This window comes from Leuresthes tenuis, unplaced genomic scaffold, assembly GCF_036924035.1.
Source record: "Leuresthes tenuis unplaced genomic scaffold, fLeuTen1.0.hap1 SCAF_3, whole genome shotgun sequence".
Taxonomy (NCBI): domain Eukaryota; kingdom Metazoa; phylum Chordata; class Actinopteri; order Atheriniformes; family Atherinopsidae; genus Leuresthes; species Leuresthes tenuis.
Window position 1 is genome coordinate 28,333,035 of NW_027325357.1, and position 138,011 is coordinate 28,471,045.

At 39.8% G+C, this 138,011-nt stretch overlaps 3 protein-coding genes across 4 annotated transcripts; 1 reads left to right on the top strand and 2 right to left on the bottom strand.

The window, feature by feature from the left end:
- Window positions 1-47,044: 47,044 nt before the first annotated feature.
- wnt4 (wingless-type MMTV integration site family, member 4) lies at window positions 47,045-77,464 on the top strand. The gene is made up of 6 exons (XM_072382911.1): window positions 47,045-47,679; window positions 70,142-70,223; window positions 73,200-73,353; window positions 73,647-73,778; window positions 73,925-74,067; window positions 75,273-77,464. The coding sequence occupies exons 1-6, from the start codon at window positions 47,603-47,605 to the stop codon at window positions 75,741-75,743; spliced, it is 1,059 nt and encodes a 352-aa protein (XP_072239012.1). The 5' UTR covers window positions 47,045-47,602; the 3' UTR covers window positions 75,744-77,464.
- A 12,038-nt stretch (window positions 77,465-89,502) lies between these two features.
- Window positions 89,503-99,828, bottom strand: cdc42 (cell division cycle 42). Of its 2 annotated transcripts, none has more exons than XM_072382912.1 (6): window positions 99,727-99,827; window positions 96,019-96,159; window positions 95,520-95,592; window positions 95,012-95,121; window positions 94,482-94,679; window positions 89,503-91,323 (listed from the first exon to the last, which is right to left on the bottom strand). In XM_072382912.1, the coding sequence occupies exons 2-6, from the start codon at window positions 96,121-96,123 to the stop codon at window positions 91,234-91,236; spliced, it is 576 nt and encodes a 191-aa protein (XP_072239013.1). In that variant the 5' UTR covers window positions 96,124-96,159; window positions 99,727-99,827; the 3' UTR covers window positions 89,503-91,233. The 2 variants fall into 2 exon arrangements, with proteins under 2 accessions (XP_072239013.1, XP_072239014.1); XM_072382913.1 differs by lacking the exon at window positions 89,503-91,323 and adding an exon at window positions 91,911-92,769 and having other exon boundaries at window positions 99,727-99,828.
- Window positions 99,829-100,293: 465 nt separating this feature from the next.
- snrpe (small nuclear ribonucleoprotein polypeptide E) lies at window positions 100,294-105,485 on the bottom strand. Its single transcript, XM_072382914.1, has 5 exons — window positions 105,303-105,485; window positions 104,515-104,541; window positions 104,362-104,424; window positions 102,663-102,741; window positions 100,294-100,508 (listed from the first exon to the last, which is right to left on the bottom strand). Exons 1-5 carry the CDS (start codon window positions 105,354-105,356, stop codon window positions 100,453-100,455), a joined length of 279 nt encoding a protein of 92 aa, XP_072239015.1. The 5' UTR covers window positions 105,357-105,485; the 3' UTR covers window positions 100,294-100,452.
- Between the last annotated feature and the right edge of the window lie 32,526 nt (window positions 105,486-138,011).

Consider the following 138,011-nt stretch of genomic DNA (forward strand, 5'->3'; position numbering starts at 1 on the left):
ACCTCGAGTCCAGACGTCAACCCCATTGAGAATCTTTGGGAGGTGCTGGAGGACACTCCACACAGTGTTCTGATGCGCTCAGCATCAATACTTGGCTAAAAATGTGTCAAAATCTAAAAAGAAAACAGCCTGCAGCCTCCAACATAGAAGCCAATAAATGTTGCCATTTTTGTTCCAAGATTTAGCTTTTTTTAATTATCAAATTATTGAGACAATAAAGAAGAGATTTTGTCACTTTGCATCACTGGCTTCCTTTTAACCAGCATTCTATCACCTAAAGATGATTTCGGATGTTTCCTTTTCAAAAGACTTAACTGTTACTTAAGTATTAAACTAGTATTAATCAGGTTAGTGAAATCAGTTTCAAAAAAGCCATTATAGTTTACACAGTGAGATCTCTGAATGTTGTAAGAAGACAATCCATGCATTAGTAGCAGAGCACTGTCTTTCATTATTCATTTTCTAGAGGAGGAGGTTTTACCCAGTTGGTATGTCAAGTGGAGATAAAGCAGAGTTTAATATGGGCCTATTGCCATGGCTCTCTCAATACAGCCAGAAATACACACTCCAGACGAGACACACACACTAGCTGATATCAACACCTTGATACGTCTCAGTGATCATGGATGATTGGGGAGGGGGGGCTGCTTGCTTTTGGTTGCAAATCAAGCTTTCAAGCTCTTTAAGATCAGGGCAACCAGACGTGCAAAGACAGACATACATACATATGAACCAACCCCAAAAAAACACATATCTGACATACACACCGACACAGCAGTGGTAATAGATACCTCTATTCATCTGCATGCGGCTGATAAACGTTGGTGCCTCAACACAAACAGTGACACAAACACACAACTGTGTCCCAGTAAATAAATATTAAATCATAGTTCTGGAATCTGTTATAAGAGTGAATTACCTCCCGGACTACATACGAGGGGATACACGTGCACAGACACTGTAGCCTGCTTACAAGCAATATGCTTTCACAGTGGTGCACACACCGAAATGTACCTGTTGGATCAACGCAGCCACATGACCACCCGTGAGTGGGTTTTCTGCAGAAGCAGCCTGTTTACTCTGTAATGGAAGCTGAATAGTTTTGGATGATGAATTAAAAGCCTGTGCTCTCCCTGTTCTGCAGTGTTACTTTCTCTTTCTTTCTTTATCACCTTCTCTCTCATGCACACAAACACACACCAGCATTTTCATCCCAGTAAGCCTCTCTCAGTGTGGGGGAGGATAGATGATGTATACAGTAGCATTACATGCATAGGCCAGTAACATGCTGACAGACTATACATATAATTTGGTTCAATCTTTCATCAAACTAATTATTTTGAGCGCATGCAAGAATCATGCATAACAGCAGATTTGTCGATTAGAAATAGTTTTTTTTATTGATTTTTTTATGATAAATTCTCAAATTCAACTGTTTTTTGCTGTTTCAGTATGTTTGTATGTTTTCTAAGGACATGCTGTCATGTTGGCTGTTGCTGCTGTTGCTGACATATCATACGATGTGTTTATGTACGTTACTCTGTCACCAAAAGCTGGGCATCCTGAGCGTAATCTAATGTAGTAAACGCAAACATGATGAAGCTATTCCTCCAGTCTGATCAATAACACTCCAGTTCTTTATATAGATATAGATATTTACTCTTTTGATCTAAGATGTAAATAGTTTTCCAGTGTAGCTGTAAGTAGCAGCAGATGCTAGTAAACGATGCTTTTTGATCAACTGTAATGGACCACGTCAGAGATGTACACAGCATAACTTGTCGAAATGCATGCATACCATTAATTGCTTAAACACTTTGTGCATCATAAAGTAATTAAGTTGACCTACATCTTTATCAGAAATGTGTCGATAGTGTATGTTAACACACCAAGAGTGGTACATAGCATTTGATTTAGCAATCAATCAGAGTGAGGAGAGGACTGGTGTGTTGAAAACACACCTTATTCACACAGCTGAAGGTTGTCTGAATTACAGAACGTAAGCATTCAACTAGAAAGATTCTGGTAACAAAGGAATGTTGTAACAATAATGTTTATCTTCCAGAAAGTAACAGCAAAAACTTCTCAGAAGTTGGAGTACATCATCTTCATTACAAGTCATTAGCATTAGCTACTGATAAACAAAAAAATTGAATAATAAATTAACCAACGTTAATTATTTCTCAGATACTTAAATTTCCCTAGTCTAAAGTTCAGGCACTCCGTTCAGGACCGAAACTGATCCCTCTCTGTGGCTCAGTTTCTTCAGTCCAGCATTGAACTGGACCAGATTTTTAAAACAGTCCCATGAAAAGTGGTTGCTGCACATACAGTCTTTAGCTAACTCTTGCTGGGCTCTTATATCCTTTGAGTTGAGGTAGATGGAAGATGCATGCTCCTCAGTACAGCTGACAACAGAACATTTCCAAACAAAATTGGCTTCACAGGTCTTGCAGGATGGACCTGACGGGGGCTCAGAAGCTGAGGGTTAGCAGAGAAGGTGGAGTGAAGTTCCTGAGTGACGTCATTTTGAAATGAAAACCAGAATGGCTTGTTAAATGAGGAACTTTCAAACAAAGAGGAACTAAAAAAAAAAGAAGCCAAGATTGTGTTTTTGCAGAGTTTTACACATGTTGGTGATTTCAGACACCCCAAAATATGCTTGAAAGAACAGAAAAAAGTAACTTCCCCATAATTTGTCACTAGGGTTGCCATCTTTCAGAAATTAAAATAAGGGACGCCCAGCACAGCTCCTCCGGGCCATGACGGGTTGATTTTCTGCGAGTGTTTCTAGTAAAGCGGTGATCAAGGAAGCAATTAGTCATTCTTAAATCTTGAAATCAGGTGAAGTCAGGTCATCCAAACAGTTAAACCACAATATTAAAATAATTTAATTAATGATTAATGAACACTGTATTCCTAAAAATATGACCATTTTGACATAGAATACATATAAAACTCTACAAACATTTTAATCAAGGAAATGTAGCCTATATATGTTAAAAAAATAAACCTTTTCACAATATTTACTTATTTATCTATCATCTGTTAATCCATTTGTGTGATTTGTTATTTAAATGGCCATATATAATATTTATATTGGTTAATAGTACTGTATATTAAAAAATTAAGAAATAATTTGACTTAAAAAAATTCAACATCTCAAACAATTAATCAAACCACAACAGTCTTCTGAAGTAGGCTATGCTCATGCATGTACTAACATCTTCTGCAAAAGTACAACCAGATTAGAAATTGAATGAATCATGACATCATGTCCCATCAGTCTCAGGAGATAATTGGGGTGGGAAGAACTGTGACACTGACGCTTGTGTCTTCTGCGTTCTGACTTGTCTGCAGTGTTGCTCTCCTGTCTTATGTCAGACAGCCCGCCGTGCGCCACTGAAAACATGCGCCTGCATATTTTGCAATTTGTCTTAAAGGGAAGCTGTTGAATCGGGTGTAACGGTCATTTTTAAAAGGCGCATGTGTTGTTAGTAACTCTGGTGACAGCACCACCCACAGGTAGCCAGGAACAGAGGACCAGAAGTCCTGCGCAAATCCCACCCATACAGTCAACGAGCCCGCCACCACAATTTTGCTGGCCTTAATTTTTCCTGTGATATTTTTCAAATCGCGTCCTGTATTGGTTCAACATGGGATGCGACATTTAATTGCCAAATAAAGGATGATTCTGTATTTTACGGGATGGGTGGAAATCCTATTTGTCACCTTTAAGGCTTAAAGGGGAAGGTTTTTTTTGTTTTGTTTTTTAAACCTGGACCTTATTTCTGACATAAAATACGTTAATCTATTCACCGATAACAGTTTGGTGAAAGTCGGCATCCTTCGGACGCTATTTAGATCACTCGAGATCCGTGTATATCCATATAACGGGAGTGAACGGGGCACAGACGATACAGCCTCTAAATAAGGCATTATCTGTCTTTATTTCACCAGTACTTGAAGACGAATGCATGAATGAACGCGTACTATTGCACTGTTAGTTCAGAGCTGCCATGTTGTTTTTATTTGGGGCTATCGGGGGCTTTCTACACAAGCGTGTAGAAAGCACACCTTATTTACTCTGGGACAGTCAGCTATCTTCACACAGTTTGCAACTGCTACTGTGCCATGTTGCACAAAACTAGCAGTAACAAACTCTGTTACTAACTAACTACTAAGATGGTCTGGGAAGAGTTGGAAAGTATGGTGAGTGAAAGAGAACTCAAATAGCTCCAGGTGAGGACCACATGAGGCTGGTGGAGAGAATCAAGAGTGTACAAAGCTGTTATCAAAGCACAAGTTGCCTACACTAAAGAATCTCCATCCATCCATTTTCTATACCCGCTTAATCAGTCGGTCGGGTTGAGGGGGGCTGGAGCCTATCCCAGCGGTCATTGGGCGAGAGGCAGTGTCCACCCAGGATAGGTCTCCAGTCCATCACTGCATTAAAGAATCTGAAATCCAAAACATATTCTACTGGTTTATACTTTGTTTTGCCTGAAACGTAACACTAATGTGTTATTTCACGTCTTTAATATTGTACTACATAATAATGATTACATAATAATGAAAAGCCTTTGATTGAGGAGAAGAGGCAAAAATTTTAGCAGCACTTTACTTTCATCTTACAACAGCTGTCTCCACTAGATAATTCCCACATGATGATCCTCACATTCAACCAACATCATCAACAAGCCATCATAGGTTCACTCATATCAAAGCTGAAAATGAGAATGTTGTCCTTCAACAAACCTGTTGGATGGGGAAAGTTTTCCTAACCTCTATCCATCAGCAGCAAATTAGATTTCCACATTTTCCTGATTTCCAACAGATGTGATTGTGTTTACTGAACATCCCTTTGACCTGACAACTTCAAAACAGAGAGACAAGATGAGAAGTTGATTACAGCTGCTCAAAGCTTCACAGTTCTTTGTAATTTTAATAGGAAACACTGCAAAAACAAACATGTCGGTTCCTTGTTTGGAGAAAAATCAATCTGATTGTTGAGCTTTCACATGTATTTAGTTATTCCTGTTTACTGTTGATTAACGCTAACTTGTTAACTTGCCACAGCAACGTTACACACTGAAATTTCCAGTTTGTAATCTAAAAAAAGTAGTACTAAGACAGTAAGACAAAACTTTCTACATAATAACATATAATCATCACATTGAAAATGATCAATCTATTGTATAAGCAGTCAAATCTGAACCAGTTAAAAATAAATGTATACATGTAATCCAAACAGAGCCACAATTCCATTAGAGAGCAAGCAAAGCACATTTATCCACATAATGGCTCCTGAAGGAAATTGTTTAATGTGGGGCCGATAGGATCACAGGCCAAGTTTATTTTCATTTTGTCTAAACACAGCACAGGCAGACCCTCACTCAATCTGCCGCAGCATACTTCATTATCAAGTTCAAGTCGCCAAGACAGACGGACTCTGTCAGCTCTCTAAATAATTTGATCATGGGTTTCCTGAGAAGAGAAACTCGAAAGAGACTTGAATACATGTTTCCCAATTCAGCTCTGACTTGAAGGAGATAATTTCCCTTCGGTTTGTGAAGATTGCGTTGTTATCTTCCTCTAAAATCAGCAGGGCTGCTGTTGTCGGCCTCGTGTTATGGTGTCATCAGGATATAGACTGTGAAAACTTAAGATGTTCAGAGCAGGTCAACCAACACTGAGTAAAGCAGAGACAAATCTATGTTAGTTAACAGCCCAGCCAAACAAGAAGGATTTAAACAATCACGAAGTAAATTAAATAATGTTTCAAAATAATGTGAAAATGAGCTGTGGCCTCTGCTCTGAGATGTTGGGAGAGCATGCGCTGAGGACACTGATTTACAGATCTCAGACTCAAATGAACCACACTACAGGGCAGAGAAACAGTTTGTTTTGACCGAAACCAAATTGTTTTGATGTGAAATCACAAATGCATACATATGCATATATTAAATATTTTGATCACCTTCTAGCTGTGGACTGTGTGACCTATTTTCTCATGGTGCGTTTGTCGTGCAAGTATTCAGCCGAGGTATTGGCATAATGTGAACACACCAAAGGGCAGAGAGAGTTTTAATCTTGCGACTTGGTATCGGTGTGTCCGCTAATCCCAGCTGTCTCTAGCTAAAGTTTGAGAAACTACCAGGTGACATAAGGAGAAGGTGATGGCGCTGATCCTCAGATGTCAATGATCATGGCTTTGAGCAAAATCAATAAAGTCATGTAACAACTAAGGAACAAGATTATTCACCTGGCCCATCAATCCACAGAACATAGATCTGACTCTATGAGATGGTTGTAGCCCCTCCAACATCTGTGGTGCCGCAGTTCAACTTCACCCTTCAAAAAATGTGTACAGTTCTTTTTTACTTTGTTATAACTCAGCAGTTTTAGGAAGCAAATTGTGCTAGATACATAGCTAAATGTCATGGTTGGTTTGTTCTAATGCTATAAAGAAATCATAGAAGATTTCTTAATAGCATTACAGTGTAAGGAGTGGGGTCAGCATTTCTATTAATCCATTTTCTATTCTGGCTTTTGTCAAATTCAGGGTCGTGGTGGGCTGGACCTATCACAGCTGTATCTAGGTGACAGGCAAGGTTCACCTGAGACAAGTCATCATTTCATCACAAAGCCAATACAGAGATAAATGAGCCAATTAGAATAACCGATTAGTTTAACATATATGTTTTTGCACTGTGGGAGGAAAACAGATTTCTCACAGAGAATCGACACCAACATGGTCAGAAACTCCACACAGAAAGGCCCCACAGTTCATTTCTTGTTCCTAGTTGTTTTTGTCAGTTCCTGGGTTGTGTTTTTTAGTGTTCTTTTTGATATCGGTTATCCAGTTTTGCTGCACCTTTTGTTCAAAATAAATAGTTTTTCTTTTCATTTTACCTCCTGGCTTCCAATTTGTGTCTGCACCTGGGTCCTCCTTCCTCACCACCTCCTACACCTGACATGCTTCACATAAGTCAGAGTCCTTGAGTCCAGTCCATGAGATTAAACTCTTATTTAATGGCTACTGTGTCATATCATCAGTGTACAGCAGTTTAATTCTAATATAACCAACGATAAGATCATACAAATGTCTATAACTCGCACTTACATCAACATTTTATGCAAAAATAAATATTGTCAGGGGAAATGTTTCTATCTGTTCAGCCAATGTCCCAAAAAAGTTGCCTGCTAATGTTTAATCCAAGGCTGCTTGAGATCTGTCACTATGTCAACCTGGAAACACTCCCATCATTGAACAAGCTCCACTAATCCCTTATCACTGCAGAAGGGTGAGGGACACCCAATCTGTGTGTGTGCATATGTGTATGGGGTGTGTTTGTGTGTGTGTCTGCCAGTGGACCATTGGGATTTCCCTTTTTAATTAATTCAGGATTTGTTTGGGGCACAGGGTCAGAAAAGGAGAGAGAGACAGGGACATTTTCTCATGTAAACCATGAGTTCTGTGTGTGTACAGGTGTTTTGTGCGAGAGTGTGTGTTTGTGTGCGTGTGCGTGTGCGTGTGCGCGTGCGTGCGTGTGTGTGTGTGTGTGTGCTAGCAGCCATAAGCCAAAGAAAATAATAGGATAGTAAAAACAAAGTTTAAATACATAGAGAAACAGGTTTTTGTGTGAGAAGGGCAGTACCAGCACCCTGGTCAAAATATCTGAGAACAGTTAAAAAAGTAGAAGATGAAATGATCCCCAAAAGGCATAAAATTAAACATGAAAGACTCTTTTTGCAATATTTTAAGCAATATCAGTGTATTATTTGTGTTTTCTACAATTTTGGAATGAAAAAAGGAAAGCTGCATCCTGCAAAAGAATGGGAATCCCAGGAGACTTCAGGTCTCAGATAACTTTGACCAGAGTATCAGACCTTAATTAGCCTTTTAGGGTCATAGCTTGTTCATAATCATTTTTAGGAAAGGCCAGGTGTTGCAGATTTCAAAGCTTTATAAATACCCAGACTCCTCTAACCTTGTCCCAACAATCAGCAGCCATAGGTTTGTCTAAGCAGTTGCCTAGCACAAGATAGCAAAGCCTTTTCAGGAACTGGTTCCCTCAGTTTGTAATGTAATTAAGAAATGGCAGTTAACAGGAACAGTGGAGGTCAATGTAAGGTCTAGCAGTCTGGAACCCCCACTTCAAAAGACTGGCAGACTCAGGAGTTGTGGAACACTGTGCAGTGAAACCTGCACAAATATGGCCGCAATGAGCAAAGGTATGTTTGGAGAGCAATGGGCACAGAATTTAATGAAAAGAACACCATTTCATGTGTTAAGCATGGGGGTGGATTGATAATGCTTTGGGGTTGTATTGCAGTCAATGGCACAGGGAACATTTCACAGGTAGAGGGAAGACTGGATTCAATTGAATTCAAACTAATTCTGGAAGCAAATGTCACAGCATCTATAAAAAAGCTGAAGTTGAAAAAAGGATGGGTTCTACAAATAGATAATGATTCTAAACACACCTCAAAATCCATGATGGACGACCACAAGAGGCGCAAGCTGAAGGTTTTGCCATGACTCTCACAGTCTCCTGAACTAAACATAGAAAGTCTGTGGATAGATCTAAAAAAACAGTGTGTTCAAGACGGCCCAGAATCTCACAGAACTGGACAGAATTAAGATTTTTGTAAAGAACGATGGGCGAAAATCTCCCAAACGAGAGCTGAAAGACTCTTGGCTGGCTTCAAAAAGAGTTTACAAGCTGTGATAGTTGCCAAATGGGGTGGTACTAGGTACTAACTATGCAGGGTAACCAAACCTTTGCTGCGGGCCCTCTTCCTTGTCTGTCATTTTGAAAATGTAAAAGATGAAAATGAATCTGAAACTTTATCCTGTTTGGAGATCATTTCATCATCCACTTGCTCAACTGTTCACATTAACAGAAATTTTAAATCTCAATGTAACTCATACTGACAATGTTGTGTTACTATTAATAACACCCTACACACAGTAGAATTTTAATATATGGCTTAATCTGCTGTGTACAAGGTGTTATCTTCAGAGAATGCGGCTATAAAAAGTGAAAAACATTCCTTCATGGTAGTCAGATTGTGCAATAATACAGTGCTCTGTGTGCTCCAACCACAGTTGCAATGCTGGCTAAAAGTTCCCTTCTAACTACTGTGACTTTGGTTAGATCTCTTCCACTGTAACCACACATCAACTTCAATTTAATCCTGTGCAAGAGGATGAAGTTGCAAGCAAACAGAGGAAAATCCTACATGTAGAACAGTCATAATGCCAAAAAAGTAAAAAAAAAACATTAATAGTGTGCTGTGAACAAATGCACATCATTATGTATTAACCAAATATTCATCTTTAAATGCTTCAAGACAACAACGTACATTAGAGTTAAATGTCTGACCCTTACAGAAACATTTACAGCACAAAAAAAAAACAACAAGCATGTTCTAGGTCACAATCCTGATCTGACAAGATTACTGAGTGAGCAAGTGAACACCTTTCAGGACCCACTACAGTTTGCTTTGCACCCTGGGGTTGGACAGAACAGGCAGCACACAGAAGATGATGTTCCAGTGCTACAGCTGTTCAACCGTTCATTCAACTGTTATATTAGAAGCTCTAGAAATTAGAGGTGAATTCCTCCACAATTACCTGGATTATTGACTACCTGTTCTGTAACACAACATAACATAGTAATCAAAACACACGTTCCTGCCCACAGCTATAACTCTATACAATGACTTTTTTACAATTATGAATGACTAATATTTGTTATTTTTTCAATACATTGCTTGTAAATCCTAATGATTTTCTACTTTGGGATTAATAAAATTTTAATTCAATGCATTTAAATTAGAAAATAATGATATAGGTCATTAGAAACACAGTTTAACATACGAAGCATTCCTCTGGTGGTCCTTTGTTACTCCTGTCCGAATTAAACATATCAGCAATTTCATTGTGAATACATTTATACCATGTATGGTATTTGCATTTACAACATTAACATACTTTCAGCACTTTACAGCTTTATCTATTAGCATTTAATATTTTGACAAATACACTCATAGTTACAACAGTTTTGTCACTAAAACTTTAGCATTACTAAAACTTTAGTTTTAATCCTCAGGGTATTTTTTCTCTAGCTTGAATGGTAAGTGAGGGACTAATGAGTCTGAGGTAGCACAAAGAGATCTTACTGCCATAACTTGTCAAAAATCTCATATGTGTGCAAGTCTGAGCTGAGCTTATTGTGTTCAAAGTGAGTGGCTTATTTATTTTCAGCAAAAGGTGTCTCTGCCAGCCCCCTCCTATGACTGATATACATGGCATACACATACATACATTATATATATATATATATATATGGCATTTACATACATACATACTTTGTTTCTGCATATTCTAATTCTTAGTGTGTAGCTGAGGGTAAAAATAAATCGGAGGACTCTCACCTTCAAAATGGCCTCCTTGGTTTACACATTTTGACTCTGTGTGGATGTCATGTTCTATGATGTTTCTTAAACTAACATGCGTCAGTGAATAAGAATTTCAAAACTTTCAGAGTGATGAAGATTAATTTGTTGAGGGCTCAGTGAATGTGTGTGCAGTGTCTGCTGTGGGTGTGAGAAAGAGGTGCATGAATGTGACGAGTGTGTGTTGTCACAGTGTAAATGATTTAAAAGACATGTATGAAATATGGAAGATGGCAAAGGCAATTTGTCATCATCCAACCAGCAAAATATTCAGCTTGTGTGATTTTGCTCGTGAGCAAAAAGTGATTTGTGTTTTTAGCAAAAAAGAAAAGAAAACTCCCATTATGTCATGTGAGAGAGTTATACCTGAGGAGTTATGAGACCTGGCTCATAGTGCTTCATATTGAGATGTTTTGAACTGAACGTGCAGGTGAGTGTGTGCATGCATGCATGTGTGTGGTTGACAGGAATGTGCTGGGTGCTGTAATTGAGAGATAAGATCACAGCAGAAGGCTCGGGTGCTGACAGACACACAGAGAGGTGATGAGACTGAGAAAGACAATCCACAGTCATACTACTCCATTTCCAGTAGCTGCATCTGTCAGGTGTGCTCCCACTGACCCATCTCCAAGTCCTGACAGCTTTCTAAGTCAAATTTCCATCATGGTGTTTCGTCCATCTCAGTGAATACTTGAAATGTCATGAAAGTGAACATCTAAAAGTTGTGTCAGGTGACAAGTTCTTTCATTAACATCTACATGCACAATTTAGTTCATTTTATTACTCATATTATTCCTAATTAATGAAGCATGATACTAGTCCAAACATTAAAGATGGAAAGCCTCATCATTGCGTACTTTTTGTGACGGTAATACTTAAAACCTTCTGTACGCTTGTGTGTCTTTGTCAGACGGCACCACTCAGTGCTCAGTGCCATTTTCTCTCATACTCATACAATTTTTCTTTTTGAGCTCAAATCTGTGACATTCTTGACTAGCTCTTGGTTAATTTCTGCTGTGAAGACAACAGGAGATACAGCGAACTTCGCTGTGACAGCTTCACAAGCCTTCAGGAAATCTGGCAGATTAAACTTGGCTGACAAAACATTTTTATAGCTGACTGACTTGAAAAGACTGGGGTCTGAGGTTGAAACCATTTTTGCTCACTTAGGTTCTTCTGTCCTTCCTGTACAGCAAAATCAACTTCTACATGACCATCTTTTTTAGTTGTTAATGTTGAACATGAGCGGTTTCTGTTCATTAGAACATGCCCTGAACCCTTCTGGAATGTACATATGAAAGTTATTGTGAATACATTTAATTTCATACAATGATTTTACTCCGCAACTTGAGCCAGGACCTTTGTGTGCTGATGGGAAAAGCGGATGTGTGAATTGAAGTAATGATTTTCCAAACTGCCAGTGTAGATGTGAGATGTAACTTGTCATAGGAGACACAGGGGACTGGTTAAGGTGGGTTTTCTATTGAGCTGCTTCCAAGTGCACTTCACTCTCTTATTGGACTCAGAAGGATGCTATGTGTGTGTATTTGTGTGTGCATGAATGTGTGTGTACACAAATGTCCTGCGGGACTGTTGAAGTTAATATGACCAGGGTCACAGACATGGTGGGTTATGAAACTTAATTCTCCTCATAAACCGTCTCATTTCCACTGTAACATGTACAAGTGCACAATGAGGATGACGGGAGAGAGTGAGTGAGCAGAGGAGGAGTAAGGATGGAGGAAAAGGCATGTGGAGTTTAAGAGAAAAAGACTGGAAAAGAAAAAGAAACGTTGAAGAGAAGGAAAATATTTAGCAAGAAAGCGAAATTGAAGAGGCTGAGAATGATTTAAGAAAGAAAAAGATTGAAAGGAAGGGAGGGAAGACTATAAAAGAAAGGGAGGGGAATACAAAAAAAGAAAATAAGAGTTGAAATAGATAAAAAGAATGTATACTGAAGAAAGGGGAGGTGAGGTAGGTTAGGGTGGGATAAGGACATGGATAAGAAAGGGAATGAGGTAGAAATAAGAGAAAGAACAAGGAAGAAAAAGAAGGAGGGAAACTTCTGGCAACGCCAAGAGAACAAATGAGAACTTCAAGTTCCCCTTCAACCATGAAATCAGTTTAATTCTGAACATCAGTGAAATGCAGCCATACGAGTTTAGGTCTCAGTCACAGGCAACGAATGTGACAAAACAGAAAATTACAATTACAAGAGGAAATGATAACCAACAGGACAAAAGATGGAAATTTGGCAAGAAAAGGCAAGGAGCAAAGGTAAGAGTCAGGATGAATGAGGAAGGGAGAATCATGGGAGGGATGGAGGGTTGGATGGAGGAATGCCAGTGTTAATCCGTGTGTGAGAGCTGCGGCTCAGTGTCAGGTATCTGCCTGTGAATAGGCCTGTGTCACTGCAGTATCACCACGACCGGGCCGGGATGCAGGAGAGAGGAAGTTGCAGCAGAGCAGACAACAGGAATGTGTAAATTTATGAGTCGTACCAACAAGAACACAAACAAACAAACGAAGACAAACCTTGAAGACTAAGTGAAAGGCGGTTTGGAGAACTGAGCGCCACGTGTCGGCCTGTCTACCTGTTGGCCTGTTAGGCTGACTGTCTGTCATCAGCAGGCTACTGCAGCCTGAATGGAAGCCAATTTGTGTAGAATTTGTTTCCCTCCCACCTCTTTCTCCCACTCCAATTCAGGCTGTCTGACATTTTGATGCCTGGGGATTGTTACTGCAGTACAACAGTCCAACATGCACCAAACCTACTCAAACATGCAAAGCCACACTAAAGTTTGACGTATCAGAGGAAAAAAAAAGGGTTTTCTTTAGTCATTATTACTAACCCATGTTGGGTAATATCATCTTTTCTTTAATGAAGTCGCTGGTTGGAGTATTTTTGCATTACTAACATTGAACACCAATCTGGAGTCCTTGTGCATACTAGTACTAATACTTTTCCTAAGCTTTTTTCTTGGACCTAGTGGAAAACATCATAGAGTTAAGTAAAGATGGTAGGAAAAATTCCTTAGGACATAGGAAAAGAGAACTACGCTGCAATGAGAAATCGACCACACACTAAGCTGTGATGTGTGTCTACAGCCTGAAACTACAGCTGTTCTATAAATGTTCTAAAATAAAAAAAATACTTCTTCTGATGCAATTTTAGCCCAATGTTACGCAAAGGATATCTTGTACATATATCATATCAGAATAAGAGGTAATATAGGACATTAGTTTATTATCAAGATTCATAATCAAAAAACAAAAGAAAAATTCACAAAAGTGAAGCAGAGTTGTCACAGGCTGCTCACTCCCACCCTCCAGTCCTCATATGTACAGAGGGAACTTTCTCCTTTCTTTCATAAATGATGGTCCGGTGTTTCATATGCATAAGGAGATGTCAAAGGAAGCACTAAAGCTCCTTTCAATAGTATTTAGAGAATCTGAACAGCTTCTCATGGCTGCTGCTTAGACACTTCTGGTTCATTAAGTTTAGCCAGGAATCTTCTGACACACTAAAAGGCTCTTTGATTGAGGAGGAAAATAAAGAAGAAGAGGGAAAAAGAGGAAGAGAAAGAACAGGAACCAGATATATCCTCCAGCAGAAATTATACTGAACCAAAGGCTGTGGTTAGTTAGGTATACAGTGGCGTGCAGAAGTTCAAAATTCCTCTGACTGTTAATGATTAAGCGTATAAAAGCTGACCTGATGTCTACTGAAATTAAAGATGATACTTTTTTACTTACTTCTTTTAAGAAAAAGCACTTATTTTACAGATTCTAAATAACAAGTGAAGATCACAGGAGGCTAAAGTATGGTCAGTGTTTAGGTAAACAGTTTGACAAATATCAAAGCCCAAAAACCCTTAATGTGGCAAGTTATGAGTCTTTCTTGTTAGAGGAGTCGTTGTTTCTGTGACATGACTGCACCATCTTGCATGTTCTGCTCTTCTGAAATTTGTCCACAGATTTTCAGAGTAAGAAGACAGAGAATGACAAGAGGAAGCCCACAGCCTTTTGCCTCTCGAAATAGTCTTTTGTGGATTTTAAAGTTTTTTGTGATCATTATCTTGTTCTCAAAGCCATCCTCTATTCTTTTTAATGTTTTTTTGAAATATCAAATATCATTTTAGCTTTTCATTATTATATTAGTGTGTTACATATGCTTCCAGAATTTGCTGGCATTTAATGCGTCCTTCCCTCCAGCAAAATGTTCCCCACGCTTCCTACTGCAACATAAGCCCAAAGCATGACTGATCCAGCCCTGAGAGTTTTAAGTTCTTCTCGTAAAATTGTGCATCCTTTTCTCTCCAAACACTCATCGCAGCCAAAAGTTCTGTTTCCAGCTATATCCATCCACTAAATGCATCAGGATTGATGTTTGCAGACCTCTGATGTTGAATTGTGAGGTAAAAAAGAAAGAATGTTTTTCTTCCGATGACTCTTCCATGAAATCAGGTACCACTGCAACACACTCCAGAATTAGCCAAATCTTACATGATCTTCTACAGTAAAATTAGGGTATAGTTTGGCCTTTTTGGTAATCCTGAAAACGAGTTTTCTTCAGCTGTTGTTACCCACTTTACCAATGAATAAGAAAACAGCTGGGAACATTTCTCATAGCTTTATCCTGCTTTGTGAGGCTCACTTGTTTTCATTTTTGGATTGCCAAGAGTCTACTGTACAAGGCTGTGAGGGCAGCATTATGATCTGGGGTTGCTTCTGTTGGTCAGGTCGAGGTTCTTTCCTAATGGCACAGGCATCTTCTAAGAGGATAATACAAGGATACAGACATCCACATGGGATGTCCCACATGGATTAGCCACCACAGACTCCAGACCTTAATCCCAATGAAAATATTTTGGATGTGCTGGACATTACTTGACAATTGTAATCAAAGCTAAAGATGGTCCAACAAAAGAGTGCATGACTTGTTTTTAGCCAGGATGTGTTTAAAGAAATGAAGGGTGGCTCAAAACTTTTCCACAGGACTGTGAGCAACTTTTGAGCGGTCAAAAGTAAATTTTCCTCTCGAAACAACTCCAAACTGATGAATGGAGAACAGGGAATGACTTGGCAGCACACTGATTAACACTCAAACTTATGAAGCTGCCAAGCATGTGCACAGCTTTCTCAGAAGCTGTGTGTGCGGTACTAATTACACCCACTGTGTCTACAAAATAGCTTCCTCATTTTTCACCTGCCTAACACAGACATTCCTGATTGACATTCACAGCAAGCCATTTCTCTCATCTCATTGCTTCCTGGTCTTCTTACTAAGTGGCGAGTGCACGTGTGTGTGTGTGTGTGTGTGTGTGTGTGTGCATGCGCATGCGTAATTTTATTGACACTTTACTGATGGAGTGATGTCTATCTGATACGCCTGCTGTCTCAGGTGTCCCTCAGCAATGTTCACAACACATCCGTCATCCTAAAGCTGCCCCGCAGCCCCAAAACACACTCACACACACTCACCACCAGTCATACACAACTGCACAGATAAAATCGCTCTTCTTAACACAGACACCGAAGAAACATCACAGCAATGACACAAACACACACACACACACGTGCGCGCGCACGTCTTCACCAGTGCAACTCTACATCTGGACAGTGGGGAATGAGGCTGTGGGAGGGTTAACAAAGAGGGATATACATACACACACACACACACACAGACACACACACACGTACACACTAAGCCTAAGGCAGATTCTTTTGACTATAGTCTCCATCTTGGGTGGCAATATTCACACACACACACTCACTTCGAGGCAAGGGGTAGAGGTGCAGACTCAGAGCTGGGTGATAGATTAAATCATGGACCGCTAGTAAAGTTGAGCTAGAACTAGTAAATAACCACTATGTGTGTGTACTAGTGTACATGTCAATGCATGCATGTGTGTGTAGCGGGTTGGTAATTCCATCCGAGACCCTCAGGGTGACCCCAAAACACATACTGACCACCCTTCACCCCACCCCAACACCCCCAACACGCCTGAGGCCGCACACAAGCCAAAACACACACTCAGCCAAGCCACACACAGTCACAGCTGCCTTCCCAAACATCCACACAGAACATCACTTAAAAAAAAGTTTGCAGGAAAGGGTCGCACTGTGTCTAAGTCAGGTTTAGCAAATAAAGCTAATTTAGAAAAAATGTGTCAGTGGGAAGATGTACTCAGCTGCATTTTCACAAAAGATGGCTTCTCAAAACAAAAAATGGTAATCCTGGTATGTCAGAAAACTCAGGAGGTTATCTGAGTCATTACACTTCATCGTCTGAGCCATAAAAATGTAAACAATGAACAGTCTTACCAGAATTTTCAAGCAAGGTAAGGTGCTTCCACAGAGCTGTGGCACTCTGCTGTACCAGCTATAATAATGATAATGATGGGCAACTTGTCCAGCATGTACCCTTCCTCTTGTCCCTTTCCAGCTCATATAACTCACACCCCACATGACCCTGAACAAGACAAAGCAGGTAAAGGACGTGGATGGATAGATGGACAAGTAACAAAGTCATAATTAGCTTGAATTATGTTTGTTAAAAATGGTTTATTTTGGTTGCTAAGCCTTTAAAGCTAGTTACCTAATGATGGAACATGCTGTCAGCACTTATGTTCTGTTAGGATTACTTACCTAAAGCACATTTATACATTTACATCTGAATGTGAACATTTTTCTGTCCTTGGCTGGTAGATGCTCGATCTTTTTAAAAGATTTGCTTCCCTGACTCATACAAAAGTAATTAATCGCATCTGGTGGGAACCTTACCGGAAATACATGCCAATCAAAGAACAAAATCTGTGACTTTTCTTTTCTTTTCGCTAGTTGTTTGTGTCACGTTGACATATTTATAGCCATTCTCTTATCAGTGTATCCGTACTGATCTTGCAGCAGGTTGTTTGCACAACTTCTTGTTTTGCCCTAATTTCTTATTTTTTCCTTTTTTTTTTATTTTATCGCCAACATCAGTGTTTTTCTGTGCTGTTTATTAGTGGTGGGAGAGACAGTGAAGGTGAGAAGGAAGGACAGGCAGAGAAAATGAAGCACAGAGGTTACTCAGTACTCAGAAATCTGTTGTTCTTTAATTGTACTAAATATAGGTACTTTTTTCTTGTGCCAGTATTTCAAAGGGTTTGTCAAAAGGCAATCGCTCTCTTGGAATCTGGCTGCAGTGTAGAACGCATTTCTCTCAGGACATACAGAAAGAGCCCACGTGTGATGATATTGAACAAAACAAATTTTACGGATTTGTTTTTCACATAGCCTACTAACTATTCCTTTTATCTGCTCCATGTGAAAACAGATATGTGAACATTTCAACCCCTCACATTTTCAAATAAGGCTTATTATTTTTGTTTTAATCCATCCATCCATTTTCTATCCTCAGATTTTCTATACTGGAGCCTATCCCAGCTTTCATCGGGCAAGAGGTGGGGACTTTTTTTTAATGAATCTGATAATATAGTTTTTTTTTTCATTATTGGGTGCTTTTCCCAATATCAACACCAATTTTATTCCACAGTACATAAATGGCAACATTTGTGATCCCTTGGTGTATCCATAGGCACAAAGAAAGAAGTGGCAACTTTAAATAACAATAAAGAGGGAGACTAGAATATAACGCTGCATTCAATAACAACTGATGGGTCTGTGTCTATGACTTCTGATAGGTAAAAAAAGAAAAGAAAATGCCACCAGAAGCTAGAAGGTTTGTAAGGTTTCCACAGAGAGGTACATTAAATTACCAAGTAATTTGTAAAATCTGTCAATTCTCTTAATCTAAGAAAATATGGGACACAGTACTGGTAGAGCATTATTAACTAAATTGTTTTATATATTTTACTAATTTTGTTCTTACTAATTTTGTTTTGTGAACTTTATAGCTACCGATGAGAATTTTCTAAGCAAACAAAACAAATCTGGATGCAGCCATGTTTCTTTCCCCGCTTTGTACATCCAACATGCAGAGGTTAAAAATGACGTGATTATGAGTTCCAACCTCCAGCATCAGAGGTAAAGTGAATGTAGAATAACATCTGTGACAAGATGAGCCAGTAAGAAGAAACGTGGATAAAAATCAAACAGAAGGCATCCAGACGGAGCAGCAGGTACCGAGTTACTGCTCATTCAGGGCCTTCTTTCAGTGAACTGAGTTTTAGCAAAGGAGGTCCAAAAGTTTAATTTTATTCAAACATATCATATTGAAACTGCTGATGAAATTTTCCTTCAAAGTTAAGTTTTACTTTTACTGGAAGTACATCCCAGAATCTGTATTTATTTGAGTGAATGAGTTGAATCAGTTCTTCTACTTTTATTTAGAAGTTAGGCTAATCTATGGCTGAATATAACAAGTATCAATAATTCCAGAATTTGTTCTAAAAGTACAAACAGCTAAAAACAACATTAAAACTACCATCATATTCAATCTTATTGGCTTTCCTTGTACATATTTGTTTTAGCAAACAATGAACTCTGAGCAAGTGAGGTTAATCTTTTAACCTCTTGGTTAGAAGATAGAACAAAGCCTCTTAATAAAGACAGAGATACCTAAACAGTGAATTAACATTGAGCGTGTGTGTCGTTGTGGTGTTAAACCTCTGTGCTGGGCTGCATTCCGCACACTGAGATTTTAATCACTTCTTGTTGATGCAAGCTATTGTATTTTTCATCCCTGACACTTACACTGATACCTTTGGTAAGCCGTGGTGCAGTGTCTGACTCCACGTGTGAGAGAACTGTTTATCTTAGGAGTATGATTGGCTTAGTAAAGTTGACACAGAACAAAATAAGCTCAAAAGTTGACACCATCAGACTCTCTCTATGTGTTACAAACTTATGTGAGAAAAGGTTCATGGAATTAAACAGTTTAATGGTTCAAAGAAGGTCATTTGATTGATGAATACCATTTAATCACAATAAAGTACAAATACTTACTAGAATTGTCAGTGCTGACATGAGTACTTAATGATAATGCAGTATTTTTACCAAATAAAATAGTTTCCCTGTTATGTAGGTGGATATAAGAGTAACCAGGCTCTAAGGTATCTGTTCATGACCAGGGCATAGTAGTTTATGTCCAGTCAAAATACTCTTCTAGCAGCTTTTTTACTGTATTTAAAGTGTAGCGAGTATCAAAAATGTCATTTTCTACCAGTTATTACGAGCAAATTTCTTCAAGCGCACAGAAGAAGGGCAAAAGAAAACACAAAGGCTTTTTACTGTAAACAAAACTGTTGTGTTTTTCTCCTGATTGGCAAGCTTTATTTACCAAGTGACTCCTTCTTTGATCTGAATGGTCAGAGACAGATGGCTCATCCAGTCATAAGCTAAATATGGTTAGAAAGCACTGCCCCTTTTCTCTACTGTTTCCAACAACAACCTCCGAGATGGTTCTGGAACGCCTGGATACTGAATCACTGTAGCCTCAAACAAATAATCAGAGAATAGTGTGTTTACAGAGTGGGAAGGTGTGGGTGGGAAATGGCTTGTTTTCATTTCACACAAAATTGAATAAGTCACAGTAAAGTGAATGATTTCATTGGCACTTTACAACAAGAAAAAGCAAGCCATACTGTACCTGACTAAGTTAGACACCCAAATCTCAGCACAGGCCATGGTTGTTTATGCTACAGTTTCTTTCTAGAAGGCCTTCCAGTGTACATTTAAACAGAAATGGCAGATGTTGCTTAGTTATTCATTATGGTCCACTTACTATATAGTTGCCCAAATCAAATTTAAGACACTAATACTTGTCTACAGAGTAATTTCAGGTATGTGCCACTGGACAGGGAAATCAAGAAATTGTGATTTTATGCATCTGGATGCTAAGGATTGAAAATCAGTCATACAACACTGAGCTCCTTCTTCAGGACTGCCTTTGTCTCTGGTGTTTGAAACTTCCATCCCTACACAGAGCGCAGTCTCAATCCAGACTGTTGTCTCATTTTGGGTTCCACAAATGTGGAACAAGCTACCAAAGTTCAAAACAACATGTCTTGCCTAAATATGGACTGAATCTGGTCTACACAGCCTGTGAGGTTTGTTTATATACAGAACAAAATAAATGCAAAGAAATCATATTTATTTTCTAAGTATGTCTTCCTGTTTATCACACATCATCTGCTAGTTTCTGTTGCAGTATAGTCTCTCCTTCATGTCCAGTGTTCTCAGGGAGAAAAGAGGCATCACTGTCTATTTAAAAAAAAAATCTCTTCAAGACATCACCTCCTAGAACATTACTCTCCTTACACCTCTGTCCGAGCACGCTCCCAGCTCCCAGCTCCCTTTGCTTTTCTTTACTTGTTATACATGCACTCTGTCCTTACATGCCAGGGTTTCTTACTGTACTGAACCCTGAAGCCGTTCCTCACTTGTTTGTAGCTGAGGGTAAAAGTTTTGGCTCAATGACTGTGTACATGGAGATAAGCTCTGGTATGTGTTGCACCTTCGTACTTTGCTAGAAGAAATATTTTTCTTTTTACACTAAAGTACAGAGTTTTGGAGAAGCTATCAGGCTAGGAGTATGTACCATCTCTAAGGGCTACTTCACATGCTTCTCACAGATTTTCACCTGGGCCGTATTTTTGTGTAGTTTACATGAAAGACACCGGTTACAAAACAAATCAGACAGATTCATTGCAAATGGAAACAAAAGCCTAGAGTCAGCTGCGATCAGATCTGATGCTCTGCTTATCATCAGATAGCATGCGGAACCACCCAGAGATTCCACACAAACCACATCTGCTCGACATATGACCTGCAACCGTGCCATGCAGTCCTGTGCAGCCGCCAGAGACGTTCGGGCTCTGCTCTGATACGCTTTTACAAAGAAAAAAGAGTCAGCATGAGGGAGAAACACAAGACATGAGGGATGGGACTAAAGTAGTGGTATTTGGAAAAGATGTGTTGCAATGACAGCATAGAGGCAGTTATCATTTATTGATGTGAGGTGAATTTGTCTTGTGACTGCATTGTTCAAGCATGAATGTAGGCTTTGGTTATTCCTACCAGATGATGACAATATCACACTGCCTCCTGATCATGTGACTTACAAGATGATGTGGTGATCTAACCAGCACTTACATATCCAGCCTGCATCCTCCATGCCATCAGTCTTATGTCTCGGTCTCATCAAACATCCTCTAAATTTCATCCAATCTGTCAACCCAATGACCGCCTGGAACCCATCATTTAGACAGTAGCCCACTAGGGGGTTTACCCTGCCAGCTCTGTACCTACATATGTGCATTAGAAACCATGCATTAGCAAGTCAGAGCGTGCATGTGCTGTACACAACATATTGTTCTGTATCTGTGTCAGACCGGAAACAGTTCCCTCTCACTGCCAGTAAAGTCCCATTAATCACTCGTACAGCCACAAGGCAGGCCGGGCCAGTGGATGGGACTGTACGCCTGTAATCCTAAACCACAATGCCTCGCCGCTTATGAACATCGTCCGTCCTCCATCGATCACACATCTGGATCCCATTGTGTCATGCCCCAACATCAGACAGTCATCTGGAGCCCATGGAAGAGGAGAGAGGGAACTAAGGGGAAGAAGGGCATTCCAATTACTGGTAGAGTGATTAATCATAACCATGTTGGTAATAGGATGAGGCAACGACAGAGTTGGACCACAGGGCTGAATGATAATGCCTGCTCCTTTGGGTCTGAGTGTCAATGAGGGGCTGAGGCCAAAGGTTGAACATTAAGCCAAGATTAACACTGAGGTGGTAAGATTTTAAGATTTTAAGGGTGTATTAGTGTTTTGCATTATTGTAAGTTGACGCAAGCGATTTTTTATCTATAATGGTAAATTCTGAGACTTTTACGGTTAAGTCCTCAATGAAAAAGTGAGTAGACAGACTGGGACTGAAAACTGTCCTATGCAGACTGGCTTTGCTGGTAGAATTTCATTGTAAAGGTACCCGTGAGTCATGAAATACAATCCAAAAAGTCCAGTTGAAGTAACAAAATAATGTGTTTCAAGGTTTACTGCAAACAAAACACTGAACATCAGTTTGTAATACTTTGGAAGGACTTTACAATTGAAGTCTTCACGGTGAGACCATTTTATCCTTCACCATGTCAATTGCAAGGTAAGCTGAAGAAACACGATACACACAAATGTTTAGGATGCTTTAAAAAATAATGCCATAAGTCGTTTTAGCTCTGCATAAGACTGTGGTGAATAAAATAATCTAATTTAATGAGAAAAAAAAACTAAATCAAATCAATATGTGACATCATGTCAATGTCACAAATTCGCCTTACAGGGGTTTAAAATTTGTTCAGCACATGCTATGACCTCACGTCTTTGTCTTCAATGCAGCAAAAATTCCCCTTGGTACACTTACAAGAGTTTCTCAGGGTACTATACAGGAAGGTTGTGTCTCACATCTTGGAATATCTTTATCAGGCTCTGTGGGAGTCATACCATTCCTCCTAGGACTTGTTCTTCTGTTGCCATTCTGTGTGTTTGGGCTTTTCATCGTGCTGCACAATTAATTCAGCCCTACAGTATAATGTTACAAATCAGTTCACCAGGAATATGTGGTTGCATGTACCTGATTGGTCAAGAAGGTTCTTTAAAGGAACACTAGATAATTTAGGGAACCCTAAAACTATATGCTTTTGACTTGTTTTGAAGTACATTCACTCTTTATATGGAGATTCAAAGCTCTGAAACTACCCTAGAGCATCTGGGGGCTGAGATACCACAATACATTACTTTGATTTCCAGCCCTGCACCACATCATTTTGCTTTACGGTCATTTGGCATTTTTTCTGGGCTTTTAATGGGGTCTTAGTAGCCTCTTCACCATAAAAGCAAATTGTCGGCTCCCACGGAAATTTTTCTTTTCTTTTATGATAGTGGTGTTAGATCTCACAACCGCAGGGGGAGCCAAAGAGCAAGACAATGGCTAAATTCTGCACCGTTACCTTAAAGGGTGCCATCATGCAGCTGACATTGCATAAAAGTTTGATCGGGTTAACTATTTGCTATGGAAAACTATGGAAAACTATTTGCCATCAAGAGGTGACAGGGAAAACTTGTAGTTTCTAAGCTAGCTTGTTAACTGGGAGTTAGCATGGTGATGAAAAGGCTGTTGTCTTGTCTAGTTCATAATGAGATGGTACACAAGCACTATGCTATACAAGCAAATACCCTCATTTTGTAAGATTTTGTTACATGTACAAAATCATTGAGGCTTTAAAACAACACCTTTCAAACAACACCTTGTTAAAATCTTACATAAACTCAGACACTTGGTTGCTTAGACTTTGAATAGAAATACTAAAAGGAGAAGAAAGTAAAAGAATCCTGTGTGAAAATCTATGGGAGCATTACATAAAACCAAAGGTGGCAGTTGTATTGTGCATGTTCCATCCCTCCTCACAAGAAGCCAGTTGTCTGGGAAACATATCCAGCCGATTATATTGTTGCAGGGACACATGCACACATTTGAGGTTCACAGAGGTTTAAACAGTGCAGTGTGGATCACACAGACTTCAGAGACATTGCTTTGAATAATCATGGAGAAGAATATCTTGCTCATGATATCATGCACTTTGGTCACAACACAGTACTCCAAGGGGAACCGTAAATAAAGTTGTTGTGAAACCTTGTTCATGTAGATATAGTAGATGGACAAAGGTTGGGACAAAAAGCTTTTAAACTTCTATTTAGAGGGGAGTTTACCAAACATTTTGTGCAGTTTAAGAGGTGACTCTTTATATATATTATTTTCAATTGGAATCAGACACTTTTATTCTAAATTGCATAGGCAATGGAAATCACTGTTTTCTTGGGTTATTTTTTGTTTACAGCACATTGAGAATGGCCAACCATATTTGTATGTATCCACGATACTGTTGAATGAGTGCAAGCAAAACACAAACCGGCAGAAGACAAAATGAAGCAGCAACTTATAAGCATGCACAGTCGCTTGCAGTAAATGGTTCCAAAGAATTGAACAGTTTGTCATTCTCGACAGGTTTGCGGAGAGATTACTAGGGACCTGTCTGGAAGATGTCCGCAAAAAGTCCAGAGCTTGCATTTGCTTTCTCACATGCAGCCCCTCGAGAACATCTTGAGAGAATTTCAGGGCTGCAGCATGTAGCAAACTACGTGTTTGGCCAGTCTGGGTGCCACAGTGGTGATCCAAAACTTTTTGTGTCCATTGTCCTGGAAACAATTCTTTGATATCCGATCAGCTTGAAGGTTTTTTTTTATGTCCTCGAGGCTGGAAAAAGCATGTTTATGTTCTGTGTAAATACATGTGAAAGTCAGGATAAAGTTGGGTGTGAAGACATACACCGTTACAAAGGACTCTTTCATCTGCCTTGGACATTTTTGTTAATTCTCGTTTTATATTTTTGCAACATGTGAGCCAGCAAGAAGGACTGGCTGGCTGTGAAAAGATCAAATTGTTGTGCCAAATTCTATTGTCTTCTTAACTGATATGCGTGTATTTCTTTTTATACATTTTCTCTTTCACTAAGTATTATGTCAGGGAACGCATGCTGTACCATCGCAGCTTCCCATAGCTGTATATTTGTTCCTTTGAGTATTTTTTTCTTCATAATGACCTAAAAGCTACTGCTCCATGCCAATCATCTTTCAGATTCTGACTCTCTATAGACAGAACTCCAACCAAGCAGACCAAGATCAAAATGCCTTTAAGGCTTCCATTGCTAAATTCCTCTCAAGTTTGCTCCGTGACAATCCTCTCGTAACATATCAGAGAAAGAGAGGAGCTGCTGAAAGGCTGAATGTTTCAAAAAGGAATTCATTAAAAGTCTCTTGTGATTTGGGTGAGGCTTTCTAAATGCTGGACACCAGACAAAACTCTATCTACTTCTTTTTGTCTTCTTCTTTTGTTCAAAGGAATTCTGTGAACTGATGGAGTGTGAGTTAGAACTAGTCTTCCAAATCTCTCACCCTCTTCATCCGTAAGGTGTCACGAAACACACTGCATCAAAAACTAATTTTAGTTTTCATTCAAATCAAACAGAAATTTAACGAGAACTTTATGAGAACACAAGATCACATCAACTGAATTATCAAATTAACCAACGAGTGAACATTTTGCTAATATGTCATTTTAAGTTTTTTTTTAACACTTTGAAGAACAGAAATTATATCTATCTTAGTATAAATAGAGAAGTTTTACCCAAGTTTGGTGCTTAATTCAGTTATTCACTTCTTTTAACAGATATTGACTTACAAAGCTATCATTGTATCAAACTTTGGGGGTTTTCAGTCATTATTCATTATTCTCAGGTTAGGTTAGGTTAGGTTAGGTTAGGTTAGGTTAGGTTAGGTTAGGTTAGGTTAGGTTAGGTTAGGTTAGGTTAGGTTAGGTTTAGGAAGACAGTAGTCGAGATTAAAACAGTTAATGACACTTAAATACATTATTTCACTATATTCACCTGGCACACTGAAACCTGACACCAAATTGCTTAAAATCAGTTGATCAAATAATAGAATCATAACTACATCATTGATGTTAAAATTCTAAATTTTGCAAAACAAAATCCTTTGATCTTTGTAAATATGAAAGACAATTATGACACATATGCCGGTTTAATTGTTATTAGATATTTGGGGTAATTAATTTAAAAACTAATTCATCAGAAATAAGGTAAAAGTATTCATTCCCACTAAAAAAGAAAAACAGAAAGCAAATCAGAAGGTCAGTTGAACTCCAGGCTTTCTCAGGCCTCACGTCAAAGGGTCCTTGGGCAAGACAACCTGCCGTTGCCTATTTATGCATCCATTGGTGTGCGTGAGTGTCAGTTAATGTTTAGAACAAAGCACTGTGTAGCTATAAAAAAGGGAAAAAAATCCAATTCAGCTATAAGTCTATCTGAATTTCTTTCAGCTCCACATAAACTAAACTACCGACTGTTAAAACATTCTCTTAACTAACACATTCTGATCCTTCTTTATCAGTGTTAAATATAATAAGCATAGAAGCCTGAACAAAGCAAGTCAGCTTTGGCAAATGGAAAAACCCTCTTAAAAATATGTTAAAATCTATTTTTCTAATTTCTGAGTCTTAAAAAAGAGGAATACGAGTTCTAATATGAACCAGTTTTTTCCAGCACCAAGAAAACACACCTCCATTCAATCGGTAAGCTTCACTTTGATTATATTGATCTCCATCACCAGACCAAGACCGAGTAAAATAGATATTGGAAACAATATACAACAAACAGATTTGTGGTATTTCATCTCACTAAACGTCAAGACACTACAGCATGACAGAAATATAACTTGGCCTATGTTCTCAAAGCCCAACAAGAGTTGTTGGCTTTTTTTTTTTATTTTATTAAGGGCATTTTCAGGTAAACCTTGGAAAGAGTTGATGGAGAGAACAAAAAAAAGACAAAAAAAATCGGTGAATGGAAACATGTCTGATGTGCACTTCGAAATTTCAAAAGACTGCCTCAAATTTACTTGACAATTATATGGAAAGTTTGCGAAAGCCTGGAAAACAACCTGACTTAAGTTGGCTTGGACTTTCAGAGGTCAGGTTGGCCAATATTTTATTTGCAGATAAAATCCACTATCATTCCAATGTGTTGGCAGTTTGATATACTAGGAGCAAACCGGACATATCAGTGAGAGCCTGCCTGAGCAGAGTCCAGAAAATATGAACAGATGAGCAGAACAGATCAAACATCAAACATTTTGTGCTATCTTTGATCTGTGGATTAAAGTAATTGATGCTGAGTTTTATGGGATGGACTGTGTTCAGTGTATGGAATATGTTCTCCGGCTGTGTGAGGCTTTGAACGTAAGAATCTGGATGACTCATTAGAACACCCGACTACCCACTCAACTCCAGCTCTGATCAGACGCCCCCAATTCTGGTCTGGCACCTCTCCTTCTGCCCTGTTCAAGGTGATAAGCCCCAATTATGAGTGCCCTCATCCAGAGTTCACACACACACACACATGCAAAACAACATGTAAGTAAGCACATACAGTCACACACAGCAAGATGTCTGATGGTCAGGTGCCCCAGACAGCATTCCCTTGTGTGATTAGGCTTAGTGAGCCATCTCCTCTGTCCAACCTGTCGCCAGTAGCTCTGCTTGGCCTTAACACCCCGCCAGCTGGCCATACAACACCACTGTCTCTGTCCATGCCTAGGAGTGTGTGTAAGAATGTATCCACAAATCCAGGCACTGTGTGTGTTGAATTTCTCTTTCACATGCATCTATGAATTGTGAGTGTGTGTGTGTTTCGTGTGTCTGCTGTCTGCAACCCCTAAAGCTGTGTGGATTAGTGACAGGACCCCACCAGACCATGACAAGGCTTTTGTCTCTGGAGCCCAGTGGTTTTGTGGCTGAGCACTCTTGTGCGTGTGTGTATGCCGACGTGTGTGAGTAACTGTATGTACCAGAAATGTTTTTGTTGTCTTTATTTCCCAGCATTTATTTCTTAATCATAGAGTGGAGATGGCTCAGCTGAAATAGTGAAGAGGATAGAATCTTAAAGGAAGGTAGGTTACTGTGTGTGTGTGTGTGTTGGTGTGCGATTGAGGGATGCATTGGTGAACATCTGAATTCCTAAGACATGTAGCTCAACAGGCTGAAGGAGGCTGCTGTGATACCAGCAGTCCATACGACTGTCCTCAGGCCACGTGAGGGTGTGTGTGTTTCAGCCCATACCTGAAAGAAAGTGCTTCTTATGCTTGAGGCAGTTTTAGTTAGTTAGCAGCGCTAGTTAAAAGAGAGTAGTTGTTTTTCAGTAGAGGAAGTAGTTTTTCTAATCAGTAACAAACCTTGTGGAGTAAAAATCAACTGTGTTGGATATCCTCAAGAGGACAACGGAGAGCGTTCTTCTTCAGGAAATACTTTAATTTCTGGGAACATCTGGATTATTATATCATTACCTGGTCAGTCACAGGTGCAGTTTGCAAAGTTGTTTCCCCCAAATAAACCTCAAGTCTTCTATGAAATAGGTAAAAACAACACCTTGAGCAAGTGTTTGAACACAGTAATAGTTTGTTTTTAAGTTTTTTACAATTTCCATTAACTTATTCACATCTCCTAAATGCAAATCATTAAGTGGCAATGGAGATATGGCTATTGGTAAGAAATTATGATTCACTGTCTTTACCCGTGTTATTCCAAAACAAACAAAGAAATGAAGAACATTATTATAAATCTCTGCTATTTGGAATTGTAAACTACATCAAAGGTTAAAAGAGCTGTGCAAGCATATCACAAATGTGCATTACCACTCTTTAAAGAACATTCTGAAAAGGGAAAAACTTCAAATGCGTTTTCAAAATCTTTTGCCTACATTGTAGCTTTAGTGATGAACAATTGGTCTGATGTTTGGATGTTTTATGTTAGTAGCTGCTTATGAAGCCTCAAGTACTACTCACTAACACGTCAACAGACCTTACAAGATTTAAGCACAAACATTTATAGATTGTGCAAATTAATCTGGCCTCCATTAGATTATTATGAGATTGGAACCATTGAAAACTACTTGACTTGACATTACATTCGGCAGTCTGATACAGTGTGTATTCACATTCTGCAGGTTATCAGTTGAATATTGCCAAGCAGTAAAGACAATAAAATGGAAACAAAGCACAGCGCTACATCTATGTTTGTGTGTAAATGTGTGTTGATAGGTAATTGGAGATAGTAGGGTTCATGCTGTGGTTTTCAGCAAAATTGAGATTTGAAATGGAAATACCACAGCTTTGACCTCGCAAAGCCAAGATCCCCCGCCACAAATCCCTGTCTGCCATCTGATAGTCCACTGCAAAGACACAGAGGTGAACAGATGAAAACTCCTGAGACCAGCTGGCAGTTGGGAATGAGGGGACACAGCTGATCAGGGGCTGTTGATGCCAATGTTGCATATGTACCATTCTACTTTAATGTGACGCAAACATCTGCAGCAACACCCCATTTTATAGCTGTATCATCTAATGAATGGGTGATAGTTCCTCAAGAACCAACTGTTTTGGATTGCTTAACCAAGCTTTCTAAAGTGCTGAAACTTCTTTGCCTCAAACAGCACTGTTACCTGCACAGCTAAGTCGAGCTACGGTTACAGTATGCATGCACGTGGAACTGATTTACTGAATGAAGTATCTCAGACGCCGTAAACTGTGAGAAAACATTGAAGACGTTCTGCTGCTTCTGACTTTCTTTGTGGGGGATCATCATACATGTAAGTGTGGCTGAATTCACTGCGCAGACACTGTCTTTAAGTTAGCTGAATGGTGATTCTAAGAAAATCCGGGTTTTAAAGCAGAGCGACAGAATGGAAATGCTTAAAGTGACTGTGAGTTGACACACAGTCTTGGGCAGATTTTTTTATCACAATTTCTGACGAATTTAACAGCCTGACAAATAAAAACAGAAAATTATGTGAGCGTGAGCAACTTTATTGGGAATTCAGCTGTATCAATATACATTTGCATTTTGCTTTTTTTCAAAAAGAATAACCTTTTTGCATTTGCACAAATAGGCCTATTTGAGACTATCTAAGCATATACTGAACATGCGTATACATGTTCGAGTATTTCGAAACCCAACCACATTATCTGGGTGTGTTCCTACAATTTCAGTTGGACTAACATGTTCACATGCATTTTAAAAAATCCACACTTGATTGGAATTACCCAATGATACTTTAAGGTCACGCAAACATGCTTATTGTGTTGCCCCAACTGGTTGCAGACAGAAAATCGAGTCTCTGGAATCCTCTCTCCCCAGCAATCAAATCAAGGCAACAAGTTAAATCTTTAGGTAGAAGTATAAACTTTTTCACTCCTATCCCGTTGCATGACTCAATTTAACAGCTACATTTAGCATTTACACTACTTACAGTTTAAAACACACAATTTGATGTTCTTATTCCAAAACAGCAAAAGAGCATAACGAGAGAGAAACTACAATATAACAACAATCCTTCTGTATTTTTACAGTTCTGGATTAAGCAGCATCTTGATGTTTAGTTGAAATATGTATTTTGTATATTCTTTTAAACTGATTTCTGTTTTCATTAACCTGTTAGACTATTCCATCATTTCATCCCTGACAACTGAATTAACATACTTTTCAAAGTTGCCCTGACACCTTTTTAAATCCAGTTCCCCTTTTAAATTATATTCCCCGAAAACATTTTCCTTATTTTAGTGATTTATTATTTTATCAAGTTATTTCTTGCTTTGAATATTATTGGCGCTGTTTTAACTTTAATCAGATCCTGACATTTTATAGCTTTTGATTCTAAGTTAATCTGAGTGGTCTCTATCCTTTTCTGGATGGTATTTATTGTTTGTAAATTACTTTTGTATGTGTTTCTCCACACAGTAACTCAAATATGGTTAAATCAATGCACAATATAATGTATGTAATACTTTCTTATTTAGGATATGCCTTGTTTTGCTCAGCAGTGCTCAGAGCGAACCTTCCTCAAACATGTTTGCCGTATGGTTTTCAACAGATTTTATGGTCTTAATTCAACTTCTGTTTAATCTTTCTATGTTTACATGATCAGTTCACTTTGACTTATTTCGTGTAGGATTTCCAAACAACATAAAATTGATTTTTTAATTTTTTTTTCAAATTCAAAGACAATTAATATTTTCATTAATTTTTTTATTTCTTTGCCTCCAAAAGCTGCTGCAATCCACACCAGAGCAGAAAAATATTTGTTTCATCTAAAAAATGTTAGTATCTCTGACAGTCTGCATATGTCATTTATATACATAATAAACATTTTTGGCCCTAGAAATGACCTTTGAGATACACTACTTGTAATATTCATTAATCTAAATTTGTCTTGGCTTATTTGTACAAACTGTTGTCTGTTTACTATGTAGCTCTTTAATCAGATCAAAACAATACCTCAGAAACCATACTTCTCCATATTTCTAATCAATATATCGTGATTGACAGTGTCCAATACTTTCTTAAAATCTACAAACAGTCCAACTGCATACCTTTTTTCTCAATACATTCCATTACTTCTACCAAATCAATCGGTGCCAAGACTGTCAAACTGTTATTTCTGAAACCATACTGGCTCCCTCTCAACCGCTCTTGTTTCTCTACAAAACTGTCAGATGGATTTATATATATAGTTTTTCTTATATTTTAGAGAACTGGGAAAGTATTGATACTGGCCTATAATTTGTAAAGTCTTGTCTATCTCCTGCTTTATAAATGGGAACAACTTGCTACTTTCATCTAGTGCGGAAATACTTTTTATATTCAAATAATTTTCCCACTGCTCTTAAAAACATTGAGCTATTGTTTCTCTCAACATACTCTGCCGCATCTATCTCTGTCTGTTCAACATTTCAACACATATAGCATCTTATTTATGTGTCTATTTAAATGACAAAAGCCTGTGTGTGTGTGTGTGTGTGTGTGCATTGTAGTCCTCTGTGGAAACAGCAGAGGAGCATGTTTATGGTGAATTCCTGACGTCTGAGTCGTGTTTAAAGATGCAGAGGTGATGCAGTTCAGAGCCCTCAGAACAGAAGAATGAATCAAATCAAATTCAGATGTGAGTCTGTCTGTTAATGTTTGAGTGTGTGTTTGTTTATGTGAGGGGCGAAATGACACTGAGCGGGACAGAAGGAGAACCAGTGGCAGGAGCGAGGCCCAGCATGCTGGAGCTGCCGGCTGTTGTTGTTTTCACACTGGCACTGTGGTCAACGCTTGGAATACTTGGACTAGCATTCACAGCTAAAAGCAAGTATCTGGTTTCCTGTCATCTCCAGAAATGGTTCTGAAAAGATAGTCCAGAAACATGGCTCTCACACTGAGGCTGTCACTTTTTGTACAAAGTTTGAACATCTGTTTGAACATGGGGAAACTTGAAAAATAACGTTCTGTTAAGTGATTCAGACCATAGGCTGCATAGATGAATCCACTTAGATCTAATGTATGCCCTGGAGACATTTCAGTAAAATGAGCTAATGTTACTTTATGTTTTTTACAAAGGAAAAATGATGAAGGAAAGTAAAGAGCAAAACTGTCCTACGCTGTATTTAGAGTGTATTTTGGATTTGAGACCATAAATGGTGTAGAAATGCACAAATACAAGGTTGTTTATCAACTTTTGTCAAATCGGCTGTCTTACAACTACAATTGATCTGCAGACTCACATGCTGGCTTGGAGGCACCAAATATACGCTAAATAAGTCAACATTGGGTGTTTCAACATCACCTCACTGTGTTCCATCCGTATTGTTTTAGAGGAGAGGTTCAGCAACTTGTGATGGAAATGGAGCCGCAACATAAAATTCAAAGTCACACCCCATTTTCATCACACATTGTACATCTGTGCGACACCACACAGGTGTCACAATTATGAAGGATAAGACATTTGCTCTAACAATAAAGAGATGGACTGGTGGTTACACAGGCTTATGTTAAATGTTTAATGCATTTCAGACTCAGAGGAACTTGACAGTTAAAGCCTGCATAATACAGACCTGAGAAGAAGTCACACAGCTGTCCATGTGGCAGAAAGCATTGACCACACATTGAATGGTTTAAACATAACTCGTGGCCGCAGTTGTCTCCATGGAGAAGAGCACATTTAAAGAAGTGTGTGTTTATTTCAAATGTATTCAAAAGTGATAGCCATGTCACACATTCATTAGATAACTTGATACCAAAAGTTCAGGGAACCTTTATTTTCCAAGAAACAATGCAGGAACTGTCCTACGCCCAATGGAAATATCCTTCCCACACATTATGAATTGCATTTCCACAGCAAGGCCGAGGTCAGGAATTTGTCAGGAACCATGTTTATCTGAAAAGTTTAACTGTCTTAAAATACCTCTGTGGACTTTCTAATGAGTTGTTGAGAAATATCTTGGATTCCTCCATCCTGATTATCATCGACCACCAAAACAATGTCAATCTGAAAGTTCCTGAACACTTGTCAAGAGTTGCTCCCTGAGCAGGGACTTCTGAGATGGTAAAACTACCTCCCTAAATCTAATTTGAGAACCTGGTTCCACCAAAGAAAGGGAAGGCAGCGAAAATAGGCTTCCAAAAAGATCCTCACCGGCACGTGAAGGTAGCTCCTTGCTGCTTCAGTAATGGTGAGGGGTGCTGCTGGTGTACGGGCATATAGAAACAGAAATGTTCAGTGCGGACAGACAGGCCGCCCACATACACAAACACACTTTTTCTCACTTTGTGGGGAAATTGTTTGCTGCTGAGTGAAGCTGAGGAATAAACACGTGCATAGTTGTGGCTTCTGTCACTAAAAACAGAAGAAGTCACAGCCAGTAAATGTGGGGGAAGAGAAGTCCAACACCAGAACCAGCCCTCGTGCAGTTGCCTCGAAGTCCCATCAGCTCTTTTTCTATTATTGCTAAATAAGCACATGCAGTGTCGGAGATAACTTGTTACATTGAATGGAGTTCTGTAAACATATCATAAAATAAATGTCACAGTTACTGAGAAAGAAATGGGTAATTTAATGACATTTATAGATCAAAGTTTTGTTGACTACAAAATGCACATCCCAAATATTATTTTTAGGAAAACACATTAATTCTGTTGCTTTGCATCTATGTGTCATTCAGGAATCTCTTTGTTTAGCATATTTCTGTATAACACAGTCCAGGAAAGAACCAAAATGAGTGCAATACTATAAATGTTGGGTACTCTTGTTTATAGTTGCAGTGCCTCTCATCTTCCAGTCAAGTCAATGCTCCTATCTCAAAGCAAGCACAGTATGTCAAGCTTGCTACAGCCGACCACTGACTCAAAACATAGAGACACCTCTCAGTTCTGCTAACAGTACTTCCCTGCTGTCATCAAGACATTGTTCTCACATTACTTTAGAATGTATTTAAAATACTTTAGAAAGGAGGCTGCAATATTGTTTATTGCATTTGTCAAAATTAGTTGAGATCCCCGTTATTCATTCCAAGTTTGAACTGCGAATCAAGGGACTTAATCTGTCTCTATTCCTTAATGCTTGGGGCATTAAAGAGGGAGTCACTATGGTTTACAATAGTTTAAATCTTGCCCAAGATGCTCTTACAGAAGTGAACTGGCATGACACCGTAAAAAATCCCAAAAATCTGTATTTTGAGTGTCATCAAAGTGTCTGATGCAGTTCTGTATCAAATGACTGCATTGGTGAAAGATGTTTCTAGGGTCCCACTCAAATTGGCATTCACAAGAACACAAAACTTTGGTAAACACACATTTTCAATGAGTGGGAACAGCTCACTTTTCCTTTACATGAACCGTTTACCAGCCGTAACATTTCACGTGAACTCTATCAAAGTGACAGCAACAACTCAAAGACAAAAAGAGATGAGAGTGAGTGATGAGTCTCATCTCAGACAGCTGGCAGCTCACTTCCAGGCCGGTCAAGAAAGGCCTTCAGTCCAGTCAAGAAAAACAAACTTGCCTAATTATCTAAGAAAGCCATGCTTATCAGAAACTGTGTTCCAAAACAGACTGCATGATACACTGTAATGGCATCCATAGCTTACAGACTTGTCCTCTGGGACATTGTAGTAGTTCCTGGAAGTAACTCCAGTTGTGTGGTCATTGGAGCCCTCAGAGCACTGAGTGTAAACATGTTACTGCTGGCAGTATGAAAGGTTTTAATCTGCTTGTTTTAGTGAGAGTACCCCCGTTTAAAGTGTAAAAAAAAGGTAATGGTGACTGATAAGACCCGACCAGATGGTGAATGTGGGTGTTTTTGTTTCCAATATTCTCCAGGTTTCTCTTTCCTGATGTCAGTTCAGGCAGCAGAGTCTCCTGATTTCTTTACTCCAAATGATTAAATTTCCTGTTAATGAAAAGATGTGAAAGATGTACAATTTTAAAAACACCCTTGTATATGTGGACAAAGACTAAGAACACTATCCACTTTACATCCAGCCTGTAGACTCCTAGACATCAGATTTTTTTTCTCCAAATTAAATCCTCTAAAACCTCTGAAACTTCTCTTTGTATCCACTCAGCTTCTTCTTCTTAGGGTATTTTGCCCATTATACAACTCAACATTTAGGAAGAGATAAAATTATGTTTCATCAAGCAAGAATATTTCAAAGTTAAATGTAGTGGCTTTGTAATAGTAGTGTGTACTTAGCAATATTGTGAATGTAATTTATCCATGTTGTTTATCTATTATTGGAAGGTGAAGATGGTGCATGGAACTGTCCTCTATCAGTGATCAGAACCTGCAAAAAGTTATCATATCTTATACACCAGCAGGTTTATCATAAGACCTTTGTGCTTGTTGTCACAGAGACAAGGTCTACTTATGGTTTGATCAAATTCAGGACTGTGTTTTGTTTTGGATCAGATTATCTAAGCATAGACATGAGAAGAATTCCTCCCTGAAAGCTTTAAAACCTGCTTAGTTTGCCTTATCCTGCCTGGAATCATAACTTATAAAAAAGTTCACCAGTGTGACTTTCTGGCAAGTTTTTGAGCATCTCTTCATGGTCAAAACCCGACTCTGGTGGCTTTTCCAACTGGACAAGAGGAGTACTCTGTGGTCATTTTTCCAGCCTTTATGCCAGCTTGAGTGTGTGTGCACATTGTGTTGAAGTGTGTGGTCACTGTTGGCTTTTTGCTGAAAGCCAAAGCTCTTCCAAAGCCACAGACAAAGCCACAGCAGGTGGATGGGTAACAGGGTGGAGGAAAGAGGGGAGGGGCAGAGGGTTTCTGAGGGCTCAATGCCTTTCCTCATCACGCTCCTTGACTCTGAATAAAAGGCTGATTAATCAGAGCCTAATAGGATGGAGGGCTCTTTTACTGAGGCTGGACGGACCCCAGGACACAGACTGGCTGATAGGACAAACCGGAAAGAAAAAAATACTTCAGGCAACATGTCCTTACTCTTTCACTATGACCTCTAAATTGAAGACATAACTTTGATTATTCTCAGGTCATCCTCATTTCAGGGGTTAGTTACAGAAGGATTACTAATTTTTAAGTATTGGGTATGGATGAAGTCATGTTTTACATTTGATTAAGGTAATGGAAATCAACCACTGTTTTGTTTCCCCACCCGCTGGAAGAGAAAGAAAACTAAGAAATTCAACAATTTTGAATGCCTAAATGAAAAAATGCCTCTGCCTCCTTTTTCCCCCTTTTTGAAGAAGATTTAATTGCTTGATTTGTTTTTTTATGCACAGATCAATGGAATAAAGCTGCAAAGATAACCTTGATACAGTCAAAGAATATAAAGATAATTCACATTTGTTTTGCACACATCGGGGACATTAGCATTCATTTGACTTAACTAAAAATTATGCTTCTGCAGTTTTTAAATGTTTCAAGATATTCCTTAATTAGGCAGTTACTTGTCTGCTTTTTTGGACATGTGGTTTATCACATATTCATCAGATGATTAGAGTAGCTTGGAGGAACCAGAAAAGTCAAAAGGTCCATTAAGCTAGGAGGTAACACATAACTAAAACTGCTGTTGGTTTGCCATTATACGCAAGCTCTTTCATTTTAGATCTGATGCCAATATGGCAGAATGTCTTTGCTGCTGCTCTACTGGCAACACTGTGGTTGTACGAGCCTGCTGCTTCACACACACTTGAATGCAAGACGCGCACAAAGCCAACCACGAGATGCTGTCCTCACAGGGGGCGACTTTCTTGTCTATGAAGTAGACTAATCAATCTCTACTTGCTATTGAGGAGCACCTACTTTGATTGATGAACACCCACATCCGTTCTGCAGAGTCCTGTAATTGACCAAAGTTCTGGTGGTAGTTTTGTTGTGAGTAATTTAGGACTGAGAAGAAGAATGCAATCAAACTTGATTACGTGTTTCCACAGTATTTATACTTGGCATCGCTATATTCTCTGCATTAGATGAGATCTTTTGTCCAGGTTAAGATACTTTCAGAGGCTGGCTTAAGGTGCCAGTGAAAGGGTGCATGGGTGACCTGCTGACTGCAGTGGTCCCATGACGCCTGCCGGGCTTTGTAATGGACGCCTCTCACGTCCTTTCAGCCTAGCTCAGTCTGGCCCCTGGACCCTCACAAGGCCTCTGGGAGATTGCTGCTGACTACACATTGTCTGCATGTGTATATGTGTGTGTGTCCAAAGGGGTCTTTGGAGGCCTCCTGGGGGCCAGTGACTCCTCTTTGTCTCCGATTGGCCTTCTGTCAAAGCGTCTTTGTTATGACAGTTGGACTGCTTTTATACAGACTAAATCACCACTCTCAGCTGTTCATTTACTGGCCTAACCCCTGACAGCCCTCGTGACACAGAACACACACACACACTCATACATGCAAACCTTGCATCCTCTTCTTCTTCATTGTACCACTTTATCTCTTTTACCAAAAAATATGTCAACATCCACCTTGAGAAACTCCTTCTTTTTAGTGAATGAAAAATAGAGGATGAAACGAAAGGGAGGATAAGAGCGGATGAGTAACAAAGCATGAGAGGGGAGGGAGAAGGCCAAAGGGCATTTGACCTCTGACTTCTGTGTTATGGCTGGGGTCCTTGGGGGGTCAGAGGACACAACAACCCCAGCTAATCAGTAACTACAAGATAGATACGACAGACAGAAAGAGAAGCGCAAGAAAATTTAGTCTAATTTAAGTCTGATTTTTCTGTGTGACAGGAAATGGTCTGTGTTTCCAAAGCCATAAAACAGCTATTATATAGTTACATACAGCAACGCAGTTAAAACCAAACTGTGAGGCCATTTAGTTACAACAGCAGTGAAAGTGAAGAAAAAACTGGCCTCATGTGGAGGTGAAGAAAAAAAAAACAACCAAGCAGTAAATCAACATTATAAAATAAAGTCAACAAACTGGAGATTGTTTTCTCCTCTCTCTGTTTGGCTCTTAAGCAAACTATGATGTCGTCTGATTATGCTGCATCCCATTAGCAGACTACTTTCACTTGAAACTTGATGTCTTTGTCCATTAGAATAAAAAGTGGCTCAGAGTCTGAGTGCAGAGAGAAGGAGCATGATGTCATCATTGATTTCTGTGGTCAATATTGAACTATATTGATCTGACTGGTGTTTTAAGAGAGAAGACAGGAACAGGTCTTCTTCTGTCTATTGAGAGTGTGTGTGCCTGTCTAAACTTTGCGTATGTAAACATGCATTCTTGTGGTGGTTTTGTTCTTTTTCAGGATTGTCCCTTTGGATTTAGTTCAGTCTCTTTTTGACAAACTAGTCGATAGAATTCTGGTACTGGTTCTAGTTCTAGTTCGAGCCAAATTAGCATAACTAAATATACTAACATACAAATACCAGAATTCAGCGAACCTGTACTTTACTTTCCAACTGACAGTTACCTCAGCAGTGGAGGATGGATTCACTCTGGTTCCTTGCTGCTTTAAATCCACTACTGCAGGAGGTCCAACCTTAGAAAGCAAGAATGATGCAGTGTGAGAATCAGAGAGGAAGAGACTTGTCAGATTTGTCACGACACTTTCGCATACTGTCTGCTTTGTGTGTGTGAACATGCAACAGTTCATTTGTACATGACTGTGTACGTCGCCAAAGAGTAAATGTTAGAGGGCTGTGCAGCATTAGTGTTGCTCGGGTGATGGCAGAGGAGTGTAAAGCCAGGGCAATATAAAACCTGTGCTTTCCCAGAATGCCTTTGTGCCCGGCATGTGTGCCAGCTCCCGTTACCATGGAGACCGTGTAGTTGTTAGGGTAACATGTCCTGACTCAGACCTTTTCTCTCATGACCCCGTTTCACTTCGCTTCATGTGTCCATGCCTGTCCATCTCTCTCTCTCACTGTCTCTAATTGTCACAAACATTCATGCATAGATGTGTTTGTGTGTGTGTGTGCATGTGTGGGCTGCCTGCATGCTGCGTGTAGCGAGCCCAGATGTCTGGGACTCCGTGGGGGATAATGGTTTCTTTCACAGGCAGTGAGCTTGGGTCTCCCTCACCAGTGGCTCATGCTTGCAGTGAGCTCACTTCAACAAACTGAACAAGTTACAGCACACACACATACACACACCACACTGGAGAGGAAGCGCTGCGTTGAAATTGCTGAGTGTTGGCGTGAACAATTGTGTTTTGCACAAAATAGATTTGGTTCTGATTGTGAACTGCAGAGGATACTTCCAGCTGCAAACCGATCACCATGTGAGGCAGCTGGATTCTCGTGAGATTTGTGAAATTAGAAGAAAATCAGTCTTGCGAAGTCCCAAGCTGATTGTTTGTGTGCAAAAGCATCATATACTGGCAGATGCGGGTGAATTTTAGATGTGACGACAGTCAACAATAGCCCCTCTTGTATCTGATCGGATGAAGTTCACTCCTGATAGACAATCATTGACAGATGCTTCATTCAATCACCTGCTCAAGACTTTATTGAAAGTGCCTGTTCTTTTCCAAACAGTTTCTATGGAGGACTTTCCAGAAGGTTCTGTGTAATAACCCATTCCCCCAATAAGTTTATCAAACAGGATTCAGTCAGAAACTTGACATCTCACTGACAGCTATGTACTGACCAGCTAAAACCACTGGCAGGGGAAATCATTTATCTCAGCATGGATTAAGAGAACATCACTGCATTTACTATAAAACTGTGATAAATTCTTATTTAAAGTTCTTGCCCTTTGAATATTGCTATTTGACTCGTTTTACTTCCATGACATTGTATGTACTTACAGCAAACACACTATTACTGTTGAAGTGCTAACAGGGTAATAATCCAATTATAAGAAGATGAAGAGGCCATAGTAGGTAATAAAACTATCAAATGTCACATCATAAAAACGTATTTCTGACAAAAGATACACATATTGTAATGCAGTATTTTTATTCTAAGGTGTTACTCCTTACTTGATGTTGACAAATATTTGTTTCTCATATTTCAAGAAAATATGTTGTTTGTAAAAGCATAAACACGGTGTTTTCACAACATTAATTGTCTTTAATTTGGCAGCTGTTATTCCATGTCATTTGCATTAGAGGTCTTACATTTTCTTGATTCTGAGATGCATCTTGAAGCAGATGTCCATTTGTTGCATTCTAGTTGGTGCCGAACATAGTTTGAACAGCTCAGATCAAATTGTGTGTATTTTGTATTTCATTGCCAATTATTGGCCTAAGATAGACCTCAAAAGCCCAACGAATTGATGGGGAAACATCGAGGATGTTGGGCAACATAAATAATCAAGTGAAAGAACATTAAACCATCTCCTTCTACAATCATCAAGGGCTATGCAACATCACTTTTAGATAAAACTGACAGCTTTAGGAGCTCACAGAGACACAGAAGAAAAAAATTATCTTCACCAAGACATGGTGGCAGGAGCATATACCAGACTCCAACCCCTCTCCATCTGGTTTTGAGACTTTACAGGCAGACAGAGACACGAGAGGTAGAGGAAAAAGGAAAGGTGGAAGTATTGTAGAGCTTGTTAACAAAGGATGGTGTAATCCTGGGCATGTAACTGTGAAGGAGGGGATCTGGGAATATGGGACACATAGATTAAATCAATGCCATGTCTTAAGCATGTGACAGGCTTACATAAACTTCTGTGAGGAGACTATCATCCCCACAAGGACAGTGACGTGCTTCCTCAATAGTAAGCCCTGGATCACCATTGACCTGAAAAAGCTGCTGAAGAAGACATGACAAAGGTCTTCAGGGAGGAAGGGTACTCCGGCTTCTTCCCACTGTCCAAAAACATGCATGTTAGGTTAATTGGTGACTCTAAATTGTCCTTAGGAGTGAGTGTGAGCGTGCTTGGTTGTTTGTCTCATTTGTCTCTGTGTGGCCCTGTGATGGACTGGCGACCGCTCCAGGGTGTACCCTGCCTTTCGCCCGATGACTGCTGGGATAGGCTCCAGCCCCCCGCGACCCGACCAAATGATTAAGCGGGTATAGAAAATGGAAGGATGGATGGAGAGAAAGGAAGTGTACAGAAAAGAGATATAAAGCTAACTTCAGCGGATTTATGGTCAAGGATGAAAAAGATGGCTTTAAGAACAGGGGGATCAGCTGAACTTGTTTTTTTAAAATAGCTTCAGTTGAGAACACCCACAGATTCCCAGTCACACCTCTATAGTGTCATCTTGCAACTGAGTCATGCATCTTAACACAGCCTCTCCAATATCTCCCCCCACATCAGGACACACTGAGGCCCCCTCTGCCTCCCCTCTCCAGCCTGTCCGTCTCCAGCAGTCAGGTGAAGAAGTAGCTGGAAATCCTGGTGTCAGCCCTGGGATACTGAATGACTGTGCTGAACAGCTATGTGGGATTCTACAGCACCTGTTCAACCTTAGACTGAGTAAAAAAAAGCTTCACTACTGTGGAAGATATCATGCCTTGTTCTGGTACCTAAAAAATCTCATCCATCTGATAACAAATTAATGAGATTTTTTTTCAGGTACAGGGGCAAGGCAGCGGTTATGTCCTTTCTTTTTTAAGAATGTGTATTGTCTTACATAATGCCCTAACACCCCACATAATGGAAGTCCAGGAAGGACTGTTATTAGCTTACCTCAAGAAGTAAGTGAATACCTTTCATCTATTTGCTTCAGCCACCTCTCATCTGGGCAAAGCAGACAGCACTGTGAGGATAATGTTCTTTGATTCCTCCAGTGCTTTTAACACAATTCAGCCGGCACGGTTATGTAATAAGCTCAAGAAAATACAGGATCATCCCTCCACAAGTGCTTTGAATATTGGCTACCTCACAAATGACCACTGTTTGAGAAGGATTGTGTGTCTGAGAAGGTGGTCAGCAGGACCACAAGAAACTGTACAATTTTTCTTCATGCTATACACATCAGACTTCCAGTACATCTCAGAATCCTGTTATCTTTAGAAATACTCAGATGGCTCTGCAGTCACTGAGTGTATCAGTGGTGGACAAGAAGCTAAGTACTGGGAGACGGTTGGCCGATTTGTGGCATAGCGTGGGAACAATCCTCTGATCTTTAAAGTAAACAAGTCAAAGTAGATTACTATATATTTCAGGAGGATAAGGAATAAGCCTAACTTTATATCTTTATTGGGAGAAGAAGGTGGTGGAGGACCAGAGACACCTGTGAGTTTACCTGGACATACTGAACTAGAAATGCAACACTGAGGCTCTCTACAAGAAGGGACAAAGCAGACTGTGCTTCTTGAGAAGCTCATGCCTTTCTGTGTTTGTCACAAGATGTTGACAGATCTTCTATAAGTCTGTGGTGGAGAGCACAATCTGCTTCTCAGCCATATTTTGGGGTAGCAACATCAGAGCCAGTGACTTAAAGAAACTGAGCAAACTGATAAAAAGGCTGGTTGTGTGTTGGTGACAGCTCTGGAGCCTTGGAGCTGGTTATACAAAGAAGAATGTTTCAAAAGCTGCTCAGTATAATGGACAATGCTGCGCATCCTATACCATAAACGATGAAATGTGTTTAGCCAGAGGCTTTCTTCAGTTCTGCTGCACTGTTACAGGAGGCTTCTTTATGCAGAAAAAAAAAATTCAATCGATATTAAGAAAGTATTATCTAATTAATTTCAATTTAATTGATTTTGCTTCAGTGCAGTGACAGAACATGATCAAGACTTTTTAGACTACACAAAATGACAGGATACTATTGTTGATTGGTGATTTTCTGGTCTTGGCTGAACAATAAAGCTGCAACTACAATAGTATGGTCTGTTCAACTGCCAGAAAACAACGAAGCCAAAAAACAACAAAGAAGAGATGCAGTAACAGTCACTCTAACATAATACTAACATTACTATTGTTGTGGCGGTAGCAGAATACAAAGTGATAAAAACAACGAGTGATAAAAACGCACCTAGTTTGAGCAACAGCATTGATCTGACGACTTGTTTTTATTAAGACATCATGTCAATGTGTGGTTATGTTATCATTTGGGGATGAAAGACATTGAGATGCATTTTTTTTCATCATATCGTTAATGCAGTAATCTTAATCTAATCAAAATGTGAGACCAGTGAAGGTTCCCACCTCTGAAGTGCATGTTGTATCTGTTGAAAATTCATTTAGTTATGGAGATTAGTGGATTTTATATTACAAGTAATTTATAGCATTTGTGTTGTTTCTTGTTTCTGTTTAAAGGGTCCTATCATTTTTGCCTCTGGTTTGGGAGCATTTGGCTCCTCTTAATACGGGAGACATGTATTTATGACACAAGCCTGTCAAAATTTATTCTGTGGATGTCTTTCAACATCAGCCCTAAGATGAGCACAATCTGAGGTATTTTAAATCATGGAAAAAAATATATATTGTCCTAAAACAGCTTGTCACTATCATATCATATTTGATCATGTTCTTATATACTTCTATATTCTATCACATAAGTAAAATGTTTAGTCTTTTCCTGAACTTTGACAAAAAAGATGAATGTAGAAGTTTGATTACTTTCATCAAATTGCACAATGATACTGTTACTACTTATTGATTTTAAAAAGAAAAATATTTTTTTATCCTTTGTGACCGTACTTAAGATGTCCAGGCATACTTAGTCACGTAAGCGAAAGATGACTTAGTCTTTTTCAGCTCCTTTACTCACTTTCCTCCCTCTGTTGGTCAATCGGCAGCAGAGCTGGTGCAGGTGACCTCTTGGAGGACAAGCTGGACGCATTCAGGTGCATCACCCACATAAGTGTGATGCTGAGGCAGAAACAGAAGCTCCCATACTCACGCTGTGACTTCGAAACACTCTTCTAATCTCCCTGCCAGTGCAGTGTGTGTAATTGTACAGTAGAACAGGTTCAGAGACGCTGAAGTGTTTGGAGGGAATCACCAGGCCCAGAATGTAATTTAGCAGGTCACTGTACCAGTGCCACTTTGGCTCTTTTTTCTCTGAAGAACCTGCAGACTGCTGTAACAGCGACTGCACACATTGATCAAAACATATTTCTGTTGGTCTAATTTCCCTAATATCAAATCATTGGTCTCACTCAGAGGAACAATGTGTGTGTGTGTGTGTCCTCTAATCTTATTTCTCTTACAGAGTTCTGGGTAGCAAAGAATACACCCTGCTGTGGCAAGAAGCTACAGAAGAAGCTACCACACACACACACACAAAATTCAAATCTCTACCACTACAGCCAGCAGCACCCTCACAAGCACACACACAAACACAAGCTTAAGCCTGAACCCATGTGTGGAGAGGTTGTTGCTGAGGCCTCCTGTCTGAAAGTATTCACTGCTCCTTTTGATATCTGTATGTAGTGACTAAAACAGGCTGAGCTGTCACATGTTAACACACATGTTCAACGTATGTACAAGTTTCCTTTCCATTTGTAAAAGGTTTAAGTTTGGGGGGGGGGGGGGGGTGGGTGCTATCTGGCATTCTTACATGCTGCCTATGATGTCTTTCTTTAATCTTTGTGCTGAGTGAAACATTCAAACTAATTGTAATGTCTGTTATATTCTGTCAAAAGTTTTTTAGGCACGCATTTCTTCAGAAATGATCATTGCATACTAGTTTATTTCTTTGCAACAATTTGAAACTAAAGCTGTCTGGGGCTGAACAAAGTTTGGCTGCAAAGAAAGACAGACTTTGTATTGACTCAGGACATACATATACTTGTGGGGTTCTATCGCACAATGTGTATTTGTTAGTTTCCATATGTGTTGACTTATGGTTATATTAAACTACACCAACGTGTGGCAGCTTTTATACCATGAGTAGTGAATATTACTACACTGTACTATGTCATATTATTAGATATTGTTTAAGATCATTCATAGTCATTTGGAATATATTTTCTTATGACATCTTATTGTGTTATCTTCTTGCCGCCACTTTTAAGTAATTAGTTGTGTCTGGAGTTTCCAAATGTTTTTTTAAAAAAGGGGATGGGAAAAAGGTCAAACGTTGACAGCAAAAGAAAACTAGTTGACTAGTTGACTGCTTCTGTGGTACCTTCACCACAGACAGTTCTTCACGACTTTTCTTGTACTGTCCAGCCAGGGGTGTTGAGTCAACAAAGTCAGCTACGTTGATTAATACTAATGGTCTGATTCACCTACAGACGATACACCTGAAAGTGGCTTATCATTTTGACCTGGTGTTCTCTAGCTTGTTTTGTTATTATATTAGTATTTGAATCTATATGCAGGCCATAACAAAAATAACAAACAAAGCAACAAAAAAGCATCTTAATTCTTACAGTAAAATCACACAACCTCCTAAACATGTCATCCTCTTTTTGAACTGTCAATTTACAACTGTCTTAATTTGATGCTATACAAAATTAACACTTTGTTATCTCCTAATTTTAATTATCTTTGTTATTATTATCTAATTTTATCATACTTGTAGTCTATTATATTGTTATCTTGAATTATGTGTCTGTCTGTCTGTCTATCACATCTGCAAGAAAACAGTGAACAACATCTATTATTAAAACTGTATTTCAGTAGGTCTATATTGTCAACATCAGTTATAAATGTCCACTTGACAAGTATGAAACACCTCTGCTGCATTCTAATGTGTTTCAAACCATTTTATCAAAGTTTAAATAATGTTTAAATTGCTATTACGTCTGCTTGTGTATTTCTTTTTTTCACATTTTTATTTCTAACCTAGATTTCATGTCATAGTAAATAACAAAGATCTTATCTTATCTGTACATATTCTTTCAAACTCTGAATATAAGCATCCTGGTGACAGAATTTGCTTGTCTAAAAACCCTGTTCTGCTCTGCTTTGCGCTTCACTCATAAATGAATAAATAATCTAATCTAATCCATTGCCAGGGATGGTGGCAGCTTTTAAAGTGAAATATTCTATATGTTTGTGCATTTTTTTATACACACTTCCCCATAATTCAGCCTGTTATATTTAGTATAATTGGAAACTTTGGGACTCCTACGGTTGTTATAAATAAAGTTATGTGGTCATTTTAAAGTAATGGACTCTGGCAGTGCTGATTCATGCACAATAAATAAAGCAGAGCTGTTTTCTTTCCCTTTAAATGTTTTTTGCTATAATTTTCAAAATCATCTTATATTGCTCAGTGGTCCTCTTTTTCTTGGTCTTCTTCATCCTCAGTCTTAAGACAATTTTATGATTCACCTGACTCTGAGTCTTCTTACTTTCCTCCTTCAAGTTTTTCATCAATCAGCAGTATGGAGCTGACATGTGTCATATTATTGAAATTTCTGGTTTCAAACTCAGACATTTTGCAGCCAAGCTTTAAATAGCCTGTTGACCGCAGAATATTTGGTTGAGTGTGTGACAGGCAGCGCACGCGTTGCCAAGAAGTGTGTGCAGGTTAATGCGCGTGTTTGTGCCCGTGTTTGTACCCGTGTGTGTGTGTTGGATAGGAGTGGAGGCTGGCAGGGGAGGGCATTAGTGAAAGACTGTGCTATTGCATCCTCCCAGGAGACCTCTAAAACACACAGTGCCGTCTACACACACACACACACACACACACACACACAGTACCTCAGCAGCAGCGCACTAAACCCGCCCCCCCACCCCCCCACCCCCCCAAAAAAAAAACTCCCATCCCTCTGCCATACCTCTATATCGTCGCACCGCCCCTTCACTAAAGTCAGCGCACACAGTGTCTCCTCTTCCAGAAGCACTGAGAGACGGCGGTGTGAGAGGAGGGCCTGTGCGTATTTACGCCCAGAGTGTGTGTGCATGTGTCGGGGGAGAGTGGCAGAGTCCGCGGCGCCCTGACAGGAGAGCCCCGCTGATCTAAGACCCGGCTGTGGGTGATAAGCCTGAAAGTGAAGCTGAGAAGGAGGAAGAACTGCAAGAAAAGCTCGTTCCTTTTGACTGTTTTTATTCTCTGCCAATCCACGCGTTCTCTCTCACGCACAACCGAAAAGGAAAACAAATAATCCGAGGGCCCAATCTATAGTTTTGACTGTAGTTTTTTTTTTAATCATCCCTCTTTTCCCCCTCTGCCCGTCCCCTCTGAGCGCGCTGTGGCAGAGGGAGGGACGGGACAACCGGGCGGACGGACCGTGAAGCTGCGCGTCTCCTCCGGTGGATGAACCGCTGGATGCGGGACGATGGATTAACATGCAGCCTTTTTAACGATGCAGCCTTTTTGATTACTTCCACCCGCCAACCCCTGTTCACCTCGGGATTATTTTAGCTCTCACAGACCCCCACGACCCCTGCTTCTCGAGATGAGCGAGGAATATGTTCTGCGGTGCGTCCTGATGCTCTGCTGCGCGCTCCTCTCGGCCAACGCGAGCAACTGGCTGTAAGTTGGACCTTCTGCTCCTCAATTCACCGAGCAGACTACAACACTCACTCGTCTACCTCCGCACCTCTAATTCACCTGTTATCTTCCTCTTTTACCCTCTCATCTCCACATCTTCTGCCCCCTTTACCTCCGGCTCAGGTTAATTGTTAACACACGCACACTTTCACCCCTCCTCTGTCTCACACTTAATAACTCACCAACACCGGCGCACCACCACTCTTACAAAAGGAGAAAAAAGTATAACAAGGGGAGAAAAAAGCACATGTCAATTTCTGTCACAACAAGTGACACCTCTAGTCTAAAATTAAATTACTCTTTGCAAACGAGATTTTATTCATGATTGCATCAAGAAATAATATTCACACAAACACTTAAGAAAAAGGTTTAAAAACAGAATCTGAAAGTGGTGTCAGATGTGTTTTTTGGCAGCAGTCCTTGCAGAGAACGCACCACCTGACTCTGCAGCTGAACTGCACGGTGCCACCTCCTCCTGGGGGCCGGTCGGTCGGGTCGCATGTGCGTGCCTGCTCTCCCGGCAGCCTGTGGGAGGTAGTTAGCTGGCTTTCTGCATTCCTCCACAGGCTCCGCTCCATTTTCTGCTGCCATTCATTCCTATTACCTGCAGCGAAATTTACAAGCAGCGCTCATCGTTTAGAGATGACTTTCTCTGCCCGCGCTGCTCCTCCACAGAAGCAAAGCTCGGGCGGTATGAACCATAACTGCCACTGAGAGACAAATCACGGCCACCGCCGTGTTATCTTAGCCTGTTCTCATTTGTCCCTTTCCCTCCTAATTTGAGATTTGGAGCAGCCCGTCGTGTTTTCATCGGATAGTGCTGGTGTTGACAGATTCATCAGAGTAAGTCCAATTAAAGCTCTGCCAAACAGCGCTGCCTGCCTTGAACCCTGCCTCTGAGTGCAGGGTAATTGTGCTGTTTGGGGCTGACGGTGTGGTGACAGCAGCACACAACAGGCATGTACGGGCAGGCTGAGGAGCTGCCAGTCTTCTCTACGGGATTACAGTGTTGAGACAAATCTGTGTGTGAGTCCTCAGCGCTTCAGCAGGGGTCAAAAGATGGGCAGCATTTAAAATGCTGTTAATAAGAGGTTCAATAACATGCAACAAGTGAATACTGCATAACAGAACATCTCACTCAGCAGCAGCTGGTTTGGGAATGGTTCAGGAGTATGATTTCAGAAGTGAAGAACCAAACACGTTTTTCTGTTTCTGTTGTGTTTTTGCCTTCATCTCTACATGTGTTTAAGCAACGACTTCGAGCTGCTGCTCTGTTGTTGTGTGTTTTAAGTTTGTTAAAGGTTGCACATAGCCAGCCTCATCTGGATAGTGTGGTGATATGATTACCACCTTTCATGTGAGAGATCTAGGTTCAAATCCCCTCCATGACAGTCTCCAGTAGGGGTCCTTAGACAAGGCCCCCTTACCCTATCTGTATGTCACTTTGGATATAAGTGTCTGCTAAATGCATAAACATTAACATATCTTTAGTAGGGTTTCTCAACTTTACATGGCTTTTCAGATTAAAAATGGGTTTAACACAGTACATGTATAAGATTGTTGACTCGTAATTTCATAAAATAATTAGCCTTAAAAATACGCTCCAGCCTTTTTTATTATTAGAAAGGTGCAGATAAAAATGTATGCTTTAAAATGGACTTAAAGCTTCGAAAAATTTGCGATATTACAAACAAAGACAAGGATTGACTGAGCTGGATTACAAAAAGTATTCAACTTTTTATATTACAGTAGTTAGTAAGACTAATATTTTTGATTTTGTGTTTTAATGTGTAATTGTAATGATTTCATAACAGGAAGTGCATGAAATGCAAATGATATATTCAGACAAAACACAAAGGAAAACACCTACAGGCTGCTTTTCCCATGATATTTTCTTGTCATATAACAAACCGATGAAAGTTTATCAAAGTTTCTGTTATCAGAATCATATACTATTTCCATATTTTGGTGAAAAGCTGTGTTTTAATGCAGGTTTATAAATCATATTCCAGACAAAAACTCTGTTAACTGTATTGAACTTTTTTAACTGTATTTAGAAGTCAAGATCTGTTCGACAAAAGTGAGAGGTCAACTGTATTCTCTTTATGAAAGTCTATGGAAGCTACACAAAGAATGAAATTATTCAGTATCGCTGAACAGGAAAAAAGTACCATGAGCTTAAACTTAAAGGGAAAGTAGTCACTGTTTTACAGTTAGGAGACAGCAGTCTGAGCGCTCTCGGTTTGGAGAATCAGAAAGTTAAGCTAAAGGTATCTCAGAAGAGGAGGTCAATTCAATTTTTTTTGCCAGAGAAAACAACAGAAATCTCAAAAGTTTATCGAAGCTTAAACAAATGCTATATTGTATTTTTTTTATATGTCACTTATGCATCACACAGTTACATGAAGAGCACCATGTAACACAGTCCCAAATTCACAGCCTTAATATGAATCTGATGTACATGCAGCTCATAGAACTGCAGGACTGTTTACTTACTTCGCCTGTATAGTTTCCCAAGTCTTTGTGGCTCCAGAATCATGTTTAGGGTCCAGTGTAGTAAACAGGGATTCGAATACAACAACCTCTGTTCCAAAAAAGTAAGGATACTATGTAAAATGTAAATAAAAACAGAACACAATGATTTGGAAATCTTATAAAACAACATTTTATTCCAACAGAAAACACTTCAATATTTCATGAAAAATATTAGCTCGTCTTGAATTTGATGACAGCAACTCACCCCCCCAAAAAGTTGGGACAGGATTGACAAAAGGCTGGAAATGTAAGTGGTACTAAATTCATTTTCCATATTCAGTTCATCCTTTTCAGAGCTTATCCCAGCTGCAGGAGGAATGTGTCAAAACTTATTAGGTTTATTTGTAACAGATCAGCAGTATTATTGGAACAAAAAAGCACCTTCAAGAGGCTGAGTCTCAGAAGTAAAGATGGGAAGAAGTTCAGCTATTTCCGAAAACTGTCTCTACGAGTAATTTTCCTCAGTATAAAATTGCATGGACGTTGAATATTCCAACATCTGCAGTACATAAAATGGTCAAAAGATACAGAGAATCTGGAGACATGTCTGTGTGCAAGGAACACACAGGAATTCATTTTTCAAAGAACGTAATCTTTGAGTGCTGCGTTAAAAAAGACTTTGAATTCATTAGATTTTGAATAATTGAAATTACAGCATAGCCTCAAAAACACTTCCAGAAATCATTGTCTGTGAACACAGTTTGTTGTGTCACAGTGGTAATTATGCCCCTGTGTTGCTGCTATCAAATTCGAGATGTACTCGTGTTTTTCAGGAAACACCTAAAAGTCTCTTTTTCAACAGATCATATGTTTTCTGTGTTCTATTGTGAATAGAATATTGGTTTATGAAATTTGAAAATCATTGCATTGTTTTTTATTTGCATTTTATACACTTAATTTTGGAATTAAGGTGGTGCATTGAACTAGTTTGTATGCAATCACCCCCTTCTCTCATTCCTACTTGTCTTCTTCCTTGTATCCAGCACTGAGTGACGGTGCTGGTGCATATTGCTCTGGGTTCTCTGAGTGTGTGTCTGTGACTGTGTGTGTCTGCCACTCTACATTCAGAGTAGGTCAGGCTCACTTTGTGATTAGATCTCAGTAGGTTTAAAAACAAACTCAAACTAGCCTGATGAAAGCCACAGGTACGGGCTAAACTGCAGCTCAGTCCCTTTGCTGCATGCCATTCTGCTGCTCTCTTTGATCATATATGCTCTCAGTCTAAAAAAGAAAAATGCTAATGTTATAGTTGCTCAGATATATAACATAAAATATAACTATATAGCATGCAACAATGGTAATGCTAATATGCGAAGATTTGACTGGCATTGTCACCATCTAATATGTTAAGAATCACTAATTAGTTGAGCACAAAGTTGTGATTCTGCTGTTACCAGTTTTTCAGATGTCTGGTCATAAACCAGAGTAAATGCAAGGACCTTTTTCAAAAAGGCAAAATTCCTTGGAAAAAAAGTAGTAATATGGCCTGATGTGTTAGCGTAAGATCATCAAGGTGATTAAAATCAATCCTAACATGATAATATGTCTATGGCGAAATGCCTCGACAGCCATAAGATGGATTGTCATGTAATTTAAAACCAAATGTCCATCTCATGTGGATGTTGGATTACTTGGGGATCACTACAGCTTGTGAAATGCATCCTCTGGGAGCCATGAATGTCAGTACAAATTTCAATGACTATTTATCCAGTAGCTGTTAAGATATTTCTCTCTGAACCAATGTGCTGAGCAAACAAATGGCTATAGGGCAAATAAATTGTTTTTGTAGACATACACATCTGCTCCACCAGTAAAACAGTAGCTATCTCAAGTTCTGTTACAGTTTAATTTCCGTCAGTTTTAATCTCTTGTGACTAATAAAATATATATGTCGATCTAGGTGGCCAGTTGTGTCCAATAAAGTGACACTATACTGATTAATACTGCATTGCATAAAATTGAGATTAGATAGATTATTCTTACCATTTTTTCCAGAAATTTCGGAAATATTAGTTTTGTTGGACATTCCTCAAATATTGTCATGGTCCACAGATGATAAGAGTAGTTTACATTAATTTTCTTTCTCAAGCACAACTATGAGGTTGATATTTACAGCTTTTAACAACATATCTTGACTGAAATTAGACGGATTGCCTTGTAATTTTATAAAGGAATCTTTGATCCCTCAATGGCTTTGGTGACAACCTCTCTTTTGGCACCATTTATTGTTTGAGGGAGATGTCCCTCAAAGACGGATTAGATGATCGCAAGGATGTCTTCCTGGGTGAATATTTGGTTTGCAACCTTTTCATCAAGGGCCATCAAATGTTCCACATGCCTCTACAACTTTAACTTCACCATCAGCCTAATCTTATTATGAAATACTGGAATGATAACCTCAACTATGATAGTTAACATGTTAAAGAAGCAGTTTGTAGGGTTAAGTTATTGGCAGGTGCGGTTTAAAACCAACTGAATACCCCCCCTATATAACTCTAACAAGTGCAGTGGCCACTAAAGACATGAAAAACATAAAAGGCCGGCTCCGGAACCACTGTCTGGTTTGTTTATTCTGGACGTTTGTGGAAAGATTGTGACTCAACAAGGCTGACTCGGGTCAAGGTAACAAAAATCACTGTTGCCAACTTAATGACTTTTGCGTCTAGATTTAGCATTTTTTTTCTCCTTAAGTGACTTTCTTTTTTTTCTACACAAGCACATAACTACGCATTAGTAACTCTTCTAACCAACAGTTGCCAGTACTACTCCATGACAGCAAGGGCAGAAGGAGAACCTCTCTCCTGCAGAAGGAGCACCTCTCTCCTGCAGAAGGAGAACCTCTCTCCTGCAGAAGGAGAACCTCTCTCCGCTTCCCCTCTTCATAGTCTGGGGCTTAGAAAGGCAGCAGCAGCAGCTGCTTGGAAGTACGCAGTGCTGTCTTTATGGTTTGTTCCTTCAAGAGCAGTGCACTAAGTCACAGAAAAAGAAAGAAATACTCTATGTTGTTTCTAACTTTCTGTCTGAGTGACTCCTGTGCATGTAAATACAACCAAATTCACAGCATGGCCATTCTATTCAACTTATTCGGATACTGATTTTGCCCAATGATGCTGCAGGTATTTTTAATCAGAATATTCAACCCAGTCCCATCACAAAACACACAATACTTGTATTTGTCTATTTGTTCAAAATGTGGTAGTGTCATAATTATTGGAAGTAAATTGTGACATGGTAACATTTGTCTAGAGTGATGTTTTTTGTCTGGTGGGTGATAGTATGGAGTGAAATTGTCTTGAAGACGACTGAGGGTTAACATATAGACTCACTGGGCTGCTTTTCAGTCTATGTCAGACATGTTTGCTTGTCTGACAGCAGCTTTGTGGCAAATTCAGCTGTATTGAAATACTGCCGGCCTATTTGTGAACACAGAGAGGAAATGAGACGCTAACAGAAGTAAAGAGCTAACACAAGGCAGACATCATGAACATGCTAATTAGCATATGGCTTTATGCAGTGATTTATGAGGACTTTTCCAGGAGGATTTAGCTTATTCTGAATTGGAGATACTTTTCAGCTTTGAATCTCCCCATTTGCATGCTAGCAGGAGATGCTACAGTTAAATGCTGAAAAGCTTGGCGCAAAGTAGTTTTCTATAATAATGTTTTTTAATCAAGGACATGTTTTAGATTTTTTAGAAAAAAACATACCCTCTTTAAAATGTTTTCTGAAGTTGCTTGAAATGTAAATCAGCTGAAACGCTGAACTAAGGGCAAATAATTATTGTCACCACTGTTTAGCAAATCTGTCATGAATCTCAACAGGTAAAGGGATTATAATCTTTATTTACTGGCTCAAGGAAGCATGTCCTCTTCAGAACCTCATAAAGTTGAGTATTTGCTTTTGAAACACTTGGGGAAACAGTAGGTTTAACTTCAGATTCTGTCAACATGATGCAAGAGATAGCAAAGCAAAGCAGGCAAGATAGAGAAATGAATACTGTTGGAGTATCACATTACGTGACGTTACATACTGTGATTTGCTCAGAATATTTATGATTTTCCAAGTCTAGATGCTGAAAATACATCAAACATGTCACTGATACTTCTTTAGTGTGTAGGGCAGATGCCACCTTTGATTTTCTGTTTGTTTATGTGTGACTGTGTGAACATGTAAGTGTATGTTCTGGATAATCATGGTGAAGTGCTATGGAGATGGCAGCTGATGGGTAATCAGAGAAAGCAGAGACCTTGGCATTGTGGTACATGCTGGCGCCTCACACTTTCCTCACACATACACTCTGTCTCTCTGCCTCTCTCTCTCTCTTTCAAACACACACACACACACACACACACACACATATACATACATGAATGTGCCGAAGCTGTAGCATGTTATTTCGAGCCCTGTCACCACCACGTGTACGTTTATCGTGGCACCATCGGAGCTGCAAGGATTCGATCAGGATGACCAGGTTACTGCCAGGACAGCTGACAAGGAAACACCATGCCTACTGATATATGAAAGATAGACCTGGCAAATCCACAGAGGAATATACAGAGCTTTTTAACAGAGCCTTTAAGGTTTCGCGCTGGCAGCATTCCAGAATTGACATAATTTCTTGTGTTAAGTGACAAGTGGGTAAATTCAATAGGTCTGGAATTGTTATTTTTGTTACAAAGGTTTTAAATTATCTAAATCATATGCGGACATGTCGTCGCTGCTGGTTATTCGTGTTGGTTTGGTGTATAAGAGCCCTAAAGAAAATAGAATTTATTGATGACACTTGGAAGGAGCTAAAAGATACCATTAACCCAACAGGCATGTTTTTGGGCGGTGGGAGGAGAACATGCACACTCCACGCAGAAAGGCCCCAGCTGGGATGCAAACCAGGGAGGCAACGTTGCTAACCACCACTCCACTGTGCAGCCGCACGTAGCACCAGCACATAGCACCAGCAGGTAGCACCAGCACGTAGCACCAGCACGTAGCACCAGCACGTAGCACCAGCACGTAGCACCAGCACCAGCACGTAGCACCAGCAGGTATCACCAGCACGTAGCACCAACACGTAGCACCAGCACGTAGCACCAGCACATAGCACCAGCACGTAGCACCAGCACATAGCACCAGCACATAGCACCAGCACATAGCACCAGCAGGTAGCACCAGCACGTAGCACCAGCACGTAGCACCAGCACGTAGCACCAGCACCAGCACGTAGCACCAGCAGGTATCACCAGCACGTAGCACCAGCACGTAGCACCAGCACGTAACACCAGCACGTAGCACCAGCACGTAGCACCAGCACGTAGCACCAGCAGATATCACCAGCACGTAGCACCAGCACGTAGCACCAGCACGTAGCACCAGCACGTAACACCAGCACGTAGCACCAGCACGTAGCACCAGCACGTAGCACCAGCACGTAGCACCAGCACGTAGCACCAGCACGTAGCACCAGCACGTAACGCCAGCACGTAGCACCAGCACGTAGCACCAGCACGTAGCACCAGCACATAGCACCAGCACGTAATACCAGCACGTAGCACCAGCACGTAGCACCAGCACATAGCACCAGCACATAGCACCAGCAGGTAGCACCAGCACGTAGCACCAGCACGTAGCACCAGCACGTAGCACCAGCACCAGCACGTAGCACCAGCAGGTATCACCAGCACGTAGCACCAGCACGTAGCACCAGCACGTAACACCAGCACGTAGCACCAGCACGTAGCACCAGCACATAGCACCAGCAGATATCACCAGCACGTAGCACCAGCACGTAGCACCAGCACGTAGCACCAGCACGTAACACCAGCACATAGCACCAGCACGTAGCACCAGCACGTAGCACCAGCACGTAGCACCAGCACGTAACACCAGCACGTAACGCCAGCACGTAACACCAGCACGTAACGCCAGCACGTAGCACCAGCACGTAGCACCAGCACATAGCACCAGCACGTAATACCAGCACGTAACGCCAGCACGTAGCACCAGCACGTAGCACCAGCACATAGCACCAGCACGTAGCACCAGCACGTAGCACCAGCACGTAGCACCAGCACGTAGCACCAGCACGTAACACCAGCACGTAACGCCAGCACGTAGCACCAGCACGTAGCACCAGCACATAGCACCAGCACGTAATACCAGCACGTAACGCCAGCACGTAGCACCAGCACGTAGCACCAGCACATAGCACCAGCACGTAGCACCAGCACGTAGCACCAGCACATAGCACCAGCACGTAACACCAGCACGTAACGCCAGCACGTAGCACCAGCACGTAGCACCAGCACATAGCACCAGCACGTAGCACCAGCACGTAGCACCAGCACGTAGCACCAGCACGTAGCACCAGCACGTAGCACGTAACACCAGCACGTAGCACCAGCACATAACACGTAGCACGTAGCACCAGCACAACATAAAGTTCAGGACACTCCAGGTAGCCTCTCACATTCTTTGGATAATGTTGCCATGACACTCAAAGTATGCTCATTTGTGATTTTCCGTTGCTTTGAGACCTTGTCTCAAAGAGTCAAATATAATTGAAAGAGCACACTTGGGAGCGTAACGTACATTTAAGATATTTAAGACATCAGTGAAAGTATGAGTTTGGTCTGTAGCAAAATGTTTCATCAAAGTAAATGAATTCATACATATTTCATTTTATTTTCTAAATAAAAAGCTGAAAGCGTTTAAATGGTGTAAGCGTCTCTGATGTTGTTATGTGGTGATAACTAAGTAAAACTTTGCTGTTTCCTTTTCATGAACAGCAAGTTCCTCATACATGCATTATAAAACACTCGTCCCAGACACACACACACACACATTCGTTAACTGTGTAAACAGTAAGCAGGACCAGTAAATGGTTCATGTTCAAACCTGCCTGCTGCTCATGAATGATTCCAATTTTACGAGCAGGCTTATCCTCTTATCTCTCCAAGCTGAATGTGAAAAAAAAAACAACCATGAGTGTGCCTCGATGCTGCGCAGAAACTCATTACGAATGCAAAAATATGGATGAAACATTCTTTTGGTGTTGTATTAAATGAAATAACATACCAGAGCAGGAAATGTCAGGACATCTCTCCATGAACTGAAACTCCACAGAAAATGGGTCATGTAGCAAAACACTGACTAAAGGCCCACAGCATGTTCTGCCAAAGATGAGAAATTCTTTATTATTACTAAAATCAAGCTGTCGTGATATCTGATTTTCATTACACGTTTAGCATTGTGAATATCTGAAAATATCGCAATAACTATATCATTGTGATATCAATAAAGTAAAATAGAAATAATAAGTAGAAATAATATATTGCCATCGGGCTCATTTATCTTTATTTCCTAGCTTTTTGTCAGATGAATTCACATTATAGTTGTCTTTTAATGAGTTTGGCTATCCTGTCTGCTGAGGATGAATCTCCCTGACCTGTGGTGATTCCATTTTTTTTCTCAGTACCAGTACTCAGGAGGTAGCTGAACATGAATCTGAATGCTCGTGTTTTTTCTTTTTTTTTTCTTTGCTCTGTGACAAATAAATCACTCGTAAATCATAAATAATGTAAGTATTGTGAGAACTAAAACTTTCCTCATGTGATGCTGTCATAAGTTTTCGGTCTCTCAGCACTATGCCACATATTTCATCTCTCTGATTGGTGGTACACCTATGCAGTTGTGTCCTGCACCTGTTGATTAAGTCCTTGAGATGAATGGGAGCTGACTGAATTAGTATATGCGCTTGTGTGCGGTGATGCCAAGATCATGAGGTTGACATTTGTGGTCTTCAGCTCCTGTCAGGGTGATCATTGTGGTCATGTCTGATGTATCTGTTCCAGCACCACAACACCTCTACCAGGTGGGCTAAACTGGTGCCACAAAACCCCACAAAAAAACAATGACACTCCTATAAGCCTCAAGTGAGATTTTTTAATTTTTTTTTATAATGAAAAAACCTTTTAGTACGTATCTCAGAACACTGTGGTAGTAACAACCGCTAGCGTGGCTAAAAACTCTACTTTAAAGAGCTAAAATTACAAGATTTTTCTGGTGTACCATCTAGAACATAATGCATCCTTATTTCACAGAACAAATTATTCTGCTTTTCCAAGAATATTCAAAGAAACTTTACATTAACACTGCATTCCTTTGAACTGAATATGTTTTACAGACATATACAGACTTGTTAGTTCACACGTGGAAATGATCATGCATGCTTATCATCTTTATGACCAAGCCCCACCAAACAAAGTCACCTATCCACTATGATGATGACACATTTTGTAGCAGTTGTTCCAGCTAAAAAGCTGACTTTACCTTAACACAGAAATGGCCACAGACACACGAAGCACAGGAATCTCTAGCCAAGTCCTGCATTTAGAAATAATCAGCTGTTCACAGCTATTGTTTACCAGGTGCCACAGATCTTAGCATCATACAGGCACACACACACACACATGCACGTACATACACACACACATAGCTACTGGTTGGCTCTCAGCCGTTTGGGGCCATGGCACTCACACCAGGCAGGAGGTTAATTTCATGGCTTTTACTGCCTCTTTCCCCAAATGTGTGTGAAAGTGTGTTTTTGTGTGTAGGTATGAGTGTGTGAGGGTTGTGGTGTTGGCAGTGCATGTTATTTTTAGGGGGAAATGAGCTCTAGTGGAGCCAGCAGCATATAAATACACCCAGACACACGCATGGACACATAAAACACACACACGCTGCTGCACAGTGGGCTGTGCAGAAACCATGTTAATTGAACTCATCAGATTGTTTCTTCTCTCCCCCCTTCAACACTTTACCCGCTTTTTTCACGATCTCCCTTCTTCACTTCCACTTCTTTGCCTTCACTTCTCTGTCCGACTTCTTACTTCTCAGTTTGTTGCACTTTCTTTCCCTTTACATCCTTCCCTACCTCTTATCTTTCCTTCGTATGCTGAACATACTGCCTCCCTGCCACGTTTATTTTTGACTCACAAGGACATTTTGAGTATTATGACTCAAAATTTGATCCACCTTCTTCGTAACACAATAAGCCACACATCTACCCTATGTTACAACCAAAACCCCTTAAGCTCTTAAAGCAGCTACTGTATGTCAGCAGTGCTTCCTTTCTTCCTTTTGATCTTTTGTTTCTGTAAGAAGTTTTATTAATTTACTGTTGAGTGAGTGTTTTTAGCATTTCATCTGAGAAAATGTCATTCTCGACTGTTGTGCTTTCAACATTTCAACACATAGTTTTTAAGGCTTTTTAAAAAAAAAATAAAAAAAATCACTTAATCAAGTTTAGGCTGCAAATATATCACAACATAGAAGGCATAGATGGCATGAAACCACAGCCAGTGCTCACATGATATATGTGATGTAAATAAGGTTTTATATAACAAAATAAAATAATAATAATAAAAATATCCATACCAGGTCATACAATTGGCTGAATACAATCTTATATTGTATTTAACTATACAATAGTCATTATTTATTGAACTAAAACAAAGAGAAAATGCAGAAGCAGTCTGCGAACAACTAAGTAACCTGATGATTCAGTAGTTTGTAGAAGCACCTTTAGCAGCAATAACCTGAAGTCGTAATTTTCTGTATGATGTTATCAGTCTCTCACATCACTGTGGAGGAATGTTGGTCCAATCTTCTTTACAACGTTGCTTCAGTTCATTGAGGTTTGCAGCATTGGTTTATGCACAGCTCTCTTAAGGTCCCACCACAGCATTTCAGTCAGGTTGATGTCTGGACTCTGACTGGACCTTTGCAACACCTTGATTCTTTCTTTTTCAGACATTCTGTTGTAGATTTGCTGCTGTGTTTGGATCATTGTCCTGTTGATGATCCAGTTGGAGCCAAGCTTTATCTGTCAGACTGATGGCCTCACATTTGACTCTAGAATACTTTGGTACACAGAGGAGATCATGGTGGACTCAATGACTGCAAGGTGTCCAGGTCCTGTGGCTGCAGAACAAGCCCAAATCATCAGCCCTCCACCACCATGCTTGACAGTTGGTGTGAGGTGTTTGTGCCGATATGCTGTGTTTGGTTTTCTCCAAACGTGCTGCTGTGCATTATGACCAAACATCTCCACTTTGGTCTGCTCTGTCCAAAGGACATTGTTCCAGAAGTCTTGTGGTTTGTTCAGATGTAACTTTACAAACCTAAGCTGTGCTGTCATGTTCTTTTTAGAGAGAAGAGGCTTTCTCCTGCAACCCTTCCAAACAAGCCACAGTTGTTCCTTCCATACCTTCCCAGATTGATGGGCAGCAACAATTGCTTCTCTAAGATCATTGCTGATGTCTTTCCTCCTTGGCATTGTGTTAACACACAGCTGAATGCTCCACAGCAGCAAACTGACAAAACTTTTATAATGGTGCTCACACTTGATGATGATCAGTTATTCAAGTCTATTTGATTAGCAGCACCTGACTGCTACTTAACCTCTAAATTCCTATGAAAGCAGTAAAGGTGAATTTAGTTTTTGACGCATTGCTTATGCATTTAGGCTTCATTGATATGTCCATTCAATATGGACACAATGTAACAAATCATGACTGGTTGTTTATCTCAGGTTGTATTTTCCAAAATTTAAGCATGGTATGCAGCAGTGGTGGATCATGCACCACTTAGCATCACAAAGAGATATAATATAATGCACATTCATCCATTTTCTATACTTGCTTAATCCAATTTAGGCATCCAATCCCAGCTGTCATTGGGAAAGAGGCAGGGTACACACGCTCACTCCTAAGGACAATTTAGAATTACCAATTAACCTAACATGCACGTTTTTGGATGGTGGGAGGAAGCCAGAGTACCCGGAGAGAACCCACACATACACAGGGAGAACATGCAAACTCCACAGAAAGGCCCCAGTTGGGATCTGAACCTGCAAGCCTCATGCTGTGAGGCGATGGTTCTAACCACCACACCACGGTGCAGCCATGTAACGCACAAATCAGCAAAATTTGGAAAAAAAGAAAGAAAGACTGCACAGCTTGTAGAAGTTGTTTACATTCGTCTCGGTGCATTCTTCTCGGTACATTCTTCTCGATTCCACCCAATCAATAGTGATTTGTCACCCCACTGAACAACATGTGGTCATCCACAGAGTGAGTCTTGGCTAATCTTCTCTGCTCATTCATCATCAGTGCAAAAATATCCATCCATTCAGCCTCCCTGTCTGAGGAAGAATTGAGGAGTACAGTGGGAGGAGAAGCTTTTGATCTTACAGATGCTCCGCAGTCACAACAATGACAGAGAGTGCAACAGTCAAATAGGCAAGAGAGCGCAGTACTGTGCTACAAAGCAGGATTTAAGGTCAGAGAGAAAACTTCAGGTTTAATCCTTGGTTTTAAAAAAATACCTGCATCCTTACATGAACACATATTTTTTTTCTCAAAAACTACTGAAGGCTATGCTTAGGTTAAGAGTATGCTCATGAGAAAATATGCATACACATTTATAGTATGGGTCTTAGGAGGTTAAAAGGTATAGCATGGTATATACAGTATGCTATGGTCAATAAACCTTGGTAACTTATAATACACGTGTCCTGCCCTATACATATATATGTAGCTTTATTCCATTTTCTTCTCGGATTTGACTGCAGCAGCTGTGTTGCTTTTATCCTGCATTCTTTTCTTTGTGTAGCTTTGTGTATTTTTTTTCTTTTTTGTGTGAGAAATCTGTGGCTCTACACCTGTCCGTGTTTGCAGCTGATCATGTGGTACATGAAGGTGCTCCATTTGGACTGCTACATTTGGAAGAACTGCACTGACTCAGAGTTGATATCCAAATTGGTGCGATCGTTTTTTTGTGGTTGTTAAACTTTAAAAAAACTTAAACTTAAACTTAAAAAAAAATATTGTTAATCAATTTAGAATATAATTTTTTTGTTGTCCTCGCCGACAATTTAAAGCGACATCTTTTTGCTATTGGTTAAAAAAAAGTAGAAGAATCTGTCATATGAAGGTCATTTGGGGGTGAGTGGATTACACAATGTACTGTATGTATACATATACGTATATCTAAGGCTTTTGCCAGGAGAATTATGTGCTAAAGCACAGATTCCTTCAGGCAGGCTTGAAAGAATTAGGTCAAAACTTTATTAAAACTGGTCTTGATCTACAGTTAAAATCTGGAGTAAAAATCTTTGAAAAAGATAACCAGATCCAACTATTTATAAATTTCTGCACAGCAAATATTAATCATTTAAACTTCACTAGGCTGCACGGTGGTTCGCACTGTTGCCTCATAGCGAGAGGGTTCTAGGTTCAACTCCTGCCTGGGGCCTTTCTGTGTGGAGTTTGCATGTTCTCCCCGTGTATGTGTGGGTTCTCTCTGGGTACTCAGGCTTCCTCCCATCGTCCAAAAACATGCATGTTAGGTTAATTGGTGTCTCTAAAATTTTCCTTAGGAGTGTGGGGTTGTTTGTCTGGTTTGTCTCTGTGTGACCCTGTGATGGACAGGCAACCTGTCCAGGGTGTACCCCACTTCTCCCCCGATGACTACTGGGATAGGCTCCAGCAACCCCCCGCGACCCGACCAACGGATCAAGTGGGTATAGAAAATGGATACATGGATGGAAGTTTTTCACTAATACTTTACATCAAAACATCATGAAGCTATACTGAAACTTCAAGCTTTTACACCACTTTGAACAGACATGTGACATGACACTGGCTGCTCAGAGCCATCTGATTATAAAGTAATTAGTAAAACTATGGTGAGGATCAGCAGTTATTTATCATGCTGAATGTAGAAAGTTGGACAAATGCAAATTGAGTGCATAGTGCCCTCTACAGGTCACTGTCTGTTCTGCATACACTGTGTGCGTCCACTGTAGAGAGGACAGTGAGGGTTAGCTCAGGTCATTTGTCATACTGACACTTAAAATCTGCAGTCTGCCAGCAGCGCTTCGTGAAAAAGGCTTTAAAGAAATATTTCAGTGGATGAAAATCTAAACCCTCACTTGTGACAGTGTTGCTTTAGCTGTTTGAATATCTGCACACCGTGTCTCAGCAGAAAAGAACCCTTTCTTGGAGTTTCTCCTCCTTCCATTTGCCATCCATGCTATATTTATCTGTTACTGTGTACCTCCGCTGTTTGCTCTGTGCTGGAAAAGCAAACGTGGATATTTTCTTATGAATGCAAATCAGAACTGATGGAGACTCAGGGTGTGTTGCAGTTTGTGACTGTTTTTGTTGTTTGTGGGAAAAGATTTACAGAAGCACAGCATTATCAATCAGACATGCTTCAGTATAGTGTGCGTCTGCAGCCTATGCACCACCTCTCTTTTGTCTCTCTGATTTGTCCTCCTTTTAGGCCTCATTTCAGGTGACTATACAGTGCATACATGAATTGTTTTTTCAAACTGAATTTTAACCCTTTAAAATGAATAAGAAGAACAATTTCAGTGATCTGGAACTGAACCTGCTAAAACATAGTAAATGGTAGATAGTCACATTTGAAGTCCGGCTGACCACTTAAAGTGGTTGAAAGTGCAAATTTACTCATTCATTAACCCATTCTCATTCTCATTTATACATGCAGGCAGAAACAACCTGTAATAATTAGTTATGAAGAATATGCGACCTCTAGAGGTGGTGAAAGCAACTGCATGTGAAGTGTGAAAAATAGTGTCCATGAGTGTGATGGTTGTGCAAAAAGTATACTTTGTTTTCAAACCCTACCCATGATGTTGTTGCTTAACTAGGAAGTGGAAAGGTTGTTGAGTTTATAACATGATAGTGTTGTAAAAAGAATGTATTTGAGCTCTCGCCATGATTAAGCCACAAAAAAGTGTTTTGGTAAAGTGTTGTCACAGCTGTCATACGTTGGTCTCGATGTCACCTCACACAAAGACGCATGAGTCAAAGCTCTACCTGTAACTGCGCCATAAACCCTCCCCCGTCCTCCTTTAGAGGATTTTGTGGCTCCTTAATTCAAAGACTTAATGTTGAATGTCAGTTCCAACATGACGACATGAGCCATATTTCCCTCCTTGTGCTTGCAGAGGAGGTACTTTTAAGAATACCGTTATGGGTCGTCCTGTAAGTATGAGAAAACAACCCAAATATTTGTTTCAAATTGACAGCAGTTTTTTAAATTTTTTTGCAACGTTTAGGTTGAACATTTTCTTGGTTAGAAACCAAATCTACTTGGCAAAGCTTTAAAATATGCTGCTGCATTGCAATAATCCAGTGCCTTGAGTAAAAATATGAAAATATTTATGGGTACTGTTTTTGTACCAAAAATATTTTGTAAATGGCTTTTTAAATACTGAAATACCATCTAAAGGAACAGATTACATCTTTTCCACTACCAGGAATACCATGTTTACCTCATGTGCTGAGGTCAGCTATAGCTACAATAAACAGAACTGGACTTTCCAGAGGAAATTCATTTAAGCTATGGCAACTTGAGGGAATGGTATTACACTTTCGGACAGTGGTAATTTTTTAATTGGACAGTAGTAGTCGGCACACATACTGGAAGTTAGGGTGAGCTGCCTTACAGTTCTTGACAAGCTTGTTGTCAGTGAGTAAGTGTTTAATTGGATTGAGCGCCAATTGAATGCTCTGGGATTACGCTCAAAATCCAGATGTTTAAGTGTGTTGAAAACAGATGCTACCTTCTGCTTTGATTTCTGACTATAGAGTAATTTCCCATGAAACTGAAGAACATGACGCTGTCTGATTGATCCACTTAATCTTTCTCTGCAACATCAACGAGGGGGCAGAAAACGATACTTAACATGGCTTGTTTGGCAGAGCCAAGCTCCTAGCAGAGATGACAAGGCAGTTAACTGAACCAAACACAAAAAAAAGATCGTAGATTGTGGATTCAGGCCAGTAAAAGGACAAGCTGGGGTCCCACATGATCCAAGGACAGGAAAGTCTCTGCAGTGCCCACCTTGTTTATCAAAATGCTAAACTACGACCCCATGTCAGAAGACTTCATTTGGAAGGGCATTCCACCTGGTTTTGCGGAGCGTTCACAGGCTGCTGTGTGTTTGTGTTGCATTACTCGTCGCAGCCTTCACAACACCACTGGCTCCATTGGGCTTAGGCCCCTAGGATTTGTGCACGCAACCACCAGAGGCTAGATAGATAGAATGAGTGAGAGGGGAGTGAGGATAAGATGTGGAACCATTGTGTGTGTGTGTCTTTCTATGGGTTGACTCATCTGTGGAGGTGTTTTGTTAACCTCATCTCTGGGAAACGAAGGGTATACACAACAGAATGAAAAGATAAAGTGCGACAGTTGCCCAAGGCCTGCGCTGAACTTTTCCCATGCATGCATTCACACATACACACAGGCACACATCTCCGGAAAATTACCTGAATAACAGCTTATCCGATGTTTATTAAATGTTTCCAGGGTGAATGTCAGGCCAGTGGGCTGCCATCCAGCTGTTTGTGTCCTTGCGTGTGGTGCTGCCCGTCAGAGGAGCAGATTTTCACAGTCTTGTGTTTTCTCTTTGGGTTGTTTTTTAACGCTGTCTGATGGTCTCCCAGCTGGATGGCTTGACCCAAACGTAGCGCCCTGCCCAAGGCTGCGCTAAAGAACAAAGAGGGATCAAACGCCGCACATGGCTTTGATGAAAGCCTTGCAACTGCAGTGGAGCAAATGAGAGCAGGCAAGAGTTGATCTGGATTCGATCCACACTGGAGAGGGAGAGAAATAACCTCACAGACAGCTGAAGGACAGACAGCAGGGGTCAATACTTCCCCAAAACAGTTTACATTTTCTGCAACAAAATTCACACAAGACAACAGAAAACCCTTTCATGACCACAGTGTTGAACTCATTTTCATACTATTTAAGTTGATTGGCTGCATGTTAAGTTATTTTCATAATTTGAAATTTCTCACAATTACTTGTTACATGTGTTTTTCCATAAGCTAGTCACAAAAAGAGTATAAATCCAAGTCATGATGATGAGATGGTACCTTCAGCACCTCCACATGGTCAGCTGCACAGTCACATAAAAGAAGAAAGTACACTCTCTTTGAGTTCCGTTCATTTTTAATATATGGGCCAAATGAAAATAAATCTGGTCCTTTCTAGATCTAAAAAACAAGCAAATACAACCTCAGATGAACAAGAATACATTGAATATCACACTGTCATTATCAAAGTTTATCCCAAGAGCAGATTCTGCAAAAATGAGCTACATTTCAAACTCTACAGGCCTCAGTTAAACGTCATGTTCATGACACTACAGTTAGAAAAATACTGAACAAGTATGACTTTGGAAGGGTTGCAGGAGAAAGCCTCTTCTCTCTAAAAAGAACATGGCAGCACAGCTTAGGTTTGTAAAGTTACATCTGAACAAACCACAAGACCTGGAACAATGTCTGAGACCAAAGTGGATATGTTTGGTCATAATGCACAGCAGCACGTTTGGAGAAAACCAAACACAGCATATCAGCACAAACACCTCACACCAACTGTCAAGCACGGTGGTGGAGGGCTGATGATGTGGGCTTGTTCTGAATCCACAGGACCTGGACACCTTGCAGTCATTGAGTCCATCATGAACTCCTCTGGATACCAAAGTATTCTAGAGTCAGATGTTTTTTTACACACTGCTACAGCATTTTTTCTTTGTTTTTTTACAAAATGAATAATGGCACAGTACAATATGATTTTGTTCTTGAATATGCATACAGTTATTCGTCTGATTAGATAATAATAATAATAATAATGACAATGACAATGATAATAATAATAAACATAATAATATTAATAATGATAATAATAATAATAATGATAATAATAATAATAATAATAATAATAATAATAATAATAATAATAATAATAATAATAATAATAATAAGTCCAGAAACAATAACACTTATAATAAAGTTGTTGTTCTAACATATACTGGGGCAAGAGAGATTTGCTGTGTCATTCAAATATATTAAATCTTTTCAAATTTTGATTATTCTTGATTACTGCTATTTTTTCACAGCAGGTGCTTTTCTGTGTTGGATCATACTTTAGAGCAGGTCTAGCTGTTCCATGTAAATGTCTGACTACATTTTTTGAAAAGATGTGTATTTGCTTTAGGTAGATTTCCCAGAGATCTACCATAGATTCATTCCAATATTGGAGACTAAAAGTCAAAAGGCAATGACCAATAACTGCTAAAAAGCTATTTCAATAGTTTCTTGAGCTATCAAGAACTTTTACAGTCACAACACTATTTAAGATGCTTCCGCAACATGATGTTAAAATGAAACAAGTTGGCAAAGGATCATGCTGACTGGTGCAAAAACATTTAAAGTGCTCTAGGCTGACTTGGAGTAATCTGAAGACTACAAGTTGTACATGGAACCCAGTAGGGCTCCACTGACACAGCCCAACGTGGTCACAGTCATACAGAAAGCAAAGAATAATGTTTTACAAAAACTAACTTAGGAAACTGGACTACATATTTTTGTGGGCAAAGAAAATTAGGCCAGAAGAAGAGAGCAGCCGACTTACAGTAAAAAACGGTGGAAGTTGTATCATACTGTAGGGCTGTTTCATTGCTGCTATTGGAGACATTAACAGCATCACAGGAATGATGCAATCATTGTGAAATGTGTTAAGGTGTTAGATATGGTTTGACACAAATATGAGGACAATGATCACATCCAACATTACAGATAAACTGTTGAAGTCAATGTAAATGTATTACTTCACTAATACGTAAGCTTGTCTGTGTTATCTGTTGACTTATTCAATAATCTTAGCCATTGTAACAAAATATAAAATTTTGCCAAATTGATTCACTTGAAACTTGAAGTTCAAATTTAGGGGCGTTGATTACCAGTGCAATTTGGCAGAATATACTGGGTGTTAATAAAACAAACACATTCCAGATGCTTGAAGGAGGATGGTTATGGTCCCGGTGGTGTTCAAACGTCCTGAGAAAGTCAGCTGTAAGTACTGTAGATGTGAAAGGATGTGGCTGAGATGTGGGAGGGTGGCAGGGAGCAGGGTTATCACAGCGATGAGTGTTTAATAGTGACTTTGTCTGGATGGGAAGAGAAAAAGAAGTCCATCAAAGAGGCAAAGAAAGAAAGGGAAAGATTATCTGAATTGTTGAGAGGGGGCAATGAGAGGGTGAAAGAAGAGGAGGAGCTGTTTGACCTTCAGAAGGAGGATATCCTAATGATAACACCACAGTTAGGAATTGCATCAAACATTATAATAAACTTTAAGACTTAAATCCTAATCTAGAAATGACCACAATAGCATGAACCATTTTAAAACACTTATTCTGTCATCACAGAAGAAACAGAAGTAGAAAAACTTTGGTTTGTATTAAAGCTTTGCCAGTAGTCTGACAGCACAGCACTCTGCAGTCTGGTTGTGTTTCATGGCTTGATTGAGATGGACAAACAGGGCTTTACAGTGGTACATGCGGTCTATGGAATTCATAACCCAGAAAAGCTTGACAAACCTTAAGTAAACACATGTCTACTTGAAAAGAACAAAAGTTCAAAACTAAGATTCAAGGATTTGCAATATGCTGTGAATGTATTTTCTTCATAGTGAAACAGCTCAGGTTAACATATTCATTAAATTTGTCGCTAAATGTCTCTGAAAGTTATATTATTCATATTGACAGTTATTTGCACTGTGAAGATAAACATGGTTGTGTATTTTGAGCTGTAGCCAAACCACGGCTAGCCAAGCTTAGCGTGAGGACTAGAAGCAAGGGGAAAGAGCTAGCTTGGCTCAGTCAAAAGTTTAAACTCCTCCATAACAACTCTTCTAAATTTCACAAGTTACCACACCAAACATTATTTATTCAATTTGTATTCATACAGAAAGGTTAAAAAAATGTACACGCTGGAAGTATTTCTTAATAAAATAATGAAATGCATCCATGAAGTTTTGGTCTTTGAAGTGGTACAATAACACTGAACTTAGAAACCTTGACGGCAAGGTCTTTTTGTGCATTGTGCTCATTGTGCTGCACCTTTCTCCTTATTCATCTTAATTATGTGAATGTTGTGTCTTACTGGCAGACATTCATGCTAAACAAAACCAGGCGAGCTGTTTCGTATGCCTCTAGTATTTAAGCTAGGCTAGGATAAACAGCTGACACCAGCTCTATGCTACACATCCAGACATGAGGATACCCACTCTTGAAAAGTATGAAATAATTCATCATGAGAAACTTAATTCACTTAAACCAACTCTTTTGAAGAGGGTTGTTTAGAGACAGAGGTATTTTTCCTTGAGAAAAAATATTGCCTCAGTCAAAACTGCAATGCAAATTTGGAATAATCATAACTCTGCTTTAGAAAAACTATCACTTTTAGACTTAACATGCGTTTAAATGGTGTTTTAGGACAGTGAGCCCTGCAGACACTACATGATCAGAGGGTTATGAGAAAGCCTATTTCTGTATGGCGCAGCTAGGACTTGAGATATGACACTGAGGTGGAAGTGCCAGGGTCAAGGTATTCTGACTGATGCCATTTTCTCACACATCTTAGATTCTGTGTGTTTGTGTGTGTGTAGGCAGTATATCTCCCTGACCTGTCTGGCCTGGAGGTGGCTTGAGTGATAAGCCACTTTACCTCCTCATACTGTCATCACAGCCAGACCTCTGTCCAAAGCATTCCCACAACATCACAGGAGCTAACCCTTCACACATCAACAGACTAACAGAATTAATGGTGATTAAAATTCAAGCATCTTAGATTTTAAGAAGACTGACTGACAAGGAAAAGGGGATGTAATTGAAGATATTACAAGGAAGTAATTGTCATTCATACTACTATTACTTCTTAATAATCAGATTGAGTCATTGGAGGTTCTTCCACTAAGTGCTTCTTCTTGGGTAACATACTAAAGAAATCTTGTTTTGTTCTTCTGTCAGGTACCTTGCCAAGCTGTCGTCAGTGGGGAGCATCAAGGATGAGGAGACATGTGAAAGGTTACGAGGCCTCATCCAGAGACAGGTACCCAACTCAAACTACTGAGGGTATTGACATAGTAATTACAATTTGTTTTACACTGAGACAAAGTAACCCTCAGTGAGACCCATGCCTGCATTTATTTAGCTAGTAAAAGTAGTACCTGGGTTGAGTCACTGTAGTGAGATTTGTGATCTGGAACTCAAGGGTTTGGGGTTGTAGTTAACCTCATAATAGTGTTCTACTTGTGGGTCGTCAGTACAAACTTATGCTGTAAACTGTGTTTGTGTTCATCACAAATCATCACAAAAGAACACATTTTCTTTAATCAATTTTAGGGCTATAACAGGACCAAGATAGTTATGTTTCCATCAAACTGTTTTAATGGTTTTTTTTATTTAAAAAAAATTTGTTTATACTTGGGAGTGACAGAGAAAAGCTGTAGCTCTGGAGGGGGGTGTAGTCTTCCACCACTAAGGGGTAAGTGGGTCAATCTCCAGCTTAACCCAGTCTACATATCAAAGTGTCCTTAATTTGCAATAGAGTAAATGCCTTATGAATAAATGTAAATGTAAAATCTTGTTAACTGATAACAGTCAAATGCAACAAAATGCAATGGAAACAGGTTAAGCAAAAAAAAAAAAAAAGCCAATGTACAGATATCAAATGATTTACAATACAAGCGCACACAGAGCTGCTCTAAAATCTTTTTCAGTAGCACATTGTTATAATATTAGTTGTTGAAAAATCTTAATTACCATTTTCCACAGTGGTCTGTCCCCTGGGCCCTCATGTACAAAGGGTGCATACGCACAAAAAAGTGGCGTTCGCTCTTTTTCACGTCAACTATCATGTATCAAGAGCAAAATTACCGTAAAATGACCACACACATGTGTCTGCAATTACACGAGTGGATATAAAAGCATGCGCAAAGTGGTGCAATGCATACTATTAAAACAATGGCTGCTTTAGCAGTATTAGAAGACATTGCAAATGGTGCAATTTGAAGAAAGCATGTGTTCAAGAACAGAGAGCATTTGCTGGCACGCAAGGGTGGAGTGGCCATCCGTACGACCAATGAGCTCAAGAGAACCAGCCTGCAGACTGCCCTGCGCAGCAGTGCGAAGTTAATGAGCGGCCCATTGAGTTAAAACTGTCGTCAATCAAGTATGTTCCCGTGAAAATCTCCAAGATCTCCGACAGCTATACCAGAGAGTAGTCCAACCAATATATATAACACTTGTTGTCTCTCTACATCTCACTCATGGTTGCTGGAGTGTCAAACTCACTCTCATTAATCCAGCCTACTGATTTTTGTTTAGCCTCCTATCTTGATCTAATTGTTTTTATTCAGACGTTACATAACTACATGGCCTTCTGCCATCGAGTGGTCATATTTCCATTAAGTCCATACATTTTGTTTGTATAGTTGATATACAGGAGGTGAAGGGGATGGGTTGGGTCAGTTGTGGGCTCGTGGTGGGCCGGTGGAGTCAGAATTGTCCCGGTGGATTTTTGTGTCCCACTCCGCCGCTGCTGGCACATGATGGTAACTGGCTCATCAGCCGTTTTAAGGGCAATCCTCCTGGATTGGGCCCACAGGTGATGTCACACTGGGAGCTGGCCAACCAATTGGGACTGTGCCAGTCGACCCTGAGCCGAGCCATGCCAGCTGTGTGGGACAGAATTATCTGTATCTCAGTCAGGTATATCAAATTCTCATACAATACGGGCCAACATTAAAGCGCTGGTTTTCATAATGTAATCGGATCTGTCGACTGCACACACAGTGCTATAAAAGCGCAATCACATGATGAACTTGTATATGTCAGGAAACATTTTCATTTGATCAATGTACAGATCATATGTGATGCGCAAATGCAATTAACTAACATTGTGGCAAGGCACCCTGTTTCAATGCACGATTCATACATTCTGAGTAACAGCATTGTGGGGAACAGACTAAAAGCTGGCACTGTGTGCGATGGGTGGCTTATTGGTGAGTAACTTTATTCGTGTAATTGTCCTATTATTATTCCCCGTTACGTGCATTGAGAATTTGCTCCCCCGATTTCTATCCCGTCTTCACAGCATCAATACTAGTCGGTGGTTAAAATTTGTTTCTTGCTGTTTTTTGTTGGTTAAACTACAGCTTAAGATCTTTCTAACAAGCCCCTGATCATCTTTGTGTGCATATGTTGATAACCCTGTGGCGTTAAGTGTGAAATGTCTTAATCAGCCTCACCTTTTCCCTGGCGCACTTCAGCACTAGGTTACTGTATGAACACGTTTGTTGTGGGTTACACAAAAACATAGGTATTAACCTTGAGGGGATTAATCAGAGTCACCCACATGTGCTCCCACCACCCCTGAGAGAGCAGTGTCACTCATAGTTGCGCCAACACTCTGTTCACACAGGATGGGCCCCTCTTCTCCTGTCCCCCCAGCCTGTTTTGGCCAGACTTCAGCAGTGGGCAGCCAGTCTCTGCTTCACATCCACCTTTGTCGTACCACTTCTTCTTCACTTCTGCTTGTGTGCACTTCTCAGACATAGCATCAGTCTTCTAGTTTCTAACCTTATTTCTGCACTAATTACATGCAATATCCATCCTGTTGGCATGATGACATGCTAAACAAAAATGTTAAACCTATTTCCAGAATATCAGTATGTAAACAATAAAGTTGTAAATAATATTAATGGTCCACATTTATTTGACCTTTTGATCTTAACAAGGTTCTACAGAGCCCTTTATGATATGTTTCTTGTTATCCCCATTCACATGCTGGTGAGCGCATAGATATTGTGGAGCTTAATAACTCGTCAACAAGTGGTGGTTTAAGGATCAATCAATCAATATTCCTACTGCTCAACTTACTGAGCCACTGTGCAATGGAAACACATTTACTAATGATGTGTTCTTTTCCTCTCCACAAGAAACACACTTCAAATGAGAGCACCTAACTACTTTGTCAGGATGTGCTCTGTATTTGTAGATGACAGTACCTGCGTGTATGTTTCAGGTGCAGATCTGCAAGCGCAGCGTAGAGGTGATGGATGCAGTACGTCGCGGAGCTCAGCTGGCGATAGACGAGTGTCAGTTCCAGTTTCGAAATCGTCGATGGAACTGCTCCACTCTAGAGACCATGCCTGTGTTCGGCAAAGTGGTCACACAGGGTAGGATTACACACTGCAGCAAAGAAATAGTTGATAATGCTTAGAGAGGTGAAGCTCTCAATGTTTCTACCTTCATGGATTAACAGTACTGAGACCTAAATAACTTTGATATTACTTATGGTTTACTGTGAAGGTTTTGAGCTTGTTTCCATTTGTATTGGCTCCTCCATTCTAAGGTCTGACCACCTTTCTTTCGGCTTTAACTCTTTTTTTTTCTTACAATTCAGACTGAGAAGCTCTTTCATTGACACAATAAAGCAATATGACTGTGTGTGTTTGTGTACGTGTGTTAGGCACCCGTGAGGCAGCCTTTGTGTATGCTATCTCAGCAGCCAGTGTGGCATTTGCGGTCACAAGGGCCTGCAGCAGTGGAGAGCTGGAAAAATGTGGCTGTGACCACAATGTACATGGAGTCAGTCCGGAGGGTAGGTTTCCCTCACTCTTTCACACAAACTTACACACATGGCAGAAAGGCCAACCAAAGTAGAACATTTCATTGCAAAAATAATACTCTTGTGAAATTTGAAATTAATTCAGTCAACCACTCTCTGTCTATCTTAATATCTCCTAGGGTTCCAGTGGTCAGGCTGCAGTGATAACATTGCGTATGGAGTGGCCTTCTCTCAGTCCTTTGTGGATGTAAGGGAGAGGAGTAAAGGCCAGTCCTCTAGTCGGGCTCTCATGAACCTGCACAACAATGAGGCTGGAAGGAAGGTAACTCCCTGCTCCTGATAATGAAATAGATTATCATCAAATTTCAGGTTATTTGAGAGGTTAAATTTTATTTAATTTGAGGCAAGTCCAGGTCAAGTCTTAAATCACGTGAGAAAATTCTATCAAGTGTCCACTCAAGGGAAAGATATAAAATGTGAGTTTTACTATTTGTTGGGTTCTAAAATCCATTACCAGTTTCAAGTTATCTGATATAGTCAATTCTAGGTCATTTGAGACAAATCCAAGTCAGGCCTCAAGTCATCCTAGATAAGCCTACATAGTCCAAATCCCAACCCTACTTACATAGGCAAAATAATCTAGGCAAAGTGTAAGATCATTCGAGAAATGTTCGAGACAAGCCTCAAACGTATCAAGAGAAATCCACTTTGAAATCATTCCAGAAAAGTTCAAAACCAGTTTCCATTCAAAACCAAAGCTAAACCAAGTTACAAGTTAAAAAGTCCAGTTAGGTCTTTGGTCATAAAATACGTCAAAATTAGGTTTAACATTATGGGACATTTTTGTAACACCATCACAAACGTTGGGCATATTTTACCCGATATAATATACCCCCCAATAAAATACTTTTCATCAAAATATAATAAAACACAATGATAGACAAACTGAAGTATTATTCAATGCCTCATTAAACAAAAAAAGGTACCATGAGGGAATAAGAAGGCTCTAAAATTAGTGAAAAGTTAGAGAATCATGAACGACATTCATATAAAAATAAATAATTCAGCTGGGAACCTGTTATATTACCACAATTACATGGGTAAAATTCCCCCCGACTAAATCAAGCCATCAGTCAGATTCAAGCCAAATAACCTGACTGGACAACAGCAAAATTATTTGGTAATGTTAATGGTGATTTTATGTTAATGTGAATCAGGCCTTTCAAGGCAGTTGACTGCTTTGACTCACAAGGCATGACTGCGGCTATTTTCAAAGTCACAAGTAAAATCTTCAACCACTTAAGTATGTTAGATTTCACAGTATTTCACTCAAAATTAAGATTCAAACTCAGATTTTTGTGATTTATGTCCAAACTTCTTCTCCAGATCTGGCAGCAGCACATTTTTGTTTTAGTTGGTATGTGTCAGCACAGTCAGTTTTAGATACATCGGAGTGAGTGACCACTTTTGGTTTTTATGTAATCCCTGTCTCTAAATTTCCATCAGCTAACATAATGTTCTCTGCAGGCCATCCTGTCCCACATGCGCGTGGAATGCAAATGTCACGGGGTGTCAGGTTCCTGTGAGGTGAAAACCTGCTGGAAAGCCATGCCGCCATTCCGCAAAGTGGGCAACGTCATCAAGGAGAAGTTTGACGGTGCCACTGAGGTGGAGCAACGCAAAGTGGGCACAACCAAAGTTCTGGTGCCTCGCAATTCCCAGTTCAAACCTCACACGGATGAAGATCTTGTCTACCTGGACCCTAGTCCAGATTTCTGTGACTATGATCCACGCACGCCGGGTATGCTGGGCACGGTGGGTCGCCAGTGTAACAGAACCTCAAAGGCCATTGATGGCTGCGAACTGATGTGCTGCGGCCGTGGCTTCCAGACACAGGAAGTGGAGGTGGTGGACAGGTGTAGCTGTAAATTCCACTGGTGCTGTTACGTGAAATGCAAACAGTGCCGCAAAATGGTGGAGATTCACACTTGCCGATGATGCAGGTGGGGATACTGAGGACACTTCTGATGGACAAAAGAAAGTCCCGGACTCCTCCTCAATTAAAGACAAGAGAGAACAAGGAGGACTTGTGAAGCTCTCTCTTCTTCCACTTAAAACCACCCCATCCCACTGCTACAGGTCAACAGAAACAGGCCGAGTAACTGAGAGGTCAATATCCATCCTATTCATTTCATGCCAGCGTAACAAATCTCAGTAGATTAGGCATTGGAGAAAAGCTACAGGCTGTTTGTTTCTTCTCAAGTAGAGAACATCCTCCATTTCCTGTCTGCCTCATGCTAATGTTTGGTTTGTCATTGATGCTTCTTATTTTTATAATGTTTAACTTATTTGTTGAGATTCAGAAAATTGGCTGGGAGGATCATAAAAGGATGGGTTACACAAGTGGAGATAATAATGGACTAAACTGGACCTATGGCTTGGCAGTTGAGGGTGGGGTTGGGGTGAGGAGGAGGGATTATTTGCCCTGTGTCCTTGCTGCTTTGGGGACTCATTTGGAGAGTTAGATGACAAGAAGGGAAACAGCCAGTCTGTCAGTGGACAGACTCAAACAACACCGAGGGGCACGGTGCAGATGGACAGACCATGGCAGGGCAGTGCTGAGGTTCAGCTAAACCCTGAATCATTTACTTTGCTCCCTGCAATGCGCTGACACTGCTCCCCTTATACACGCTCACTTTCTTCCTCTCAAAGGCAGGATGATGATGGACAGGTAAAAGCCACTGTCAGCTCCTTCTTGTCTTTTCTGTGGGCCCACATCACTGACAGGTGATGGACATCAGGCAAATAACATATAAATACCCAGTAAACATTGCTCGCAAAACAACACGTATTCAGCCACAACTGCTATGTTCAACAGAAAATCTAAAACCTCCTGTAAACAGAGTTACCAGATCATAATGATAATATGATTTATTATTTTTCAGAACATATTACTGCGAAAATCTTGTGTGCTCTTTTGGATTGATGTTGATTGTAGTCGCCATCTGCCAAATGTTAGTTTGCTTAATACAAACAAAAATAGACACACAGTCACATGCACGTACCAGCAAACTCACACAATGTAAACACACAAAGGGGTCTCCCAGAGGGTTGCTGAGCATGTTCATCATGCAAGATGACTGAAGCACTTTCACTCCAAGCGCACATAGAGCCCTCGCCCCACAGCAACAAACACCCAACCACATAACCAGTATTCCCCATTCATATCTCTCTCTCTCACACACACACATACACACACACCACAGACATAAAGCTTCCAATGCCACTGTCAGGACTTCTTGTGTTGTACCACCATAAAACCAAGCTTTCCTGTAATACACGCTATCATTATAGAAACATACTGTAGATCTGTACTTGTACACTGAAGAAGACTATACTGCCTATGAATGTATGTTAATACTGAATATATGCTGTGTCAAAAATGTCAAAAAGAAGTGTTGTCACTTATTTTGTAAGAAACTATATGGTGTGTGTGTGTGAGAGAGAGTGAAAGAGAATAACAACTACCAAAAACAAAAAAAGGGAACATGAGAGGACTGAAAAAGATGGCAAGTCAGAGTACAGGTCCTATTTCACCACCAAAACCTGACATGCACTCACACACACACACACACACACAGACACACACACAGCCCTGCTGACAGACATTCACATATTTCAATAAAATCATCCATTTCCCGTGTCTTCAGCTGCATTATTATGTGGCCACAGTTTGTGCTGTGCAGCATTTTGTGTGTGTTTGTGTGTGTGCATGCGCTATAATACACCCTGAGGTCCATTCCTGCACCCCTGACACCTATAAACATAATTTACGTGCCGTTTATCTGCGCATACAGTATATCACTGAAAGATAAATGGGTGTATTTCCCCCTGCATTGGGAACCTGGTTGTCTGGTTGTGGGAAGAACTAAAGTGGCCGCTTGGGTTTCAAAGATCGTCTGATTGGGTTTGGGCTGAAGATGGAGCAGACGCAGGAACACCGGGCTAACGGGGATTACAGCGAAATGCAGACCACATGGCACAAACTTTTTTCCTCCTTCTGTCTCTATTAATATCAAACTGCCCCCTCACCCCCACCGAAACCTTCCCACACTGGCCTTCTAGCTCTTTCTCCTCCAATATCTTTGACTTGCACTGATTCCAGTCAGTCCCCCCTCTGCAGAATGTGCTATTCTAACCACTCTTGGTCTACGATAGCAGGGATCTGTCCTTCATTAAGCCACTGTGATGACCTAGACGATGTGGGTGCTGGTGGTGGCCACATTGATTGGGAATGTCTGCTGGCTTGTGTGTTTGTGTGTGCGCTCAGTCTGCCAGACAGCCAGTCAGAAAACTCTAATGCTTCTTGTGGTTTCCTGCCAAGACATGAGACTGACAGTATGTTTTCACAGTGTCTATGTGTGTGTTAATGTCTGTCAAAATCAAGATACATGCTAAGACAAACATGTTTGGCTTTAAAGTAATCATAGTTGATAATTAGGGGTGATATTGCCTCCATAAAGAGAATTTGCAATTTGCTGTAGAAAATGTATACTCCTTTGTTTAATACATACACCTATATTTACTTTTATGTTTAACATTGAGTTTAGCCTAGCCTAGCTCAGATAGTAATCAAGATGCAACAATGCAAATGTACAGGAAAATGTTAGCTTCATTTGATGGATTTTCTTCTTCTTGCACACACACACACACACACACACAATGCTCTTAACCTCACACAATCGGTGGTCCGTGTCTGGCTTTCTCTCAGCTTCTCACTACACCGGACATTATTATCAAGTATATTGTGGCTCCAGTTCCATGATAAGTTCTTGAAACCCATTTCCTAAAAACAACACAGATGGGCCATAGATTTTTGCATATAAACCTTGTTGTCTTGTCTTGTGGCTGACTGTGTCCAAGGCTGACTTTCGTACATGTGATGCGTCTGCTGCCTCATTTGGATGGGTGGCAAGCTTGCAGGTGGGTCCAGGGATTTGTTGTCGTAGAGTGAGATAGCAGCTTTGTGCAAAGTCACGTTACTACAATCATAAAAGTGTATTTTTACGGTAGCTGTGAAAATACATCTACACCGCAAATGAAAAAAAACATCAACAAGGACAGAAAGGAACCCCCTCATAATTAATCCAAGCAAACATAGTATTCCAGTCTGCAAATTCTAAGAATGTAGCCTACATTTGTATCACAGAAAAAAATATACCTTACAGACAGAAAATCAATCATTTAACAGTTATTTTAAAATACACTGATGTTGATCAAATGTCGAGATTTCAATTGACAATAAAAAAAAAAAAAAAGAATTTACATGTATGATATATCTCTGAGTAAAGTCCCAAGGTTGATTTTTTTTTTAGGAGGATCGAATGAATGGGATCTTAGATTAGATGAGCGTGTTGGATTTCTGGCTTTGCTTTAGCAGCCTGCAACTATAAAACTTGTGTGATTGTAAAGCTGTTCGCTGAAAAACTCAAAATAATGCAAAACTATGGGAGCCTGCATAGTTTAGAGCTTTGGACAGGCATCCTGGGCCTCCAAATTAGACATTTTCCAGATGAATTCACTCATTAGATCAGCATGACATATAATAACAGCAATGTAAGCGGTGATCATGGAGGTGGCTGTTTCCCAAACACATACATAAACCTTATCATGAAAAGAGCATGAGGCAGCATCAAGATATGGAATACAATCTAAGCCTCCAAAAGTTCTGAGATGTCAAAAATATTGTGATGTCACCCCAATGCATGTGTTTCCCTTGTAGTTTGTGATTCAGATACGCATGGTGTAAATGACACCTTATGTAAGTGTGCATAGCTTTGGTTAGTTTTCTTACAATGCCTCTTTTTCTCTGTCAATGTTTATAAGTGAGTCTGAAGGGTTAAAGGCGTAAGATAGCTGGATATTAATGCCACTTGCTCAGAAAACCCAGTGGAAGGCTGGCTTTAGCCCAAGGCCCGGCCCTCCTAGCCCTCTCTCAAACTCCCAGATCTCTTCAGCATACTTCTCATATTAAAAGAAAACAAGTTACACAAATGAGACAGATGGTTCTTGTTTGTGATGACAGTTGCAATTCTTTTTCCTCCAGCCCTCCTCCCCTTATCTTCCCCCTCTTCTTTCCTCTGGTGTCTTTATTCTTTTTTGCCATGTTGTGCAACCCATAGAGAAAGGGCATTAGATTCAGACTAGTGGGCAAAGAGACATACATAACGAGGCTATAGACACAATGTATATAGACCCTGTAAATCTTTATATTTAAAATGTTTGTTATTTCAATATCCTAAACTCCCATCAGGGCAAATAAAGTCAATCAAATTGTAGATAAACATGAACCTTCAGTTACGAAACTTCAGAACCTGCCCCTTTAATGCCATGCATTACTATGCCTCATCAGAAAATACATCGGAGACCAAGAATTATTAACCTCCAGACCTGTAACTTCTGAGATAAATGTCACAACAACTAAAGCACAGCCAAAGACTGATTAGCAGCATTTGAACCCAACAAATAGGAAGTAAAAAATGTTTTGTGACATATCAGGAAATGTCAGATCAAAAAGCACAGAGGGTAAGGATAACTAATGGTGACTAATTCAGACATTGCTGAGGAGAATGGTGACCCTGTGTGTCCACATACATGGGTTTGCATGTGAGTCATACTGAAGTCCATTCTGTCCAGTAAGAGTCCCTGTTGTCTCTGACAGATGTGCGAAACTACCTTCTGTTGGAAGTACGAGTACGTTGGAATATTTTAACTTTCGAAGTGGAGTTCGGCAAGAGACCCCCACAGTGTGCCAGAAGTTTGATCAGTGCAGTACCGAACAGGCTAACAAACTACTAGCATTGCGGTCAAACTGATCACTACATTTTCAACACATTGCCAGCATTATTATTGAAAGAATGTAATCTGTATAGACTGCATGCATAGCGGTTCATATGTCTCTACAAAGTCTTTAACGTAAAATGTACAACCAGTTAGACCAACCTCATCTAACTTACCCCTTCCCTTGTATTATTATTATCATTATTATTACTATTATTAAGCTCTGCTCTGTAACAGTAATTCCTTGCACATATTTTATAAACTGAATAGGAATGCTACAGACATTAATCTCTTGCTTTGCTGAAGTAAAGTTCATCTATCCAAAGGAAGAAAAAAAAAAGAATGCATTTCCATAGACTAAACACAACAGGGTATAGTCTTAGTCAGAGGCAGAATACCGAACCTTGTATGTAGAAATGAGGTGCAACACAAACCATAAGCCCAGAGGAGAGGTGGATGATGGCCACCTTGCACTGGCAAAACATTATGGGCCCTGACAGGTTTGGTTTTTCTATCTAACCAGGACAGACTGCATCACAGAAAACAACAGCACCGGCCTGATTGAGTAAGTAAGATAGCTACACAACTTTATTCAAAAATAGGCCATAGAAAGAAAAAGAAATGGGAAATCAATCTTACTTTCAGAAATAATTTTCTAGAGACAAATAAATGCAGCATTAGATAATAGAGGTTACCTGAAATAAATTAATGTTGAATGTTGAAAAAGATGTTGAAATATTGAACTGTACCAACTCCTCCATTCATCCATTTATCAGTCCCGATTGACCCAAACACAATTCATTTCATAAAAGCTGCTATTTACAAAGATCAGAGGATCTCATGACGACATGCAAAGTGAGGCAGTACTTTTTCTTCTGCGTTCACACCACTCAGCCACATGCAAATGGCCATTTTAATTAGAAAAGCTGAGCTTTTTGGAAAAACATTTTCCAAAGTGATGATTTCTTTTTAAAACCCCATCCATGTGCACGGCACAAACAGGTTTTGGGCATCTCAGCCTACTTTCCACATGCCTACCACTGCTTTGTGTAATGACCATGCACATACAATGCCACATATATTCTAATTTGTCTGCCTTTCCTTGTCTAATACTGTGATATCACACTGGACATCAAGTCCTTGTCCACATAAATTACATTTGTCCTTCACTTTCTCCACTGTACAAACTACAGATCAGGTTCTGAAGTTTTAGCCAAAGGAGAACCAGCTCACTGGGCACGCTCCCAATTTTCTTTTCCTGTATTTTGTCATTAATGCAGTCATAATCGCTCCCTACTGGCATGAGTTGCTACCGACATGATTCTTTCAGCGTTTGTAGGAATTTCTGCATTCTCATCTGAAAAGAGACGTTTTTTTCAAATGGAGGGAAAAATTTACTTACTGCCAGAGGTGTGTAGTCAGGACCTGAAGCTGAGCCTACTATAAGGAAATGGTGCTGAGGTGAGCAGAGCCTCCGAAAAGCAAAGGACACAATAATCCTGATTCATCTGATTGGCCAGAATCCTGACCTCAGAACTCTAGATCTTGTACTTTTACTTTTACAGTGACCTGTATTTTTTCATTTTTCACTGAACCACAGGTGTTCCTCTTATAGCGTCACATGGAGGGCAGCAATCCAGGAGATTGGCATTAAGGAAAGGAATATCATCCATGCACATGAGCAAAGTCTGCATCATTACAGCAAATTGCCAGGTACACAAGCTTTTGCAGAACAACACATAGTGGGCTCCCCTCTGGAGTTTTCTTTACAGGAGGATAAGCAGAATATAAGGGGGTGAAGGGATGAGGTGCACATTTTGCAAGTCTTGTTGCATATTAAAAAACTAATTATTGCTGGGGTAGTTTTGCCTCATCTTTTGGAATAATTAAAATCACACAATATTACAAAAGCCATATTGTGCTGCATTAATATATGAGGAAAACCATTTGGGCTGGAAATCTATATTGGTGACACTCTATCTGTGACTGGTTTACCTGAACTCTGGCGAATCATTACACCCCTTGCCTTAACCAAACCGTTAATGAGGACAACTAGTACTAGACTGTCGTAGGGAGAGCAGGAGTCATGCCTTCGTCTTTGTCTGAAAAACTTGTTTGCAGGGTATGACACATCCCTCTTAACTTCAGAAAGCAGAGGCCATCCAATCAGAACTACTCATAAGTACTACTCGCCTTAGTAGCCAGGTGCACACCTTATGTCACAACGAGGGTGCAAAATGACTCTAATGCAGGACACACAAAGGAATCGGTTATACATGTCTTTAATTTTACTTGAAGTCTTTAGGGGGGTAAGGCGGTAAGGGTATCTTCAATTTTGGGTTCAGTCGAGTGTGAGTCCGTGAATTCACAAAGTCGTAGTTACAGAGAGTTACTTGAAGGCGTGAGCACAACAGGATATCGCAGGAATTGAGTTTGTGGCAAAAGAGGTGAAGGAGAGTCCAGGTTAAATACTGCTGATGATTGTCAGGTGTGCCGAAGGAACTGGGGCAGCTGAGCCTGCTTCTGGGAGGGTAGAGCAGAGTTGGTGCTCACACCCACACTCACACACATACATACATACATGACAGAGGGAGGAAAGCTAGAGCAAGAGAGACAAGGCAGAAGGAGGGTCAGCACCTGAGAGGACAAAGGGACCATGACACGGTATACGTCGATTAACATTATTGATCAGACACTTTAAAACCCAGGATGGAGGTGAAGGGAAGTTAGGAGGCAACTGGATGGATTTGCAAAGTTTAGTCGGAAGTTCTTCATACTTTTCATTGATAAAATGTTTGTTAAAATCCACTCTCACAGACAGTAACTTCTGAAGTGTTGGCTTCTTAACAGCGTTGCCATATTTCATAACTCTAATAAACAGCTCAGCAAACTTACGGTGGACTCCACTGTCTCTCTGAGCTCTGCTCTGTTCACTATGAGCCATTTTCATTAAAACTCCAATCCTGGTGACTTTATCAAATTGCCTTTGATATCACTGTGGAATTTCTACTTTTATGGTGTCTTGAAATATTAGATATCTCTGACTTTGTTGTTATTTCCAGTAGTAGAAGAGATGCGACACCTCCGAACTGAACTAAAGTCGATAGATTAGGTTTAGTTTTCATGATGCAACATATGTTGAATATCATTTCAGAGAGTTCACAAAGCTCTAAAACGTACTCAATAATTAGAAGTTCATTTATTTTGAGGCATGTTACATGAAAACTGATCATTTAGGGTAAGTTAACTTAGAAAATTTTGTCACAGAAATGCTGTTTTTATAATCTTATGAGTGCATTTATTTGAACTTTTTTTTACTCAACCAACTATCTAAAATCCATTAAACCACTTTCACACATGCACTACAGTGCTGAAATTTGTGCTGAGATGTTCTGGAGAAGCTGCATGTGAGAGTGAATGTCACAGATGATGTCTGGACTTCCTGTGGAGAATTCCAACCAGCTCTTCAGTAAAATCTCCAGCAGATCACAAAGTAAGACTTTGTCTGCATAGCACCTATTCTTCCAGAGCATTTATTGCAAAAGTACATGCAGCTAAGAGTTTCCGCTTGTAGCTATTTTACCCAATTGATGCTTTCCACTTGCTCTTTCTATTGTGGATGTGTTGAAATACGTGCGTTAGCTTCGATTACCATGTTCAACATGCAGTGAACAAAACACAATTTCCACCATACATTTCGCATCACGTCCTGCCTCGCGTGCCCTTTAGAGAACTCCCCTCACCCCTCCATCACATTTTCTGCAGCAGATTCAGCTTTTCTGTACCAAGAAGTGCTTTCAGACTGCTGAACCTTATTCGTGGTTCTTATAAATCATTGGAGGAAATCCACACCCATTGTTTCTTAGCATTGGGGAACTGCTGACTACCTTGGAGTGGATATTCCTCTAGCATGAAGGAAACACTATGTGAGTCAAACATACAAATGCTACTCTGGCTTAAAGAAGAAAAAAGAGAAAAATCTGCCCATATAAACAAGAGTTATTGAAGTTGCTCTTAAGTCGAAATTTCTATTTAGAAATGGTTATTTGTATTAAAATTTGAATAAATGAGCTCTCAAATTGTCGTTCATGAACTCCGTTATTATTTAGCATTCACTATACAGATAACTCTACTGATCAGCTTCCATACACTTCTTTCAGTGTAGCTGACTCACCACATAGTGGACTATATAGTGAAGATGTGGACAATTTGAACAGGGCAGACCAGGGTTGTGTCTGTCCGTTCAAATTTAATGTACTGAATTCCAAGCACACTCTCCAGGCCACGTTTATCCAAGCACAGACAGATCAGATCAGATAAGAATGGATCAGCGATAGGGAAGGAGGAGCATTCTGGAGAGGAGAAAGAGACAAACCTTTCACTCATTCACACCAACACAGATGGAAGATCAGCGTGTTGATGGGGGCTGTAGCTTCCACAGCTTCATCTCTGGATGCTGGTATGGAGGATCACTGTGAGCATACCTCTTACCTCTCTGCACTCGTACATATTTCAGCTGAACTGACAGAACTTTCCCTTAACACCTGGACATTGAACACACCCATCCATCCAAAGCTTTCTGTTCAGGCAGGTGAAAGAGGTTATGGTGTGTGTGTGTGTGTGTATAACATGTATCACTTAGCTAACAGCAGCCTGCCGTGTCAAAATAATCCTTGCAGTGACCAGTGTTAGCCTCAGATGTTGGCTGCTAAGCTGTCACAGCCTCCTCAGTTGAATGCTTCCTGTCCTAACTATGCACAGCGGAGATTAATGGAATATTTCTTCTGCTCCTTGCAGTGTTAGAAATTTAGTTTAATACACTGACAGCAAACCTATTTTTCTGAAATGGTTTCATTCAGTAATTTGCACAATGTACTGTACTGTCGAAGTTTTGGACATTGGAACTACTTTCTTCGAAAAACGTAGTTTCTAAGTCACTATTTCATGCTGTGTTTGGTTTCCTCCAAACGTGCTGCTGTGCATTATGACCAAACATCTCCACTCTGGTCTCAGACATTGTTCCAGAAGTCTTGTGGTTTGACCTAAGATGTGCTGCCATGTTCTTTTCAGAAAGAATTGGAGGAGACTTTAACATTTAACATGCTGACTGAGGCCTGTAGAGACTGAGATGTAGCTCTTGGGTTTTTTGCAGTTTCTCTGAGCATTGCACAGTCTGACTTTAGGGTGAGCTTGCTGGGACGTCCACTCCTGGGAAGACTAACAGCTGTCTTGAATGTGTTCCACTTGTGAATAATCCTTTTCTCTGTTGAATGATGAACTCCAGATAGTTTGGAAAAGGCCTTATAACTCTTCTCAGATTGATGGGCAGCAACAATTGCCTCTCTAAGATTGTTGCTGATGTTGTTCCTCCTTGGCATTGTGTTAACACACACCTGAATGTCTCAGACCAGCAAACTGACAAAACTTCTGCTTTTATAAAGGTGCTCACACCTGCTGATGATCAGTTAATCAACGACATTTGATTAGCAGCACCTGGCTGCTACATAACCTCTAAATCCCTAAAGCAGTGAGGGTGGACTTTTTTTGTTCATTTTGGCCTATTTTTTGGGAAGTAATGGTAGTAACATGTTGTGTTGTTGTTCACCTGTTGTATTCATGGTAAGAACTAGATGACTTTTTAGTATGTTCAAATACATAAAAACCTTTTAGTTAAAAGATGGCGTACTTTCCTTTTCAGATGACGGCAGACCTAGTCTCTGAAGAGAGGAATGACAGGTGTGTGCAGTTTCGGTTTAGGAGAATAACCTCGCAAGGTGGGCCACTGCTCCACTCTGGGAAGCATCGAAAGAAGTCAGAGGTCAAAGCAAAGAGAGAGTGACTGCTGCAGTGGATCTCAGAGAGATCATTTAATATCATGTCCTGTTGTAACATTTTACCCAAAAATGAGGCAGGCATAATTTATATACTGTAGTGCTGGTATACTGTAGTACTGGTAGTGCCAGAGAAACAACTTGGGCTTTGATCCAGTTTGGTCTGCATCAAACGGATTGTGAGTGCTCACTACAATAAGCTTTTTACACAAAAAAAACAGCTGTCTTGTCCATTCCTTCTAACTTTATGATTTAAAGTTAGACAGAGATCAGACAAGACCCCTTTCATATTATACTGACACTTCCACTACCAGAATTTATAAGTACTGAGCTCCAAACAAAGATGGTCCCCCTCTCCCACCCCTCCTGTTTCTCTCCCACCTGCTGGAGAGCAGTTAGATCGGGCGGATCGGACCGAACCTGCTCCTCTACACCACAGCCAACATCTACATGAAAACCACATTGTGTTCTATGTGTTGGCAGGAGCTTTGCACGCTGGAAAAACAACAACTGTAAAAGGTTGAGAACCGGCACAGCTAAGCGGGCTGTGTCCTGTGGCTTCAGCCAGCAGAAAAGATTTATTTCCATGAGTGCGCACACAAACACACATGTAGCAGACCTGCCTCACATTGCGCACAGCTGAGATGTCTGAACAATGAGTTACTGCTGAGCTCTGATAAAATGTTCAAATCCTCAGCGTGCCTTTCATCACTAGTCAGTATCCGTGCAGATCATCATAAAATCGTCTTATAAATAAGGGTGAAGCGCGCACACACACTGCTTAATGTCCGTCACAGTCATCGCATCCTCACCTCTGCCCGCTCATCTCAGGCTCGACTGTGATTGGACGACCGCAAAGGACAAAACATTTAGACTCATTTGTCAAACGTGATGAAGACCAATGGAGACCAGGTGGTGTCTCTCTGCATTGGGGTGTGAATGGAGTGGGCTGAGGAGCATCTGTGTGTGTGTGTAAACGCACTAATATTTCAGCAGAGGAATGCCCTTCGTTCAGCCTGTGTGATAATTAATGGCTGTCAGCGGCTCTTTAGCGGAAGAAGGCGCTGACAGACAGAACTCCAGAAACGCGGGGAATGCGTGAACGCCTCACAGGGGTGGATGAGGGTGGAGGAGAGAGCCGAGGGCGGGGGTGCAGCGCAACATCCCTCCATCCGTCAGCAAATAAAACAGGGCACCAAGGCTGGGGTATCACCCTCATTTGCTGCCATTTGAGGAATTTGGGAACCTCTGTGGAAGCCGCGTGAAAGCGACATCTCCCTGAACACACTCACAGCACCACGCGCTCTGTTCCACAAGCGTGGAAGTGGCTGAAGTGTCATTTCCCAGCTGCATCCCTCAGGCTGCAGCATCAAGCATCAGCTGCACAGCCACATAAAACTTCTGAGAAACTTTGATAAACATGGGGAAGATGTCGTCATGCGGGTGCCACAGATTACATGCTGTATGTAAAGAACAGCGGATCCAATTCTGCAGGCAGATTTATTACGTGTCCTGGTTCAAAGAGTTCTCAGACCAGGCCATTTTTTCTAAAATGCAATAAAAACTTTAATCGGTCGTTAAAAAAAAAGAAAAAAAAAGATTACATATTTATGTCACAGATGCAAGCGCAAAACAACGATTTCTGGTGCTTTTACAGACGAACACTGTCGTAGATTGAAGGTATAGAAAAAGATAAACCACTGTTCTGGAAGATTCCACAACCAGCAGATTACTGGTGACAGGTGAGGGTGTCAGGATTGGGTATAAAAACAGCATCCACCAAAGGTTTGGGCTTCTAAAGCAAGGATGGATCGTAGCACAGCCTACCACTGAATGCAAAATTCCATCAGAGAACCACAAAGAAGTTCAAAGCATTACATCCCGATAGGATTGTGAAGCACTGTGGTCTTTCAACATCTACAGTGAATAGTATTGAGAAAAAAATTTAGGGAAATCTCAGTGTAAAGGCCAAGGACAGAAACCACTGTTGGATAAATGTAACTTTATGGGCCTTCAGCTGGCACAGCATGAGAAACCAGCAGGTCTCCGTGATAAGTACATTCACATGGACTCAGGGTTACCTTGGAAAACCAGTTTCTCTCAACATTGCTTTGTGCAGGAATGAACCACACCAATAAGTCGTATATCAGTTGTACATAAAAATTCTCTGGACGTGAGCTCATCTCAAATGGACAGAAAGACAGTGGACACATGTTCCGAGGTCAGATGAGTTCAGAATTTGAGCTGCTTTTGGGAAAAACTGACGTCAGGTTCTGCACAGGGGCTGTTAGCAGAGAAAGATGCAAAGGCCAGCGTCTGTGATGGCATCAGTGACTTAAAGAAACATTAAAAACCACTTGGGGAATGTCTTTTCCTAGAAGGTAAGCAATCCTTTTAGCGAGATGGTGCCAGACCTCATTCTGCACAGTGTGTGCTTCACTGAGCTGCTACTGAAAACTTAGGGTGTGTCATGGAGAGGTTATCCTCTAGGCTCCTGAAAAATTAGGTGTAATTAACATAATGTATGACGGAACACAATGTATGCTTTGATTTCAACTTGGTATCAAATGTAACCTTTGTTTAGATTTTCCAAAGACACAGGTGTAAATATATATATGTACAGCAGAAGGTGAATGGCATCACATTTGGCAACATTTAAAATTTCACGTGACACCTTCCTCTGAGGGGCACCAACACTTGCTCATTTCTGAGTGGACAGCTCCTCCTGCTGGCTGGACACAGAACAACAGGCTCATCCAGCTATGAAGCATCAGCTGAAGACAGCTTCACCTATTTGTTGTTGGGTCAATTTAACTTCCACCACTACATGTGAAAGACAAAAAATAACAGGTCCGTGTGACATGAAAGCCATATGGAATGAAGTCCACCAATAGATCTGGTGCTGATTCTTCTTATTAGTGCTGGAAGACACTTTTTATTTCTTTATTTTTCTCTACATGGAGGGAGTTGTTAACCCATTGAGGCAAAACAAGAAAAGGAAGAATTAAGTCACTGAAACAGTTCCATTCAGACAGAGATCATACGTCTGTTCCGCAGACTGAAAATGATAGGCAAAGGAAAAGTGGTAAAGGCAATTAAGGTATAAGTTTAATATTTTTGAAAAGAATGCATATACAAAGAACAAAGACTTTAGACAAAGCATTTGGTTTCTGCACCAAAATAACAACAGGTTATAATAATAATCATACTGACTTGGACTGGATGTCAACCCAACTCTAAGCCACCAGCAAAGAAAAACGACCAATTACAAATCATCACTACCAAACAGTCTCTCTGCCATTGGAGTTTTTATTCAACTGACCAATCAGAGGTTTTCCTGGTATAAACTGGCAGGTAAGAGTTCAGATGAGTTCCGACCCCTAAATGTAAAAGGAGCGAAAGAAACCTTTTTATATATTTATATATATATATATATATTTAATAATAATAATAAAAATTAAAAAAGAACAGCACAAACAGAAATAATGAAGAAAAAAAGATTTTGGTAAAAACACCTGGAGCCTAAATGGACATTGTGTGCCAGCTTACATTATAATTACATTTGTTAAACCTATCATTTCAATCAGAGACCGAGGCTCAGCTACACACACCACCTGACAGTTTGAACGGGTACAGCAGGCAGCTCCGACGTGCAGCCTGGACACATTACGCTACCTGAAGGCACCAAATTCTGAGCAGGCACAGAAATCTGGTGGAAAATCATTTCGACGGTTGAAATGCGCCGTTTTACGGGGCTGTACCCGCTCTAAGTGTGAGGTGATGGAAATGTTACAACAGTATTCTGCTTTACCCTCCCTTGGTCCCTGACAATGCATGAAGAACACACCACTTGTTCTGCTAACACTGTTTAAGTTCCCTGCATCTAAAAGGCCAATTCCTGTGGTCGACTAGCAGACCCATTACTACTGGATGCCTTTAGCTCTTCAAGTGATTACCACGTTCCAAATGGACTGCGACTCTGCACTGTGGAAGTCTGCATTGAGGGGAGTAAGCGATATTGACCAATTCAGTCTCTTCCTTGAGACAGCTGTGCAGAGCTTTAGCCGTTTTCTTTCTTCCCTAAATGGCCGAACACTGCCACACCTACACAGTGCCCTTCAGTGTCCTTAGTGGTTATGAGCGCATCTATTTGGAACATGGAATAAATATCGCAGACATTTCTCGTGTTTGAGGGAAAAAAAGAGACGGGTGTTGGCAAAACAAAACAGAACAACACTACTCTGTTAGCATGTGTAGTAGTAGTGTTGAGGGAAAAAACAAAGGAGGTTGGGCGTGCTCGTCAACAGAGGCGACAGGAACAGCAGCATGAGCAGCCACCGGTTAGGCAGCTGGGAGGGGCTGGGGCGGGGCTTTTATCCATGAAACCCTTAAGATTGGCTGAAAACAACTAAATGGCTGAGCATCTAACACTTCATGAGGCCACAGCACTGACTTTAGTCACATCAAGCTATCCAAAGCTCGACGGAATGATTTCTACTCGTGTGCGAGGTTGGTTTATGGATGTGCCGCGCTGCCCGGCGCCAACACCAGCCTGTTGGCCACATTAGGTTCATCTTCTGTCCCAAACTCAGACAGAGGGGTGGAGCTTCTTATTATTGCAGAGAATTATCCGAAACTTGGTTGGCTGGTTTCTGTCTAATCGTCCTTGTGGAGGACAACGTTGTAAATCAGCCTTAGCAGAGCAAGGATAGAGGGGGGTGGGGGGGTGGGGAGGGGATGTGGTCGGGGGGCATGGTTGTATTTAAGATGTGTGTGTGTGAGTGTGTGTGTGTGTGCTTTGAATAGGTAGGAGCCCCTCATAGCAGCACACATTTGCGTTTCTTCTTGGGCTCTGGGGGCTCCAAAGCAGCCAATATCGCCTCATCAAACACATTCTTTAGGCCTTTCTGTGAACACAAACATACAAACACAATGAGGGAAGAGTGCAAAGACACACAGGTCAAATTAAAGTGAAACAAGAAGAGTAACAAAACGGAACGCAGCAGCTTAACAGAGGACTGAAAACAAACTTCGTTTAAAGGGATAAAATAGCTGTAGGGGGGTGGAAACCGACGCAAAGCATTTTCAGGAGCTGCGATAGAAAAAAAGCAGAACAGAACACCGTGTGGATGTCTCAGTGAGGTTAAAATGTCAACAACACAAACAGCATGCATGTTAGAGTGCTGCTGAAATCAAAGGCAAGTCAAACAAGTAAGTGGAGGAAAAACGGAACACAAGCCCTGGCTCTACACCACAGCCCTGTCTTTCTGCTCGACTTCAATGGCTGTGAATGTACAAATAAAAAGAGGACACTGAACCCCCCCAAAAAAGACAAGTCACCAGAGTCTGGCACAGCGCTGAGCCCGCTTCTCTTTATCTGGCTCTGAGCAGTGCCATTTACATCATGAGCTCAGTAACCACAGCTGCCCTGTGTTGTTTAACTCAACATTCTTCTCTCACAAAGCTGGAAAAAGAAGGGAGCCAGAGAGGAGAGCAAGTTCATTTGTTCTTTATTAATTCATTCACAAGTGATCTTAATACAATTAAAGATCGTTTGATTACTTTCATCTGGATTTCAATATATGCACAATATGCATATACCACATTAATATCATATGTTTGTATGCAGTATGGCCAAATAAATCAAAGCAGACATCAAGTGTGTCTTGGGTTTAAATCAGATCAGTAAGACAGGAAACAGGAAAACTGTCCGATGGTTAGTCTGTCAGAAGGCCAAACACCTCTAACATATGATCTGAGCGCACAAAGTCTGAATGTTATCACAGTCACACTCCAACTTCTGTTAAATTGGACATCAACTGTAGAAGTACAAAAATACATCAGTACTAGAGATGGAAGCTCTGTTTAGTGTTGAGATCTGTCAAACACCCAAAGTAACCGGTCAGAACAAGACCGTCCAACTCAAATAACGGACACACACACATAATGGCATCCATTAACAACAAAAGCTGCAAGACTGAGCAGGAAGCCGTGGAGTCTGACAGTTATGGTATTAACATATAAAGAATGTTAAACACACCTTACAGAAGGCAGCCAGTGTAAGTACAGGAAAGGCCTTCGGTCAGTTAATCAGACCACAGAACATTTCAGTACATCTGCACCTCAATGCAGCAAGAGATTAAACTGGTGAGATGTCATTATTGGCAAGTATGAAGAGTTATATGGAGAGGTCGGAGAAAAACAACGAGAGAGGGGCTAAAAGAATCTAAAATGAGAACGATGAGGAAGAGCAGTGACACAGATTAAAATATACAGCATTTCCTCTTTCTTTGCGTCTCAGGTGGCTCTAGGGCAGCTAGGATAGCTTCATCAAATACATTCTTCAGCCCCCGCTACAATGACAGAAGAGGGAAGAGAACGGCAGTTTGATTAACAATGAGAGACAGAGAGACAGAGACAGACAGACAGAGAGACAGAGACAGACAGAGAGACAGAGACAGACAGAGAGAGAGACAGACAGAGAGAGAGACAGACAGACAGACAGACAGACAGAGACAGACAGAGAGAGAGAGACAGACAGACAGACAGACAGACAGACAGACAGACAGACAGACAGACAGACAGACAGAGAGACAGACAGACAGACAGACAGACAGACAGACAGACAGACAGACAGACAGACAGACAGACAGACAGACAGACAGACAGACAGACAGACAGACAGACAGACAGACAGACAGACAGACAGACAGACAGAAAGAAAGAAAGAAAGAAAGAAAGAAAGAAAGAAAGAAAGAAAGAAAGAAAGAAAGAAAGAAAGAAAGAAAGAAAGAAAGAAAGAAAGAAAGAAAGAAAGAAAGAAAGAAAGAAAGAAAGAAAGAAAGAAAGAAAGAAAGAAAGAAAGAAAGAAAGAAAGAAAGAAAGAAAGAAAGAAAGAAAGAAAGAAAGAAAGAAAGAAAGAAAGAAAGAAAGAAAGAAAGAAAGAAAGAAAGAAAGAAAGAAAGAAAGAAAGAAAGAAAGAAAGAAAGAAAGCTGGAGGAAAGCTGCTGAAATACAGAGAAAGGTACGCGAGCTGCAGGACTGTGAAGATGCATGGTGCACATGACGAGTCACATGCAGTGGTAACAAGTCAACAGGCGGCTGTTTAACAGTGTGCTGGAAGTGAGGCCGGGACACTGTGTGGAGTTCCCCAACAGGAAACAGGAAATGACATCTGCAGCTATGCAGTGTTATGCCAGGGAGAGGAGGAAGGAAGGAGCAAAGCAGGGAAGGGGTAGGTGGGGGGCTACAGCTCAGCTTCATCAACACCATTGTTCTCAGTCTACATGAGACCGAGTCACGTTCACTCAGCTTGCTACCTCCACAGGCTCTCATGCTCAGGACTGAGGGTTTTTTCATGCAGAACTGTTAGGTGAAGCCCGTCCTCAGCTGCGGTCTAACAGAGAAACAACGAGAAGCCACAGAGTACCGACCCACTCTTGTGGTGTTTGTGCCCTTTCTGGCACTGTAAATATCTGCAAACCTTTAGCTCTGGGAGGGGAAGACAGATCTACAGAGAGGGTGAAAGGCCATATGCTGAGAAACCCCCGGGGTTTCTTATGAGGAAGAGGGCTATAACACATAAACTGACTCCTCCCTTAAAGTCCAGTCAGGAAATTTCTCTTCATCCCTGGATAGAGCAGCATTCAAAACTGGGGAACGTTGTGGACGTGCTTTGTGACTTCAAGTTCATCTGCATGATTTTATTTTTGACTAACAAATTCACGCCACTGACCAGCAGCAACCCGTCTCGGCAATGCTGGCCATGGAGGGTAATTTCATGGCTCAAACACTAAAGACATCAGCAGTTAAACAGTTACAGGAAGACTGCTCACATCAACCATGATAACAAATGAAAATCAAGTTGTTTACAATCAGCAACACCAAACAGAAGCTCACGAGCTTGCAGGCTGAAGGGAACGAAACCTGCATGCAGCATAACACTCATCAGCCACAATGTGCACAGGCCAGAGGGCACGTGGACACGTTCCTCTTTCCTCCACTTTCTTAGTTCTTGCCATGTACATGAGATGGTGTAAATCCGGTGTATACATGCATCTGTTACCTGTGTGAGGGCTGAACACTCCACATATTTCACAGCCTTGAGGTCTCTTGCTAGCTTCTCAGCTGTCTCTGGGGTGATGGGCTTTTGTTTGTTCTTAGCCAGCTTCTCTATAGTGGAAGGATCATCCCGCAAGTCGATCTGGGTCCCGACTAGAAGGAAGGGCGTCTTTGGACAGTGGTGGGTGATCTCTGGAACCCACTGGAAAAACAAACCCAGCATCAACATACACGAAACACTGGGTTTCAGAAGAAGAGACACAATGTTCTCCCCTTTTTGAGAAGCACAACCTCCACTGGAGCGGTTGTAGTTTTATGTTTAAGTTTGGTTCATTGGGTCTCAAACTGCAGGACTTGAATCCAAGCAAAAAGATAGATCAATTTAGAGATAAATCAACTAGGAAAAAAGTTACATGTATATCACTGTTAAGTGGGGTTTAGGAATTCTGTCTGTTTTTAACAACTTTACACAGTAATCCACATATAGACCTTGGGAATAAAAGCAATTTGAAAAAGAAAAGGGGTGAAACGTACCTTTTCTTTGACGTTTTCAAAGGAGGATGGGGACACGACTGAAAAACAGACGAGGAAGACATCTGTCTGGGGATAACTCAGAGGACGTAACCTGTCATAGTCTTCCTGACCTGGAGCGGACCAAAGAAATGTATGTTGAACTCACACAGGCCGGTCATCAAGGAAACAGCAGTGATACACAGTAATACACAGCAGAATCACACACAGTCACATGGAAAAGCTGAGTTTAGAACTACACAAACCCAATATTGGATAGTGTAGTGGTCCTTTCATGTGGGTGACCTGGGTTCAAATCCCCTGCATGAAAGGTACTACCTCCAGTAGGGGTCCTTATCCTAACTGCCTATAAGTCACTTTGGATAAAAGCATCTGCTAAATGCATAAACACAACATAACAATATTCACCCTTATCTCAAATAAGACATAACTCCTGCACTCGTGAGGATAACTGTTTCGCTTTACAGGCTCACCAGTGTCGCAAAACAACATTAAACACAGAAAAACATACCTGCTGTATCAAATAAGCCCAGGGTGTAAGGTTCACCTCCGATCATTACAGTTACAGCATAGTTGTCAAACACCTGTAACACCCACAGCAAAGCCAGGTTAGCTACTCATCATACAGCAATGAAGCATGCACACTTTTATTCCCACTGGTTTGGAAAGATAGGGCATTTAAAAAGCATATATCCACCATTTGTTAGCCTTATTCATCTAAACTGATCACACTGTCAGCAGCAAAGCATAAAATACAGCTGCTGTTCCACAGTGCTTCAGAACTCTGGATGATATCAACTGGATTTAAAGACACCCAGCTAATCTGACTGACATCACCCTAAAGTCTTCTGTTGTATCCTCTGTGTTTGTAAATGATACAGCAGACCGACACATAATCAGATGAAACGAAAACGAAAAGTTACTTTATTACAGTTTCGACCTACAAAAGTGGGACATCATTTGTCAAGTTGGAGCTTAAAACATATACATGGTGTCTGTCACTCACGTACCGTAGGGACATATTCAGAGGGGAACTTGTTTGTAGTGTACGAGATGAGCAGGCAGGTTTTACCCACAGCACCGTCACCAACCACAACACACTTGATGGTCTGCATAGCTGTGTTTTATAGTCTTCACTATTCATTCAAGATCTGGAAGAGAAAACAAAACAGAAAGCAAATATAAGTTAGGAATGTGTCCTTTTGTTATTGGTGGAACAAACACAAATGACAGGATGAGCACGACTGCCTTTGTTAAAACACACGGAAACACAGTAGATTCAATAAGAAACTAAAAAAACAAATAAAGACAGAAAATGAGCTGATCGTGTCCTCTGGCAGATATGTTTTGATTTCAGCGTTTATGTTCGCCAACACACGTCGATGACACAAACGTGGATGGGGTAATTATACTGTTCATTCAGCAAAGTGGCTCCAACATCAAGCTCACTCTTCATCCATTCCGCCTTTTCAATATACAGGTGAAACAAATCCACACAGTTCCAGCTTTAATAAAACATATGGAGTATTCTTCCCCGAGATTACAGCACTAAATCTTGGTGGATTACTAAACCTGTGTTATTAAATATTTTATATATTGTCCATATAAAACATTTAGTGTGAGCAGTACACACAAGAGAAGGAAAAGCCTTGTGTTGAGGATTAGTCAATATTTTAGGAGACCTTTTAAAACTAAACACCAGATGGCATTTTTAATATATGTCAATGACAAACAGTTGCTGGAAGCAATTTTCAATGTAACTGGAAAATTGGAGGCTGACCTACATCCAAAAACTGGAGACCCAGCTCAGAGTAAAAATGTTGTTATCTACTTAACAAAGAGATGTTAATGGGCAAATAATAAATAACTGGAACTCTGACTGGGGTGAAGTGGAACTGCCCTGATAAGGTTTTCTAATTTAGAGAGACTGTTCAGACCCACAGCTGACCCAGTAGAAATCACTGGTCAGTAGGATTATTCAATAGCTGAAGGCAATTATACAGACAGCAGGGCAGCCAATCACAGAGGGGGGCAAATAAAGGAATACAATAATGTAACAAATGAAACACAAAACCACTTGAATACAACAAATTATTAGATCTGCACTGTCTCATCAGTTTGCTTATGTAGATATTTTTCCAGTACCTGTATACCATGAATGTATGAGCTACATAAATGTCCACATCACAGCAGCAACACTGTCGAGGATGCCAGGATCACAGATGTGTCTGCGGTCTTTTTGTTTCATTTGTTTATGAGCACATAATATCGATGAGCACAACAGGAGTGGACGAATTCAGCGAACTGATTAAATTGTTATCTCTCACAACGTTAAAAAAACCTGCGCCAAAAACACACAAGAAATCTTACAGGAAGAATTTGTGAGCATCAGATCGAGCATTTAATACACAACAATTTTCAACCTGAATTAAACAGCAACAGACATTTACTGATCCTACAGCCACCAGAATAAGGAGAAGAATGCCCAGCGGAAATCTTTACAGGCCAAAGCATAGATGTAACGATGACAAAAGGTCTGCCATCTACTTAAGTGTCTCCGTCAGCCTGGACATTACCCACAAACCTGGACTCTTGACAATGAAGCAGCTCGACAAGAACCAACAACAACAGAAACGAGTGCATTGACTTGTGGGACCACATCGTAGTAAGTTAGCCAAAATATTATCCCGTTTCTCCTCCACAAGTTACAAAATGTCAGCGCTAAGCCACTGCAGAGCTCTGCAGCACTACGTGGGGGTGGGGTGTCAAAGAGAGGAGCAGCAGAGACAAAACTGCAGGCAGTTTAACAGTGGAGCGGAGCACAGGTGGAGGGCCAGCTGCACAGCACTCAAAACAGAGACACTCATTTCTCCAGCACACGTTCTGCCAAGCTGACATCATTTCAGACAGAACATTAGGCTTAGTTTAACTGAATATTTAGTTGAAACAAAGAATAAGATTTGAGCTTGATTATACAACTATCACAGACTGATGTTGGTCAATATGAGAGCATCTCCTACAGATTACAAAGACTTCCCGCAGGACGCTATCAGGAATACTGTCTTACTCCAATGCAACAGATGACATCCTGTTAAGATTGAGGGTGATTTAGCCTGGAGACTCTCATAAGTGGGGTTCACAAATAGGAAGTGTTTTTTTGAAGTGGACTACAATGTAGTCTGGTGACACTGCGCAGTGCATAATCCAGCAGTCGCACTGTTCCATAAGCAGATCAATACCCTGATGTCCCAACTGCGAATCAGAACTCAGGCCAACTAAACCAACATGTTCCACGAAGTCACCATTTAAAGCAGCCGCGTTACATATAATTTTAGGATGTGCCCTGAGGCATCAATCTGAAGTTATCTGAAGTAAGAGTGAGATTCGCTGCACGATGATCACCATTACATCTGTACAAAAGTGTATACAGAATGTAGTACAATACTGTCCCGCAGGGCCAAAACTTTATGGACCATTGTATGAAGAAAATCTTGACATCTCTACATTTTTTCCAAATCTATGCTAAACAACACAGTAAGCTGACGGCAATGGGCAACAGAGGGTGGCTGCAGCTGAAATGACGCTTTGAGACTTAATCCATGCATTTGTGTTTGTAGGCCAGCAGGCACTTTAAGGGCAAGCCAGCTAAATGGACTCATAGTGAAAGAAGCTGAGACCTAGTTAGAAGTGATCCCCCATAACGTAATGCTGATAATGGGAAATTTGTTTACTCAAGCAATGAACACTTCTGAAAATCTAGCAGACTCCCATGCTAATCACACAATTATACACAACTAAATATACTGATTCATTCTCGATATGTTGTGACCGACGTAACATATACAATAAGTCAAATCGTTGACTTAACAACACTTAGATTTAAAATTAAATGGACCAATTAAATATATAATTAAATCGACTTGGACACATCGAACTTGGCTACTTTGTCATTCATCTATGGCCTGAGAATTCGGGCGGCCACAAGGGTGAGAACCCAAAACTCAACTATGTGAATATATCTAACAAATATTTCTACATCTCAATTAGAGTGGAGCGACAAATAAAAAGGACTGATGGCTGGAGTGCAATAGCCTCAGCAGTTCTACTTCGGGTCGGCCACATCCCCGGCCTCAATCTGGCCTATTTCCTGCCGGCTGATAAAACGATAAACCATACTTACATCTCCATTTTAACACAGCCACTACTGTTTAGCTTCCTCTTGGTACCTTGCTATTTCGTTCTATATCTAAAATCGAGGATATTGGTTTAATTTTAAAAGGCAATTAAACTAGTGTTTGTTATGTATTCATCTGCTCCTCAACCAGCTAACCGTTAGCTGATAACTAGTTAAGTATTTATCAATTTATCTGCTTGATTTCAAGTCGAAGACAAATACGTAGTTTTAAAGAAACTGATTAATTTGATATGGAATATAGTCGCCAGACATCGCAGGAGATGTGCTTATAGTTAAGTCTAATGTTAAGAAGAACCTGCATACTTGCTTTGCTAGCTAACTACTGTCCTCACCAATTTGCTTGCGGGCTAAATGGTTCAGCCAGCCTTAGCGGATGCTGTTGATGAATATCATATCCAAATAAACTATTACAACCCAAGTATTATACATGCACACCATATATATAATGTAATATACACTTTCAAACAAAACAATGGACAATTTTACAGTCTAATTACACAAAAAAATACATTATTTGCCATACCGTATTCTCTATTGAGTCACTACACCGGGCGTTGGCAGCTCCGCGCTAGGGGCTTCCCAGTCACTACTACAGGGACACGTTGCGTACTGACACACTACGTAATTACGTTGATCGATTTCAGCACATACAGACTAAACAGAGAAGATTGTTCAATGGTTTAGCTGGTGCGTTTTTTTCGGCGACGATACTTTCTCTTCAGCATTACATTGCAAGCACAGTGGTAGAGTTACAAGTGTTCTCTACAAATGATTAGGTTTTGTTTAGTTTGTATACGTAATGTATTCCATCAAAGTATTCTGTTTACACATGAAAATGCACAATTTGGGCAAATTCTACCATTTTTTCTACTCACGGACTTGCACTTGACAACTGAAAACTCCAGAGGTTTAATAGTTATAACATGTAAATCCTTTTTGCCCCGTTTGACTATATTCGGAGCAGTGAATTTGACCTACATAAGTGCGCTTTGCATTTATGCTGTCTGCAACTAGATGGCAGTGCAGACAAATGACCCAAATATACTAACTGGAATATAAACAGAATTTAGAGGAAGAAATTATCAATATCTTTAAGAAAAAAAAGAAACTTTATTCTCAAAGTGGACCTTATGGTAGAGAGAAACAATTAGAATATTCATGTCTTACAAACACAAACATACTCAACATAAAAAAAAAAATTAAAAAAAGGAAAAAAAAAAAACAAGATTTGTAGGCATCTTCGCTGTCACTAGTTGGGCACACTCTGCAGCAGGGTAATGTTGTCTCCCTTCAACATGATCCTCCCTGGAAGACATGGACAGAAAGAAAGATGATGGATGGCAAGATACAAAGTGTTAGTTCAGCTCTGGGCAAAGCACTGAGTTACCCATCAACTTGCCTGATGTCAAAAGGAACTTTATTGTCATTCTTCACATGAAACAATACAACAATTTCCCCAATTACATATAGACATCTGAACCAACCACCGCAAGTTCATCAGTTGTGATGGTTATTTTGTTTTTTTACTTTGAAAGAAATTGGTTAACAGAAAATGCTATCCAGGGAAAACTCCAACTTGCAGTTCAGCCCTGAAATACACAACTTGCCCATGACACATCTGCCATATTAGCTAGTCATCAAAAATGAAAATGGGCTTTAAGTTTCAGTTAGAGGATCTACAAGAATGAAAAGGATCTGTTTTTTCAGGGACAGACAACAAAAAAAAAACAAAAACATAAAATGTTCCTTTTTTTTTCTTCCATACTTTTAGAACTCTTTACATATTTTGATCTTACGGGCTGCTCCAAAGAAGGGGTTGGAAATGCAGCTCGTCCAGCTGAGAGCTATGCCATGTACCATTTCGACTATGGTTTGCATACTCTTTATTTGCTCGTGAAGTCCTCTCTTCGGTAGACTTGGATAGTAGCGCTTACCGCACAGAGGCTGCTCTGTGCTGTATCAATGTGTGCTGACAAACAGCAACCGACATCACAGAGTCTACTTGGTGACGATGCAATTTGTAAGAGCGGTGAGCTGCACTAAAGCACCTCCCACTCAACACTCTCTCTTCGAGAACCGGCTCCCAGCAGCTCGATTCTGTGGAATCGTTAATCCACCTGCCTAACGATCCCGTTTATAGGTTCTGCTAACATCTGACACATTTGCGCGATGACGTCATGTGCACGCTTCGTATTTTGGCTCAGAATGTTTCCAACATGACGTCGAGGCAGAAGCGTTCCAAAGTTTGGTTATATTTCCCCAAAAAGGACAAGGATGTGCCCTGAGGCATCAATCTGAAGTTATCTGAAGTAAGAGTGAGATTCGCTGCACGATGATCACCATTACATCTGTACAAAAGTGTATACAGAATGTAGTACAATACTGTCCCGCAGGGCCAAAACTTTATGGACCATTGTATGAAGAAAATCTTGACATCTCTACATTTTTTCCAAATCTATGCTAAACAACACAGTAAGCTGACGGCAATGGGCAACAGAGGGTGGCTGCAGCTGAAATGACGCTTTGAGACTTAATCCATGCATTTGTGTTTGTAGGCCAGCAGGCACTTTAAGGGCAAGCCAGCTAAATGGACTCATAGTGAAAGAAGCTGAGACCTAGTTAGAAGTGATCCCCCATAACGTAATGCTGATAATGGGAAATTTGTTTACTCAAGCAATGAACACTTCTGAAAATCTAGCAGACTCCCATGCTAATCACACAATTATTACTTCACGAGCAACATGGCGTCGAGGCAGAAGCGTTCCAAAGTTTGGTTATATTTCCCCAAAAAGGACAATACTAGGGCCCAGAGCTATAGAGTATATACATATATGTATATACTCTATAGCTCTGCTAGGGCCAGTTGCAACACGTGCAGAGCTTTGATCACATCAAAGGGGGAAATACCTTCAAAATGCTGAAACATTTGACCACACAGCATGCAATTACTTTGCACGAAGATAAAGTCTTTGACACGCTGCTAAGCGATGGTGGCGACTCTCGCGGGGGAGCTTGTGGCACAGCGTCTTCTGTCTCAAAAGTCCCAGGTAACGCAGGGCTGTCACGTCTCACGCATTGAGCGTGACAGTCACGCTTTTCAGTCTTTTGTAACGTGCTCCCGCCACACATTGTATTTCTCTTTCACTCTTGCCTGCATTCAAATCGTGAGTCCTGTAACGTAAAACTTCCAGGCCCAGTTGATTGTAATAATGATAGAGACAAACTTTATGAATAACTTCCATCTGATATTAACATTTAGTTGATGAGGACTGCAAGAGTGAGGTACTTTAGGTATAATATCGTTATTATCTTTTGATAAAAAACTAACAGTATTTTGTATGTATTTTGACTTTAATGTTTCCTGTACTTTCTTGCTACGACACTGGTACAATATTGTATTAAAGATAATTGTATATGTAAAACTACAATGTAAATGTCAAATTCAAAAGGTTCTCTTACCCAGGGGCTTTCTGTTTTTAGTCTTCATATGGACCTCCTCAGCATCATCAAGCACCAGGTTCATGTACTCATCAAAACCCTAAAACAGTTAAAGAGCTGTGAGCCAACAACAACCAAAGTTTCATTGAAACTGCAGAACATTTTGGCATCTAATCCTCATCTCTGATTTCCTGAGGCTTACTCTTGTTGGATGTTCTGCACCATTTATGAATAATTCTTACAAAAAAAAATAAATCCAAAAATATTTGACAACTGTGGCACACTTCTGTTTAAAAAGTGAACGAACACCTGTGAAATGAGCATGTGTTCGACAGTGCATGAAGCCTTTACTGGACAAACTGTGAAATAGGCTGGTGGGCGTGCCTATGCCCAGCGCTGTACTGGACTGCAACCATTTCATGGGCAGTGTGGATTTGCACCATTTCATTGATGTTTGCAGCAGTGAACAGCTTCACAAGGATGATGAAAAAGAAAGAGGCATACACCTAGAAGATCTCTGCGGAAAAGCTAGTAAAAGAAAAGCTGGATTTTGGTGAAGGCTTAGCACCACCAAAACCCCCACCTGCATGTGCCAAAAGATAGGGAGGGTGACAAAAAGCAGAAATACTGCCAGAGATGCTGTGCAAAAGGTGCCAGGTCACTCTGTGCTTTGTGGAGGGGCACGATGCCAGACATTCGTGTGACTCATGATGGAGCCATGCCCCACAACATTTTGTTCCGTTAAAGTAAACGCCCTGCCTGCCCCTAAGGGGCTGCATTGTAAATGGTTCCAGCAAATATCTGTTGTGGTTGTTTTTTTTTTATCTATTTGAATGGGAAAATGTATGGAGGGCTGGTTGGATTTTCAAAATGAGTCAAAAACAGTTGTGTTTGAATCGAATGAATAACCATAGTGATATATTAGGGAATTAGTTTTCCAGCCTGGTACCCGAGAAAGGTCAAATGGGAGTTATGGAGCCAAAATGTGCCCAAATGGCACATTTGGTGGTTCCACCTGTATAAAATCGTGGCAAAACATCTATAAAACTGCTCAAATTCACTTTTTTTAATCATATACTTTTGCACAGTTGCCCATGAGATATTATTTTACTAATTCCTAGATGAATTATGCGACTATCCTATGATTCAAAAACAGGGTTTTCACTGTTTTTTTGTTTTTTTTTAGGCAGAGCCTGTGTTCTAGTTTAAATTATTCTGACACAGTAACACATCTTTTGATTCTGATACTTCTTAAGTCATCTCACTGGTCTTACCTTTAATTTTGAAACCAATATTATACACACTGCCCTTGTAGTTGTGAAGATAGACTCCATTTACTTTGAGTATGTCATTTCAGACAGGAGGCAGAAAAAATAGGCCTCATGATGAAGGGGTTAACAGTGCTTCTTTATTAGTGATGTTGCATCCTGGGGCCTTTTTCCAGAACAGGTGCATGTACACCGAGCTAATGTGACACTAAGGTTGCACACGGGTGGTCCTTATCTAACTTTTTACATGAATTCTGATGGTAGCTGGTCGCAGCAGATGTTATTTAGAGACTTCATTGCAAATGGGGTAAATATATATGTACACACAAACCACTTTTCAGCTTTTATTCTTTTAAAATACCTTTTTTTCCCCTCACATCATGTTGGTCCAGTTCTATACCTTGTTTGTTATTTTATACAATAAAAGCTACAAAAAAGAAAGAATAACTTACAATGATGCAGCCCTCTATCCGCATGTTCACCTGCTCATACAGCCAGACCTGGATTCGTGAACGCTGGGAATTAAAGGTAGATTAAATTAGAAATACACTCGATCAAGAAGTCACAAATTGGAATAAACCATAGCTAAAGTGTTAACTACTTACATTTTGAAGGTATCTAAAAATGAGGTTCTGTACCGTGGAATCAAGGAATTTAATTGAAAAATTTAAAAGCAAAAAAAGTGGACAATTTGGAATACAATGACCTAAAAGTGCGATATGCTTCCATTCTTCGTTCCGATCACTCATTTTCAATCCCTTTATGAATTACAAATGTGAATACTAAATATTAGCTGCACATTCGTTGTGGATGATCTTACGTTACTCATTTAAAACACTGATGAAGACCACGTCAAGAATAAAACTGGAAAAAAGATAAATGTACATGGTTACAAAACCATATGCTCTGGATCCGCAAAAATCTCAAGTGTAATTAACTATGTTCATGTCTTGTGTTTTTTCCCCCATTTTGTTTGATAGTTTCATTAATATAATAATAAAACAGCGCGAATTTAATAAGCTGTAAATAGCTGTTTAGCAACAATACTCAACACCAATGTTAGCAGCGCTAAAATCTGAAACCTCCTGGTTTGAATGGTTTTCCATGCTAACGTTAAGCTCGTACCGCGGCAGAATAAATATGATGGATACTTTCTAAAACAACGGTCCTTTGAATGCTTTTCATTGTTGTAAAACTACTTGTATGGCATTTAAAACCTCCGTAACTACCTATGCAAGGGCACCTGTCGGTCCCTGATTTTTTATTAAAAGACATTCACAGAAATTGCACGAGCATCTATTAGCGAAGGAGCTAACGCAAAGGTTAGCCTACATGCTAAATTACGCACGAAAGCGATTCAACCGTATGCCGTTGACTGCGATAAAAAGGATACAATGGGCTGCACCATAACCTTCTGGACCTTCTGGCCTTGTCCTCTATACGCCATTCCTCCAACAAAATACCAACGGTGGGTATGCGACAAAAATTGCACCTTTTTAAAAGCGTGCACTTTAACGTATCACTCACGTTGCGAGTTTGATTCAATGGCGGGTTTCCTTCCGCGTGTGGTCCCTGTTGTAATAAAGGTAACGCACTACATCGCCTCCGCAGGCAGGAGGTCACTACTGCACCCACTTTAATCGCTTTCAAGCCCACAAAATGGAACAAAAAAAAGTTATTTGTTTTTTTCTGTAATCTTTCATTTTTTAATGTGGATAAGTTGAAACAGCCATGAAAAATATAAATGTTTCTGAGACAACAAACGTATACGTTAAGGTGATACAGTACAGTACATCGCCTAGTTTTTAAATAGTCATCTGTGGTTGGGGTGGTCTCCAAACGTCACATGATATTATTCAGCTGATTGTTTTTTTGTTGTTGTTTAATCTTGTTTTTATCCGTTTGGCGGCACTGGCAAGATTAATCCATGAGGTGGCGCCATGGGAAAAGTAATGTTTTCTAACTCACTGACAGTCACCAATGTTCACTTTTTCCATACTGTACAAAATATCAAATTGACTCTGGGTCTGGAGCTCTTTTAAAGTTTCAGTATCATCTGTATATGCATATATGTTCTGAGTGAAATAATACCATTATGCAAATCCTTGCACTGCCTAACAAGATCAGTGCATAATCAAAAAATATCAATGATACAAGTTTCCTGTGCAGCATATTTAAACTTTGAGTGTATTTTAATAAATTACAGCTGAATTGGAGAAAATCCCAACACACATATTCCAAGTTTAACTGGAAAGTTTGAAAAATTAGGGATGGAGGCTATTTTCACAGCACATTAATGCCAGTGGTGTTTGAATGAAATATTTAACAATTCATTTTCCAGGCATTTACATACTTATGAGTGTTTATTTATATGACTCATAATGAGCTTCCAAAAGCAGTCACTCCCTCTTTCCACTGGATTACAGGTTTCAAACCAGGTCAAATAGAGCAACGGGGAGGTCACAATCATTTGATTTAATAAGAAGAATTGTATAACTAAATACTCAAAAATTAATTAAGTATTTTTGGACAAATATTTTATGATGAAAACCTCTCTGAAATGATCACGTATGCATTCTCTGTTAATTAAATTTTTTGCTCATCAAAACCTCTATTTTTTGTTTCCTTGGGTCATTTTCACAAATTTGGATGGCAAATTGAAATACTGATTCATTTCTGACATTAGTGCTTATCCTTGGTACTCAGGACATTCAGGTTTTATGTGCTTGTTTGAAATGTTATTGTCTGAATCTCAGACATTCAGTTTGAGAAATCAGAAGAAGATTTGTATTCTGTAGAATTCAGTAGAATTGTTAAAGTAGAACCGTGATTGGACCCATTGGTGCAGTCTCACTTTGCGCTGTATGTGGACACCCGTGTCTACAATTTGTTGAAATGTGACAAAAGCTGTACAAAGATTATAGAGCTACATAAATAAAGACTGAGCAACACATATTCAAATGTATGATAAGTGTGAATATGTCAATTGTTGCTGTTGTTTATACCCCCACCCCCCACCCACCCCTATTGATGCTGTAACTAAAGACATTCTGTCACCACAACAAAACCTGTTTGCTCTCATTGCAAAAAGAAGTTGATTGTGAATTGTATGTCTACATTCTTTCATACAGATTATTACGTTAAGATATCTTTTTTTTTTGTTTTTGAGTTTCCACTGTTCCACTTCTCACTTGTTAAGTAGGGGATGACGGGCCAATAATTTGTCTGCCAACAGTAAGTGTAGCTTAGGGTGTCTTTACATTTTAGATTGAAATTTCAAAATGAGGTATTCAGCAGCATTTGAAATTACAATCACGATCTTACTCTTCTTACGTACTGCTGAGCCTTTATAAGAGTTCAGCGATGCTGTGAGCTGACCTTGATCTCTGAACACTCCGTACAATGGGCTAAAAAGTGTCCTTTTAAACCCGAACAATGAATTCTAATTCAGTTGTAAATGGACTTTTGATTGAACGTGATGGCTTAGCAGAAAAGAAGAATAAGACACATGAATCAAGACATCAGACAATTAATGACATGTATTCAGTCTACATCTGCCCTGCAGTTCATTCTTATGTTTCTTTTAGTGATGGTATTCTGCTAAAACATATGAACTTAATTTGACAACAGCCTTAATTCTAAACCATTGGCTATCAACACATCAAACTAAAACTGCAGTAAAATACTAGGTTTTTAATGTGAAAAGGGTATGTCAGAATTGAAGGAAGGAATAGGAAAATTGTTGAAATGGCACAAAACACACCAGTCAGCAGGGGAGGACATGCGTTGTATGTATGTCTAAGAAATTATAATACTTGACAAAAATATTCCAAATTACTTGAACTCAGTTGAGTTTTTACATTAAGAACAGGCTAAGTTGACTATTTCTATTAGAATAGAATAGAATAGAATAGAATAGAATAGAATAGAATAGAATAGAATAGAATAGAACAGCTACTTGTTTGTCATTCAGACACCAGTTAGTGTACACTGGAATTAAATTTTGGTATACTGATTCACTGACTAATACAATACAATAAGCTTAATCTAAAAATGAAACAACATACTGTATAAACCAAAAGTACAAAAGCAATGCAATGCATTTAAAACTCAACTCAAACAACTCAAACAATATCGTCAACTAACTCTTCTGATCAAGACTTAATATATTAACATATGATGAGCTGATAAAATGGATTACTGAATATCAAAAGTGAGATTCTCAGAATATTTGGAAGAATTTACTGCTTCATGACACTTTTACTGAAGGTACTTAGAGTTCCTTTTTGTCTTCTATAAAAACAGATGACATTTACTTCGTAAGAGATTTCAATACATCTGTACACAGAATAAAGATGCTTGCAAAGTAAATCAATGCCAGATTCATTCATGCTGTTTTCACACCAGAGAAATGCAATGAAAAGAAATAAACAAAAGCTCAATCAATTACTACAAAGCATGTTTCTGACTGTGGGGGACCACTTCCATTCTCTGTTCTAGGGCTAAATCCAAATCTAAGCCAGTTACCGGTACAAATTGGCCTCTAGAAGGTGCTGTGTCATATCCCAGATTACAACAAGCAACAACTGTTTCTCAGAACTTTTTAAGCATTTTGGTAAAAAAAAAACAGCAGTTTGTATAACTAAGGGAACTAAATGGAAACCAGCATTCATTCCTGATGTTGCACATCTCTTTTACTTTGGAGCAACTCATATTTTGAAGCTCAGAAATGAAATCCCTTAAATCTCAGATACAGCCACAATCCAAAACCCTGCTTCTTTCCCAAGAATGGTATTTTTCCATGGCAAGGTACAACACGACTCAGTTTGACTCAGCACGGCTCTTCCCTGCTCTGCTTTCCATCACAGACAATATGCCCTAACTGTGGGCTGAATTAGCTGTTCATCGCTGCATTGTGCAAAGCTGAAGCCACACAGGCAAGACAAACAACTTCACTGTTTGTGTGTTTAGTACATTACATTAAATTAGCAGACGGTTTTATTCAAGGTGACTTACAAGTGATGAGTACAAAGTAGTTACTGCAATAAATTAGTTTGCGACGGGCTTTTAGTTCAGGGGGATTTGAGTATCTTTTCAGAGTGATCATTAACGACGCCAAACACATCCATGCTTGTGATCAATAAACATGCTCATGTTTTCACTAGTCTTGCACACAAGATGTGACCCATCTGACATTGAAATGACTTGATAGAACAAATGGTTGGTGTGTGTGTGCTGCTGTAAAGATTTATTGTACGTCCACAGGTGATTCTTCTTTCTGACCAGTCAGTGGAGTGTTTCCACGCAGTATCAGCTCAGCTCTCTTGGAACCTTGGATGACGTAGGACCAGAGAAATAAAAACTTAGTGCTGCCAAGAATGGAAAACAAAACAACCAAAAAAAGAGCCGTGCCGTACTGTACTGAACCGTACTGTACCGTGTCATGGAAAAGTCTGCTCACTGACAATCAGCCTGCGTCTAACCATATTTAGACAAGGCATTCCGTTATATTTATAGATGGTTTTATATAAAGCAGGATTTTCAATTTCTCTGTTGTCCACAATATACCTGTAACATGATGAGTTGAGTCAGGAAGGCCAGCCTTGAGTGTGCAGTTAACAATAGTATTAATAACATACAACACAGACTTGCCCCCAACCCTTGCAGAAGAGAAAGTGTGACGGAAATTAGCAACCGAGGACAGACAAGAGTCCGCAAGTGGGGGGAAAGAAAAGATGTAAGGAGGCTCTGTGGCGCAGGCCGAGGTGTCGCCTTTCAGGGCAGGGACCCCTCAGCCACATCTTAAAAGGCAGGACTGCTGCAGCTCGTGCGTCGTTCATCGGGCATCGCTGTCAAGTGCCACATGCTTTGTGTCTGCACTATGAGTGCAGGAATGAGCTGCTGACTCTCAATGCCACATGTCAGCTCACATTCTCAAGGAAGACTGAGGGAAGGGAGACGTTCCAGACACTGGCACTCCGACTGGCTGCCATAGGGGCCTCAGAGTCAAAATAACAATGATAGAGGCCACAGAGTGTGTGTGTGTGTGTGGGAGGGGGGGGGGCACAAACTGTGGTCATGGCCTTAGCCACTGTGAAGGTCAGATGGGCATCTTCCAATATCTGTCTGGAGAAGGAATTGTGTTTATGATGATGATATTTAGCAGGATATACATATTGTACATAGTTACACCAAATTACTTCTCACGTAGTTACGTCATCTCCTATAAGTCACTACTGAAAAACAGTAAAAGATTTCACTTGAATATTCTATAAATAGGAAAATCACACGCATACCCAAACAGGATACCCTGCCACCTCTACCCTGCCATCTTTTCTCATTTCCACGCCTGTCTTTCCTACCCTCTCTTTCCTCGTCTGACCCGGCCAAAAGGAACTGCCTTGGGTAGATCAACCTCCTCTCCACATCACTTCCTGTTCCTGTTGGTGGTGATTGTTCTAAGAGGAAAGGAAGGCAGACGGGATAGGGAAGGTGGAGTAGGGGGGTGAGTTGTTGTTAGTGGTGTAGGTTCTTTGTTCCCCTCTGTGCCTCACCTGCCTGACCCCCCCACCTGACAGGCTTGACCCCAGCAAGCCTGGTAAAACCAACCAGACCACCTGCTGACTATGTTTCCTTCCTCCCTGACTGGAAGGATATTCATAGCGTGCTTAGAATACAATTCGAGCAAGTTTCAATCAGCCTTCTCTAAAACACATAAATTCATTGATTACATATTTACAGCAAGGATAACCAAATCAAATTGTAAAAACCTTTTTATTACCGCACAAAATACAACTCAAGCCTTTCATATGAACATGGCATAAAATGCCAACATTGTTTATTGTGGTCACATTTAAAGCTCTTTAAAGTTAATGTTTTCACCTCCACCGGTCAGTCAAGTCTGACCCGTCGCTCATCGTGATATGTTGTAATTAATACAGTCTGCTGTGTCTCCCTCAAACTGCATATTTCAACATCGCCCCGATGGCTTTGGCTCCTTCAGCCATGTTTCTATGCAAAGTACATTTGAAGGAAAACACTGAAGTGCCATTGATGATAAAATGCGAGTCAGGCACATTTCGTTTGACGGGTTAAGAGCAAAGGAGCTGGTGGATGTAGCGGTGTTCGAGGGTAAAGGTATGCTTTACCCATGACTTTAATAAACAGATTGGAGTGAGGTGAAAGCAAAATAGCCTCTAAACAGAAAGAAAACCTTTAGGAAGCAGACAAACGCAGAGAGAGATCTTCAGAAATGATCTTTAAGTTAACAACGTTGTGTTAATTAAGTGATCGGAAGTATTGGCCATGTTTCTGTTGCAGAAGCAAAAGAAGCTTTTTAACGAAAATCTGGTGATGTGGTCATTTCCAACACGGTGGTACTGGACTTCTTTCTGTTGACTTATTATTTGATGTAGACAAAAAAAGAGACAAAACAATTCTGCTGTCTGCAATGCAGTGGTATGTTCACAAAGCTTTACAGGACTGTACATTTTGTAAGAGCCCTACACTTTACTGTTTTTTACAGAAAGTTATTCCATGTGATCACTCTCTGTTGTTACTGGCTTCTCCTTCTTTTGTGCACTAGTGTCTCCTGTTATTTCCAAGTCGAGGCAGAACTGTAGAGGGAACTGGGAACTGTAGAGCCTTTGCAAGTGTTTGGACCTATTAGAGCCTGGTTGGATATATTTATCTGGGTGCTTAAGTCCGGTTTTAAGAGTTTCAGTTTTGTGCGATTTTAATGAGACTTGCTTTTTTGCATCTTTATCAGAATGTCTGGTTTCAGTTTGACTAACACTATCATTCAGTTTTATCAACTGATATGTAAACATTCTCACTGACATGAAGGAAGATGTCACTGGTGAAGGACATCATTATGCAGTGACACACAGCAGGTGAACATCGTAGAATGTAAATGGCATTATGTTAACTCCCCTTCATCAAGTGTTCATGGTACAATTGTCACTTGAAACTTAATTCATGTTGTCAGGTTTTGTTAAGTTTTCGGCCTGTATAAGGCTGGAGTTAGGAATTAATAACCACATATTTACAGGAAACGGACAGATTGTGTTAAAAAACCTCATAAAAGTCTCCTTATTGTGACTTACAAAGTGATGAGATAAAGGCTTGGGGTCATGTTAGGTGATTGCATTTTGTTAATTGCATTTGTGCCTATTTCACTGAATGCAAATTGTTACTGTTGTGTCTAACCAACTACTGTAGTACAGTTCAGTTTGGGCAACGTCTTTTCACACCAGCTCATTAAAAGTTAATACTCTGTATATTGTATTTTCATCTCATTTTGATTACAAGGTAAAAGTTGTATGTCCAGAACAGACCAAACAGTCAGTATGTCATACTGAGTTATTGCCACGTAATTGAACAATGCTTCTTTGTCCCAGGAAACATGCACAGGAGGGTGATATATTGACCAAAGGATGTCAGATACTCAACGTTGTGGACTGTGTGAGATAAAGTTCAAGGCATGGTGCAGCTACCAACTTTCTGTGTGAGAAATCATCGTACATGGAAACAAAGCACAAATCACTGTACAGATGTTGCCTTTAAGTTCCTAAAATGGGGATATTATCAGATGATGCTATTGTTATAAATTAGGATTCTATTAGAGCAGAGTGACAGCCTCAAAATGTTTCAAGTGACCAAGGATTGACAAGTAGTCCAAATGGGCCGATTTTCAGTCACAATTTCTGACACATTTAGCCATTTACAAAAGAACCAGAAAAAATGCAAATAAGAGTCTTTTTTGAGAACTGAGCTGTATTAATATAATTATGCTTTTCTTATCATTTGTTTTACCTCTGCCAAGTAAACATACTAACTGAAATTGCCTCTGTTAGACATTTGTATAATAGTGCCCTTATATATTTGTACTATTACAGTATGACCAGTACTAATTGATGGTTTCTAATGAAACTTTATTTTTTCACGGAATGCTGTTCATGTTTGTTTTTTTTGTACATAGCCATGTGTGAATTAGGATTTCTGAAACAACTGTGATTGCATTGCTGTTGTTTATCTACAAAATGTGACATGTAGAATGTTTTTTTCATTGTAAGCAGGAAAAAGTGTATATGCCATGGACAGTGCTATTTCCACATCCACTGAGTAATTTTAGGACACTACACAATCTTAGTTTCACACTAAAGGAGGCACACATATACAGACATGACTGTTCGAGTGTGTGGTGGTGATAGAAAAGATGAGTACTTCGTATGATGAGTATCTCTTCATCTGTGTTTTTTCATTTGTTACTCAGCTGTTTATGACGGATCACGTGCTCAGTGCTATAAATGTCTTCATGGGGAGATGTGCACTATTACGCCCTTTTCACCTCTTATCTCCAGTGTTGCTCTGACGGTAAACACATCTGATCTGTGATATTGTTGAATTTCATTCTTAAGAACAAGCTCTGAGATAACAATTCTAAGAATTCTGCCCAACATGTTCAGTACTTACTGCTATAACTCTCACAATGTTAGGTTACACATTTAGTAAATGTATTTTACAGGTAAAAGGCTGAAATAATAACTGAATAACTGTGCAAAGCAGAAAACTGACAACAGACACAACACGGTGCAACACAATTAACTGCTCAAACAAATGTACACAGTCTGACCTTACAGACACTTATTTCTCAACTTTTTTCCCTGAATAATCAGTCAGTGAATTTGAGTCAGAGCCAGTTGTCTGGTGGCAGGTTTTTTCAACCTCCATATGAGCTCTATACCTATTCTTGTCCCCATTCATGCTCAGTGTGACGCACAGGTTGGTATTTGTGGTGCTGTTTTCTCCAACAGATGGTATCACTTGACAGCAGTCAGTAAAACCTCTACTAAACAAACATAATTACTGACATTTTTACTGTAGTTATTCAAAGTGGACAATGAGTTTGCTTTCATACAGGATGGACTGACTTTTCATTGCTCTAACCTGTGAAGCAGGAAGCAAACCAATTATAGAATAACGTATTGTTTTTATTGTCTGTGCTCAGACTTTACCAAATATGAATTTCAAAGCAGGTGATGATAAAATGATCTTTTATTGCTCAATTTCAATTGACATTAGAGGCAGCAAAACCAGGTTATGGTTTGTGGTGTTGCATACACCCACATTTGTAAGCACAAAAATACTCCACGATGTTTAACCCAGCTATTAACCCTTTTTCATCATCATGATTCGATTTATTCAAAACGGATACGATCGTAATTTTTTTTTCTGAACAGAAGAAACTTTCACTGGCAAATTAAAAGCAAGAGCTGCTGAGGCCTCCGTTGGAGAAAAGCTCCATGTCCATGTGGTTTGAGCATCAGAGCTGCAGGTGTTGGCTGTGTGCACTTTTATGGATCTACAACTTTTATTGACTGGGAGACAGAAACCTTGACACCACATAAACTGAAAATTATTTTGAAATAAAATCCTACAAGCCATCATGTTGATATTCCAACCCATCACCACAGTACTTAGTACACATCTCTACAATATTAAATGACTACTTAGGTGTTATGGGTTGGACCGCACATCTTCAAACTCAGCTATAATTTCAATCTCAACTTCACTCCTGTACAGTTTTGTGGCAGCATATTACATTGTGGTGAATGTGTAATGTTGACTAAATCTGTCCTCAGCTATCCAGGATCACATTTTGTCATGATGACATAAGTACAGACACACAAAGGGAAACAACACCAGCTTCGCTATCATGGCCTCTTAATAACATCTTCCTGGAGATTACTAAACTGGTCACACCAAAGGAAAAAGAGGGAGGGGGGGAAAGTTTCCAACTTGTTCACACTTTGTCCATTAAACAATTCATTTAAGAGCCACTCCGTCGGACCTGCTCGTGTGGTCCTTATCTTGTTTTAACAGCGCCGTCAAGATGCACAATACATTTATTTTCCCTCCAATTAACACAGTGAATAATATACTGGTCCGATAAGGGCTTTTTGTTTCAAACTGTGTTTATAAAACCAGGGAAATGTGGGGGCATTTTTCATTGTGAGGTTGTTTGGCTGTAACACAGGGGATCTGATGAACATGTTGGCAAAAACTTCTGCAGAAGTAGCTGGGGTCAGGGAGCGGAGGCACTGAGGGGGGAGGAAGGAGGGAAGAGAGGAAGGGGAAAGCCGAGTAATTTTTCAGGCACTGACCGTCTCACAACATGTAAATCAAGTATTACAATCCAAACATTATTCTGAGTGTTTAGATGATGCTCAAAGGAAAAAATATCTTTGAATGTGAGTTTTCTCTTAGCCATATACGCGTGCACACACACACACACTAATGTGTACAATCTTTCTTCTTTTTTTTTTACTTTGACCTGGTAAAAACTTCAAATGAGAAAGCAGTAATAAAACAAGTTTATGCTAACCAACACTCAGTATGTTTCCAGTGATGTTGAGCTATGATTAAGGCTCAGCTTGGCCATTTAATTAAACCACTCTCCTTGTCTCATTATACACTTTGCGCATGAGAGGGGAACTGATCTATTGACCGAGATATGACTGACTCTGCTACAAAAGCAGCAATATACCCTCTCTCAGATTGTTTGTATTGGGCTTTTACTGCCTGACCTATTACAGCGCTGACCAAATCACCTAACAAACAATATAGCTCATGACAAATTAATACCATGTTGAGGGGTAAGCTGGAGATTTCCGCACTTTATCTTTATTTCTACTTAGCCCCTGACTTAACATACTTAGTTGTTTCAACACTATATTATGTAGAGGATGGGCAATATTGTCCATTTTGTTCATCAATCAGCTTGTGCAGCATTCTTATGACGTCTGTCTGATGCTTTTGATTCTAGCCCATGAAGCTGTGAATGGTATGCATTGTTATGATGCTGCATCATCTGTCAGCATCAACAATATGCTGTCACACATATGTGTCAGAGTCGAGCACCTACGAGGATGTAAAAGATTGACATTTGAATGGATTTCAATAACAAATCTTACCATTTGGTAAGTAAAACAAATACATTTGGGGCAACTTTTACTACAGAGTGTAAGTTTACACATATGACTGAAAGTAAACAGTGCTGCAGACATAGTCAAACCGAGTTCATGCATTCCAACTGGAGTCGATTCAGACCGGAATAACTGCATTTCTAAGTTTTGCACAGAAGAACAAAGGGAGCGCATAGCTATGATGTCAGACCGATTTTCAAAAACTTTGACACGTATAAGCAAAGCAATTTTGTGTAAGTTTAAGTTGATAGAAGTCTATGTAATTAGGCTTCAACAAATAGATTTAGTCACTGAGTATCACTCCAGAAGAAAAACAATTCCAATGGCAGCAAATATTCATGAATTTAATTAATAGTGCTGATTAATTAAGAAGTGAAATGTGAGCTGAAAGAAATAAGGATGGTAAATTCTGCTAATTGATACTGAGGCTGAAATAGATATTCATGTTAACGTCACCAAGGTTCATCAAAATTCTGTTGTGGTCAAAATTCTGTCGTGGAATGGGTTCCAGCGTCACTTCACAGGGTCAAAAGCTCACAGAGCTTCAATGCCTTTGATGAACACCGCCTGATTTGCTGACAATAAAGAGGTTCAACAGAGGGGATAATTATCACTGCCTGAGGCAATTCTTTTGATGAATGTGACATTTGTGGCCTGACTTGCTGGTGCACAACGGCCACACTTACATTCCACTTGCAAGAGAGGCAAAGGAACAAAACGTCTTTTGTCTTCTCTGCTGCTTTCTGTCAACCTCACCTTTCCCACTCCAAGTGGACAAATTGGAATATCTCTCAGTAGTATGAAGGGTGGTTTATTCACTCAAAACTTTACACAACCGTGCCAAAGTGGTGGTGTTCCACAAATTTGTGATGCTCAAATGATTGGTGGTGGACAGTGTGACAAATTGCTTTCAACTTTGCTTGAGAATTTTTTATTTGTAATTTTGTCTTTTGTCCAATAACCCATAGGAAGTCAAAGGATCTGTAGGCATTCATTCTCTCAGTTGGGCAGGGATGCTCATAATGTTTGAGATAAAAGATTATGGAGAAACACCTGCTGAAACCATAGATTGTAAATAAGGGATTGACTTAGCCTCCCTGACACTGATTTGTGAACTGCAGTTTTAAATCCTGGTATTACCGTTCAGTTGTTGCTAGCTTTATTTCTTTGGCGCTGAAAGCTATCATATCTGGACAAGAGGGGGAGGGGATCAGGGGAGAAGGTCATACTTGAAAACTGACTGGACAAAAATATGTATTTTGAGACCTAACATCTCTTAAATCATGGATTTCATTAAAAAAAATGACCACAAGCTCACATGTCTAGTTAATAACATTATAACAGTATAATGATTTGAATTAATTTATTAACTTGATGGGAATGGCACGGTCCTTAATTTGAAAAGTGTAGATTGTGCACTCATTGTTGGGAATGACTCAATTGGAGTTTAAGTATCTCAAGGTCTTGTTCACAAGTTAGGGTAGAAAGGAACATGAGATTGACAGGTGCCAATTTGGCCAGCATCTGCAGTGATAATGATGCTGTACCGGTACGTTGTGATAAAGACTGATCTAAGTCATAAAGCTGCCAATTAACCTGTGGATCTACATTCTGACGCCTACCTATGGTCACAAGCTGTTGATAGTGCCTGAAAGAATGACATCATGAATTCAAGCAGATGAAAAGAGCTTTCACCAAACATGGGTCAGAACTAACCCTTAGGTAGGTTGAGGAGTTCGGTCCTTGCATTGACAGTAGCCAGTTGAAGTGTCTACGGCATTTGGTCCCAAGGGAGGTGTTTTGGACATGTCCCACCAGGAGGAGACATCCAGTACTTGCTGGGGAGATTATTTCCTAGTTGGTTTCAGAAAGCTTTCGTGTCCCCCCCAAGGAGTTGGCTATGATTAGGGTAGTCTCAGGGTGATGGACTTCAAGGTACTTCTGCATTGGCTTTAACGTCTGACACTGGATAAAATATATTATGTCAAGCCAACAGTGGAAACATAGATAGCATATGGTTTGTTTGATAGTACGGAGCCCCCAAGGGGACACGAGGAAAAAAAATGATGGGATCTCGCAAAACTTTTGCAAACATGAGATCTCGCAAAACTTTTGCTTACATCCGGGTCAGTTAGGCCCATGTGAACAAAAACAAACACAGACACAAACATGGAGTGGGAGAAATTTATTGAATTTTATTTTAGTTTCATGCTCAGCAGTTTAGTCTAGTGCTCAGCAGTAAACACAAAGCCGTGGCTACTGCTGAGCACAGTTTTTATCTCGTTGTATTTTAGGCCCATTTCAAAATTATTTACTGATGGTTTGAATACAATTCTATTGACTTCAACCTTTACTCAAAGATCATACCCATATTTTAGCAGCTATTTTCTCTGTGACAATATGTAGTGAATAATTTACTTTTCACAGACCAATTCAAAATCAATCTCATTGTGCGTTAGATTTTTAAGTCTTTTCCTTCCTTTGAGGCAGCTCTTTGTTTCTAATAGTTGTATCTGTATGATTTATGAAAATCCATTAGCAGATTCTTTAAACATGCTTGTATGTTGAAACAAACCAGACATACGATCAGTATTAAATGTTGCCCATTTTACACTTAAGTTGAGCTATACCACAAACTTACTGACAGCGAACGTTGAATTTTTTTTTTATGCCATAGCTTTCAGCAGAATCTCATTTTAAACCGGTGGTTTTCTACTTTGTGTTGCAGAGGGAGGGACACGATACCAGCTGATACTGGATGAGAAGCGGGGTACTTGCAGGACAGATAGACAGTCTTTTGTAGAGTTCACACAGAGACAGACAACCATGCATACTCGCACTCACACCTACAGCGACTTTTGAGCAACCAATTAACCTAATATACTTGCCTTTATACTGTGGGTGGAAACTGGAGCACCCAGAGTAAACCAAAACAGCCCTACAGCAGCATTCATTCTTCAGCATATCCTGCATCCTTTAAACATTTCAAGCCTTTATGGTACCAGTAAAAAACACTTCCTACTTTATACATCAAATTCTATTAATATTGAAATGATCTGATCTGAAAATCGCTGTAACGACTGCCACACTTTTAAACTGACTGACTATAGGGGAGTAAATAACTGAAGTTAAATGTTGACGAATTCTAGCATAAATTTTTTGCAAACCATTAAAACCACAATAGAAAACTACTTGTATTCTAAAGTATCACTTGTGTGGACAAAACTCTTTAGCTCAGAAAAAAGCCATGGACATAAACATACAATAATCACAGCCAACATTTACCTCCTGGATATTACTTCTTTGTCAGGTATGTCTTAGCTTAGCTTATCCCTGAGAAAGCAAAGAGACATGCCTTACAGTAAAGTTCACTTCTAACATCATTTTGCAAGTTAAACAGCTAATTACTCAGTAAGCTTTGGTGTGCTACTTTGCACTGTTTAAAATGTGAAAAGAGAATGTCAAGATTGTATTGTAAATGCTGAATATTGCGGTTTATGTTAATCTCTCACTTCTAACAAAAGTGTCCGTTAGCTTAAGGAGCTTTTCAGCCACCGATATCAGCACACTGTTTACAGCATGCCTCAGAGGCTCAGCTGCCTATCAAACACTTACACTGACCTGTCTTCCCAGAACTGGCGTCAAAGTTTTTCTGAAACCTATGAAAACATGTGTTGACAGTTCTTTTGTGGAAAGTTCAGTAATCTATTTTTGTGCACAAGATATCTGCCATATTTTCAGTATCAAAAATATTCGAAGGAATTTTAGAATGGTAATGTGATACAATCTGCTTCCTTTGTGCAACAGTGACACAACGGAAATATCATGATGATATTATATTTTTAATGCTAATGGTAGCCTATCTATGCAGACAAGCCTCACAGAAATACAAAAAAAGAAGAAGATGACTCTGTAACAGTGCATTAAAAGATGAGTGTCCTCAGCATGGAAATCAACAAGCTTCCTTAAAAAAAAAGTTAGACATTTTGCAAGCACTTTATTCAGAGGAAAGCAAAAACAGAGAAACAGAGTTTTATCCTAGGTTTTTGAGTGATGTCAAGCTGTTCAAATTGCACTGTAACCAAACAGTGACCAAGAACATTAAATAAGGCTACAGAATAACAATTTCATTAAGGCATTGAATGAAGGTCTCTCTACAGAGAGGCTTACTTTTGTAACACTTCACAACTATCCCTTCTTGCCCCTGAAAATTGATTTATGTGAGTCTTTATACTTTCGGACTTCAGTTCTATTCAGTTTAAATTCTTATTTATACGGTGCAGAATCACAACAAACGTCATCTCAAGGCACTTCAATGATACAGTCCAATTCAAACCAACTAGAATCGAATTAATTGTAATCATAATCCAATCGAATTCAGTTCATTAAATTAGAAATCTGTCCAATTCATACCTATAGAGCCCATTCAAAAACAATTTTCTAGCCAGGGAAACCAACAGATTGCACCGAAACTTCTCTTCGAAACTTTGAAGAGATATCGGTGGATAATTCCAAATGTGCATAATATCATATGAGGAAATCAAAGGGGGACAAAAGAGAACAAAGTAAGGAAAGGTGTGTCATAGGAGCCCCCCCAGGATGTTCCAGGATCACCTGAGCCATCCTTAACTATAAGCTTTGTCAAAAAGGAAAGTTTAAAGTTAAAAGTTAGAGAGGGTGTGTACTTCCCGGACACATGCTGGCAACTGGTTCCACAGAGAGGGGCCTGATAACTGAAGGCTCTGCCTTACATTCTACTTTTAGAAACTCTGGGAACCAAAAGTAAACCTGCAGTTTGGGAGCGAAGTGTTCTGTTGGGAAAATATCTTACAATGCGATCTTTAAGATATGATGGAGCTTGGTCATTAAGAGCTTTATATGTGAGGAGAAGAATATTAAATTCTATTCTGAATTTCACAGGGAGCCACGATGAAGAGAAGATACTCAGCATATTCAGTGCAGAACCAGTTGGGACTGTGAAAGTAACGCAAATGAATAAGGAATAATAAAATAAGTCAAATGAATTATACTTTTTGGGGTTGAAATGCTTGCTTTTCAGAGAATTTGGATGGATGGATGGATGGATGGATGGATGGATGGATGGATCCAACAGGACACCATAACAAGGATGTTGCATGTCCACAGCAACAAAGCCACTCGTTCACATTGGCATTATTTCCATGTGGCAGCAGATAAATTTAATACTACTGCTATTGCAATATAGTGTTGTGTTAAAGCAGTCAGACTCACCTCACATATTTCTGTGATCAGCACTTCGTTGCCCATCTATTTATGTTGCTTTCAGATGTCTGTTGATGGTTTCAGCCACTTGCCGTTTGTTTTCCCAGCTCTTATATTTATAGAAGTATATGATTTTCTGTATGTATTATCACTGTTACTAGCTACTATGATTTGAGTAAGCATTCATCTCTTTTGGCATCTCTCCTGTTACGTTACAACCTCTAATTTGCACTGGACAAAAACAGTAGTAGCTGTATCTGGGCCTGAAAACTTCTGATCTCTGTCACAGTGCTCTGATCTGAGGACTGCAGAACCTTCAGGTCAAAATGTGTATATAGAATGGAAAAGAATAGAATATAAAAATACTTTATTCATCCCCCAGTGGGGGAAATTCAAAATATATAGAGCTCTATTATAGATATAAAATGTGATATCTATATAATATAGATATCTCTCTCTCTCTCTCTCTCTCTCTCTCTCTCTATATATATATATATATATATATATATATACATATATATATTGTGGCATTCAGGAAATTAATCTTTGAATATGTGGAATGAAACTCTGAACATATTGAATGAAACTCTGAATATATTGAATGAACCTTGAATATATGGAATGAAACTTGAATATATTGAATGAACGAGCAGAAGAACGAGCAGGGTTATCGGGAGGATTTTGCCCCGTACTGCATTCGCCAGTGTGTTAATGATGTCCTCATTCTTTAATATTCCTCCTACGAGATTCCGGGCGCACTGACTCATTGACCGCAGATGGCCGCAGGCACTTCCGTGAGGTCTGACGTCAGTCATGTTTCATTCAGTGTATTCAGAGTTTCATTCAATATATACAAAGTTTCATTTCATATATTTAAGGTTCATTCAATATATTCAGAGTTTCATTCCATATATTCAAAGTTTCATTCCATATATTCAAGGTTCATTCAATATAATCAGAGTTTCATTCAATATATTCAAAGTTTCATTCCATATATTCAAGGTTCATTCAATATATTCAGAGTTTCATTCCATATATTCAAGGTTCATTCAATATATTCAGAGTTTCATTCCATATATTCAAGGTTCATTCAATATATTCAGTTTCATTCCATATATTCAAGGTTCATTCAATATATTCAGTTTCATTCCATATATTCAAGGTTCATTCAATATATTCAGAGATTCATTCAATATATTCAAAGTTTCATTCCATATATTCAAGGTTCATTCAATATAATCAGAGTTTCATTCAATATATTCAAAGTTTCATTCCATATATTCAAGGTTCATTCAATATATTCAGAGTTTCATTCCATATATTCAAGGTTCATTCAATATATTCAGTTTCATTCCATATATTCAAGGTTCATTCAATATATTCAGTTTCATTCCATATATTCAAGGTTCATTCAATATATTCAGAGATTCATTCAATATATTCAAAGTTTAATTTCATATATTCAAGGTTCATTCAATATAATCAGTTTCATTCCATATATTCAAGGTTCATTCAATATATTCAGAGATTCATTCAATATATTCAAAGTTTCATTTCATATATTCAAGGTTCATTCAATATAATCAGAGTTTCATTCAATATATTCAAAGTTTCATTCCATATATTCAAGGTTCATTCAATATATTCAAAGTTTCATTCCATATATTCAAGGTTCATTCAATATATTCAGAGTTTCATTCCATATATTCAAGGTTCGTTCAATATATTCAGTTTCATTCCATATATTCAAGGTTCATTCAATATATTCAGTTTCATTCCATATATTCAAGGTTCATTCAATATATTCAGAGTTTCATTCAATATATTCAAGTTTCATTCAATATATTCAGAGTTTCATTCAATATATTCAAGGTTCATTCAATATATTCAGTTTCATTCCATATATTCAAAGTTTCATTCCATATATTCAAGGTTCATTCAATATATTCAGAGTTTCATTCAATATATTCAAAGTTTAATTTCCTGAACGGCATGCCATAGTATATATATTGGTATGTATATAGTATGTATATATGTATATATATATAATAAAAAACTGAGAAGTAGTGCATTAATTTGTTTAGTTGCCTTCAAAAATCAGATCATTAGTTCAGTTACCTTTTCTGTAATCAAATTTTCACATGATTTCAGTATATTTGCACTTGTTGTAAAATGGCCCAGTCTGCAACACCAGTAAGCAAGAGGGACCACCAAGCAAGCAGTACAATAAAGACTGAGGAGCTCTCAGACATGCCACACGGAGAAGATCAGCCCCACATTGCTGTGTGCTTACACACATAAAGACAGCGATGTGGGATCAGCTGAGTAACAACAATGTTGTTGGTTAGAGTGGTGAGTTCCTCAATGCCTGCTCGCCCTTACACACATAGCTGTTTTGCCGCTGTTATTACATCTCCTGCCAGCTCAGGAGTGTCAGCAACAGATCAATTTCGACACCTCACATTGTCACAATACTTTCACACATGGCACTGATGCACATGCACATATGTTGGTACTGGCCTTAAAGGCATATAAAAAGGCTTATACTGTAGGGTAGAGTTACAAAAACTCAAAATCTGTTATTAGTAAATGGAATTGGATTGAATTGGATGTAATACGATGATATAACAGATAGTGACATAAATACGCATTGTAAATTGAAAAAAAACATGCAAAGAAAATACATAATGGGACGTAGGATCAGTGAAGGAGGGCATTAACACAGAGGTTAAGGTAACCCTGAAGTGTTTGCGCATATGACCACTTTGTTTATGCATTTGGCAGACGCTTTGGATAAAAGCAACTTACAGGTAGGCAGATAGGGTAAGGGGGTCTTGCCTAAGGACCCCTACTGGAGGTGGTACCTTTTATGCAGGGGATTTGAACCCAGGTCTCCCACACAAAAGGTGGCAATCATACCACTTCACTATTCAGACCATATTTATTCCATTAAGTCATAGACTCCACAGAGATGTTCTTATAGGAAATGGGACCATTATTTCCAGAGGAAAACAAAAAAGATCAAACTTGTTGGCCATCAAGGAATAAAAGGTCACATGCGGCACAGACCCAGCACCCCGAGAACATCTTCCCCACAGTGAAGCATGGTGATGGCAGCATCGTACTGTGGAGATGTTTGTCTTTGGCAGGGGCTAGAAATTAAGTCAAATTTGAAGGAATGGTGGATGCTGTGAAATCCATACAAATTTGTGAAACCGCTCAGAGAATCGAGAATGGCATAGAGGTTAGCTGTTTCATCACTGACTCTAAGCACACAGCGAAAGCAAGTAAATTAAGGGGAAACATTTAAATGGCCTGGAAAGAGCATAGACCTCAGTCTGATATGAGGATACTTGGTTTTGTCTTGCGCAAAGTTCCAAGATTTCAGTGGCTAGATCTGCCACAAATTTAGAAGCATACTCCACGAGATTTGCAACTGTAATTGTTCCAAAAGAAGGCGCCACAAAGTGTTGACTTTGCGGGGGTGAATCATCTGCACCCTCTTTTGCTATGAAATTATTTTAAGGTAAATTCATTCATTTTAACTACTTTTGTTAATCTATTTTTGTAAATTTCCAACTGTATTTTCCAGATATTTCTGTCATTAGTTGAGAGGTAGTTTGCAGTTTGTGGACACAGGCATGGTGCAACAATGTAAATAAAAGGCTATCTGCTCAGACTATAATTCGCTCAGGACAATGCGCGTTCTGAGAAGGATGAGACATGAATGACGAGGACCATGTTTCATGTTACCAGAATCAATAGCTGCATATGGATAAAACCAGTCTCTCCTGTGATGCTTGCGGGGCTTTATTTCATCTCAGAGAGCTATTCTATCTCACTTCCTGTTTTTATCTCCTCATGAAACTGACACCTGCTCTCTCTCTTATACTCACACACAAACACGCACAAAGAGCCACATTGGCAGCAGATCCCAATGAAGTGCCTAAATATGGTGAACAAAGGGTCTGCAGGGGAGTGAAAGGAGAAGTGGAACAAAAAACAAATAAGTAATGAAATTATAACAATACAGAGAGAAGGGGAGATAGAGAGACAGAAAAAGAGAGGGAGAGAGTAGAGTTGCCACAATGGCGAGGAACAATTGCGCCGCGTCAATGGAAAAAGAGGGGTGGTGGGGGGAGAGAGGGCTATCTGGACAATAGAGCCGGTGACAGGAGCACAATGGCTGCAGTGTTTTCAATTAGACATTATCTCATAGACAGAGTGGCAGGTCTCATTGTGCGAAGGGGCTATTTCAGGGCTGCCTTTGTGTGGGGTAGTGCCATACTCCCCCCACCTCTCCTTGATCCTAAACTACCAACACCCCCTCTCCTCCATCACCACACACTCTTGCTCCAGCAGAGGCCCTGTTATCTCATATATACGTGTGTGTTCATGCATGTGTGTGTCCATGGACTGAGAGCAGGCCTTTTATGCAGCTTGTTATTTGCTCTCCATCAGTGGAGGGCAAAATTTGGCCAGCTACGTAAAGTGATGGAGGGAGGTGGAGAAACAAAATGGAAGCAGGGAGGAGATGGGCAACGATGTGCGCGAGTTTCTGACCCATCGTGACTGACCTGTGTCGTTCTGGCTCACCGTTGAGTCGTATTCTGCCAACACGGATCTGGAGCCTAGGTCCTCTGGAGGCTTTCTGTAGAACATTGTGCACATCACTATCGGCTCAATCGGGTCATTGTGGTCTTCGTATCTCTGTAGGGTAATGTTTGCAAAGAGCAGCTCTCGCCTTCCACAAGCTTCCGCTGTGTTGTTTTGCTGCATTCAGCGGATGAGGGGTCGGAAAAGAGGGTGTTGCGGTGTGCTTGCTTCTCAGAAATAATACGTATTTTACTTATCGAATAGGAGAATCTGTAACATATTGACACGGTCGCATAAACGGTTGTTTCGACAAGTCCTACTCAGCATCCCCTATATGGTTTGCTACATGTTGGCATGTGTGTGATTTGGTGTGTGTGTGATCAGATTTAGTCTAAATGCACACATAAGCAGATCTGTGCTATCATTGTGATATTGTGTCACCTAAGCAGAATGATCTTATGGGGTTTTTCCACCGTTGATGCCTATCTCAGGGCTGTCAGCCAAGCCCCCCCCCCCCCCCCCCCCCCCCCCCTCCCTCTGTTGAGTATTTTCTGTTTTTCTGTTTAGGCTGGATTGCTGCAAAGATGGTTACTGCAAAACTATGCAAAAAACTTGGAGTAGAAAGGTTGAATCTCACAATCAAAGCAATATGTTCACACAATCACAGACTAAGTGCTTTTTTCCATAAAAAAAAGAAAAGCTCATAATACAGTTGTATATAACCTTTGCTTACCTAGAACTCAAAAGTGTTGAGTGAGAACACTGAATAAAAACAGATGTAAGTGGGGTATATTTGATGGCATTTGATTCAGAAACACAACAAGTCCAAGCCACCATGACATCTCTTGATTTCTTCAAACTTCAAAGTTTGCAATTTTTTTCTGTTAGATATACACTATTAGGAAGGATGTGTTAAACCTAACACAAACCATGACAAATTTTTGGATGACCTATGTCTAGGTTTGATACACTCTGCTGTGATACACTGTGCGCATCATTCCAGCACAATGAGTGTATCAACAAGGTTAACATGGAGATGTGTCATATCGATAAATTTAGGGTTTTTTCATCAACACATACCGTTAACAAAATACCTCAATAACACAAAATGTGCTCCTCACAATCCAATACACAGTTTATTACTCAAACACATTTATTTTCTTGAGGTGTCATTGAGGTGCTGAATGCAGCCATGCAATGTAAAGATTAAATGTATACCGCTGTGCACAAGTCTTTTCCAGTTTCAATAAGCATGTGTTAACAGAACCCCCATTTCTAAACTTAAAGTATCTACTTACCTGCCATGAGCAGAAAATCTGAATATCGGACAAGTCGGGGGGAAGTTTGAAACTCCTTGATCTTTGTCTTCTGTGTATAGTTCTGTGTTTTACTCAGCCAGCTCCCACATATAAAAGTTACCAGTGAAGAAAGCGGTAAAAATCTGACAGGTAAAGAAAAACTCATTGAATATCTAGATTCTGTGTAATGAAAAAATGTTAATGTAAGGTATTTTGTTTTTTTAAAAAAAACAAAAACATTGATAATCTGATTCGATTTGAAAGGGCTGTCATACATTCAGATTTGTTAAAGGCACATATAGGTGCAAAATGCCATAAGAAACAAAGCACTGGTTTGATTCAAATGTCTCAAGGGCTGAAAAATGCTGAAGAGGTTTTGGCATTATATACATCTGAACATTGTCTCTTTCCAATATGTTTATCAAAAAAAAGAAATACTTGGAAATGATACTTGATACTTTATTTGAATAAATTTAAAAAACGGGGAAAGGCAAAATGTGTTAGTTTACATGTAATTTGCTTACATGTAAACAGTGCTTACATACACACACAAACTATCATCTCTCCCCACAATCTGACTATATATTTGTAATTATACATGTGGGGAAAAGACTTGTTTGGCCAATTAAGTCGTCAATTGGCTGGCATTACCAATATATAATCAGAATTGGGTTTTTTTTCTTCTTCTTTCCTGTCTGTCTGATCTGTATGTGGACAAAGTGTTGAACTGTCACAATCCTTGGTTGTAAAGTTGGAGATAACGTATTCCTCGGCTGTTGATTTCTGTTTTCTCACTCATGTCACAACACATGACGGGAATCACGAAGCATGACCAGAAAAACATGTAAACCTAAACCTAACCGTGTACTTTAAACGCATACACCAAACCATTTGGAGTGAAAGCAAAGTAGGAAAATAAATTGTGCTTCTAAGTAAACACTAGCAACACATGGAAAGCAGACAGGTAATTGCTAGTTTACTCACTGTTAATCAGTGAGAAAAACCTGATGTAGTTTTGTTCTGGGAAAAAGCTGTCTGTAAATGATTTGTCTTTCCTATTACATCAAAAATGTATCACATCACACAGACAACTGCTTGCATTATCATAGATTTCTTGGCTTTTGTTTTGTTGCTATATCCAGTAAAAGTTCAGAGTTGGCACACACCATCATTTCAGTATTTATCTAATTGAATAAATCTTAAACATCCTGGACATTTCTGGTTTGAATGGTTCATTGCATGTATGTGTGTGTGTGTGTGTGTGTGTGTGTGTGTGTGTGTCTGTGTGTGTGCATGAAGCTGAGAATGTTGGCAGGTAACCTGTTCAGTCAGCAGCTCTCAGATAGAAAAGATTTCTATCTAATGGCTAACTGGGGATAACAGCTGAGTGACCTGATTCAAATCTCTACTATCAGGATATGGCTACTACAGAGATGAGGGACGAACAGGCACACAGGAAGACTGGGTGGGTAATTGACTGCAGTTGAGGTTGAGGATGTTATGAAATGTTACATGTAGATTACGTTGGGTTGCTCAAGCACAACAAGGCCCCTGCAACTGTCACTGCGGCCAGAAGGGCTTGTGTTGGTGTATGAATAAAAAAGCCTCATTTGATCTAATAACACATTTTCTGTTATTTCCCATAAACCACAGTGGCATTTCTGCTGAACTATAAAACACTGCAAACACATTTTCAAAAGCATAAAGACGCTTCCATCCTTTAATGTAAAAAAATCCTGGACTGTTTGTAGGGAATTGGAAATTGTAATTATAGTTAGTAACAGTCACAGATTAGTTTAACCGTGAAACTTTTTAAATTTTAACACATGGGAAAAAAACATTATAGGTCAAAGAAGTTATTGTATTTGATGCAAATGTATTCTTTAAAGAGTACCAATTGTAGGTCCTCTGTAGCCTTTGGCTACAGTGACTTTCTGCAGGTTTAGTGTATGTCTTAGTGTTCATTGCGTCATAAGTGTATATATATATATATATATATATACACACAGAAACACATATATATGTATATATATATATATATATATATATATATATATAAACATATATATAGAAGAGGTGTGGCAGGTCATTTCTTCCTGCAGCTGTCAGACTCTGCAATAAACACTCCTCCCGGCGCTCTCAGTGAAAGGCCACATAAAATAAACCTGAGCAATATTTCCAATTCACTGCACTTTCCATACTTATGCATATGTGTATAGATAGATAGACAAGTATTGATAAGGGTTTGATTATTCAGCATTAGTTGATAATGTAATATCTGAATATATTCAGTACAGTGTGCTATTTCTTACTTGCAGATATGTTAAGAATAGATATAAAAACATATCAATACCTTAATCAAATCAATGTCATGCTAAGCAACCTATATTATGCTAGTTTTTAATAACTCAGTCCATTTAGTTATCTCATAATTACACACTCTAAGAAGCTTTTCTCCGTCATTTATTTCAAAGAGTATAAAATAATTCTGAATAAAGTCTATTTAACTCATACAATCTGCTGCTTGAACTTAAACTGATTCATAGGATTAGATATAGGGTGCCCAGTTTGATCATGGAGGTTATAATTTCCAAGCCTCATCATGCACACATGACGTTGCGTTATGTTAGAATGAACAGTCCTAATATACTAAATATGATAAATATCTATTGGTGTTCAAAGAGAATGCTTCATCCCTTACGATTATATAAGAATCTCTCTTTTTTGCTACAGACTGCAAGACTGATACACATTGGTGTATCAGTGACACTCAGTTAGTCAGTTAGTGTAACATTACAGTTAATTATTGGTTACTATTATGTGCTGCTGCCCCTTAGCATTTTAATCACTGTTGTTACAGATAAACCTCTGTGAGGAAGAAGCCACTCCGTGTTCGTCATAACATCAAATATTCAGCAAGCTTAGATTTGTGCAGAAGAGACTTCTTCAGCTGATCTCGTACGGTGCCAGTGTGTTTGATACAGCCACAGCATGCTTGACATGCTGATATGAATTGTCAAGTCAATATGACATGCTGTTGAAGAAAGCTCTGACTTTTTCAGGACTGTGGTGGTACATCTCATGATGTATTGCTCAATTCACAATTATAGAAGCCGCTATCCTTCAGGGACCACACAAAGCTTAAGCGATGGTTTAATATTTTTGCCCAGATTTCTACAGGGCAGTAAACAAACAGAAAAGATTACTTTTCCATTTCAAATTCTTTAAATGGGAAGTCTTCAACATGATTAAGTGTACAAACGGTGAAGGACTGTGCTGCAATGGAAAGAAAAATGAATTGCTTTGTCTATTGTAAATCTTAATGGATTAGCAGCAAGTCACAAAACTTCTGGGTAAGATACAAACAGTAACAAAACAGCAACAGCAAAATAAGTTTAAAGTGCCCAAATATTTTAATCAGGGCTGTCGAGCGATTCAAACTTCTAGGACTGACTAGTTGCATTCCTCTGTGACATTAAGTGCAATGAATAGAAAATTAGTTCATTTTATTTTTTTGTAGTTTTTCGCAATTCAAAGATTCTTTAGATATTAAGTTGATGGCAAACACACTACTCACAATCAACTATCAAATATCTACAAAAGCCCAGGTTCCTGGGGAATGTTATCTAAGTGTTAAACACTGTCTTCAGTGTTTCAAAAGCAAAAATAAAGACGCTGTTCATGCAAAGTTACGATATAGCCTCCCTGAATCACTCCAGAGTTGGCCCAGACAGTAAAAGTAAGCTAACAGCTATGATTTGGACAACAGAAATTACATCTTTCTTATGTTAGGAGGGACTTAGCAACAACATGTTACGTTGTCATGAACATACACGAACAGCTAATAGTTAGTTTCCTTTTTAAACCTTCAAGACCTTAAGCAATTTTAGAATGAACTATTTTAACTACCGAAGGTCTTTGAGGATTAAGATTCAATAACCTCCATTAATTTATAACAAGCTGTTACCACAACCTTGCTATTTTTCACATTTAATGACATTTGATGATGGCTACTGTTTTATCCAACAGCTTACACACTCAGCCATCACAATCCAATATTAAGATGTTTAGACAAGTCAATAAGAAGCTCAACTATTAGAACCACTGCCATACTATTTATCAAATTTACAGCACTTTAGCATAATGTGGTGGTGAAATGGCAAACTAATCCCTCTTTTTCCACTGCTACCTTGCGATTGCTTATTCTCTGCTCTGCTAAAACTGTAAAACTCTGCGGAACATAATGACAAGCTGTCACACTGATGTAATTCAACATTACATATTCAAATTGGAAAAGCAAATTGTACAGGGTAACTTGGATAGATTGGAATGAGAATGTGCCAAACTTTCCCAACAAACTGCAAAACATTACGAACAATACCAATACTTCTGGAATTGTACATAAACTTCCATCCATTTTCTATACTATATTTGTGTGTGTGTGTGTGTGTGTGTGGGGGGGGGGGGGGGGTGGGGTGGGGGGGGGGGGGGTGGGGGGGGGGGTATAGTCCAGTCCATCACAGGGCCACATAGAGACAAACAACCACACACGCTCACACTCACTCCTAAAGACAATTTAGAGTCACCAATTAACCCAACATGTATGTTTTTGAATGGTGGGAGGAAGCCAGAGTAGCCAGAGAAATCCCACGAATGCACGGGGAGAACACTCCACAAACCTGGAGCCCTTTTGCTGTGAGGTGACAGTGCTAACCGCCACACCACCGTGCTAGCCACCACACAAAAGGAAATGTCAAATTGGTTTTCTGGTGATATCGAGTTGTCCAAACCATATCTTTTCCTCAGCCTAACCAGGTAGCTTTTTGTGGCAAAAGCTAACATGAAAAGCTCTGAACTATATTGTAATTTAATAAAAATTCAGGGTTCTATACTACCTTAGTCGATTCATACAATTTGTGTTCGTCACAACAAACGTGCTGATTAATATCTCTCTGATATTGTTTGCATAATGATGCCGTGTAATTTCAACATCTTACAATCCACCAGCGTGTAAGGCAGTGTTTTTCTTTCAAACTTCTGTCAGTGTAGCAATATTAACATTTATTAGTTTTTTAAACACTTTATTTTTATTGACAACATAATGGACATAAAGAAGACTTAAAGCTGATTTCTCTACTTGTACTGTAAACTTCTGAAATGTCTTGATGTTTCCAGAGTCTTGAGAAGTCCTTGAGAAAGACATCGAACCCCACATTGTCCTTGATATGCTCATTGGCGCATGACTGTGTATGTGCTGCACATATTGAGTGCATCTACAGTACTGTACAAAAGTATTCTACTGTACAGAAGTCTTCTATTGTACAAAAGCCACCCCCCATTTCTTTACATATTAAAATAAACAGGAAATCGGTGAAGCAATTCACTGAAACTTGCTAACTTAAAAATACAGTAAATAACTCATTATTATTAACACTTATTATTTGTTGCCTCTGATTTTCAGTCCAGTTCTTGTCATTTTGCATACCTCAGCCGTTTCTTCCTCTTTTCCTTCATTAAGAATGGCTTCTTGGCAGCCATCCTTCCATGGAGACCATTTCTGATGAGGCGTCAACCAACAGTAGATGGATCAATCGCTCACTATTTATTCATTCTTTTCTTGTGCCGCAAAGAGCAATAACTGAAAAATGTGTAACACTGTAACATGAAAGCACAGTACTGTATCTATCAAGAAGCACTGAATGAGTGTTTGTGTGAATTGGGAAAAGAGAAGCACACCGCAAAGCTATTTGTAGAAGCCCAATAAGCCCAAAAAGTGCTATATACAATACTGTGCAAGTCTTTAGCCACTCCTCACCCCTTTGTTTTAGGTTTGCTTCTAAACAGCCAGAATGTCTTTTAATCTAATCTTTTAATGTTGTCTTGAGCAATAGTTCTCCAGGCTTTCTGAAAACCTCTCAGAGTTTTTTTTTTCCCAGTTTGCAAAGGAGTAAATGCCCACTTGAAATCTTATTGTGTTCTGAAACCATTAACAAAATCACATAATGGTGTCTAAAAGAAAAAGCCACAACAAAAATCTTCATCAAAGAGAGCTGAAAGAAAAATGCCATTCTCTTGTGGTTGCAATTCACAGCTATAATTCTCCTTTTTTTTCCTTGAAAGTGATGAGTCCTACCTGCAAAATACAGACATTATGTTGAAAGCTGTGCTGGTTGTCACAAAAAACGAAACAAGAGAAATGCTAAATTTGAGTCCATCGACACAGATGCAGTCATTTTGATTTCATTTTATGAGACTGACTACAAGGAAGGATGTCAATACTTATAGGAGGTGAGTTACACCAATATAATTGGGTTCCATAGATGTGGATGTTGTGTTACTTTTTAGCCACAATGCTTTTCGAAGGAATAAGCATGTTCAAGTGCATGTGGTACTCTAAACTCTTTCTTCAGATGTCCAAAGATCTATAATCCTTCTCTGGAAGTGTGTAGGAAACTAAACTGCTAATTTTTTGCTAACTTCACAGTTTGCTACAGATGGCATTTCTGCATGACAACATTGATGCTTGTGATAGCTCTTGGCACTTTTGAGCAGAGCAAAAACACCACATAAGGGGTTGGTGGGTGGTGTTAAACTGGTTGGCCTTCAAGCATGAGTTCAGATCACTGGGTCAGTTCCCAACCTAGTGTTAGGATTAGAAAAAAATTACATTGTTAGATTTAGATGGTCGGAAATGTATGGTTAGTCTTTGAAAACTATACATTGTCACCGTTTAAATTGTTAAATACTCATTGGTCACAAATCATGAAACAAACCAACTGCCCATATTGTCAACACTCAATTTTTAAGCCTGGGTTGTTAAATTACTATGTATTGAACACGTGGACGAATGCTCCTCTTTCATAATCATTCATATCTTCTAAAAGTCTGTGGTGGACAGTGCAGTTTTATTTTGCAACCATCTGTTGGGGCAGCAGTATTAGAGCCAGTGGCCTAGAGAAACTGAACAAACTGATAAGGAGGGCTGGCTCTATGCTGTGGACTGCTCTGGAGTCCCTTGAGCTGATTGTGGAAAGAAATATGTTGGACAAGCTGTTAAACATAACGAACAACACTGAGCACCCTCCACACAACATTCTGATTAAACACGATAGAGTCTGTGCTACTGAGCAAGAGGCAGGGTACACCCTGGACACCGGGTCACCAGTCCATCACAGAACTGACACAGAGACAAACAACCACACAAGCTCATACACACTCCTAGAGTCAATTTTAGAATATCTAATTAAAACCTAACATACATGTTTTTAGATGGTGGGAGATTACCTGGAGAGAACCCACACACGCACAGGGAGAGCATATAAACTCCCCACAGAACAAGACTCCAACCAGGAACCTTCTAGCTACGAGGGGACAGTGCTAAGCACCACACCACCATGCAGCCCTTTGTAGATCAATTTATTTATCTTTTATTTAATTCAGATAATCAATTATTCATTATTATACTGCAAATATTTCCTTTTCGGATTAATGAAGTAATAATTTATTCAAATCCACATTCTGATAATATTCGATCTTTGAACCTGGTCAATCTCCAGGTGTAGCTTATTCCAGCCTGGAAAAATTGATTGATTGATCGATGGATGGATGAAGCCAACATTGTTGACTTACCTCTCCAAAGTTCTCTTAACTTCTAAGACCCAATAGACATTTTAAGAGACTGACCGGTTCAAACCAGTAGTTTGGCCACAGACGTAAAACTAAAAGCCAGCACAATGGATTGTCTCGTGATTATGACCTTGTGACAGTCCTTCTAATAGGTTTAATCAGCAATCTCTATGCCCCTCCCTTGCATTGTTCATGTGGAAACTGATCCGAAGGTGTGATAGGATCAGCTCAGTCAAGATCAATCAAGAATAAAAACTATAGGCTCACTTACTATATAGTCAGTTATTCACAAATAAATAAATTGATCAGTAAGCAAGCAAGGCAGACCCGGTCTAGACTGACATGCATAGGCTCTGCAGTGAGAAGTTAAAGCAGTCACTCATTGGGTCTACATGATGAGATTAACTCGATTATAGCTATAGTTGGGTTATGCTCCTTATCTGAGCAAGGGTAATTATCCTTGGATATATGGCGGTGAATGAATCGAATCACTGGCACAAAGCCTGTCATACCCCAGTACGATAGGTGCTGTACCCATTTCAACTATCGCTAATAGAGCCACTTCCGGTTGATGTCTTCACCACTAACAACAACAAAACTAAGGCATTCGAGAAAGATGGCGAACGAAGAGAAAGATGAAGCTATGTCCCTCTACATTTGTGATGAATGTGTTATGGCACAAACGCAATGCACAGCAGCGCATTCTCCATCGCGTTGTTTGTTTCTTTCTGACGGCGGCGACAACAACAGTAATATCGTCTCCTTCGACTTCCGGGGGATGATCGCAGGTCGTCTACAGATCCACTGTCGTCTACAGGCACGTTCAGTGTCCATTTGGATCGAGTTATCTCGGGTTCTTAATTCAATCGCGAGTAACCTGATCCGATTCGATTTTTTGTCAGATTAAGGTGTCTACATGAACTGAATAATTCAATCTTATTGTAATTTAGCCATTAATCCAATCGGATAGCATGCATGTAACCGCACTGACTGCTGAGTTCCACAGGCTCAAAGGTACAGTAAAGGTTTCAGTGAAGTATGATTTTATGAATAGTATAGAATTATGAACACCAACATTTTTTTCTAAATAGAATGAGCCTCCTGACTAACACTGACATCTTAATTTATCTTCAACACGTTAACTTAGTGCGTGGCTCCTTGGAATGTGAGTCAAATAATCACTAACAAAGACTTGCATCATCTAACTTAACAGAAAGCATCCACGTTTAAACATGTACAGCACATGTACATTTGTCAGAGTGAGAAGATAGACAAAGATAAGAAACAGTGGAAGAAAAGAAAAAACTGGAAAAAAGAGAAAAAGGTAAAAGAGAAAAGGGAAGATGGAGAGAAAAAAAGGGGTATGTAGTCTCGGTATAGTGGTGTTGTGCCGTCTCCATGGTGACAAGCACAAAGGCCTGTGGTTGGCCATTGATGGCTAATTGTATTCTTCACAGCTCTTTTGTTAATTGTTGTCTGCCCAGCTCCCACTTCCTGCTGGGCCACGGCACAAAGCCACGAACAGGAGGGATTAGAAATGGCACATCAGCTTCCCCAATACAAAGCCAAGCTCTCTCTACCCAACTCTCTCTGTCTCTTTCATTATCTCCCCCTTTCTTTCTTTCTTTCTTTCTTTCTTTCTTTCTTTCTTTCTTTCTTTCTTTCTTTCTTTCTTTCTTTCTTTCTTTCTTTCTTTCTTTCTTTCTTTCTTTCTTTGTCCCCATACAGCAGCGCCTCCTTTTATCTTTTCCTCACTGCACACACTCCCATGACCTTGTTCTTTCTTTCTTTTTTTCTTTCTTGATATAGGGTCTTCTCTTCTTCAGTTACATTTTCGTGTTATTCTGGTGGCTTTTTTTCTATAGCATCTTTTATCAAATATTTGATAGTCCAATGGACTCTAACTCACCTTATCCCTTCTTTAAAAGCAAAGTGCTATACAATTGATACTCTTTTAACTCATATCTTTTGTTAGTTCACCATCAACAAGCTGTTACACTCTTCTAACTGATTGATGACTGAAACTCCTCTTGTCGGGGACAGTATTTGCACCTTGCAGCAATGATAGGGAACTGCTTAGAAGCAATGTGCCAAAGCTGACATCCTGTGTTCTATGTTCACTGTAGGATGTGCATATTCAACAGTGAATCTGAACTTAGTTGAATGTTAGTTGCACTCATGCTTTATGTACCATTTTGTCATTTTCTTTACCCACCCTAAAAATGCGAAGCAACAAGCTGTGCTTGATCCTCTTGGAAAACTGCACCTTCCGTGCACTTTCAGTGGTAACCTTTCAGTGCTCTAGTAGGTTTAGCACCAACTGTCTATCTAAGAAATGCGCATTCCCAAGCCATTTAATTTGTAAAATGCTCGCAGGAGAAAATGTTATCATTACCTTCGTTGTTTTCAGTGTTATTGTGTTTTTGCTGTGAAGGGAGTGATGCATTTTTTTAAATGGCCCCAGTGGGTGAAGGTTTGTTGTTTGGATGATTTTGATAAGATAATGTTTCATAGCTGTTCAAGTATTACACGGCTAACTTTATTGTGAGTGCCTGAGTATAACCACTCAAAGGTACATCACAATTTAGTCATGTATGAATGTTGTAATTCAAGAGAAGACTTAAAGAATTTGTTTTAATGGCTGCTTCATCACGAAATGCAAGCCAGCTGGCTTTTTTGTATGATATTCCTTCCCAGCGACATCTCCAAGACCACACAATCCCCTGCCAACAAGCTCTAACCCCTCCTCCTTCACTGTTACCTCTCTGACCGTAGTCCTTATTTGCCCATATAGTCCCATAGATTATTCATTTGGAAAGCTCAATTAAGTGCTCCAACATGGAAACAACGTTCCCGTTGCCATGGTTATGCATCATAACAAATATAGAATATTGCCAGAATTATCAGCAGAAATCACTCCAGCACAGCATCCAAACCAGTGTAGAATAATGTTTTAAGACATCAGATTTTTTACAGAGAAATCTCACTAAAAAAGCTCAAGAAGATGCAAAGAAAGACAAAACAAACCAGAGGTACTGCAGCATGCTGCCACTAGTGCGGTACCGTTCCATAACAAAATGCAATGTACTGTTAAGAAATGACTTGGACATTAATCTTTGGATATCTATATAAAATATGAATAATTGTAGAGAATTTCAATCCGATATTGGTTGTTTGTTCATACACTTATACTGTATATGATCCATAACTGAGTCCTGTAAAGTTATGCCCTTTCAAAACAGCATGACGGAAATATGACTCATATGAGAGTGCTTACATAGGAGCAAATGTCATTCTCAAGTGTTGCCTTTAAAGAGCCAAAAAGTCCTTTTAAAGAGGTAGGAGAGGTGGTTG

What these genes read in the sequence shown, in the direction of transcription:
- wnt4 (XM_072382911.1), top strand. Translation starts at nt 47,603, where the DNA reads ATGAGCGAGGAATATGTTCTGCGGTGCGTCCTGATGCTCTGCTGCGCG. An exon ending in GCCAACGCGAGCAACTGGCT is followed by an intron (nt 47,680 to 70,141) that starts GTAAGTTGGACC and finishes TTCTTCTGTCAG; the next exon opens with GTACCTTGCCAAGCTGTCGT. An exon ending in ACATGGAGTCAGTCCGGAGG is followed by an intron (nt 73,779 to 73,924) that starts GTAGGTTTCCCT and finishes AATATCTCCTAG; the next exon opens with GGTTCCAGTGGTCAGGCTGC.
- cdc42 (XM_072382912.1), bottom strand. Translation starts at nt 96,123, where the DNA reads ATGCAGACCATCAAGTGTGTTGTGGTTGGTGACGGTGCTGTGGGTAAA. An exon ending in GGGCTTATTTGATACAGCAG is followed by an intron (nt 95,122 to 95,519) that starts GTATGTTTTTCT and finishes GGTCCGCTCCAG; the next exon opens with GTCAGGAAGACTATGACAGG. An exon ending in TTGAAAACGTCAAAGAAAAG is followed by an intron (nt 94,680 to 95,011) that starts GTACGTTTCACC and finishes TTGTTTTTCCAG; the next exon opens with TGGGTTCCAGAGATCACCCA.
- snrpe (XM_072382914.1), bottom strand. Translation starts at nt 105,356, where the DNA reads ATGGCGTATAGAGGACAAGGCCAGAAGGTCCAGAAGGTTATGGTGCAG. An exon ending in AGGTTATGGTGCAGCCCATT is followed by an intron (nt 104,542 to 105,302) that starts GTATCCTTTTTA and finishes TCCACGGTACAG; the next exon opens with AACCTCATTTTTAGATACCT. An exon ending in GGATAGAGGGCTGCATCATT is followed by an intron (nt 102,742 to 104,361) that starts GTAAGTTATTCT and finishes TAACTGTTTTAG; the next exon opens with GGTTTTGATGAGTACATGAA.